Here is a 144,179-nt window from a genome sequence, read left to right on the forward strand (position 1 = left end):
CAGGTTGAATTTTCAAGGAAACTTCTGTGAAGAAGGGCTTGAAACTGCCCTTTCCTTGTGATGGGAGCAGATGTTCTGTAGGAACTAGAGTGGACTATTTGCTCTGCCAAATCCTCTGGAGGTCATCATTACTCCTTCCCATCTTTGCAGTCCCACGTTAAAGATCAGGGATAACTGGAAGTCACAGGGAAGGTACAGGGTTCTGGAATTATCAAGTGAACAATTTTAGCATACAGGAGTAATTTTACAAATACTTCGAATTTGCTTTAAAAAAAAAAAACTGGCAGACTATTACTTTTCTTTTAATTTCTCTATATAAAGGCAAATGCTGAGATGCAATACTGTCATGCCATGAGTCAGAACACACAAGAAGGCTTAAAAAGGAAAAAGATACGATCTGTTTAGAGATCTCTGCCCTTGCTGCTAAATCCTCCCTGCCAAGCAAAAAAATATGATAATCAGAAGACTGATGACTATCACCTACTGATAGCAAAGTTACTTTAGCCCACTAAAGGAGATTTTACTAGAAGGTTCAACTGAGATTAGAATATGCTCATTTGTGTGAAAGGCTTCCTTTTGGTGCACAGCCCTCCCATACATTTCTGTACAGTCCCATACTGTCATATTAATGAATGCTGGCTTGGGAGAGCTGCCCCAGTGAATGTTACACTATTTTCTTTCTAGGGCAGGGATAAAAAATCCCTGGGATTATGTGTATAAAAAATTAGTTGAGAATAGGATAATACACAGTAATGAAGGAAGAAAGGGCAAAAGAAAGTGAATCCATGGAGCAATGGATTAAAGAAGGAAGGACATTTCGAGGTCCTGTCTCTTTCTGTTCCTTCTTTTTCCCATTCCCGCATGTGAAACTCCTTTGTAGTTCCTGGGTTTGAACAATTTGTACCTCAGAAAACCAAATATGAGATTTTTAGGAAACATTCCAAACTTTTATCATGAACACCTCTTCTACAATTTTCTGTTTACTTCTGTTAAGTGGTAACCCATCAAATCAAATTAATCTAATATTTATTTTAAAACTCCCTTATTCCCACATTAATCTATGGTAACTGAAGTTTTCTTCATTAAGCTGTGAGTTTCCATATGCATGGAGTTCAAATTTGTTATATAGCTGGTTTAATGTCCACAAAATAGACAACAGCTCTGTTCAATTTAAGTTAAAGTTTGAACATCTGTTGAAGGAATACACATACAGAATTAAATGCAAATTCCGGGATTTTTTTCCACTGTAGTAAAAATGGATAAATATTTCAATTTCTACAACACATTAGGTCAGCAAACACGTGCCTTTGTTTTATAGGTTACATTGCTAGAGGTCAATGCTAACGAGGCAGGAATAAGATATAAAGACGAACCTCTGTTTTTCTGATGAAAGTTCACCACTTGATTATTGCTGAAATATCTTAGAATTAGTAATTATTATCCTTTTCATTTCCACCTCACAGGGAACTTCACATACTCTTTAAGTGGCTCCCTTTTGTTCTAGGATCATTTCAGAAGTGCACATGAGTTAGCATCATCATATTATCTAATTGCTATAACTAATTTTTCCAGTCTGTTTGTGCCTTCCTGTCAAGGAGACAAGCTGTTTTATTTCTTTCCTTTTTGAGGATATCATAACATAAGGAGAAAAACACCAAGCATAATGAAACAGAATTATGTTATAAATCCTCAGAGGGAAATGTATTTTCTCAAAATTCTTGGCACAGAACTTTGCAGAATGACCTAGTTGGTAAGTGGCAAGAGACAAAAAGTTAAGTAGCATAGTAAAACCAAAATCCTATCCTAAGGAACAGTAAACTGAAAAAAACTTTGCACGGATCGCTTAGGCATTATCCCCTTCACAATATTTCTTCTGTCTTTCATGCAGATATCTTTAAATCATGGAATGTCTGATTTCATTTTCCAGTGTCCGGTATAGGATTACAATGTATTACCTCTTTTTGGCTTGTTTCATGTTTGTATACTCCGAAACACAAGAAAGTCCTGATCTAGAACCAGTCTGCCCAAAGTATATTAAAAAAAAAAAAGCATAATAATAATAACATGTCTCATAAAGTCTGAAAAAATGTACTTTTCAGTAAGTAATTTAAATACCTCCAGTCATATAGCTGTGTCCCAGATAATGATGGTGTTTTCATTATACCTATTGCCACAAATTTATTGCTGAATTGTAATTTGACTTCTGCAATGAAACTGTGCATAAAATGATCTCCCACGAATATTCTGCAGGCTGCTTAAAATGCATTTTTAAAATGTCTTTTAAAATAAAAGTGTATTTGGGTTAATTCATCTGTAGGCAATAGAACAGTGGGGGAAATGCAGACATTTCCGATATTTCTTTTTTAAATACCTTTTTAGAATGAGAAATATCCGGGCTTCCCTCTGCAATATCTGTAAAAGTCAGTTACAAAAAGAGAATCAAATGTAAGTGGATGATAGAAGAAAATAAAGGCTACATACTTATGTGAAGCACTCAGAAAAAGCTCAGATACTCAGCTTGTCCAATAATCCTCCTGGAGGTCCCCATTCTGCTCTTAATAAATGCAGTGGCAAAACTGATGATTTGAAGAACACTGGGGCATAACCAGAACTTGTAAAAAACCTTTGACCTGTGGATGAACCCGCGCAGGAGCAGGACACCATGAAGCATCTGTGGCCATGAATAAGTCCCAATCAGAGCAGGTACATCTTGAAGCGTCTGTGGCCATGGTTATAGCTGTGCCACAGCAGGTATATCTCTGAAGGGATTGTGGCCCAAGGATAAGTCCAGGCTGAAAAAGGTACACCTCAAAGCATCGGTGGCTGTGGATAAGTCCATGCTGCAGCAGGTACACCTTGAAGCATCAGTGGCTGTGCATGAGGTCATGCTGGAGCACCTCAAAGAATGTGGTCATGGATAAGTCCATGACAGGGGAGGTACACCTCTGGAGGAACTGCAGCCATAGGTAAGGCTATGTTGGAGCAAGTTTACTTCTGAAGGGACTGTGGCTGTGGGTAAGGCCACACTGGAGCAGGTGCACTTCAAAGCAACTGTGGCTGTGGATAAGCCTATGCCGCAGCAGGTATACCCCTGGAGAGACAGGGGTGACACATAGATAAGGCTCCACTTGGAGCAGGTACACCCCTAACAGACTGCAGGCTGTGGATAAGTCCAAGCTGGAGCAGGGGCAAGGGGAGAAGCTCATTGCAATATTAAACCCAATGGTCTGGTCCAAAGGGACCAGGGGTGGAGACTGTAATGGAAATACCTTTAAATTATTGTAACTCATGATTTGAGTTGCATGTTATAGAAATTGCTATAACAGGAACCACCTGAACCAATGGAGGACAAGCCTTAAAAGAAGCACTGCAAGTACAGCAGTGACCCAACCTGAGCTGGCTTTGGTGCCCAGTAAGTCCACGCAACACACCGCCTCTCCTGTCCTGAGTGACCACTGTAACAGATGGAGCTCAAAGTCATGGACTAAATGAACTCAGTGGACATTTTGTGGACATTTGTGGACATTTTACAGACATTTCACAGGGGTGGTCCATAGACTAAGGGAATGACATCTGTGTATTGTATCTCAGTATGACTTATGTAGAAAAAGCCAGTCTAAACCAGCTGAAATAAGAAAGTTGTACATAAACTGTTTATCATTTAGCTTACTCAAACCTCCAAGATACAAATAAGATAAAAGACCACAGATAATTAACCTTCAGGAAAGCATAAAAAAGGCCAAGGACAATATCACTGAAAATACACAGGATTCTTAATTCCTCCAGGTCAATATATATCATCCTACAGCTCTCCCAAGCTTCATTAAGAGGATGAACTACATTATGCAATATTTAGAGGAGTTCTGATTCTGTGAAATATCCTATTGTCTCTCTAGCTTAGTCTTATCACCTCATACTCAACTATTAAAAATTAAAAATCCTGTGGGTGAACTCCTCCCTCCCATATGCATATTGTTTTCACAAAGCTTTTCCATAATCTCTGAACTTTTTTGGTATCAGCCCCATGACAGATAACCAGCTTCCACAGAGATTTCTTCTTAGCTAAGATCATAGAGCTTAAGTTTGTCATATTCTACATAACTAAGCCTTCCAGCTAAAGTATATTTATAAAGCTTGGGGCAAGCTAGATCCTTTCTTGTATTGTCAACAGACTCATTAAACATGATCTTCTATTTCTTTTGCAGGGGAAGGCTGGAACATCATATGTGATGTCCTTTGTCCTTAAATATAATCATACTATCTTTTTAGCATTAGCGATGTATGAAGTAGAATTTTTATCTTATATATAGCTTTAAAGAAGCACTGCGATAAAACTTCTTGATAAATAGCAATAATTAAAGGAAGAAAGTCCAGAAGGAGGCTACAAAACAAAGGGCAAAATGAAAGGACAGCTTCAGGAAGAATAGAAACTAGGGAATTTATGTAAAGAAGTCTCTGGCTTGGAGGCAAGAGATTTTTGTTCTATTTCTGTCTCTATTGCTGACCAACTATGTGTGTTAGAAACCTCAGCTGGCTCTTTCCTCTCCTCAGCATAGATCTCAGCATCACGTCGCCCACCTCCTGAGTGAATAATGGTCACTCTCTGCTAAGTGGAATATGAAATTCCCTGCTATCAAGGCACTAGCATTCACCAGGGCAGAACCCAGTCGCAAAATCCAAGGTTGGGCTGTCCTACAGCATCCTTGTATTAATGTTTCTGCATCTCTTTGAGCTTCTGGCAATTCTCAGTTCATGCTGCCCTACATGGACTGTAAACAGGGTTACTTGGAAATTTGTCATCTGGGCTTTTTTGATTTCTGTGGCTTAGAAAAGCTGCATCTAAGGACCTCTCTATATAGATATTTACAGCTAGACTTGTATGTGACCTAGGTACATGTGTTCACATTACAGTCACTAGAGATCTAGTCAACACAGCCTGAAGAACAACTCAGTTCATTGTAAAGTTGGCATCTACATTTGGTTAGTCATAATATCTGATCAAATATCCACAGACCAGAGAAAAAAATATCCATCGCTTCCACAGCCTCTGAACGAGTCTGTCATCTTACCCACCATCTGATCTTTGAGCTGTTTTTCCAGTAGTCAATCAGGTCATATATGTCCAGAGCATTCTGCATCATATCTAAAATAAATGCTGCATGGTATATACTGCGCTTTTTTTCCGCTCAAACTCCCCAACCGGTTTAAAGCACAATAATCCATTTACAATAAATGGTTGGCATTTACTTATTGTCTGTTTGGAATAATTTCTTGCCTTTATCAGGTTTACGAAGAGACAGAAAATCCAACCAGCCTTCATGTGTCTTGCACTGTACAACAGCAGGAAGATGGCATTTTTCTTATCTCCAATGTTGTTTTCACTGAAGCACTGACTAAACCTATTTACATATGCCCATAAACGTCCATCAATCTCTTTACAATAAAACCCCGTTAAACCTTGCAATTTTCTCCTTTGTCTGTAAGCATTTTTTCCTCTTTCAAATATAATTTCAATATATCAAACACCATCTTGTTATAGCCTTTTTAAATAGCTAACCCAGGATTGTCTTGCTCTTTTCACATGGGGAACATAACTAATAGATTGGCTTTAGCAAATCTGTGTATTTCTTTTTAAAGCAACCTTAGACAAATAATATTATATAAATTATTTTGCCTGATTCCCCCTGCAGACCCTTAATAATTGCTTCCTCTTTTAACACCTTCTACAATCTGACAAATAGACCTTCTAAAAATGGCATATTTCCCCCAGGTAAAAATGTGCTTTTCCTTCCTCTGAGATCATAAATAAGAATGTGAAAAAGACTAATTTAAAATAATTTTTTTTCCCAACAAATGTAAAGCTCATCTTGTTCAAATGTTAAAACAGATTGAAGCTGAAAACAGACAAAATAAAAGGTGACTATTTTACCATATGAAAAAAATTTATCTTATGGCCACAGCCTTTACATAAATTAGGGTAATCTGACCTGCTTTCAGATAATAACACAGGACAAATAATTTCAGCTAACACCCCAGGTATCAAGCTGATTAATCTCACTTAAGCTAGAACATAACTTTTAGGAAGACATACACTATTGCCCATTGCACAATACTCCACTTGCAAGCTCTTTAAGGCAGAGACCTCCCATTGCTCGGACAGCACTTAGTTCAAGCAAATCTTGGCTAATGCCTAATTTTCCTAGACATTAAGACATAGACCACTACTGGTTTTTACCTAGATAAAAATAAGGTTGTGTTGCCTGTCAGGTTTTTTCAATTCTGACTTCTTATTCAGAATCTACTGATGGTGTATATCCAAAATGGATCAGTCTCCACCCTGAGAACCCAAAACCACCTTTGCTTTGCTTTTCCCCGGAGTCGGGGATATTATGCTGGATAACTTTTATATTTACTTCAACATTCACCTAAGCTCCCTTTCATTTTCAGTAGTTTCAACCTGATTTGGGAAGAAACTGTGGCTACTTTTGGATAACATGTGCTCCCAGGAGCATATCCCCAGGATATGCTGCCTAAAACAAACAGGCTCTTTTGTATGGCACACTGCTACCAAATAGCGAGACAGAATCTCTTGGAATGAGAGAGAGAGAACGTGCCCTGTGAACACCATGAATTTTCACATTCTCAGGTCACTTTCTTTTTATATGGAAAAAATTAAGAAAAGTTATTTTAATCTGTATCATGAATCCAATAAACAGCTGTGGTCCAAAAATGAGGTAAGAAATGTAATGCACTAAATATTTCATTTAAACATATTTAGAATTGTAGTTTGGTTTTTATTTGGAAACACTTTGTTGTAAGATTTGCCTGGATTTAATTTTAAAATTTATGTTCTAGATATTTGACTCTCAGTTGCTTTCCAGTTGCTTTTTTATTTCTCGAGACAGGCAAAAATTCTTTTTTTGGATCAACTTGTTTTTCAGTTTGGTCAGTGAATTTAAACTTTAGAAATTTTCACAGTGCTAGCTAAACAATGATTATATTTATAAATAAGGTGTGTGAGTTTCTCTATGTGGCAAGAGTAATTGGGAACTGGAAACTATTCTGTAATTGTCAAAATGCTTTCTTGATGTGGTTCACAGGAAGCTAATTCACCTTCTGCACGAAGCAGGTGGCTCCCATCAATTTTTTGGGAACCTGTCATGTAAGGATTGTGTACAGTGATTTCAGTTGCAATTGTTTCCTACAACAGAAGCATAAGGCCATAGGAGCTGTAAAATCCATGTCCTCCAGGATTGAATTATCTACATTATAGGAACTTTTTGTAACTCAGAGGAATGCACTCTGCAGAGATGATGTATTTTTAAGTCCAGAAGTCTGTATTTGTAGGTTAGTTTTAGATAATTAAGCTCCATAATGTTTATAATCTTCATACTGAGCAAATACCTGTTTAAATCTGATGGTAACATTAAAGCATAGGTTAGAATTTTCTTATACTGAAACAATATTGTCTTCACAAATTAAGTCTTAATATCATACAATCAAAAGCAAAGCATAATAATCTAAAATTCTCTTTTATTCAATGAGTCTTTAAAGTGATTACAGGTTTCTTAGCCAATACATTGACCATGCCCACTGCATGACACTAACATATTAGACAAAGAACATTTATTATAGCTTTTTACAAACCCGTGCAACTTTGATTTAAAGTCATGCATTCTAATATGTTTTGACAAGTAAATTGCTTGCCTTTTTTCCTTGATAGCCAACCATATAAATAATGCATGCATAGTAATAGCTAGAGCAATAATGTAAAAGTCATGTAAGGAGACACATACAGCATGTTAATGATAAAGGTGCACTACCCATTTCAAACAGGAAGAAAAATTAAACAACTGTAAAATATATGAAAGAGAAGAGCCCAATCCTTAAAAACCAGATTTTTAAATGACCATGGTAACTGCCAATGAATAATGGAAGGATATTTATTAAAGACCATCATAAACAAAGACATTTTTGGCATCCTGAAATTCTTTCTCTTCTTGAGTAAGGACTGACTCAGCATGCAGAAGCTGAAGCGTGAGACATAGCAGAATTTAGGACTGGAATGGTCTTCTCTGATCGCTTGATCAGACCTTTTGCACTACAACATTAGCACTTCATCAAGCATGTTCTCCATAGGAAGCTCTATGGCTTGACTAGGTATGGAGTCCATCAGGAAGGCCTCCAGTCTCCATTTGAAGACCTCAAGAGAATGAGACATCAATAATTTGCCAAAACAGGGGCTTATTGGCCCAATTAAGTTGGGTAGCCAAATCACTGCTAATGTTGAGAACTAGATGAGAATAAAACTACTTTTAATATATGAAACTTTTATTTTTGTGATCTGTCATCCTTCTTTATAAGTAACCTTTCACATTTTGAAACACTCCTTTTTTCCATACCTTAGTGTCTAGCCATAGAGTCATTGCAAATTATTTAGACTTTAATGATTGCTACAATCAAGTTAGACAAGCACTGCCAATTCAGCCCTTTTCTTCTAACTACAAATCAGTTGCAAATCTGCCCTGATTCTTTTGTAGCTGTTACTCACAAGATGTTCACCAAGTAGTAGAGTCAAATTCTGAAGTAGTTCCTTTGGACTGATCGTGTTCATGGCTAGAAACAGCATTACAATGTTACTTCCTGAGAGCTATGGCACTTGCTGACAAAGGATAGAAAATAGTTATATATTGTCATAGGCGTTTAGATTTTTTCCTTGTTAAGACTTTCAAATTTTTCTTAACACACTGAAACATAATTTGGTGAACATTTGCATGCTTTTCACAGAAAACTGATATGTTTGGGTCAGGTAATTTCTGAAAAGTACCCAAAACAGAGAATACCCTGTTTTAAGATACGGTATAGGTGTTCAAGTGGACTACTGTACCTGAGCCTTATCTTCTTTCTGATAGACACAGATCCCATTTGGACAATGTTTTTCAGAAAAATGCAACCAACTCCAGCTGGAATTCCTTATCCTGAATACAGCTGGGTTATACCAGAGTAAAACCAACAGGGAGATAAAGATGCCACATTTCTCAGTTTTCAGAAACACAAGCAGTAAAACAACTCAGCCAATGGTTCCTAGTTTTACAGTTTGTTTTGTCTCATTTGATCCATTTAGAATAATTCAATTGCTATCAGATTGTATTCCAACCATGGGAATCCAATTCACTTCGAAAAGGTACATTTTCTGCACACTTTTCAAAATTTTTTTATATTTTTTCTTACTCTTAGGAAACACTTGGACTAAATTATATATATGAAAATAAAACTCTATCATTCACACCGTAAGGTGTGTTTTTTACGATACGAATTTTGATGTCAATTCTTTCCACAATTGGTTCTTTTTAATAAATGAATATAAACGAAAGTGGTTTAAAATGCAATTATTATTTAAATAACACCACAGATGCAGAGATATCATCTTTTGTTTTGTATTTTTAGTATCTGCCAGCATTCGTTTCTGATCAGTTTATCAGCATGTGATTTAAATGCTCATATCTTCCCAGACAAACTGTATGATTAGCCACTTAAACACCCTCATTTTGTTCTTTTAAACAATTGCTATAAAGAGCAACTCTTTGCTATATCAGCAAATGATTTGAACATGAATTATGCAATATGTGTGCTGCAGTTATAAATAATCAGAAAGAACTGATAGGAATGTTTAAAATATATAATTTTATTAAAATAATGTTGAAACACACATACAGCATGTTAGTCATAATAATGCTATTTTAATAGAAAGAATGCCTATGCACTGAAAACGGATAACCTGTCCTTCCCTCTGTCCATTCCTCCCTCCAATGGGCAAGAAGCAGGATGGAAGTTCAAAAAGGTTCTTACCTGGAATATCCATACATGGACCTAACCTATGGTACCGAAGTGAAAGAACAGAAGACTATGTGATTGTTCTCAGAAGCATTAAATCTCAGAGTTTTATAAACACCATAAATATGCTTTCTGAAAATATTTACTACCTTCTGTCAACCTTTGACCATAAGCAGTTTGTGTGTATGTATTTTCATTCTTTCCTTCTCTGGATTCTCCTGAAATGTTCATTTTAACATCATCAACTCTGCAGGTATTTTCATTTAATATTTATATTATTAGAGTATCTTGTTGGCTATGTCTACAGCAGCACTTTTCCTACGCTAAATTTTTGACTTTTGCTAACTTCAGAATTAATGGAAATGATCAGACAGTGGAATTCATTGTTGTCATGTTGTGGCCACATCAGGGGCCCTACATGGTCTAATGTGCAAAAAACATTTTTTCTTGATACTTTCAACAATAGAACTCATCATGCAGCTACCTCAGCTTAAGATTTCTGTTTTGGATAATAGTGAAAGCAAGTGAGCTCTTAACACATTGAGTTAAGTTATTGAGATTTTTGTAGTTATTAAGATTTTGTCTTCATCTGGTGCTAAGATTTCCTATGTACTTTTATGAATGAGAACTTACTTTTGCAATACAGGCAAAATTTGCACATTGCCTATTTGCCAGAAATGCCTGAACAAAGTGGCGAGTTTCAAAAGAGAGTTTATTGGTGTCTAATAAAAAGCCTGTAGCTTGGCAAGTTGAATTTTTTTTTTTTTTGCAGGGGCCTCTTGACTGTGACAGTAGAACTGAACACTGCTGGAAACTTTTTGGGTTTTTTAATTAAGTTAAAATTAAAATGACAAATGGAAGCTCAAAGATTTTTTTAACATAGTGAAGACATTTCAAATTTTGTGATGTGGCCTTTGAGCTCCCCAAAGAAAAATACTTTTAGGTAATATTCCTAAAAATAGAAGACCTGGCAGTGAGATGAGAAGCAGGTGCTGAATCCTCTTAGGACTGAGGACCACCATTGGATCAGAGGCTACTGGGAACCACTCAGACATTAGCAGGATGGGCTCTGAACCAATGGAGAAGTTTGGATTTTAGAAGAATCAAAATACCCAGTGGCCAAACCTGCTTGCTGTCAATGTCAAATAACCAACAAAATGCTTATTTTCTTGCCACCTGCTATAGCATAGCTGAGATCAACTGAATTGTATTTAAATGATGTTTCTGATAACAATTATTTAACATTCTAAAGGTCTGAGAACATATGTGAAACCAATTGGCCAGAAAATGAAAATTACAGCATGGCCAAAAGGTTTTATTACGATTACAAACCAGTGATCACAAAATGCTCTTCGTAAAGTAGCAAAGCCCTTAGGAGGTGTTTAAGAAGCCTCCCGTTACTTGGCAAATTGGGGGGAAAAAGAACAAAAGAAAGAAAACAAACTAAACAGGCATAAGAGGAACAAAATTTCCATATCAATCTGCTGAAGCAATGGAGGGGATGGAAAACCTCAGGAGATCAAACTGAGCTTACTGTACCAGGGAAGAGAAAAACAGAGTACATTTTGGGTAACATCTGTGGAGGAAGAAAAAGAATGGAGAAAAACATCATTTCTTACAGAATGCACAGAGCTCACTGAAAGACAGACATTGTCACATCCGTGGTGCCTGTGCTTTAGAAATGTGCAGAAACTGTGCTAGTTTTGTTCAGAGAAGACTGTTCAGAACCTAAAATTATTACAGAGATGCGTCATTGCATCCGAGTTGATAAATCCTGCTAGATTATTTTATGCCCAAATTACTTTCTCAATACAGTATTATGATGTGACTTTTTGGAGAATTTCTGATTACATACCACAAAAAACTATTAACTTTATTACATTTGACACATTATGGTTTTCATTCCCATTAAGTCTTTTAGCATAAGGGATTGAGCAGTGGTTTAGGATTGTGGCTGAGACATAGCTCTGAAAAAAGCAGCCTTATAAAATTCGAGCTGATTCGAGGTTTGCAACCATGAATGATAGTAGCATGAATGATACATTTCAGAGGGGAAACAGAATTTGTGCGGACAGTTTGGCCTTGTCTTGGAAGAAAGGTAGTCAGTGGATTTGCAGTGTCCATTTAGAGCAGGCAGTAAATTCTTAAAAATACTGCATCGGGGAAGTCCATTCTGATAGCAATAGCATGGCTTCATTTATTATTATCCGCCTTGGGGAAATTAAGGGCATGAGTCAAGACCACAAGGAACTGAGTCACTGCTGCTGAGAAATCTAGGGGTTTCTGAGGTAGAGCTTAGACAACTATGTTACTCATCTTGACTGAACTTTGTAGTACAACTGGCTGACAAAATTCACCCTAGTATGCAACAGATTTCACTGAATGAAGCTGCTTGCCCAATGAGGAAAGCTGTTAGAAAGCTTTCTGTAAAGCTGACACAAAATTCTATGAAAGCTTTAATCAAGCTTTCTCCTTACCAGCTGGTGAAATAATAAAATTCACACATCTACATAACCTCCTTATATTAACCCATATACTAAAATATTAATTTTAAGTATTACTATGAGTGCTGTTATGAAAGCTGCCCCTGTCTTATTCTCGAGAATTTGAATAGGAACTGTATTACCAGCATGCTTAGCTTTACTATGAAAATCTGGCAGCAGGTGAACTCTTTTGATGTTTTGATAATTGTTAAGCTATACCACAGCTGAAATTAACACATTCTTTTGGGGATGATAACGTAAAATTCTATGTTATTGATTGCTTATAATTTCTGTAAACTAATAATGCTCAGCCAGGATGGTCCATTGAACAATTACCAAAAAGTAGCTCTTGCACTGAAACAACAAGAAAACAACAATCATAGTCAAAACTATTATTATTAATTAATTATTATTATTATTATTACTTAACAGGTCAATTTAATCTGCAGTATCTAAAAAAAAACCAACCCAAAAAAACCCCCAGCAAATAACCTAGCTGGATGAAGGAGAGGAAAAAGTTCATTGCTTTGAACTCTTCTTAACCCAAAGGGGATGTTTTTAAAGAAAAAAATAACAAGCCAGGTGGCACTCTATGCACTTGTACACTTTGATTGAAGATCAGAGTCTTTGTGTTTAATTTCTTATTATTTGTCTTTCAGAGGCAATATAATCTGTGCTGGCATCTGTTTCATTTGACAACTTAATGTAGTCTCCATAGACTTCCTTCGACAATGCTTTGTTGTGATTTGACAGTGTAGGTGTCATCCCCAATGACATACACAGCCATTGCTGAGTCTGCATTTTGACATTTAAGTGGGCTCAGCTGTGAATAGATATCTAAGTTGTTTATTTGCATTCACATTCTATTTTGACATTGTATGATTTTATTAGGTCCAAATTCTTCCCTAAGTAGGTTATTCCCAACCGGGGAGAAAAAGTTTGATGCAAAATTTGATCTCTATTGGAGAAAATATAACAAACTTAGCATTTAAAAAGTTTTGAGCTTTAGTATGAGAAGAGAATTATTTTCTGGTTAGAACAAGTTTCCCTTTTAACATGGAGAATGTGCAACACCTCAGAATGGACATGTGGATTTTAATTTTGCTTTAGCATTTGTGTATACCAGGAAAAGTCATCTGAAGTCACTGGCATTATTAGAATTAAAAATAAATTATGATGTCAGAATTGGATCCATGATGCCAAATGAAACATTTATTATTATTTCAGGTGTGGTGGGTTGACCCTGGCTGGATGCCAGGTGCCCACCAAGCCGCTCTATCACTCCCCCTCCTCAGCTGGACAGGGGAAAGAAAATATAACGAAAGGCTCATGGGTCGAGATAAGGACAGGGAGAGATCATTCACCAATCACCATTGAGGGCAAAACAGACTCGACTTGGGGAAATTAGTTTAATTTATTACCAATCAAATCAGAGTAGGATAATGGGAAATAAAATCAAATCTTAAAACACCTTCCCCCCACCCCTCCCTTCTTCCCCGGCTTCACTTTACTCCCAATTTCTCTACCTCCTCCCCCCCAAGCAGCACAGGGGGACAGGGAATGGGGGTTGTGGTCAGTTCATCACACGTTGTCTCTGCCGCTCCTTTCTCCTGAGGGGGAGGACTCCTCACACTCTTCCCCTGCTCCAGTGTGGGGTCCCTCCCACGGGACACAGTCCTCCGCGAACTTCTCCAATGTGAGTCCTTCCCACGGGCTACAGTTCTTCACAAACTGCTCCAGTGTGGGTCCCTTCCACGGGGTGCAGTCCTTCAGGAACAGATTGCTCCAGCATGGGTCCCCCATGGGGTCACAAGTCCTGCCAGCAAACCTGCTCCAGCGTGGGCTCCTCTCTCCATGGATCTACAGGTCCTGCCAGGAGCCTGCTCCAGCACGGACTTCCCACAGGGTCACAGCCTCCTTCAGGCATCCACCTGCTCCGGCATGGGGTTCTCCACGGGCTGCAGGTGGATATCTGCTCCACCGTTAACCTCTACGGTCTTCACCGGGGGCTGCAGGGGAATCTCTGCTTTGGCGCCTGGAGCACCTCCTCCCCCTTCTTCTTCACTGACCTTGGTGTCTACAGAGTTGTTTCTTTCACATATTCTCACTTCTTTCTTTGGCTGCAGTTGCACAGGTTTCCCCCCCCTCTTCTTAACTATGTTATCCCAGAGGCGCTACCACCGTCACTGATGGGCTCGGCCTTGGCCAGCGGTGGGTCCGTCTTGGAGCAGACTGGCATTGGCTCTGTCTGACACAGGGGAAGCTTCTAGCATCTTCTCACAGAAGCCACCCCTGTAGCCCCTCTGCTACCAAAACCTTGCCACGCAAACCCAATACAACAGGCAATTAGTATACCCCCTTATCTATTCATACATATCTTTAGATGTAAATACCATATATATCTTTAAAAGTATATGTGTGCATCCATCTCTCTGTATGGTATACTATAGTACACCATGGGTTCACAAAAGACTTCGCTAAGAATGATTGTGAATTCTAAACTCTTCTTTTTTCTGAGAAATGAAAGAAACCATAAATACTCCATCTAGGAAGAGTCTATAGAAGCCTCATTCTACAAACATACCTGTGCATAGATTAATAGTGACAGTGAATCTTCCTAATGCAAAGTCCATCAGTTTCAGAGTCTAGACTTCAGAATGCATCTATGCATGTTAATTTCCACCAGACAATGCCCTTTTCTTGTCTGCAGGCATGAAGTCCAAGTTTGTTTGTCTGATGTACAAAAATAATAAAATTAAAATATAGTTTGTTAATGTAAAGGAAGCTAGATACTTTGATTTAATCTTCTATGGAAGAGCAAAGCATTTTTAACATAAAAAATATAATGCATAATATATTTTTAACTATAAACACAGGTATATTTTTATGTGTGGCATATATTTAGAAATAAAAATTATATTATATGTTCTTCATGCCTGTCTAAAAATCTTAAGTTTATATTATTTACTCCTCAGTGCTTTCCCAAATACTGAAACATTTGGGGCGGGAGGGGGAGAAAGAGAGAAAGAGAATGTAAAAATGACAGAGTAATTATCTCAAGAAGAAAATCTACCACAGTCTGTTATTATCACCAATTTCTTTTGGATTTACTCAGCAAAATTTGACAGTTCAAATCACTGAAAGAAATGGTGAGAACTGAGGTACTAATTCTTCAACATTACGCCTATTGGCATCAGTTTCTCCTGCCAGCAATTCCTTTTCAGCACAGGAAAAGAATCTCCACTGTAATTATGTGATGTATGGTTTAGTGAAAGCTATTTGACCTCCCTTCAAATTCTATCAGCTCAAAGTCCATGCAGACCAGCAAGTAATCTTTCATGAATGTGTTCTATGTAAATCAAAAACTATTAGATCTGTGTCTGGTATTAGCATTACAGCAACAACATCTACTGTAAGTGGCTAGAAGATATAATAAAGTATCCGTTACTTCTGGAGATTGAGACCAGAGGAACTTTTTATTTTCTGTGCTACTCTGTTGACAGAAAGTGGAAAGATCCCAAGTCAATAGAGGAATTTTGCTACATGCAGAAATTATATTCCTAATAACAATAAGAAAGAAAGATCTATTTTCTCACCACCTTGTGTGCTTTCTGTCCCTGACACCTGTTGTCTCAAATTGCAGCTAGCAGTCTTCCATGGTTTGGAGAGTATCTCAAAGGGGAATTGAAGCAATGTCTAATCAACACCAAATATTGAGTAAGTTGGTTCTGAATACTTCATTCAGTTGTGGGGAAAAAAAAAAACAAAACCAACAAAACCCTAAATTTTCAGTGTGGTTTTTAAATGTATCTTCTGGATGTTAAAGGGACTTAATGTGGAATACCGACAATATCATGCTACAAAGAGAAAAAAATGGTCCTATTTATTAGTCTGTTGATGTACTGACACTGATACATGATAAGCTTTATTACTTGCAAGAGACAGTTGCTAGAAAACTCATGACTACAACGTTTTGGGAACTAGGTGAAGAATCTTTAATTTTTGTTATAGCTCGTATGGGCTCTGGAGGGACAAGTACAGGTTGCTGGGAGGGGAAGGTAGTGGATCATTCCAGGAGATGCCTATCTGGCCATGGCTGCACCACCAGCAGGTCTGTAAACCACTGTCTTTATAAAAGTCTACTTTAGGTTCACGGACATAGAGCCTGTGCAGGCAATGCCTGCAATATTCAGCATAAGAAGGAACAATGAGCTCCAAAACAGACTTTGCTGTTACCTGAGGCAAAGTCCTAGAGTAGAGCAAGAGGTTTCTTATCCTTCCCATAGACTAGTAACTAAAAGGCAATGTCTCTCACTCACAGTACATTGCATTACCTCTGGTTTGCTAAAGAAAATTTAAAAGACCAGCCAAAAGTGGTGGAAGAAGAAGAAACTACCTGAAACACTATATTGCCTTTAGTAACTAAGAAATTTTAATATGGAGAATAGCTAAAAGTTTGCACTTATTACAATCAAAGGAGGTATAGGTAAGAACAGGTGATTTGAAGAGTTTGTTGGGAACATCTAACAGCAGCACAATGGAGGTTTTCTAAAGGAGACAGGGAATGAGTTTCTCTTTCAGACAGAAGAGATTCTTCATAAGCAAAGTAACTGTTTTTGAAAACCAGCATCAAAAACTGAGATTTTTTTTTAAAAGGAAACAGCATTTAACTCTAATCTCTGGAGGCAAAACCTGGAAGATATTTCCAAAGTTTTAATAACCTTGCAACCACTGGCCTCTGTGGTTCTAACAACCTGTTTGACGGACTGCAACAGAAAGGTGAAATTCTACCTGGGATACATGGGCCTAAGAAATGCCATATTGAATATAGTGAAAATGAAATCCCAAGCCACAGGGAGCCAGTGAAAGTCATGTCATTAGGTCCAGGATTTCACAGTTGTTCTCAACAACCATTTTATCTGCCACTTTTACAGATATATGCACCATGTACTCACACATATTGCATGACTGCTGCTTACAGACATTTTAAACTGTCAGCTGGATGTTAAAAGAAAATGGGTTACTTACAGTAGGATTTGGTCCAGTTTGGCTATTTTGTTTTGTGTGTAGGAAGACAAAATTACAGCATCTCACAAGTGGTGTGAAAAAACAGACATTCCGCCATGGGCAGGGACATCTTCAACTAGATCAGGTTGCTCAGAGCCCCGTCCAACCTGACCTTGAATGTTTCCAGGGATGGGGCATCTACCACCTCTCTGGGCAACCTGTGCCAGTGTTTCACTACTCTCATTGTAAAAAATTTCTTCCTTATAGCTTGTCTGAATCTACCCTCTTTTAGTTTAAAACCATTCCCCCTTGTCCTGTCGCAACAGGCGCTGCTAAGAAGTTTGTCCCCATCTTTCTTATAAGCCCCCTTTAAGTACTGAAAGGCTGCAATAAGGTCTGCCTGGAGCCTTCTCTTCTCCAGGCTGAACAACCCCAACTCTCTCAGCCTTTCTTCATAGGAGAGGTGTTCCATTTCCCTGATCAATTTTTTGGCCCTCCTCTGGACCCACTCCAACAGGTCCATGTCTTTCTTGTGCTGAGGGCTCCAGAGCTGGACGCAGTACTGCAGGTGGGGTCTCACCAGAGCAGAACAGACGGGCAGAATCACCTCCCTCGACCTGCTGGCCACGCTGCTTTTGATGCAGCCCAGGATACGGTTGGCCTTCTGGGCTGCGAGGGCACATTGTCGGCTCATGTCCAGCTTTTCGTCCACCAGTACCCCCAAGCCCTTCTCGGCAGGGCTGCTCTCAATCCCTTCCTCCTCCAGCCTGTATTGATACCGGGGGTTGCCCCAACCCAGGTGCAGGATATAAGAAAATAAAAAGAAATTCAGTGAAAAAACCCACTACTCATTAATATACTCGTTCATGAAAATGTTTGAATGAGTCCTAGACTGGTCAAAACCACACAGAATCTAAGCTCATGGAGAATATAGCCCCAATGGCTCAAGCACCTTCAGAATTGCTATTAGTGTTTCAGGGAATATTTTGCTATTTTCAGAGACTGCCTGAATATGAATACACCACTTAACCAGCTGGTATATATGTGAAACATTTTCAACATGAATCATTGCTATTTATTGAAAAAAGAGTAATACCAAGGACCCTGCAGCAACGGGTCTTATTCTTGATCAAAGCAATAATTTTGTCCATTTGTTAAAATTTGTGTATGTGTGAGTTTTCCATCTAATTTGCATTTTATAAGCTTTTTTTTTTTTTTATTACTTAATTTGGTTTAACAACACCCTGAAAATGGACTGGAAGTTCCAAAGGACATCATACAGACCATGGAAAACACATTTAATTGATATGAATTAATTTTGCAAACTATGTCATTGTGTATGCTTATTTAACTTTCTAGAATTAAGTTAAATTATGTAAATGAGTCAAAATCATTCTAGCTTCTCATGACTACTCCTTATCCCAGTAACACCTCATGCTTTTAAATGCATTCTTCTTTGGAAAGGAGTGCTCCAAGAATCCATACCTTCCAATAACCCTCTGAACAAAATCAGAGGATGGAAGGATCTGTTATGGAGGAGAAAGAAGGGGTTACATGCAAATAAGGTTATTTAGGAAGAAAAGTCTATAAAAGATGTTCCTAATTATATCACACATGCATGTATATTTTCTTCTTAAACTGAATCACCCGAGTTTTTTTCTTACCTACCCTATGGCTTATATCTATAAATTTTGAAACCAGCTAGTTCTGCTCTGTTCCCTTCATCCTGTGTTGGTTCTTGCCCTGCGTTTTGGGCAGCAGCGGGTGGCTGCTGTGGAAGAGGCTGCCCAATCCATTGCTCCAGGAATTATCCACCTGACTCCCCACCCTGGCCTTCCTGAGCACAGAAGCAGGCCCATCCCTGACAGCAGGTTCAGAATAACAGTTTTGGTTTGTGGTCCTGCTCCACCTCAATGATGGAGCACAGGACTGCCGCACAGGCATCCCTCAACAGCACCGCTCACCTGATGAACACACTTATGATCTCTTTGGCATTTCTTGGCTCTTCTTTTGGTACAGGGTACCACCCTTGTACTTATCTCTCTTTCTTCATCCCAATCACTTTCCGAAAAACAGCCTGCCCTGCATTACTTTTACCAGTTTGCTCCATCTGTATCCAAATATGTACTTCTGATACCATTACCAAGGTAAACTGGGCCTTGTAGGATGTTAATGACACAGTTACCCATGAGCAAGGTATGGCAGCTAGGTATACCTGGTAACGCATGGCAAGTTGTAAAGACCCCAATTCTCCCTTCTTGCTATTTGTGGAGGCTGAATGTTTCTTACCCAACTCCCCTTCACTGCCTGTGAGATCCAACCCTCCTTCTCGACACTTTCTGTAACTTTTACTAGCTGTCATTTGTGTTATTTTCTATGTTCAGCAATTTCTCATGTCAAACCCAGAACTGGCCAGGGCTCCCATAACAGTCAATCCCGTAGGTAGACAGCATGGGCCTGAACTAGAGAGCAATTTGAAGAGTCAAACCATTGAGCTAGGTTGTCAGGCCATTATGTTTGCAGATTCTCTGGTTGCTGAGAATATGTGCAAAAACAATTGGTATTTGTTTCCTAAATGTTAAAGTCTTCATGACCCAGTATTATGTGTTGTCATGGACAGCTGAGAGAACATACAAATATAACAGTGTCGTACAGACAGAGTGTCCTAACTAATTGAAATTATAATTTCTACTAGTGAGAAGAAATCAAATAATGCCAGCTAGGTATCCAATCGCACACCAAAACTAGAAAACAAAGTAAACAATTGTGAGTGGGAACCATTAGTCCATATTATGGCTAAACGCTCTTTATATACATGCCAATATCTCATCAGGATTTGTTTTCGGACAGCCATTCTTCACTGACACACAGATCTAACCCAAGGGCTATCTTGCTAGCAAAGGTAGTCAATCCAGGAGTTATGGCATCTTCGTACAGATGAGTTTTTTGAGTACATGCTGATTGACCAGTTCACCTGGTGATTCACTGACTCCTTCTTGTATCTTGGTCAATTCATCTGGAAAATAGAGGCAACATACATCTACTTCGCAAAATTGTTTGATGATGCTTAAAAACTGTGTTGAAAGTGAAAATGGCTGTCAGTTAATTAAGCTAGGAAAAAAATGGTTTTTTTCCTTAATTCCACTTTGATCAATAGTCATGGTTGATTTCTCCAGTTTTGAAGTATTATGGTTGAGGATGTCATCCAACTGCATACCCACATTTCAATGCCATCCTTCACTGTTTTGAATCACATTTTTCCAGAAATGTATTTGCTATCTCTGTTCTGTGATTCAGAGGTGATGTTCTCTCTTGTCACTATTGTCCCATATCTTACCATCTTTGAACCCTATTGCTGCACGGTAGCTGTGTTGGGAGATATCTGCCTTATAGCTTCTGCCAATTTATAGCATAATGTGTCTGTTTGCATCCTGTCCACCATGCACAGGAATATTCTTTTTCCAGTCAAAGTATTTATCTATTCAGGTCTTTTATTCGGATATTCCACTCAAAGCATTTTTTCAGGTAATGCCAAAAGGAAAATCCATTTGATTTCAATGGAAAAATAATTATTTCAGACCTGGTGGCTTATCAAAATTCTATCCCAAGGAAGAATGCCAAATATACTTTTAAGGAACACTATTAACATCGTCAATATTCTTGGGAAAGAGGAAGAGATATTTTATTGGGAAAATGAGATATTTAATTACTTACAGATTGTTACAGTGTAGCAATGGAATATTATGGAAGCTTCCAATAGTTCTGTGCTTTTTATTAGGAATTCAAATTCCAGTGTTACTAATCTGAAAGTCATCTAAGCTAAATGAAACTTGGTATATTTTTGGTTTGGGTTGACTGATGTGGTTGCCTGAAAGTAAGAAGAAATGTTTACTGCGTTACCCTTCAATCCTATATCTTACTTTCCTAAGTTAATAAATCACTTGAAATTTGGAGTGGAAATATAACATTGTTTTACATATATTTTAAGCAGCAACACCTTATTCCCTCAATACACTTTGTGATAGTTCCTTTCATCAGCTCTTGAAACTCTTGGTAACTCACAGTTGTTTCTGCAAGAAATTGATGAAGGTGTGAAATGTATAAGAAAAAGGAAAGTTCTGACCTAGCGTCTCCCAGAGATGAGAGAGGACATTCTTCCTCTAATTAAACGTATCCTCAGCCCATATGATGTAAACCAATTAATATTTTTTTCTCACTGACCAACTCCACTCTTTTTGCATGTTAAGGAGGTTTTGACATCCCCAACTAATTAATTTTTCTGTTTTTCCCCCAAAGCTCATTTTTATTTCAACTTGCTATTGACCTCCACTTCTGATCATCATGACCCTGATGTCTTTATTCAAAATTACTACTGAAAAAAAAAAAGACATAGCAGGAAAAAGGGTTCATCAAGAACACTAATTATTTAATATAACTGCACAATATCAAAACTTATTATACAAGTGTAATGCATTAATTAAATTCTTCAGCAAATGAAGAACATATCTGTGTTAGGTCCAGCACTTTTGTTACAGGATCTAAAGTTATAAAATGCAGTCGATGTACTTTAAGGACTGATTCCATTTGAATTTGTGTGTACATACCATTTCTAGAGAACTTGGCTTAGAAATCACACCTAATGTAAGCCAGCTCAAATTAACTTATATCAGTAAAACTGCATCCAGTTGTACCATGTCTGAATACACACCCAGTTTCTCCAGAATGGTTTCTTACATTAAAAATATAAATTATTTAAGCTGGGAAATAAATTATCTGATTTGCTATATACTCAATTATAATGTAGGTTGTGGCTATGCTCCCAGTTATATATAAATAGAGGTAATGCATACCCGTTTCTCCACTGGGGCTTAGAAACACATATTGGAAAAAAAAAAAAAGAGTTATCATGGCTATAGGGCTATCTGCAATTTATCAGCATCTTCATTCCATGCTTTCTTTTTTTTGTGTGTTTTTTTCTGTGGCATGTTCTCCTGCTGGTGGGTCACGCTGTCTTGTCTAGTGGTTTATTTATCACGTGTGGCTGGAGCTGGCACCAGGGCTTCTTTCCTTTGAGAGTCGGTAACTGGAGATATTCAACAACAAAAGAGCCTTCTCTGAACCAAAGCATTGTTTATTTAAGCACTGAGAACAAAGTATAAGCTGGAAAAAAGGCATTTCAAAACAACCAACAGTGTAAACATATGTCTATTTTACATAAACTCCTCGAGAAGATGTTACAGTCTGCTCAGCAGGCCTGTTTTGTTTGGACACCCTCAGAAGACCATTGAACATCAGTCTGGTTTCCTGCTACTGAACACCCATTACCTAACTCCTGAGACCATGCCCTTTTTGAAACTGCTACGGCCCTGTAGATTTCTGAGTTTCCAGTTCTAGCTTGTACAAACATTTACTCTCAGCAACCCTCAAGCATTTGGAAAAAAGTAGCTTAGACTGAGTTTTGAGCCTCTCTGTTTTGTTTTTATTTTTCATTTCTCTTCCTTGCCCTTGCTACCCACTTAGGAAATAATTAAGACACAGATAATCATGGGCATACTAGTGAGTTAGTCAAGGTTAGTCCTAAACATAGCCCAAACTCTAAACCAGCTTCTCTTTTATCTCTTTTATGCATTTGTTTTTTTAAAAAATGGAAAAGATATTTGCTGTTATAAAAAAAAAAAAAGAAAAATTCCAGTAGTTTATTACTGAAAGTTATATCCACAAAGTAACTTATATGCTCCCCTGCTGTTTCAGCTGCCTGAGACCAGCACCCAGGGGCTGCTGAGATTCCACAAGTGATGTGTACTTGCCTAACATTTGACTGCTTCGGTGTTTATGCTCCCATTATGGTAATGGAAAAAAGCCAACATTTTCTGCGGAGTCTAGAGAATGATTTATCTGCTTTGTGCACACATGGGCCCAGCTCTCACCTTGGGGATGGTGGGGTTCAGCCCTACCAGAACTTGATAGTCCTTGGGAAAATCTTTTTGAGTCTCATTTCCCCCCTGCCCAGTGCAAGTATAACACGTATTCCAGTACTGAGCCGAGCACCACAACACATGAGAAGAGGGAACATGCACCCAAATCCACAGCTGGCACTATAGCCTTCGGCGGGGATGGCTATCCCCAGCGTTGCAGAGACAGGCATGTGGCAACGTCGGCTGCACATGAAAAGCAACATGTAGGACAGAGCAAGAAGGCCAAGGTACCGCAACTGGCCTGTGATCTCATTCTGAGATAAGTGATGAGGATTTGCTGTATGGTGCTGTTTGGTGCAACCTTCATTTTTGCACTGAGTATGTTTTGTGATGCACAGCAAGTTCAGTAGATATGTGCCAGAATTATGGTGCATTCATGCACCTGCAGAGTAGCCCTGAGGGGATTTCCCTGGCTATCCCCAAATTCAGGAAGACAGGCACGTTGGCAGTCAGGGCTTAGTGCCAAAAGGAGTGCGTGGCACAACCATTTTTCTGTTTCAGACATGCAGCAATATTATCTTGTTAGGTTTAACTTGATAATGAATCACCTATTCTGTTCTTGTCTGGTATGATCGCTGTTGCACTGTACGTGCATGCATGCACACACACACACACATGCCCACAGGTCTACACCAAAATTTTCTATTGAGATCCCCACAAGCTAAAAAATTACTATAGTCCACTTAAGGCAGATGTATGAGACACCTTAGGGTATTTTAAGCAGCACAAAGTGCCTCTGTTAAGAAAACCGACTCTGATCTCTATTTTCAACCTGAAGAAACATTTCCTAGACCTTTCTGACTCTATTGGCGATATTCATAGGGGAGCATAAGAAGCACAGAATTCAGATGTAGGCACCAGTACTGTAGATAAAGAAAGTTAAAATCCCACTACAGATGACCTTAGGTCCTTCCTGCACTAAAATCTTCTAGACTTACTTGTTGAGTGACCGTCTATAAAACCACTTGCATTCTTCACTACATGCGTTGCTCTTGGAAATATTTTTCAGCCACAGATTTTATCACCTATAGTTTTATTTCTTACACACTGAAGATAAAAATATTCATTAGACCTCAGGATAACTATTTTTAAAATGAAAGACTTTTCTCCATGACATAATCACACGAGAAGTCTATCAGATAGCCAGTCCATTATACATTAATATTTATTGCATTGCATACATTTTTTGTTAGCTATTGTATAGAACTAACATAGATGTACCAGCTTATCAGGTAGAACTTAATTAAAAGTTTTAGAGCTTTAACAACTAGCTTTTTTGACATGACCTTTTTCACAAAACTATGTTGAATTATAGCAATTAAATCAACATTCTACTATTGCTTACTGAATTTTCTATAAATTTTCCCCTTTTTTTTGACATGACATTTAGGTCAAACAAACAGCCTCCAATCACTCAGCTCAACTGCTTTAACCTTTTTTTATATTAGCACAACATTGAGAGTCTTTCATTTTTCTGCAATTTCTCAGTACTTCAAGAATTATTAGCAATTATGATAGAAGACTAGAGTTCTCCTCAGTTAACTCTTTTAATGGTTTTTTTAGTGCAAATCACTATGCTGGTTGAAAAATATTTATGTCCTTAACAGATGTTGATTTATACATCCTTTGGTTACTAATAGAGCAGAAAGTAGTTCATCATCTTCTTGTAATGTGTTCCATTTCCATGCAAACAGAAAATAGAAAAAACTTTAAACAGTTTTGTCTTTTTATGTCACTAATGGTCTTATATTTCCATTTGCAAATGGTCATTCGTTATTTCTTTGACAACTTTAACTCCCAAAAGACTTCTAAATTCATTCCTGTTGGCCCAAGATACACCTAACAATGAAGATTTTTTGGTTGTGGTTTTGGGTGGGGTTTTTTAATGGTTTTCAACTTCCTTTGGCTTTCCCCTACTAAAAGAATGTCTAGAGCATTAACTTCCTGAAGGTCACTCAGTAAACATAATTTCATTTCCATTTCATTCAGTCTTTACCATTGACCTGTGAGGTGTTGTTATGCCTTCTAGTGATTGCAGTCCATTGTGCTCCCTCTCTCAGGCGCTGGGGCAGCCTCACCACAGCTCTCAAGACTCATTCTGATCATTCAACTTCATGGATGCAATTAATTGGTTCAGCAAATGAAGAAACTACATCATGAGATATGTAGCATGGACAAGAGTGGCCATACTTGAAAATGACACCTGATTTGGAACCTTTGTGAGTCACCACAGTTCTTAAAGCAAACTAAAATTAAGGTCAAGCAGGCACCAAACTGTTAAGATTTGCATTGATGTAATGAATATTCTGATTTTATGTATCCAACCTGCTATAAATTATTTATTTCTAATACGAGAGAAATGTAGAATTTCGTAAAAAGTACGTTTTTCTTCCAAGTCAAAAAACTGCAGCAGAAGACTCGGGACCTAAAACTTCACCTTGTCCAGGTTATTTCATTTTCCCCTTTTAACAATCTGAAACTCTGTATACTGCAAGTAATAGCAGGGTACTTTGCATTGCTGTCTCAGGTAAGGTGATGCATTGGTTAATTAAGACTTTGCAGTCAGGCCAACAACAACAGTTGAGCTCATGAAATTCCCATATAAATACAATTTATGTGAGTGACTCTTTACAGAATAATTTTCAAGCCTACCTATGGCTCCTACCAGCTGCTATTCTCAGAATGTGTCAATATTTAAATGTAAGATCACTGAGAATTAGACTTGGTAGCCCAGCATTTATGTACATCTTATTTAGCTCCTTCTGACTGTTGTGTGTTCCAACCTAATCTCAGCGAATTGTTTTTCAGTGACCTTTGTCAGCTTGCTCTGGCTGAAACTGTGCCTCCTAGGAGTGATCAACCTGTCACTGAATGCCCCCCAGTCAGTCTGATAAAAAGCTATTTGATAAGTGCTGAGACCACTTTCCTTCCATGCCTCTAAGGCCAAGAATGGAGGAGGGAATAAAAAGACCCTAATGCAAAATTAGCAGTTATGCATGATTCCCATCAAGATGGGGAAAGAAAGACATTGATTGAGACACATCTCCGGTTCATTAGCATTGTTTGTCTTTGAGAAAGTTCTTGTCGGTCTGACAGATGAAGAGACATTGCTGAATAAAGAGAAAATGAAGATAACTGTGGTAAAAATAGAAAAAATAATGAAGGGCATGCTGTTAAAACTAATTACATTAAGATTGATATCACTTAGCATAAGAAGAATGTTACCTCATCTCCCAAAAATACATGATTGCTCATACACCATGATCTTCCTGCATTTTGCAGGCATTAATAAATGTTGCACAAATGTTTGATTTCAGTATTCCATATTTTGGTAATCAAAACAGATTAGCAATTTCTGGGTTGGAGAACTCGTTCTCTACATGAGTGATATTAGGCAGCCTCTAAAACAAGCTCTCCATAAGAAGATCTATTTTCAGTGAATCTGCACTTATGCTTTTGAAATTTTACAGAACCAAGCCTAGGTAAAAAGGAGAAATGAATATTCAGTCTTTAAATTTGTTGGTCTCTAGGGGCTGTAGCTACATAACCAATACATAATGAATAAACAAGACCGATAGCAGTGCCCATTAAAAACCTGTCCATAGTTATAGCCTGTTTACTTTGGCTTATTGCTTATCCAAATTTCAATTTGCTAGGCTGTAATTTCACATGTGATGTGAAATAAGGTTATCTTTGTTAGGATGCTTTTTCTGTTCTTGGAAGCAGCTCTTATGTTACAATTATTTCAAAGATCAAAGCTGGGGGAAGGGTACCGTTTTGTGCATGATAGGCAATCCTCTGACTTCTAAAGTAAGTTCACTGGGTAGTCCAGTTCTCTGAAACAGGATCTTGACCTGTGGCAGGCGTTTATGTCAGGGATATATAGCCTTTTGCCATTCTCAGATATGCATGCCCAAATTAGGCCTACACATAAATGTTTGAAAAAACACTGCTCTGAAGAATGAGTTCAGCTCGTGACTCTGCTGTTCCATTTATACCAAACTCTTCACTTTAAGCATGAAGGGAGTCACCCACTTTCCTTAAGGCCATAGTTACATACTACACAAATGTTAGCAGTGACACTGGCCTTAGGAGATCTTGCCTGCCCTACTACAACCATGAATGGCGACTTTTTTCCATCCATGTCTTCTTGTGGCCACACCGTCAGTTGTATAAATTGGATGTCTAAAATAATCCAAGTTTTAAAAAAAAAGAAAAAAGAGAGGGAATGTAGTAAATAAGGCATAGGATCCCTATTGGAAATTGAAAATAAAAATAACAGACAGTCTATTCTGTACATTGGAAAACAACAGCTTATGAGTCTATAAGTAACTACTATAACACACTGCACATGTGCAAGATAAAGAAGAGTAGCAGTTAAAGTTACCCAGCCTAATGTCATTCTCACATTATTTTTTTTAATCACTGCTGGATCATCATTGTGAGTACAGGGTAATATCCATCATGATTCATACTGAGGTTGTACAAAAGTCAGGGGTTACTAGCATTTCTTCTCTGTTGAATATTCATACCCATAGGTATACCAAACAAAACCTGTCCTGATAGCTATACAATGCATAATCATATAAATTGATGTGCTGTATGTACATGTACATGTACTTGCAGTTGCGTCCCTATGTCATGATGATTACAGTGCGTTATTTGTTTGTGTTACGATAGCCCATAGGCTTTTCTCATTATCTGCTATCCAGACGCCTGAGAGCAGCAAAAGTTCATGGCCTATCTGAGTTTTATGGCTGATATTTATCCAAACACATGCTAAATATACTATTCTTCCCCGGCAGCATGAAAGAATGCTGTAACTGTAATTATGTCTGAGGCGTCATCAAGATACATTTTAGAAAGAATAAATCATAAATTTATAAATCATTTATTGGTAAGTGAAGAGCTTAGGCAGACACTTCTACACAAGCAATAAATGAAATCTGCCAGTTAGACACAGATTTCCAAGTCTATGCAAAAAAAATACTATTATTCTCCTCGCAATCTAAAACATAACAAGGATAATCAATACTTAAAACAAAAACACTCCACACAATATCTAGGGCTCAAAGAATGCAAGAAGAAAATCTGAAAGTATCATTCTCCAAGCACTTTGCCTACACTGCAAATTAGAAATGCATGCACTTCCTGCAGCCAGAAAACAGTTTAATTATGAGAGATGAACACAAAATCTCCATTGGCCCAGATTGGCTTTGAAGTACTATCACATAAGTGAGGATTTTGAAAATACCCTTGACCAGTTTTGTTGAAAATATATCACACTTCTATTTGTGTCAGCCTTAACCATACATCATGTCACTCCCTTTCATAACATTAGAGAACCTGATCACAGTTCCAGCGTATTAAACTAATCATGCATATTTTATGCAAACATTAACCTTTAGTGTTAATCCAACAGCATTAAACCAAACCTATAATGAACCATAAAGGTGGTTTATAACATACTGTGGTTGCCTTTTATGAGTGTTTTCATTTCTCTCACCAAAGTGTTTTAAACCTTAGAAAGAAATAGTACCCAGATGTTTACAGTGGAACTTTATGCAAATAATACTTGGCCCCTTTTCTGAAACAACTGAGTTATTATTTTACCTGTAACCAAAGTAGAGGAATTTTCAGAATAACTGATTCCAAAAACTTTAGTACCTCATAAAAATGAACATTGTTAAGCTCCTTCCTGTGAGCTTTTTACATGGGCAAATTTTTTGTTTAATTGAATGTTTAATCTGTCTTGTTGCAGTTCACTCTAATAAGAAAACAGTTGTTCCTGTACAGAACATTTCATGTCACACATCCCAAAGCACTTCACAAGATATGCACATCTTGTATCAATTATGAAAGAGATAAATTAGGGCATAAAACAGAAATACGAAACTAAACTAAAAGTGTTATGAAATGTTGCAATAATACAATGGGATTGATCAAACCATGATAATTGTTGTTATCTAAGGAGCAAAATAATACTGAAATTTTATATCTGTGTCCAGCACCTAAACCTCTACATCATTTGACCTATAGATTTATATTGGAAAACAGCTAATAGATAAATGATATTCATGTTACGATTACATTAAAACCTGCACAATAATTGTAAACAATGACATCAATGGAAAGAGTACAATAATATTGATATTTCAACTCATTCTGCTTAGACAGTAACACGGCCTTCAGCACCAAATGTAATGAAAAGCTCACAATCATTTGTAAAAATTTCTATACTCCTGAGAAGAACTATTCCTAACTTACAAATGGGAAAAGGAGGAGGACATGCAATCCTAATTTTTTTCAGGGTCAGACAGAATGTCTATAACATAAAAATTGCACAAAGTCCTAGACTAGCCAAACCTTCACTTATTCTGTGAGTTTCCACAGTGAAATTAATAGGAAGTATTTGAAGAGAGAATGGCAAGGGGGTAAAAGATTTTAAAACATAAAAGTCTGACCCCCAAACAAAATAGCTTGAATGAAACCTTCCTAGTAACTTCATTGTCTTCAGGGTTGATTTTGGCTCAGTACTATTAAAATAAATAAATATATGTCTCCAAAATTTCAGTTAACGGAAGTAAATTCCACAGTCAAGGAACATTTTCTAGTATTTCTTCTGAAACTCAGAAGAGCATAATTTGAAAAGCAAAAAATGTATCTGTCATCTCAAGTAATACAAGAAGACCTCCGCACTTCCATACATGGCCAGGCTGGGAACACCTGTCTCACTGTAATGGTAGTCAAATTGGCATTGCAGTGAACTGGTTTTCCTCTAAACAATGGCAAAGCTGGGACACGTGATGCTTCTTTTATATTCTGTGCAATGTCTCTTTTACCCTCAAGTGATGCATTAACAAGTCTCTTCAATGTTTTCTTTTCTTATCTCATTCACAATTGCCAGCTTCCCTCAAGACTCCCTCTGGCAATTGATGGCCACATGTAGTTTTGAGGTTTGGAAGTCCAATACTTTATTTAGAAACATTGAAAAAGTTCCTAGGCAAAAAGGATTAATGCTGTGGTGAAACGAAGCAGCATGTCAAACAGATTAAGCATTCCTTAGCATCTTACTTCCATAACTGGTCAATGTATAAATAGATATTCTGTCTCTAGGATAAGAATTTTCCTCCTGGTGTAAGGAGAAACGACATTTCCAAGAAGAGGAAAAAAAACAAAATAGGGCAGCAACTGGATTAAGGATCTTCATGCAAGACTGTAGCAAAGAGCAGAGGAGGCAAGTTTATTTCTGATGGGGACTTCTTTCCTTTCATTGCATGGTTTCTTGCAAACTGGAAGTTGTTTCGATGCTTAGCACATTGGTAAGTGAAAATGGAAATACATCCTATGATTGTGCCTGGGCAATACACATTACTGCAGCAGGAGTAGAGAAAAAAATTGTGGCTGGGTGAGCTGGACTGATTGTTCATTGCATATAGTTTAGCCACTCAAACATGCATAAAAGAACCATTCTAGTATAGTCATCCCTTATCGCCTTTCTTAAAGAAATTAGAAATGCGTAAGCAGTCAAGTATCTATACGATGATGCAGAAAAAGCAGTAATGGAATGTATGGTAAGTTGCTGTTAATTGGTATCAAACGGAAAATGATATCTAATTCTCAGATAAAGGAGATTCAAGAGAAATGCATGTCTGACGTCCAACATCACATATAGATTGCATGAACTCCTGCCTACCTGGAGAATCCCAGATTTGCTGTTGCTGAAGTTTAGCCAAACCCCTATACAGAGGTATTTTATATCTTCAAAGTATTCATGCACAAGGATCTTTCAGGGCTGCACAGGAATTAGGACTAAGGACTAGCTGCAGGAAAAGGTTTTTTTTTTTTCTCCAGACTGTGGCTTGTGCTTTGGATTTCTAAGTGCTTTACTTCAGCTGTGTTTGACACGGCTTTAGTTGTTCTTCAACTTCTAGCTGCAGCCCTGCCCCAGTTCCTTTGGTCTTTTCTTCGGTCCACTTCAACCCTTTACCTAAATCCTCCTCTGCTCTTTGCTGTAGTCGTGCATGTTGGCTGCTGTGCTGTTTTGGTTTCCTCACCTCCTTGGAGATTTCCTTATCCTGTTGTAAGCTGCTTTCCTGGACTTAAAGATAAATTCTAAAATTATAGGAAGTTGAGTTTAGGGGTGAATTATTGGTTTGAAATAAAGCTAGGTTCAGTATGAGGCTGTCAAAGTAAATGACCTCTTTGAGTAACACAAGATTTTTAATAATATTAGATATTATTGGATATCTTGCTGACGCCTTAAATTAGCAGTTTGGAGTATCCACAATGTAAATAAGGTAAAGCGCTTTGATTTATGACCAAATTTGCTCGAGAACCTAATTTTGTGTTCCTCGAAGGTGAGATGCAGTAAGGCGATATGGAATGAGACTGCATGAAGACTGAAACTGAAACTTTATGCCTGAACCAGAGGTACTGAATTTCTCATATTTCAAAACAGAGCTCAAAACATAAGATCTCAGGGTAAAGTAAACTTATGGTGCAAATTTAATGATAAAATTATTCTAAAGTCATTATTAGATATTAGATTATTTCCTGTGAAATACACTTACTAATTCTAAACATCACTTAAATTGATAGTCATTAACGTTTCCTATTCATTAATTTATAAAGACCGTAACAGTTAATCTGCTGGTCTAGAAAGCTAGAAGCAACAATCAAGAATCAAGTAAATTTGTTTGATTAAGTTGGTGATCCTGCAGATAAACACACTTGTGTGACTATATAAATTAATAACAGACTCTATAGCTTGGCACATTCTCTCTTTGGACTGCTGTGCACATGATGTTTGGGCCACTGAAGGCAAAACAAATAATCATAGCAATAACATCCTCTCCACAGGAGGTGATGAAGGTCTTAGTCGGGCTTTCTACAGAAGCAAAAAGACACAAAGTCAAGGTGCAACCAGAGATTCTTGAGAACAAAAGAATTGTATAGGCTAAAAGATGGTCACCTTGTGTCCCTTCACATGGAGACGAGAATTTTGTTCATTCTGTGAAATGAACTCTTTTATTGGGGATATTTGATATCTGTATGCTTAGGGCACTGTAACAAACAGAGAACACTTGAAAACACAGAAGCTCATAAAAGGAAAGAGATTGAACTCTGTAAAACTTGGCAAAATTGTAATTAGAGGCAGGATGGAGGGAGGATTTCCTTTACATGTAAATGTCTGAGTTCCCTCTACATTCATTGAAGATTAAATGTGAGTCACTTTATCCCAAAGTTTAAAATCAGTATTTTATAATTAATTGCATCCCAGAAAATTTCTATGTCTCTTAATTGGCTATAGAGATTTTCACTGTAAATCTCTAAAGACTGGTAAAATAAGGACCACCCATAGCTTTCTTATACCCATGTACATAAGAAAACTAAAGAATCTGAAACACAATTAATGCTCTAAGGCCATGAGGTCAAGGCAAATATAGTCTCATTAACATTAATACATACATTGTTCTGTAACACTTAATAACCTGTCTTGCTCTCATTATGAATTTTGTATGTGGGTGAAATGGCAATAAACCAAGTTAAAATTTGAGAATTTGTATACTCATTGCAAACACTGATCTCTATGAGCACAGCATGTTACTTTTCAGCCTTCAGCATTTGAACATTTGAAAGGCAATTACACACAGGAAACTGGGGATTTTGATACCAGATCAGACTACTAATCAGCTATTACTTTGAATCCTTTTCCCAGGTGGTTTTATTTCATTCAGAAATCAACTGTGTGAAGTCCAGACAGGTGTATCATCATTTTTAAAATGATTTCTTGATATTGTCATCTGCTGACTGAATCACTCAATTTTCCACTTTACTTTTCAGGGGTCTACATTCCTCTTAAGCTTAGCTAATTGGCAAAGTAGTATCAATTAAAATTTCACAATCTCCTCTTAGAAATCATTGATAATTAAATTAAATAACAGCTTGCCTTCTGTGTAAGTAAGGCTGCACCTTTTTCCCACCTGTGTGACTCCAAGAATGCAGTCCTGAGCTGGGGGCCCGTCGTGATGAATGCTGTATGAATGAAGAACAAATAGGTGACTCTTGCTCCCAGAATTTGCAAGATTAATATAAGACAAAGCAAGTGAGTATTGGTAAGAGAGAAGAATAAGCATAGAAAATTAATCAAATGATTGGTAGTGGTCATAACATACGTGTTAAGAATGGTTTTGCAGGGTGATGAAGACTCAGTTTTGTAGGTGGTAAAGGGAAACTCCTCCCTAGATTTAAGAGAGAGCAGCACTGAACAACACAAGAAGATGGAGAACATTCTTTCAAAGATTTATCACAGTTGTTGAAGGTGGCTGGCACTGTAGTCCATCCAAATGACTGACAAATGATAGGTGGAGTAGAAACAGGCCATGAAGGACCATTACTTGTGCTTAATGAGACAGAAAGTTGAGCCAGTGGAAGGAGGAAATGGAACAGGCTACAGGAACAATGCTCACAGCAAAACTCTGAATTGGTATTACTGGGCAAGTCTGAATTTGTTAATCCCAAAAGAAAAAGGGGTTATAGCAAGATAGGTGAGGATATAAGCTTGATGGGATTCTTTTACCATGAGCCTTTCTTCAGATGCTATGAAGGAGGAATTGGCAAGTTTGAGACAGAACATGAGAAATGAAACAAGCCAGGAGGTGCTACAAGTGATGTACATGCGAGCTACCATCCGTCTGGTGATGCTGTCTACAGAGGTCGACAAAGTAAGCAAGAGAAAGAAGCCTGAAGGGAATCTTGAGGTAAGGACAGTAAAGCCTACACTTAACTATACTGAGTGGGAACCGAGGGCAAGATATTCCCATGATTGGTCAGACATAGAGGACAGTTTAAACACAAGAAAATAGGACTGAAAGAGAGGTGTAGGTCCATGGATCTTATCCTAGGGATGGCAGTTGAATACTAATACTTTTTATCTTTCTATCTTTCAATCAGTCTTTAGTTCACAAGAAAATTTTACCTTTCATCTGTTCACTACTCTTGCTCTTTAAAGCTTCCAGTCTGGATTTTATTTAAATATCTAAATAAATTAATCTTCTTCACATGCGAGGAGGTCCTTGTTATACAGCAGGAACAATCTTAAAGTATGTTGAGAAATACTTGTTCAGCTTGGCTTATAGTACAGTGTGGCTTGCATATCCCACAATAATTAGCTGAGGCAGCCTGAATGTTTAACAGGAATTGCTATCCAACTGCTCATGAATGATATGCAGATCAGGAATTAACTGCAGAAATTATTCAGCAAATAATTTCAAATAATACTAAATGAAAGAAAAGGGTAAACTCTTTGCAGGCAAATTGCAAAAAGAAAGGCGAGCAAAATTCAAAGAATAAATTATTCATCCAGTTCTGGCAGACTGGATCTACATTAACCCCCTTCCCCCACTTTCTGTTTTTCATTTTACAGAGTGATTTTCCAGAGTTTTAAAAATTTAAAGGTCCGATTATGTTTGTGTGGTTCACACATATAGGGGAAACTTGAACAAACAAGCAGTTCCATGGTTCTTCCTTGTAGCATACGGAACCACTCTTCCTTGCAGAGAAGTACAGCTCAGGTAAAAATGGTTTGAGCTGTGGGGTCCTTGCTGTGGTGGCATTGCCCTCCTCACCCCACAGCTGAGTGGATGGATCTGCAGACAGGGGGACAGATCTCGCCTCCTGGAAGGAGAATATATTTTAAAGAAAACGCAGAAAGAAAGCCTCAATTTCTACTCTTTTAGACTCATCTCAGACAGACAATTAGGCTTCAAAATAATTTTTTTTTCCAAAGACTAAAGTGTTTGGATCACTTATCTAATAACTGAAACTGCTGTTATATCATAAGGGTCTTGGTATTTACTGTCCTAAAATATGCCTTGATACTGCTTTGTTTTATTGAGCTTAGGAAAGAATGATGACACAGAGCATAACCCTGAGCTTTTGAGGTACTATAGAACAATTGTCAACTAGTATTTTTTTCAAAGAAATATTTTGTGCCTCTGCTTTCCTAATCAAGATACACTTTTTAGCAACCTAACAATGAATTAAATTTTACTCTTCAGAAAGAGTTTTTGGACTGATGTGCTGATGAAATATGCAGCATTATTTACCCAGGGGACTTTAAATGGTTAGGCCTGAAGTGACAGCACCTTATTTCCACTGATTATTTTCTCACCATTAACTAAAATACAGCAGCAAGTTGCCCACTTCCTTGGTTTATCTGTTCAAATTGTATTTGGATTCTGGTTCTTCTTCCCATACAAGTAAAAAAGTCAAATACTTTGCAAGGACACGTGAGATTTAACTGCCAAGCAACCTTATCCTATCAAGTCTTCCCATATAATTAAAACTGCCATTTTTTCTTTTTCTTTTAGTACCACATGTAGAAATATTATTTCTTTACATACTGATGGGAATGAAATGCATAATAAAAGGGTTTCTTTGCTTTTTTCCCTCTTCCTTTTTTTAAAATACAATATTCAGGAACTGAATAAATATGAAGGCAGAGGACTACACTATTAGTGATATGAATAGATCTACCTAAATTTCTACTCCCAAAATACCCTAGTCTTAATAGATTATGTTTTATTGCCCACTGTGTAAATGGAAGTCAAGCCATCAGAAGCATTCTAGTTTTCCAGTATTTTCTATACAAGAAAGCAATTTTAATAGAATTCATACAGTTCACACTCAGGGATTTAGGGTGCAAAGACATGCAAAAGTGTGGCAAATGCAAAAACATTGAGAAAATGAAAATTCTGTTATAAAATATTATTGCATTGAAGAAAAGAAAGGTAAGAGAGTTTGGGGGAACTGTTGCCCCTACAGCAGACATGACACTAACCCAGGTCACTGTGTCTGCTTGATTCAGAGCAAAACAGTATAGTTGTATCTACTCAGGTACAGCACTACTTAGCAACAACTAAAACATCAGTGTGTTATCACATTATTCTCATACTAAATCCAAAACACAGCACTATACCAGCTGGAAGGAAAATTAACTCTACCCCAGCCAGAACGAGGATACTCTGCATCAACAGTCCAAGTTCATCTGCAACTGTGGTAACCTTTCCATGAATAATTGACGGTCAACTCTATCTAAATTTGAGGTTGCTATATGAAAAAGTAACATGTTTCATATTCAAAGACACAAATCAGACACTAAATTTTACACAGCCTACTATACAAGCTCTCTGTGTTCTGGTATATGTGTAGGATAATGGACAAGCACAGAGCAAAATTACTTGCCTTCACTTTTCAAAACAGGCAGAGGGGCCTTGCAAGCAGTGAGCTATGATGAACTGCTCTGCAGTGTTGTATCTTTGCAAAACAGGCAATGGTCAGTCTGAAAAAAATAGGATTCTTGCCAAAGTGATTTCGGAAAGAGTTACTCTTCTTCAGTTATCTACACTTCAAAACACGGTGCTCAGTGCAGAGAAATTTGTTTAGTGGGTCCCTTTGACTCCTGGTGCAACTCTTGCACAGCCTAGGAGGTGTGCCAGTGGTCCCACTGCTTCACCGCAGGCTATGATTGCACGCTTGCTGCAGAAGAGCAGCTTCAGTCAGCCTAGAAGTCACTCCCTCCCACAGCTGCTTATTTCTCCCTGCTCCCCACAACCTCTGCCCTGTGCTAGCAAAACTGAATTAGCAGTAAAATTGCTAAACAAACAAAAAAGGGGGAATTTTCATCTGTCAGATTCCTACAATAACTCCAGCTATGTGGCCACATGTCTGAGATAACCAGGGGAAAAGACTGAGCTTTCTCAAGCTGGCACTGATACAGAAAAAGGTTACATAGCAGAGCCTTGGAGGGGATTTTCTTTACCAAATAACCCGTCTCCACTGGATCTGTGAGTGAACTGATCTTTTCCTGGCAAGTGAATCCTGATAGCACTCAAAGATTCCCCTCTATTAATAGAAAGCTAAATTGAATATTTACACTATTAGGGATCATGCACAACAGACATCTTAAGACCAGAATCAGACCTTTCTCATTTTTGTGGTGGTGTGGCAGACACATTCCCAGGACACAATTAACAAAATGCTTTTATCATTTGAGAACCAAAAAGTTGAAATGTAAGTTTTATGGAATGTGTCTGTAAAGAGGAAATACTGCTGTTGAGGTCAGAATTTTCTTGACCTCAGATTCTTCTCATTAAAAAAAAAAAAAAAACAAACAATAGAGAAACATTTCTTTGCTCATGACTGTAAACCCAATTTCCATGAGCATCCAAACTAAAATATCTCTTTCCCTCAATTGCCTTTTCTTCTCAAGTTCATACCAAAAATCATCCTCTGGAGTCTATTTGATTTTCATGCATATTTCTTTCCTTACACCATGCTCACACATGGCTGCAATCAAAAACTAGCACTTTGCCACTCTATTTGCAGTCAGACCACAGCAAAGCTGACAGAGTACCCAGGGCTCCTAAGCAGGCTCCTGGTTTAAGACACTGTGTTGTATTGTTTCAGCTACTTCAAAAGAGAGGCTCAGTTAATTGCTCTTTCATTTAGCCTCAATGGACTAAAATGTTATGCCCACCACTTTTAAGGAGCTTTGTTGCAGCTCCCAGCATAACAATATTAATTGCCTACTACAACTCTTTTGTAAATGAGTAAATCACATGCTGCAAAGGCCATAATAGGGAAGGATAACATCCTGTTTTGCCAGTTCATTTTAGAGCTGCCAAAACCATGCATGCATATTTTACAGTTGTGGTAAATTGTATGCACAGATCCAATTATTTAAATGACTAAGTATCTAACTGTGAACATAAATCACACATTTTAGGGTCTCTACCTACCTCAGACAAAGAGAGATGTGCGCAATTTCAAAAGCTATGAGTTTCATTTGTTCCTAAAGAAAGCTGGGTAAAACTGTTTCAATAGGTTTTTAGTAATGCATATTCTATGTAATATACTATAAAACTCTATAGATCTGATCCAAACTGTGCTAATGTCATTGGCAAAACTCCCATTGATTCAAAAGACTCTGACAAAGTCATTCTGAGAGAAAAAGTAATGGGTGAAGAGTAGGAATATTAACATAATTTGCTTTGTAAGAACTTCTCATCCTTTTTATTTACATAAAAAGTTAACATTTCCATTCTCATAAATAATTTAGATACCAACACAACAGACATGGGTTGTACAGCAGCCTCCAGCCATATTTCTGTGTGTGAACTTGCTCCTCTATAGGGAGAATATTAACCTCATTTTCTAAGGAAACATCTCCCCTGACTCTCTTTACTGAAATGAATTGGTCTTGCCATTTTAGCAATGACCAAAAATGATAGCATCTGTCAGTCTTCATGAAAATCTCTGTGTTTTGAATCCCACTAACAGTAAACAATTTTCTGAGAAAAGTCACTGCGGGATTCACAGCAGGGTTTGACAGCCACTTGTCTTTCAAGAGATTGCCCACTACTGAAGTTAACAGTGTCAATGCCCACAGAATATAAACATTTATCTCCTATTAAAGAAGCCTCAAACATCTGGGTTTATTTCATCAGAAGGGTCCCCAGACTGAACTTCTTTATTTATTTATAAGAGCCTGACTGCCTTTAAAACAATATGTTGGATCTGCTGATTACTCTCCTCAAGTGCAACTTTCCTCTAAATTATGCGATAATCCAAAGGGATAAAAATGCATACTTGCTTTTTATTGATTTCATCTTGAAATTGTTTTAAAGTGTGAATCATAACATTATTATCTTCTAAATAACGAAGTACTAGCAAGCCATTAATTACTTACTACGACTCAATGCATCATTAAAATGATCCATTTTAATGACATGATACAGTGCAGTTATTATTATTTTGTTATTATTATTGTATAAGCCTACATTAAAACCCTGGATCCAAATAAACTTCAGATCACTCCATTCCTTTTATAGTGTTCACCTGGTTTTAATTTTCCTATTCTTCTTTACCCATTAACACACCAAATGTTTATTTTGTTACAACTTTTGCAGAACAAGGTTACGTACAGGATTTAGACAGACTAGTGTGCCAAGTCCTGTGTTTGATACATTTCCAAGCCATATACAAAATGATGAGCAGTTCTCATCAAATGTACATGAGATTTTAGAACTTAATTTTGTGACATAGCTTCAAGAATTTCAAGCATGGTAAATGACACCTGATTACCTAGTTTTCATTCTGACAGAAAGCTTCTAGATATCAAAAGAATCTCAGGAAATTTATACAGTTTGCTCTCATCACATTGGATAATACTTAACCCCCTTATTTAGACCATCATAACATCAATGAACACCAGATGAAGACCTTCCCCAGAAACAGCTAGAGAAGATCAGAGCAGAATTATGCTAAACACCTGCTTGGGAACGACCAGACTTGCAAAAAAATGAAGAGCCAAGAAAGTACAAGAAAATGCCGGGAGCACAGGTAATAACCAAATGATAAAGCAGAGTAAAAGGTGATCATCATTTGTCATTTCTATTGAAACAAGTGACGCATTAAAGGTTTGTATGTCCAGAGTGGCATTCAGGGAGAGAAAAAGAGACACAGCCTGAAGCAGGTTGGTGGGCAAGGCTCACTGGACCAGGGGCACTCTACAGACAGCAGTCTTGAGTCTGAGTCGCCCGTGTCTAGGTCAGACTAGCTCCCGTACACTTTACCCCATCTGTCTGACTGTAACACCCAGCAACCACAGTGGAAATGGGACAGTTTTAACAGGGGAGACTGAACGATAGAAGGCATGTGCCTGATCCTAGGTTTTCACATCCCAACGGAGTGAGTAGCCACTTGTAGCTTGTGGGATTGGTCCTTTCATTCATTCTTCCATGGATTTTGTGGGGGGAAAACAAAAAAAGAAAAGTCAAGCCTCACCTCTGTTTTTCTTCTAAGGGAATGGTTTTGTTCAGCCAACCATAGTGAACGATACTGACAGAAGCCTGAAACAGGAGGTGAACATTCAGCAAAAAGAAGTGCGTATCACATTTTTTTTAATCTTTTTCCAAACCTTTCCTGGGCCAGGTGAATTACCTCTTAACAGTACACTCAGTTTAATGAGGTAATGCTTCACTAACATTGTAAAAATATAAATAAAACACAGCTCAAACACTTAATCATTGACAAAGAAAATGAAATAATGCACTTATAAAGGGTTCATTCAGTAATTTATCATCAAATATCTAGACTGTCCCCTTCCATTTGAATATACTACCACACTGGCAAAGCAGTAGGCAGGAGTCATTAGATCTTAACTGAGTTTTCCAAAGGGAAACATTTATTTCACTAGAAGTATTTGTTACTACATTTACCATAAGAGGCTTCTGTCTAGTCTGTGTTTTGAACTAAGCAGCTTTGCAACATCTCATCAATTCAAATCACATTTTATCTGAGAACCCGCTGAATTAGAGAACATGGTTTTTTAGCCAGTATAAGGGAAATAAAAGATCCAGCCAAGGGACTTTACAGAGATTTAGAGTGATTAGAGGGACAACTTAAATTCAAATACATGGGGAAAACAGCTCTGTGGCCTACAGATTAAGTTTAAGGAAGGCTACTCTTCATGTTTTAAATTGTACTAAATGCAGTCCTACTGCACTAGAGAAAACAGAATTTCTATATAAAGTATCATACAGGTTAATATCCCAAATAAGTTTGGCATATAGATTAAAGACTGCCATTTTATTATTTGCATCCCTCAAGACCAAAAAAAAACCCCGATAGTTCCTTTGGATCACAATTTTAGCCACAAACCTGTGCAGAACACTTTCAAAGAAAAGATCTAAGATTCCAGCTTAAAATCATCAGACATGTGAGAGATACGTATTTCAGCCCTTCCAGGATTTCCCCTTAGTGCAAATAGTGCAGCAAGAATAAAATAAAAAGGGTTAGATCCACATCGTTGTAACATCCACCATATTAACTTTAGAAGGTGGAAATCACTCAAGCCTCTCCAGTTTGCAGATTAACAGGATAGGCAAGTTTGAGAAATACAGTTGATTTAGCCTACCAATGCCATTAATATTTTCAATGTCTGAGAATGTGAAGTTGGTTTGACTGGTTGTCTCAAAGCAGCTGTTTCCTAAGGCTGTTACTATTTAAATGGTTTCACAACAACATGTTACTACAGTCGCATAGATATTGTCTCCTCCAAATGACCCTTAGGACAACATGTACAAGACAACAAAGGAAGTCCAACAAGTGGGGAAGTGGCTGCGGGACACACTGTTCTGCCTGCTAGAAATCACACCCAACGCAAGGTCAGGGATAGCATAAAGCAAACTGACTCCATTTTAGTCCCAGGACAAAATACAAACTAAAGACAGTGAAAAGACCTCATATGCTCTCACTGGATCCAGCCTATAGATAGCAAAACCTTTGTCTTGTCTACCAGACAGAATACTGCTTTCATGCCTGATAGAGCTTCAGGCATTAATGCACAGCAATCATCAGTCATCACCATCAATCAACCATTTAAATGGTATACAAGACTTTGGTTAATACTTTTGTACTTGAGTGATTTTATTCATACACAAGTGCCCTTGCAATCAAATCTGAAGCATCTTTTGTGATGGAAAGTATGATACTTCTTTTCTGACAGATGTTCCATATTTTGAACAGAAGTAGTGGATTTCTCAGTCTGAGGGGAAAGAAAAACCATCTAATGGCTGCAGGAAAATCAAATATCAAATCATCAAGTGGTGCTGTCATATCTTCATGAGGCTCAGAGGAACAGCTGGAACCCAGAGGAAGGCTAACCTGCGTTCAAGAACTTCAGTGAGAAACCGGAGAGAAGTAGATTGAGATTTCTACTCCCTCTTTCTTTACCGCTCTGAATACTCCTGGGTTTTGTATTACCCTGCTTCTAGCAGTGCAGAAGATAGACCAGTTGGAAGGCTTTCTTTTCCTTCTTGGCAGGAGCCAAGAGGGACAGCATCAAGAGTAGCAGCAAGAATAATTTTCCTATTTTTTGTACTTGCTACTGTTTACCTGGGGAAAGGCACAACTGCAAGGAAAGCCCATTTCCACTCTGTAGCCTTTACCTTAAAGATGTTTGGTGCAGAGTTGGGCAACTTGTTTGCCAGAATGAAAAATATGTTCAATGAGCAGATAGAAACAGTTTGTAACAGCCAAACATCAGCATCCCAACAAGAACTCTAGAAAATATCATGATCCCTGGTTGCTCAACCACGTCAAATTTAGCCTCTGAGTCCAGGGTCACTGCTTACTTTGCCAGCGAGGGGCATCACAAGACCCTGTCATAGAGGACAACTCCTGCAGATGCCAGATGAAGGTGAGATCTCTACCTGGAGGCTGGAGTCAAACAGAAGTAACATGACAGCAGCTATCCATAAATTAGAGAGAGGATTTGGAACTTGCTGACTTTGAGTTTATTTTTAGGACTATTATCCTGCACAAAGATAAGAGTTTAGGCTGTACATTTGTACACTTCTGTCTGTGCCAAAGGAGAAGTGCTGATTTAGCCCTCTGCATAAGGAAAGCAGCTTTCAGGCTGGCCCAAGTGAGACCAAATCTAGAGGCTCGGGCACTGTGACCCTTCCCCTCAAATCAGTGGGGATGGTAGGAATACAATATATAGCAATATCTTAATTACATAATATTCTACCTTACAGCAAAACTACTTATACGTATGAGTTCATATATGACTTTCAATTGTTCCTCAAAGCAGTTAGTGTTAAAGCTTGTGTTCTTTTTAACCTTGTATTTTTCCTCAGATAGGAATACCTGCAAAGATGAAGAAACAGAATCAATGTTAGGACTTGAAGACCAAATTAGTTTCCAGGAGGGTGGTTTGGGCCCAGGATATTAGCAGTGTTGCAGGAAATGTAGAAGGGGAAGGAGTGGATGCATTAAACAGATCTCAGTTGACTGGCAAGGAGCTGCAGTTTCCCTCTCACTCCACAGTTAAATGAGTTTCTGCAGCAGGGGCCTTGTCTTGCACCACGTGCACACATGTCTTACCTCCTGTCTGAGGCTGGAGAAAGGATCAAAACCACCATGTGCTGTATGTTTTAAAATCTCATCATTCTGAGAGCAGCCAATGATTTTTGTGATTCAGACTTATGACTTTTAAATACCTGATATAAGAAACATACAAACCCCATTCTTTCAGAATATTGCTAAACTCTCTGATGTAAACAATTGCTAATTTTTTTCCCAGCTTAGGTCAAGTGAAGTAACTCATTCTGCTGAACTGTTTTAGGTAGAGATTACAAACAAACAAATACACGAATTCTTCCAAGACCAAGACACCATGGGATGTTTTCAACACTAATGTTTAAAGACTGACAAAGTCATTAGCTAGTGAAACAGTGGGTTATTGGGCTACCAGCTTTACTATAGTAATATTAGGTTATATATGTATACACACACTTACACATTCACATACACATCACCTACACATATACGTGGGGGTGTACGTATAGCTACAGATACAGATATAGATACAGATACACAAAATTGTAAATGCTTCAAAAAGCAACTAACAAGAATTCTATAAAACTGATATTATCCACTTTACAGGTAAGTACACTTAACTGCAAGAGATAAAAATCTGAGTGATGAGGGACTTCTTCAAAAAATAAAAAAAAGATAGAGAAAATATTATCTCTAATGATGAAAACTTCCTCTGCAGGATTTCTCAGATAAAGAAGGGCAAAATGCATAATGTGTCCTTGGTAATCAGGGAAATTAGAGAAGTTTGAGAATTTTTCTAAGTAACATACAATTTGAAAAGCTTGATTTTACATCACCAAATGAAGCTAGATTTTGGGTATTGTCAGCCTTGTGCAGAAAGGGGTGGGAGATATTCTAGCTTTTGAAAGAGCTCAAAAGATGTAATTGGAATGCATAACAACACATTTATTGAACCTAAAGATTTATGTACAGAATTCATTATTCTATTCTTACACAACAATATATTCTATCTATATAGCATACATACCTGTCTATCCATTTATCTTTCTTACCTCTCATATTAAATGTTTAATTTTATAGAATTGTCATACAGCACCAAGTAATTCATATCCTACATTTTACATTTTCTGGCCCATTAGAAACACATACTGCAACAAGAGGTATGTTTTTAATGTTTTTATGTTATCTGTCCATCTATCTGTCTATCAATCTGCTATTTGTGCAAATATCATTGAACAGTAAGTTTTGCCCGCAGCCGTGATTGCATCTTCTCCATATAATTAACTAGAGATTTGATATAACTTCGAGACTAAAACTAAACTTGATCATTGTTATTCATTACCATTATTTATGCCTTAGCTGTGGTCATCTTCTAAGTTTGCCAAGTTAAAGGGCATCCTCATTTGAGAACAATAAGTGAAGATCTGAATATCAGATAATACAAATTGATTTTTGTTTATCTCTAAAAATGACAATAATAATAAATGGCATAGGCAGACTTGATATTTTAAACTTCAGATGGTTGCATGATTTTAATCACCAGCAAGATAACTGCTGAGTATTTTACAGTAACTGGAATTACTGCTACAAGGAAAAAGAAGATGAAAACTATTTCTTTTTCAAAATAATCCTCCAGCAATGCAAGGAGGAGGGTACAACAGGTTCCAAAGATTTCTACAGAAAAGAATTTATACAAAAAAATGTATTTTATAAATTATACTTTCTCAAATAATGGCTGAGTATATTCAAGGATTCTTCTTTACACCTGGAAAATAGTAAGCAAAAGACAGCTGGAAATGCACAGAACATGACTTAAGGAAAAAAAACTAAGGCACAGAGGCATGTGCAGCCGTTGAGAAAGCAATTGGAATATATTCACAGCAGTTTGAATTCCACATGCAGTGAGAGAAACACCTACCCCATGAGGAAAGCTCCAGGACGGCTGCGATTTCAGTGACCCTTGGGCCCCATCCTGCCCCTGCCGGCAGCGATGGATGGGAGAGGAGGGATTCAGACAAGGGGGGTGCTGTTTGCCACCACAGCCAGGGCTATTCTGGGATCTGTGAATGGGAACTCCTGGAGCCTGGTGTAAAGCAGCAGTATTAAGGTACCCAGACATGGCCACACTCAGAAGAGATCCAGCAGCACTAGGAAGAAGGGTAGTTTGCTGTAGAAAGAAGTTGCTGGGCTTTCTGCAGTTATATTTCAGCAAGGAGAGATTTGCCATGGACCTAAGGCTACAAAAGCAGCCTGTTCAGCTGCGCTGCCCAACTCTTACATAGTGTGGGGCACAAGGGCAAAAAGCCTTGCAGAGCTTGAGAGGGAATTGCCCCAGAAAACACCCACTGGGAAGGATGAAGCCCACAATATCCTTGGAAAAGAGGTCCTCTCTGACCTAAGGTCTGAAGGAAAGTGAGGAGTCAGTGAGAGAAGCATTGGACCTTACACTGGGGTGGACTTGGCTGGCATTACGTTGCCACAGTGTCGCGAATGAGTGGTTTAGAGGCCACTTAAAGAATCACCATCAAAGATATTAGCAAAAAGTGATTTTAATAGAGATTTATAAAGGTGCGACCTAACAGAATTCGATGGTAAGGTTCACTCTATTACTTATTACATGGATGAAACATATAAAGGAAAATCATCTAAGGGTTTATATTTCAGGGACTATATGTGTTTGGCAGCAGTCTAGGTTTCATTCACAATTTGGCAACACTTAATTATCAACTAATCATTTACAAACTTTAGTAATGCCTAATCATTAACTAATTCAATATTTGCAAAGTGAGTTAGTAAGTCTACTACAATCACAACTTAATTACAGATTATGCTTACTATCAGTCCACACACACAGAGAAACATATATATATATATATATTAAAAAAAATATACAGAACGTATACCTGTTAAAAATTCCCCTCGATTTCAGTGAAGAAATATTCACGTCGAATGTCTAGGCATTCCCTCTCAATGGGCGAAGAGTTGAGCTTCAAAGGGGACTCACCCAGGACCCAGCGGTCCTCCGAATATCGCAGGCCCAAAAGATCACAAGCTCTGAGAGGCTCCCACTCAGAGGGAGATGCTGGGTGCAGCCGCTGCGGTCCAGGAGAGCCCAAAGGGCCTCACTTAGGGCCACTGTTTATAGGTTTGCAAGATGGTTGGCTTTAGTCATCCGTAAATTTCCATCCTGGCCACAGTCCCAGGTGGTAATCACTAACAAATTCTCAAGGTTTCGGTGTTGTTCTACTGGACACCTGGGCCAGGCAGCAGGAGGATGTTCCCAGCCTCAGCTATGCAGAGTTTCTGATACAGTCAAGGAGCGCTCAACTGCCAGACTTCAATACACCAAGGCCGAGGTTTCATGGACATTTCTGAGATCAACAAGCGGCCCAGATCAACAAGTGGCCCAGGGAAGAAAGGGGGGGTATGAATGCACTACCACACACAGGTAACTATTAAAAATTAGGCAATAAACTATATGTTTAGACTGTCCTTTTACTTGTTCCTCACCCTGCTATCAGTGAGAATATTTGCTCCTTTTTACATGATAATTTGGTGAAAGCATGATGTATCACAAACAACTTGCAAAACTCTCCAGAGATGATTCATATCCCACTCCTTCTGCAGCATCAGAGGAAGTGTGCCCACTTCTTTTCTTTTTTTTCTTTTTTTTTTTTTTCCCCAGACACAAGCAGCAGCCCCCAAACAAGCTGTGGAAAAGAGGAGGAGAGATTTCAGGACCAAAGTGTTGTCTGGTTATAAGGTCAGAGTTCTAGTGTTTTAAGAAAGAAAAAGAGCAATAATACTCCATTTATGATAAATCTACTTAATTTTAATTTCATGCACTGAGATTAAAACACAATTGAGACAAAATACGTGGTTCAATTTATTTTCACTTTATCAGGCCAGATCCTGCTGGTGTGGAGCTATTAAAAGTAACTGAGCTGAAAATCCACAACTTCTCTATGCAAGCACAGTGCAGTGAATGGGCAGTCGTTCTGGGGAGAGAGAATATGATTTCTCATGAAAGAAGTATTGAGATCAATTAACAGCTTTCACAATGAAGCTGTCTCCTAAGTGAATTGGCAGGAGGCATAAGATGTGCAATATGGAATGACTTCTTAGGGCCAAATTGTACATCAACTTCTTAGCTCTTTTAATACTCTGAATTCTTGAGGAAACTAGGCTTATATTGTACATACATCTGCCTATCCACTTACCTTCAATAGCTTTGAAGATATTAACTAATTTCATCCAAATTTCATAAAAGCAGAGTTCTCAGTCGTAATAAATTATTTTGAGCTTTATGCATATAGCTGGTGTCTTGCGCAAACCAAAGCTGGAATAATTTCTACTAAAGTTTCTACTACAGAAGTTCTCCAGCAAAAAAAATCAAAAAGGCCAAACTCAGAACTAGCCACTGGAGAATCCACATGCGCAAGAGCCCCAGGAATGCAAGCTTCCCCAGTTTTTCTGCTCTCTGTTTGCTTGCTTGTCTTTTTCATCTAGGTTTCTGTTACAGTCACTACTTTAAGTACTGGCCTTTCTTCGTGTTTGTCTCAGACTTAATCTTTATAAGATAATTTATTTTCTGAAATATTTTTCCAACCTGAACACAATTCCAAGTCCTCTGCATCTGTCCTCATAGTTCTCAGACCCTCATACATAGACACGTGCATCCTTTCCCACCATCTAACTTAAAATATTTTTCCGCCATCAAAGCCTGCCTTTCATGCTCACGTAAAACAGTTTTGATGGATTCTGCAGATTTAGTTCTGAGTCCACCTTGTATTTTCACTGAATCAGGTAAAAAACATCCAGTGTATATGAATGTTAAAAAGTCAGTATCTTTAAAAAAGGTTGGAAAGATCATCAGTGGTACTTAGTTAAAAAATAAATTAAGGTATATCTTATGCAGTTAAGGTGTCAGCTGAACAAAGATCCTACATATGCACTTAGCTTTAAAGTCCTATCAAAGCCCATGGGGCATGAGCTCATGCTTGTATACTTCAATTGTATTTGACTTAAATAATTACATGCTTGAAGTTTGACCGCATACCTTGTTATTATTTTGAGTTGATCGTTAACTATCTGGGGAAACTAGATTTACTTAAGCATCTAAGTTTGCAGTAGCATCATCCTGAAGATAACTCAAACTGACATTCAACATTTTAAAATTATTTGTGGGCTTTCTATGAGGAAAGTTAGAACTTTCAAACTAGAGGTGGAGATCTCATGACCAGAGAAACCCAAGGCATGTCATCTTGCTGCCATCCTTATGATTCATGAAACTTTGCTTTTCTTACTTGGGCAGAACCAGCACACAAAGACGTACCCTAAAAAGGAAAATGTAGCTGCTGAGGAACATATATTTCTGATGTGTTAATACATTATCCATTGCAACAGGCTAAGGCATGGGTCAGGGTTGTTGTAGTGCACTGCACTGTACACAGGAAAAATAGGATATTCCTGCCCCAGCACATCTACCATCCCAGCAGTAGACCAGGCATAGTAGGCCAGGACTGGCCAACCTTCTTTACACTATCAGCAGCATACCATATATTTCATACTGCAAAAAGCCATGAGGCACAAACTTTTTGGGAGTAGAGGGAACTAGGAGTATTGCAAAGAGAACAACTCTTGCAGGGGCCTATCACTCCATCGCAGGAAGCTCTGGGAAGGTGCACCTCTAGGTACCAGTGTCAGCCTCAGCAGGAGGTGCATATCATCTAGAATACATGTCCTGCAGCCAGTCACATGGTGCGACAGTTATATTTGGACAACTTAAGAGCCAAATATTAACCATCCTTGCAATGCAGAATGTAACAGACAGTACAGTTGCTGTTTCTGTCCAGAGAAAGGTCCATGTGCTCCAATACCCTGTTTCCAACAGTGTCCGAGAAAGAATGCTGAGAGAGGAGTATAAAAATGAGACAGGCAGATGGTGATATTTCACCAGTACGTTCATCTATTTTCCATTGACCTGTGCTTCAGGGATTTCCTGAGTGAGTGCTCTGTAGGGTAAGATTAACCTCATCGTTCTGCAGAGGTCTGTACTTGAGGTATCCACCCTAGGTTTTCTTTGCACTCTGGGGTTCTCCTGACCTATTTCAGGTATTTATTTTAGGATGAGGTGAATTGAGCCCTAACTGGCCTATTTCTCTCCATCACTTATAAAGTGTATTCAGATGATTGGCTCAGATGTCATTTGATAAGATGCCACAATCCATTGTGCTTAATAACCCTACAGGTATAAGGTTATGTCTTTCTCAATACAGGCAAAATTATAGTTTCCACAACTTCCATTGCAAAGAATTTCACAGTTTAATGAAAGACTGTGTAATAAGGGACTTCCTTTTACTTGTTTATCAGTTTGCCTCAGGTAGAGGAGCACAGGAGGAAAATGAGATAATATTAAATGATAATGATTTCAGCATACCAATAATCAGCTCATCAAGGGTTGTAGTCATCCTAGAAAAAAAAGTTTGAAGTTTCTTGGAACAAGACAGTGACATATAAACTGAAGAGCCATAGGAGAGATGAAACTGAAAGATAAATGCTAATTGAATGCTAATTATCAATGTTAATTTTATTCTATACATTACTCATTATTATCATGCAACCACTTTTTTTACCGATTCCCACCTAAGCAGGAAGGCTGCTTCAAGGAGTTCATCCTTAAATACACAATAATAATTTTTAAAAATTTTAATCAGTGGATTTCTTGTTTCTTGTCCCTCCCCTACTTATTTATGGAAGGAAAAAGACCTTTTCTAATACCTTTACAAACTCATAAACAAATCCCCAAAACAGATAGTGGGTATATAAAGGAAATAGAAAAAATATTTCCAATATGCTTCCAGGTCATCTTTATTAGGTAACCAGACCACATATTTGAATGGCTATATAAAAAAGAATGAAATATGGGAGGAGTTTAAGTATTGTAAATGACTACGGGCAGCTTGTACTGTGGTGAGAGAGCCGTTTAAAAGCTAGCACATGAGGAGCTGAAATTGAGATTTAGAAAAATTAAGCCCCTTGTGGTTTTTTTTCCTCTGGATGAAAGAAGGAGATGTTATTGCACTGTTTTATTTCTTTTCACATATCCTATTCTGCATGATTTATTTAGTTTGAATGTGGTAGTTGTCATATTGACCTACACTGTTTCGCAGTTGTTTGAGACATGGGCTGTTGCTGTATGAGTTCATATTGATATAGATTCGGGCCTGTGGCATAGCTGGTTTTACCAATAAAAATTTCATTTAAAATTCAACAAAGATCTGTTTTGTTCTACTTTGCACTGAAAATATGAATCAGTTTTTATTATAGCTACATAGTTTTTACCCATTTGGGTCATAGTAGACTAGTTTGTTTACTAGGTAAACAAAATGTAAAGTGATAATAATACCCTTGTTTTGCGACACACTGCCAAACCTGTCATATACATTAAACGTTACCTGCAAAAAAACCTATTTTCTTTTGCTGTTTGGAGTAGCTTTCACATCTCGTGCTTTAACATGTGTCTTCTTTAATCAGCTTGCCAGCTTTCTGATCTATCGCAAGTGCTCACCCACTTCACCATAACACTAGAATCAGCTGGGATAAGTCACAGTTGTTTGGGGACAATGGGAATTGCCTGTATAGTTTGTTCTTTGATTTATTCTTTAATGTCTTTGTATCTGACAGTAAGCTCCTGGGCCTGTTGCTAATACACCTGGAGGGAAATGCCTGCAAGCAAAGCTTTTAAGGGGGTGGTGTAGGCTTTTCGAATACAGGATTGCTGAGCTCAGAGAATGTCTTCCCTAAATATATCAAGTCTCACCTTAAATCTTACTTATGTTTCCAGCATTTCAATTAGGTTTTTCCAAGCCCTCATTACTTGGCAATAACAAAGCTTCTCACTTTCAGGTTAACATTAAAAATAGCCAATTAACACCCATTTGTTCTTCTGCTACACTCTCTGTTACTTTAAACCCTCACATCTCTTCCTGAGAAGATGATTGTTTTTGCTTTTTGTTCTATTTTACTGTGAAATTAATGCTTTCTGATGAAGGAGAAGGCTGTCCCTGATAAATACGCTGAACTCATCTCTGTAAGCACAAAATATATCTGAAAATCATTGAATGTACTGGACAGATGCTTCTGCAGTGGTGATGCACTGATAAACAGTGATGGGTCCTATTACTGACTAAAAGTGCAGACTCAGATTGCAATTAAGACACAGATTTAACTGTGCAGTCTCTCAGTTCCTTGATTCAGTTGCTGACTAGACATAGATGTTTGGTGGCATCTGAGATGCCCTAGGGAGATGGGGATGGGAGGTACTGTTGCAGATTTCTGCAGTGTGACATCTGATGAAATACATGAGGGCATCTCACATGGCACCAGGCAGCTCCAAGGTCCTAGTCAGTACAAACAGAGTCTAGAGAGTTAAGCAGATAAAAGCATATATTTTAGGACAAGCTAATTGCTTTCTAAGCTCTATGGCTTGATCTCCGTATACAAGCTTACAGCCAGATGCCTAATCTTAAGCTTAAAGCTTCTTCTAATACTTCTAATTCAATGTGACTCTATGTGATTTGGACCAGCCTTTATGTGCTACCAAAAGTCAAGCAGGTGAGAAATATTCTAAGCTTAGTCCTATTTTCCTAATCACATATCTACACTGAATTTTATTAATTGCAGATCAGTTTTCTGATTATAAGCTTAATTATACTGTCTTTTCAAGAGAGTCAAGAGAGGTACTTTCCCTATTTGAAGAGCTTAGAAAGGCCACAGTGACACAAGCAAGCATCCTAAGGGATGAAAGCAAGGTAGGAAGTTTCACCCTTTCTACAATACACTACCTCCAGCACAAGATGCCATGTATCTGTTTTCCTCTGCAGGTCCCAATTTCTGAAGAGCTGGCAGGGCATACATATATATGGAATGGGAGAAGATCAAGTGGTTCTGTAACCAAATAGGTTTAAATCATGCCTGGAGCCATGTGGAAAGCAGAGCAGAATTTCGACAGGTAGGAGGGAACACATCTGGGAAATACAGGGTGGAGGTGGAAAGGAATTCAATATCAAGAGCCGGGGAGAGAAGGATATCAGTATACTATGGATAATTTGGGTATGTCATTTTAAAGATAACATTTTTTCAACCTTTCTTCTAATCCATTTTCAGTAGTAATTTTAAGTCAAAATTAGCCACCAATCATCTGAGTTACATAACTCAAGGTAAAATTGTAGCAAAGAAATAACACTTTTAATTTCTCACATGACTTCAAGGGCATGGTTAAGTTTATAGAAGTTTTAGTCAAATAACATGAAGAATAGACATTTATTTTTTTTGCTGCTTTAATAAATTTAAAGACTAAAAAATTTGTGTTAGTTGCTAGCTGATTGCAACCAACCAACATCACTCTCCTCCTTGAGGAGGCGTACTCTCCATATTGCATGTACTCTTCTACTCCCTCCTGCTCTGTGAAACGCTCTCCAGCCAGCAGGAGCATCTCTGTACACATATGACCTGCTTAAACTCATAACTGCAATGTTCAAAACTCAGTGAGTTTTTGGTTAGTGTTATGTAGTAGTGCTTAGATATTTATCTCACGTCCAAATCAGCAGGCAGTTCCAGATCTGATTACCAGCCTCCACATTCTTCTCTCAACAGCTATTCATACCACTTTTTTCCAATGCATAGCCATGTAAGTCTGTAATAAAACCTGAGATGCTGCATATTTATTCTTATTTTTCATGGTTTATTATCCTGACATTTCAAATTGCTCTGCTTAAACTTTAATAAATGTTGTATGATAGAGAAATCAAACTTTTACATAAGAAATTGCTTCAATTAAATGTCAAAATAGACATAAAAATTAATTTTAAAGCCATCTATGCTTCTTTCTAAATACCCTGTGCAGGGGTTGACTCAGGAAGGAAAGTCCTGCTCAGCGTCTTCTTCGTACATTTGAACCTTATTTTCTAACACTGATCTTCACTGCAGTATTTCAGCATTTACTGTATGTTGAATTTGATTTGTAAGACCTACAAATTACTGTTGCTTTTTTTTCCCAGTGTCAAAGCCTATTTAAATACATAACGGAATGTGTAAAATCAAGTCTTGCAGGGTGCCATGTGTAAACATAAATTCTTTATCCGTTCCTTTTCTCCTTCCTCTTTTATAACTCCATTCTTTTTCCCTTACTTTCCCTGGGTTGTGTCCACATATAAACTGTCTGTCCCCCAGTATAGCCATCCTAAATATTTATTACCTGTGTAATCTTTTTCACTTCTGTGTCTTTGTTTTATTCTGCATATTTGAACTATTCATATAATTATTACTCCTTTTACCATATTTCTCTTTCCCATCAAATTCCTTTGATCTTCTTTCTTTTCATACATCTTTTTCCTGAGCTTATCTCCTCTGGCTAATGGCACCTTCCCTCACAACACAGTGCTCCTCTGGCTGATTTCTTTCCCCTGAAGCTCATTCCAGGATTTTTCTCCTTTTCAAACTGCTTTGTTTCCTATTCCCTACTAATCCCTTGATCCCCTGCTTGCACTCACCACATATTTTTCAGTCCCTTGCTGTTTTACCACATCCCGTTCAGCAGACCGATAATGCAATTTTAAGTGAAACTAAGAAACTTTAATATCGCTCTGATCCTTCTTGGGTTTAGGCTTGTGGATAGAGCCAGAAGCAAGATGGGAAGGGGAGGGAAGGCAGGGAGGGATGGAAGGGGAATAGCTGAGGAGAGACAGAAATGCAAACTTGATAGCACTTCACAGTCTGTTCATTTCCCAAAGAGTGTCCGCTCAGCTGGGCAGCAGAGCAATGTGAGCCACCAGATGTGCGATTGTAACACTGGTGTCAGCAAGAGCTGCTCTTGCAGGTTTTGGCCAGCACATGATGCGGGACGTCATTGTTTTTCTCTGCAGCCAAGATGCACCCCAGCAACTTAATGATGCAAGGAACTAGAAAACAGAGCAGGATAAGTAAACAAAGAGTAGAACTGTCTTTTATGAGGACAAAAGCATCAAGGAAAAACCCACCAAAGTCAATATCAAAGTAACAGAAAGATGGTTGTCTAGCTTGCATAAGGGAAGTCATGTATTTATTGACAGGTCCATACTGCAAAGAGTTGATCCCTGCTGGCAAAGGGACCTTAACTAGAAAGTCCAATACTGCATGGCCCTACTTCTGCAGTGCCGTAGCTGCACTCACAGCACCAAAAGCAAAAAGCCAGGCAGCTTAGGGCCCGCATCCCAATTTTCTGCCCTTCTAGACTTGGTTTTACCACAGGTGGAGTATCACCTCAAGTGATATCCCTTAATCATGTTCTAAAACAAGCATGGCATTGATTTGCAGATTTGCACTTCTGTTTCTCGATCTTGTAGTATGGACATTTTCAAGAATCCATAAGATGAAAAATAAGTTTGTTATTGTATAAAATGTTATTCAGTACTGGTGGGAAAATTGGTCTCCCTGAAAATAAAATGCATAGCAAGAAAGGAAGGGTATATCCGTTTCATTTATGCTTGTGAGGAGCACAGGTGAGAATATGGCCCAGAAAGGGGCTTAACCCCTGGGCAAGCACTACTAAGATTAGGTATTACATTTATTTAGCAAAATTCAGACAGGAAGATTATTCACCTCTTATTCCTTTCAAAAATTTGGCCTGCTGTGTTATATGTGACATAATTAACAAAACATTACAGCATGTTTCAATGAACCCAGCTATGTGCAATTTTCTCCCAAGTGTGATTAAAGAAATGATTGGAGGGCAAATGGAGCAGCTTTTACTGAGACAGCTAACAATGGGACACATTGGATTCTTATTATCTGCTATTAGCTTTAGCTTTCAGGTAGGAGAAAAATACATTTTAGGAATCATTCAATGTCCTATTTTAATAATTCCTGAAACATGCCAGTTAGTGAGAAACTTAACTATTTGTTTTATTTTACTTAATATTTTCACAAAATATGGAGCTTGTGGAAAGCTACTCCAAAAGATTTGTTTAAAAGGTCAGCTCAGAAGTAATCTCTGCATATTCCACAAAGGAGCAGAGACATTAGCAATACATGGAGCTGGAGTTAATGGTCTAATTTAGGGCTTGAAAGCTAGGTTCTGTTTTTAATATTAGAGTGGGACACTTGTAAAACCTTTGGCAAGTCTTATACAGCTTTCAAAATCCCTGAAACCTACTTACTCAGCAGTTCTGGGCCTTTGTGTCTTTCTGCCCAAGTTTCCAGTGTCCATTTCGAATGAAGTGTGAGTTCATCATCATGCTGAGAGCACTGATGCCCCAACTAACATTGCCCACTGTGGAATAGGTGTCTTGGGTCAGGGGTCCAGCCCAATCTCCCCTGTGGCGGTTTGTCTTGTATTTTAAGGCAACAAGCAAACTATTACAATTTCCAGGTGGTATGCAAAGCTGTCTTTTTCTGTCTCGAATAAGAACCTGAGCCTGTTGGGAGGAGCCCATTGAGAGCAAGGAGATGTTGCCTCTTAAAGAGGCAAGCCTCTGTTGAGCAGCCAGCCCTAACTTCCGCCAAACTCGGACCTTGAGGAGGGAACCTCTGTCTCCTTGGTCTTTCACAAGAGCTTATGTCCCCCAGCTCCCAGCCTGGGCTGACCCTGCCTCAGGCCATTCAAAATGCACCAGGCTGTGGCACTGCACTCCAGAGATCATCTATTCCTGCTCTAGATACTATCATAACACAAATAATCATAAATGCACCGTGTAAGCTGTGGTGTGATACCTCCCAAGAGTGCTAAAAGCCTTTTGCTTCTCCCCATTATTCTTAGAGGTGAGGATGCCCAAAGTACTATTCTAGACAATTGACTCTCAATTGCACTCCTCTTTTGTGAGGACACTTACTTGTTCCTTTCTGCTTTCAGATTCCAGCTTTCTATTTTTCCTTCCACTTACTGACTGTACAGTACCTTCTGCTTAACTGAAAGCTTTTGTAGCTAACTGAGTAAAGCTCTGTATCGGTGATAGGCCTGGAGGGTTAAGATCATTTTCCTCAGGGAAGAATTGATTATTATTTCATACCGCAAGAGAACTTGAAATTGTCTTTAGGAAGTTAAAACAGTTTAATATGTGGCACTGCAAAATATGTCATGTGAGGACGGTCAAGAGTCACAAAAAGAACCACTTGCCTCTGTCTAACATCTCAGCCCTTCTCCTGAAAAACAACTTAATCCCCTCATTCCTGTGACCTGTTAAGGAGCCTGGCCTCATTGAGAACACTGTATGCAAGATTAGGCCCAGGAGTTATTTTTCAGTCTCTATTGGCTTCTTCTGAGCTTCTGCTTAGCCACTGTTTGGTTTTCCACTGCAGATTTCAGTGTAAGAAATAGTGCACAGATTCCCCACAGAAATCCAGAGTGTTTTAGCAAAGTGTTACAGCAAAAGTGAGACAACTGTAGGTGTTTCGACTTCCATGGAGTGTGTCAGCTTTCACCCTCTCAGTCTAACAGCTATTGATGGTCACCAAAAACTTGCTTAGAAAAAAGGGTCTGCAGCAGATCACGTGTGACTTCCAGACAGGATCAGGGAAGGAAGATTACTGATGCATGGGTTTACAAGGAAGGTTGGTGTTTTGGTTTCACGACAGCTAATTTCACCACTCTGCACCTATAGGTTAAGTTCACACCCACCTGTATTTCAGATTTTAGTTTTATTTGCATTAGCCTCACTATTTGTCCTCAGTTGGAGATCCCGAAGAAAAACGTAGGAAAAATGAAGACTGGAAAAAACCCACTCCCATACAAACCCATTGCCAAACTCCTGGGTCAGAAATGACATCTTCTATGTAGATGGTTCACTACTACTTATCCTGCCATTTCAATGCCTACTGATCATTTTTAAAACTGCCTGCTTTTTGTTGAAATAGCCAGCAGTGGTAGAGCCACTGGGCTTTGATTTCCTCTTGCAGGGAAGGCTCAGGTCTCAGTTGCTACCTTTGATGTTTCCTATACTACTAATGACTACCGTGGAGCTCTTCTCTGTGGGAGCTATGACACAGAGAACCATTTCACTACTGCTGTGAGACATATTTAGTTGAGTTCCTTGAGTATATGTACTACTAAAAGAGTAGGCTCAGATAAAGCAAGGCACATAATTCTACATAGATTTCAGAAAACATTTTCTACTAACCTGCGTAAAATGCATCTGAAAAAAATACTTAAGGAAGGAAAGTAGCAGGAGCCATTTAATGTACTAGCCTACTACCAAAAGAGCCAGTAAGTACTGCAGAACTACTGACATGCATAAATTAAAACAAATGAAGACACCTATTATAGCATCTAATCCAGATTCATGTTCTAAAGAATCAGTTATGAAAGTATTTCTGAAAAACTCCCTTTTTGTATAGGTTATCTCAAAAGTTATCAACTTTTTGTAATCTCCCATTGATGAGAAAAATTTAGAGTACTATGAAAAAATGGCCAGTGACTCCAGGCAGGAGCATATATATTTTTAAATGCATGACAAGGCCAAATGTTTTACTTCCTGACACAACCTTCATTATCACTGAAATCCTTTTTCAATATCAGGATGGCATTAGAAGTGTTGTGTAGTCACAAATCAGCAAGAACCAGACATTCCTTTCACAAGCTTTTGGAGCTGGATTTCAGTGCCCAATTGTAGACACGTGACAACTTTAACCATCACTTCTTCATACCAGTTATTTTAGACCCATCATCTCTCTTGGATACTGCAGACCATGTGGTTCTGCTGACACATCGTGAGAACGTTCTTGCAATAGATAGATACACTCTTAAATCATTATTTTCCTTTCATTCCATATGGTCTAGGTGCCCTTGACATAATTTAAAAATACAGTGCAGCAGCACAATTTAAGATAAACCACTACCAATAAGCCAAGCAATTTAAAATCTCATATCCCCTTCACCTTTGAACAAATCCCCCCAACTTACAATTCCTCTCAAACTTCCTGGAGAAAAAAAAAAAAAAAGGTATGAACAGCAATATGCCTTAAAAAATCATTCGAAATTATACTGCCATTCGGTAGTAAAACAGTGGCTGAGATATTTGATCTATAACATCACTGTATCACAGAAAATAAGTTGCAGAGACCACGATCTTTCAAATGAAGACGATAAATTAAAGATACAATTTTGGTTAAATATATGGTGATGCCATTCTGAAGGGTTGTGTGTTCCTTCTGCCTCACAGTTCCCCTCTTCAATTTCCTCTGCAATGGACCTATATATAGCACTTCTTAAATCCCAGAATTGTCCCCATATGAAGTTCTCTGGGAGGCTACTTTGTCATTTTTTTAAATCTTCAGCTTTACCTGAATTGTGTCCTTATCAAAAGTCACTGAAGCGGTTAAGAGTCTGTTCACACGATGGGCTCGAATCAAGCCCTTCATGGAAAGTTACACACTGCAGTGCCTGTATCCTTCTGACAATGGCTTTATATCACTGTTTCAAATGATCCAGCCATAGCAGTCAATCTCTTAGCATTTTACACTTACTTTTCCTAGGTGCAAACAGTTAAGAATTGGGCCTTCCATCACTTCCAGCTTTTATAAGGCTTCAACAAACTGGGCAACACTTTTCCCCTTGTTTCACCCCTGAAACTACATCCCTGCCACTGGTTCACAGCCACATAACTGAGCACAGCATCTGGCAGAAAGCCCAGAATTTGACCTGGCAGATTTATGGCATATGGAGATGATATTAACACACATCATGAGCCAAATCTGCACTCTGGCTGCTTAATAAAAATGCTACCACCTCCATTGTTACATTTAACTTCTTATATTAACAATAAAGCAGGCTAAACCGTTCACTAAGAACAAGTCAGCCCACAAAATTTACTATTTATCAGCCACAAGCAATTTGCATTTTTTTTGGTTTTTTTTTTACTATTAGTAACTTTTTGAGTAACAGGAACTGAGCTGTAAGAGGTGGATCAGCAACATTTCACTACACATTTAGAGTATTTATTAAATTTACCACGTGGTTGCAGATGTACTTGAAAAATATTTCACAGAGTGAAATTTTCAATTTAAGTTAATACAAGGGATTTACTTAAGTATAGACATCATAGTAAACAGCTGGTTTTCAGTGTCATGACTAACGCACATTTTTTTGCAGAGAAATCTTTGTGAACTGATCTTTTTTCCTCACCTAAGAGACTAAAATAAAATAAGGTAAAATTTAGGAAAAAAGTCAACCAGAGCATTCCGTTCGGATTTAAATAAAATATTTAATTTTGCTTGAGACTTCTTAGCTGTTTCTGTCATTAAGTCCAAGCATTTTAATAAGGAATGCCATGATATTTTGAGACATGGAATGATTTCAGGCAATGTCAAAAATGAGAAATATCATTCATAAGATGTGTGGTCACCATGCAGTGACAGAATGGTCACAATTCGTTTTCTTGCCTGTATTCAGCTAATTCTAATTACCCAGAAGGTATAATAATATGTGAAGTGAAACAAACATGTCCCATATATTGAATTGCTCCCTAGCTTTAGTTTTACTGTATTCCCAAGCCCCTTACCTCTATTCCGTCAGCCAGGTTACTGTATTTGCCTAACAGTTGAGCACAACAGCGCTAGTGCTGGGCTGAATTAACAGCAATTAGCATTTAAATTGCATGTTTAAATGAGTGCATTAATGGGTGCATCCAATTTATAATTCTCTCCCCTCCACTTCCAGCCTTATCTCATGCTAGAGATTTGTCAGACAGCCGGTATCAATCTGCCTAATCTCAGACTTAGAATGACTGCTCGCCTGCATACATTTAGCTGGCACGCACTGATTAAAGGAAAATTCTTATAGGTTGGCTTTAAATTTACAATGCAGTTTGACATCCGTTTTATCAACTGCATCTGATTTTACAGCTACCTTCCAGGGGCCAAATATTACCTGATTTACAACCACTTCCCGGTGCCTTCAGACGTGCTGCACTTCATGCAAAGCTGGAGCAAATCTGGCCCTGGGTTTTACTATCTGTCCATATGGACTTCAATAATTTACCGTCTGTGCCATGACATCCCTCCCTTGCTCTGAAATGGAGCTCTAAGTATCAAACCATGGTTCCTGAAGGGTGGTAAGAGTAACGTACAAGGGAAAATTGCCTACCACTAATTGTTAGAGCCATGAACGAGTTCATTCTAATCTGTATACCAAAATTTTAGTGAGGGGGATTCTGGAGGTTTAAATTATACAGAGTTTCTGTTCCCTGAAATGAATTTGTAATATCACTATATTATGAGAAATAGCTAGTGTCATTCATGGCATTATGATTATGATGATTATATTAATTTATTATTATTTTATGGAAAAAAGTAATCTGTACAACCTCAGGTAATGAGATAAAATAGGTGCTGAGGTAAAACAAAAATCACTTCAAAAGCTTTTTCTGTCTTGTCTGCCAGTTCTGGCTCCAAAGCCAAAACCACATCAGTCTTACCACAAAGACTATGACCTTAGAAGCCCAACTGGAGACCCACCTTCAGTGCATAAATGCCTCATATATCCACACATTGCTCAGGTAGCATGCCAAGCCCACTATCTGTGTACTAAAGATGCCCAGGGACAGACTAGAGGGTGTCTGTAGAATTTCTGCAAGGAAATTCTGGGAATAGAAGGCTACATAGACATAAATAGGACTACTTCCAAATTATGTTATCAATAGCAGATATAAAGGTCAATTACAGGAAGACATGGATCCAGCTCTGGACTATACCAATACTAAAAATGTAACACCTATAGAAATATGGTATCAGAATAAAATTTCAAAAGCAACTTTACGTATCCCCATTGAAATTTAAAGCATCAGAGACAGTAAAAGCCGTTTCAGACAGATCTGACGGGAATCATCTAAACTACAATTAGTGAGAAACACCATTTATTAAAAGAAAATTGCAGTAGGCAGAGACTTATAGATGAAGTGCAGCAGCAGTGGCAATTGTGTGATAATTTCATTTTATTATGATATCTGACCTCAAAGATGTTATGCTATTCTTTAAATATTCCATGTCTATGCACTGTCCTGAGGTTTATTATTTATACAATAGATGAAAGTTGCTAAGTTTTTTCTTGAATAACATACTGCTATGGCAAACCGACTCATCAAGGTTAACCATTCTTCTTGCCTACTACCTTCAAAAATTACGTCCTCAAGAGGAATTGCACAACTAAGTCAGATAGTGTGGGCAAATTTAATTAACTAAATGTCAAAGTCCACAGTTGTTACAGATGACATAAAGAGAAAAAGAGATAGGGCATAACCTTGAGGTACTTGTTATTGCTGCCAAATGCTTTAAAGGATTGTTCACTTAGACATGAAGCTTTCAGTCTGTGGCACAATTAATATATGTGTGTATCACAACATGTCCCTCAAAACAGAATTTCAATGTGATATTTCTTACTCTCATTGAAGAAAGCCCAGGGTGTAAGGGAATAAAATACAAAGGGCTCTGCCAGAGCAGCTCTGACACCCACGCACTCATTAGACAGGAGAGATCTGGACCCAGTGCTGCTCTTTAATTGCAACCACGGCAGGGAAGCCCAAAATTTGCCCAGCTCAGGCTCACGCTGGCAAACAGCCAGTGACCTTGGGCTGGCCACATGTTTGCATCAAATGATGAATCTGCAGCTATCCCCTGCCTTACCATGCAAGCAGGGTTGCTAGAAGCTGAGCACTGGGTTGCTAGGACCTAGCTGCCCCAGATGAGAGGAGCTGGGCAGCAGGACCCCAGGCATTGTCCTGAAGCTCTTTTTTTATATCACAGCATACACTACCTTTGCAAAACCAGCTATGTGCTCTAAATACTGAATAAGTCCATAATTTCCTGTTCCATCTATACTGGTTTAGGGGGAGAGAATATAGTATTTGTCCAGATTTTTGTAAGTCCCAGCAGAGTGATTAAAAATCTGCTACTGATTGATCTCTAATATCCTGCTGTTCTTCTGGGCCAGTAAAAGCTCCAGGTGTGAACATCAAGTTTAGCCCCTTGCTTTGGGGAACAGAAAGGAGATAACTAACTTCAGGCTTTCCTAATTTCAGCAAGAGGGGTCCCTCCTGGGAGCCCTTGGTGCCCGTCCACTGCCATCCCATGGAAAGGGATAGTACAAGTCTAGCGCTTGCTTTCCCTCAGCGATGCACACCCAGGAGGAGCAAAGCCTACACAGGACTGCCAGAAAAAAGAGTAAAGACCTATTCTCCCCCATGACATCATTAAAAGCTGTTTAGCTGAAATGACCCAATGAATTGGCATTGTGAAGAGCAGTTTAAAAGAAACATCTATCCATTTCCCAACAAACTTGTTACAGTGTACCCATAGTTATTTAAAACTAGCCTAGGAGTGGTAGAAGGAAGCAGCAGGAGGATTAAAGAGTTAATTAAGTTTCAGAAGCATAATGGAAAATGAATGAGGAGTCACAGACAGAAATAAACCTTAAACAGGACTTCTAAAAAGATCTGCAGTAAACTAACCAGCTCACGATAAACCCAAGAATAAGATGGAGGAAAGAAGGGGGGAATTGAATACAGTGGCTTATAGGAATAATTCTGCCCTAGCAAAATTCTTTTTAATGCTTATAAATGACACAAATATATCCGGTTTCTAGTTTGAAGTATCATAAATAAATAGGAAAACACCCTTCAGCCTATTAGTTTTCGGAACCGCAACTTAAAATGGTTTGTTTTTTTTTAAAAAAGAATACTGCATAGTTATAGCAGAACATAATGATTGGGGGCAACAAGATAATAATTATTAAGGATTAGCAGACAATACTCTATATTTGATATTTCAGTAAGATGCAGTGAGATGGAGTTTTTGTATTATTATTTACTGAGAAGTCCATAGAGCCACCTCTAAGGATTTATGGGGAATATAGTTGTTATTCCTAGGCAGAAACAATCTTTAGAATTTTCCAGGCAGCGTCACAATGAGAGAAATTTTCCCATAATGTAAACACTGTTAGGAAATTGCCCTTTCTAGACATTCTTTCTTAGGCTCTGTTCTGATAGAAATGAGCTAAAATAAAACCATAAGAAATGAATACGCACAAAGAACATTTGTTGTTTTATTCACATTCCCCAAAGAGCGTTAATGCCTTCAGAGATGTCAAATCATCATAAAGGATATACTGCAGAGAAGCACTCTGAGAAAGAAGAGATGAACATTATTAGAATTAAAAAATAATGAAATAACATGGTTGACTGATACAAGTGACACAGATTTACACCAGCTAAAGGTCTCGCTTTGCTGATGCTTTTGATATGTATCTTGAAACACACTCTGCTTATGCAACCTTTTAAAACAATTGCTATGTACACATATGGTGCTAAAAGTACTGAGTTTTCATATGCTTGACCTATGGGTTATCTGAAAAACTTTTTTTCAAGAGGTATGTGGACTATATATTAATGAGGGGGAATCAAAGAGAGGTTTACTGCAGAGCTTGCTCTCTGCTAACAGGCCCTGCCTCTGCTCCCCGGTAATGTGTTTCTTCTCTCCAGCAGCCTCACCACTTCCCTGTTCTCTGCTATTCCATTCCCCCCCAACCCAGAAAGAAAGAAATGAGGAAGAGAGGGAAGATCATTACCCCCTGCCTGCCCCACATGGGTGTAAAGCACCCTGCAGCAACAGAGGGAAGCTACCGGGAGCAATGGGCTCTATGAGCATGTGGCTCTATGAATAGTACTACACAAAAATACAGCAATTTGCTAGTGTTACTCTCCTTTTATCGAGTATTCCTAAAGCTAATTATAAAGGATTAGAAGACTCTGCCTGTTCCTACTCAGAAATCCTGTTGTTTGCCGTCAAGCTGAGATGCCAATCATCATACGATGAGAGCTGCAAGGGGGTGGTATTGCAGGAATGGTGTGCAGGGAAATACCTTCTGCCAGTTCCTGAAGTGGTTATGAGCAGGGGCACAACACAGCTGAGCACACAGCAGAGGGGCTGAGTGTGCAGAAGAAGCCGGGAAGGCTCCACATGCCCCAGCAAGGACACGTGCCCAGGAGTCCCCCGACCAGCTGCTCCAGAGGGCCTCGGTCCCTGGTATTACATGGGGAGGCCACATCCAGACTGCCCACTGGAAACGGTCCCCAGCCCATGTCACTTCTCAAACCCGACCCAGAATTAGTTTGGGAGAAGGGTCATTAGCCTGGACAAAAATCACATCAGCACCATGTTACAATTTAACATAGCCAATCCGTTCCAGGTGCCCAGGAGCATCACACGGCACTTTTTAATCTACTGCAGCTCTGAGGCCAGGATCCTGCTCCCAGTGGTACCCAATTGAGTGGTACTATGACCCTTGTGTACACACCGTCATTTTACCACTGATACTGCGTCCAAGCACCCATGTTTTGAGGGGTTTTACCTCATCACCATCCAGCCAGAACAGCTCCAGCTGGGATCGCAGCAGGGCAGGGTTACCCCACTCTCAGCTTGCCAGGAGTGCTGGTGGGGAGAGGGCACACTGCCGTGTCGGACACCCCATCAGCCTGGGGTAAGCAAAGAGAAGATGGAAGTTAAGCCTGGCTGTGGACCTCGCTCAGTAAACCTAGGCACAGCTAATGCTTGATGAACACTCCCAGTGAGGTATGCACCCGTCCTCTCCACAAGTATAAAAGCAAATAGCTATATCCTGGCTGTCTGCCACAGAACCCTTCATCCTAACCATGCTGGGTTAGGGGGTAAGCCTGGTGAATAGCATTGCAGGTGGATTTTAAGAGCGCATGCTGAGCGCAGCAAAAAGTCAATTAGGATAGAACCTCAAGTCTGAAAGGGCTGAGTACTGAGGATCTTCATTACCCACAAGGTAACATAAAACAGAATAGCCAATTAACATGCAGTCACTCGTAGGCCCTGACAAGTACTTAAGCACTCTCACAAACACTGTCCATCCTCTTTTCAAGGCAAAAATGAGAAGTAAACCATTAAAACAAGACACACATATTGCATTTAACATGAAAAATCAGGCTTCATTGAACTTTGATAAGGCAATCCCATTTCCTACAATGGTCCTCTGAACAAAGGTAAAATCATTCACTACTGTATCATGAATCCCAAAAGTATAATATTAATAAGAAAAACTTCCTATTACTGCATATTGGAAAAGAGCAAATTCCTGAAAGATAGCAACCAAAAAAAAAAGAGAAGAAAAGAGAAGAAAAGAAAGTAAGAAAGAAAGGAAGAAAGAAAGAAAGAAAGAAAGAAAGAAAAAGAAAGAAAAAGAAAAAAAAAGGCTGAGAAAGGAAGACTTTTTTTCCTGGTATTTCAAAAACAATAAACTCTAATTAGAATTATTTTACTCATTCAGACAGGCTTTACTTCCATTAATATTTTTCTGTGAATTCAAGTACCTGAAAAAGAATGTTCTATTTCTTTTTTTATGCATCTCTGCTGTTGGAATTAACCCTTCAAGGAGCAAAGAGGCTGATGGAGACTTCTGCATGCACTCAAAACCGATTGTGCTACCTACTCCTTTAGATCAGCTTCAAATCAAATTGTAACAGGCAAGTGATTGCTCACTCCTAAGTGCTTATGTGGTTCTGTTCTTGTTTAGATCTTGTGAGACTGCTAAAGCCGTCACTTCAGGCTCGCTGGTAAGAGCTATGTCAAATTATTTTGTAACAATTTGAGTTCTTGTATATCTATTATTTACCACTTCAGTAATTTAAAACACAGCAGAAATTTCAGCGGTTTTGCTGCTGAACTGAGCTAGATTGGCTGGAGAGAGAGGGAGAGAGAATAACGTGAGCAAACAGTGCCACTGTACCAGTTAAATGCAGCTGCAGTTTATTTTTGTGTTTGGATAAGTCTGCCACAACAGGTATTACTCTTAGTGTGTTTTGCAATTTTGGTACATGCTACTTCAGTTATTTTTTCCTACTAATCCTTCTCCTATATATTAACCCTTTTCCCATATATTCCTTCTCTTTTTGTGATTGCCTGTCCTGTAATACTTTCAAAGGACAAGTAATATACTTACAAGAGTAAAAATTTGAGCCCTTTGCTGGTTTCCATTTGTCTGAAAGGACCGCGTGACATGTCTATAGCTGTGCAAGTTAGAGATGGAGTTAGATCATGCAGGCCTCTCAGCCTCTGCCCTGTACAAGATTTTCCTTCACTGTAGCACGGTTCATTTTCAGACATCATAAAAGATGGAGCTTCCCCCTTCACTTCTGCCATAGCCTCATCTTCTGCACTGAACGGATATTGTCTCAAAAATCTGGCCAGAGTCTTAACCTGACTTTTTAGGGAAGATATCCACCTTTCCATTACAGCTGTGCATAGCCTCAGGGTAACATGAGAACAATCAGTGACTATTACATATAAATACCACTTTGTTAGAAGTGGTGCATGTGCTGTTAAAGTACATAATTGGTGCCCTGCAATGCCCTTACCTTGCACCTAGGTATATTCCTGGATATGCTGTAATAAGGCACTTCAGGAGGTATTCACACCATCTAACTTCAGCTGGCCTATATAGTCAATGGCAAAAGGTAGGCACCTAACTCAAGTGCTTCAGATTGCCCTCTGGAGGAGCCTAGTTTTTTCCATTAACTATGTAGGGTGTTTAGGTGGCTCGTTTCAGTGCTTCAGTTAGATGCCTAAAGTTTAAAGACGTGAATACCCTACACTGTGACTTTACTATCTATCTGCGGCTGTGCTATATATCATATTACTTGACAAATTTGGGCTTACAAGATGGTAATTACCAAGCTCTCTTCCTTTCTTTTCAGACTTGCTCACCTAAATTGTACTTCTATAGCGAAGAGTTGGCACTTATGTCTTGTGAACTGAATTTCCCTTCCCTATTGTTTCATTTCTGTTCTTCATACTTCTGCTGTATTTCTCAGCCTTTAGTGATTGTTTCTATTTCCACTCAGTCTGATGTTTGTGCTATTTGCATAATAACTTTTCTTCATTTCCAGCCTGAAACCAACAGTGTTATGATCTATAAGATTTGAGGAAAGTCAAAAAGACAAATATTTCTTTACCTGCCAGAATATTAATATTTTGTCTCAAGAAGAATATCATCTATCATAAACCACATTTTTTCTCCAGATCATGTAATTGTCATAAGAAGGCAATATTCTATGCTTAAACACATTTATCGCCTCTGTTACTTTCCCTTCACTATTAAATATTTTTATTAAACTAAAAACTTATGATTTGTTACAGATCTTCCAGAGCTGCTGACAGAGCTAATTGCTAAATTGCCACTGATCTGTGTTCTGGGTAACTTTATTATCCGCCTTGATGTCACCTCCAATCCTTTTGCACAGAAGCTTTATAAGGCTTTAACATTCATTGAATTTGACCAAACAAATTGACCATCCTGTTACATGTAAGAACAAGATTTAGTAATTTGGCTGTATCTTTTACCTGGGAAATTTCAAGCCAGCACATCAATTTTCAAAGGTCACTCACTTGCTCTATTTCATTTCACTTTCCTTTCCCCAATCTGTTTGCTTTCCAGTAAGTCATTTGTGTTGCTTTTAAGTCCATTCTGGGGTGACAGAGCTCATTTCTTCTCCAGGACTCAGGAGAAGAATACACTGCATGATCAGTGTCATGTAGCGAGCCAGAATCACTAATGATATTCACTTGCATTTGCACGTGCAATAGGGGATCCTGACAAAACAAAGCACTCCTGAAGGCCACCTACATTCTTCACTGCTCATACCATGCAGTCAGAAATAATGCTTGAGATGCAGACACAGGTAGAAACTTGACAGAGCAAAAGATGGGGTCCAAATAACTAATTATTTAGCTCCAGCTGAGAGAATAAATTGAGAATTAATATGGCTGCATATCCCAAAACAATATTATTTTTTAAAGGCTGCTTTTTCTCTTCAGTGAAGTTACTTTTGTCTGGCTTCTTCCCCCACCTTCCGCTTTTTCCTAAGCTCTTCAACTGATATTAAGTTTGTTATGTCAGCATGTTAGTCAATCCTGTTGCAGCTTTTATCAAACTGGCAGACTCTAGCTCTGTGGTGTTTTTATGACATGATTGCTCTGACAGATTACTCCCACATGACACTGGAAAATACAGGGACTCAGAGGAGCAAGTGGGAGCATGCACTTTCAACCAGCTGATTTGATGGATGAAAAAATCTCACAGAAGCCTACCGTAGTGAAAGGTTATAATGCTGTCTTCCAAACACATTCATTTTCATCACACCTGTACTGAGAGACTGTGCAAATTGTTGCCATATTAATTTCAGAGATAATTAGGAAAAGCAGAAACCCCAGATTTCTCTCTGTTTCTGTGTCTCATATATGCACATATAGAAAGTTTCTTGATCAGATCAGTACTTTTTACAGTCCATTACCCTGTCTTCTTCTGATAACGGCCACTATTAGATGTTTCATGCACAAAATAGTCACAAAATAATGGGTCTTTAAAGCTCCTAGAGTAAGTTTATTGCAGCCCTCACTGCCTAAAGGCAGGTTTATGCCTTGAAGTATGTGAGATTGTGATCAATGAAAAACTCTGCCAAAGTTTACTGTTCTTGTTATTGTAGTTCTTGGTAATTTTGTTAGTATTGAAAAGTCATATTTAAGAGTCCTGCTAAAATCCAAAGTGTCAGTAGTAGCATACAGCAATTAGATCAATAAACTGATTGCTCTTTCTGTGAAAAAAAAATATTTCCATCTAACCACTTTGAATTTGCCAGCTTCTAAGCTTGTTGTGTGCTCTCTGTCCTTGGATTACTAGCTTGGGTGAAAACAAACTTATCGTTTACCTCCTCTAAACTTCTCGTTATTATTATACATTTTTGATATGAAGTTTCTTATTTCCTTCTTCCTAAATGAAACAATGTCCAGCCTTCTTACTCCCTTTTTTTGTCACTAGGTCTATATTGTTTCCCATCTCTTGTTTTGACATTCCTTGTTTGCTGCCAATGATTTTTGCAGCCTTTGGCCACAAATCATACTCATGCGTCTCCATATATACATATATAACACATATTTAGATAGTGTCCATACTCATACAGGAGCCATTTGTATTGTTTCTAAGAAAACAATGTGGCAGAATGGGGAAGCACAGGTAGGAGGAGAGGGAATGAAACCAAGTGAGCTTCTGTGGTGATCAGAGGCAAAATGAGCAATAGAGATGTTTCCAACCTTCCTAGAGGCTGCAGGAAGCCCAGGTACCTCCTCACAGGTTACATCCACCTTGTTACCTGTGCATTATTAGGAATCTCCAAAGGCCAGAACTGATTTGCATTGCCGTTAAGTTCCACGTCAGTGAAATTTGGTATTAAAAGTACAGGGAATCCTGACAAAAAATATAAGTTCTCTGTTCTTCCTTTCCTCCCCCAACTTCCTTCCTTATTTCTTTCACACCCACACTATTTTTTATGCAGGTGTTTGGTGCCTCAGAGTTCAACATGAACATTTAGTTTGTGTGAAAATTATCTCTTTGCGTTTCAGGTAGCTATTAGCATCAATAGTGTATTCGTATATGTTACTGTTTAATCAGCTTTACCATGCAAGAATAGATGATCATTTACATTACCCTCACTTCAGAACCCATACCTTTTGTACTCATGTACTCAGTCAGTATTGCATATTGCATATTTCAGCTGAAAAAGTCATCCATTAACAAGTTCCCCCATTAATGGTTAAAAATTAGTCAGTATATCTTGCACCTTGCTGCATTTATTTGCTAGAATTTAAACAAGCAATATGAATAATTTCAAGATTTTGTACTCCTTGATATTCTTTTATATACACATACAATCTATTATCAGGTTTCTATCATATTTGGGTAATTGAAAGGTTTGGCATGATCCCTGGGCCAAAATTTTCTGGACTAAACTTTCTGAAATCAGTTTGGTTACATTGAAGGGACTTTCATCCCTAATACAGGAATTTCTGCTGTTAAATGCACACCAGAAAACGTCAAACATTTATTTCTAAATATTTGTACAAAGCACTGTATTAACCCTTTCAAAGATAGAATTATGCAATTGTTGGTGACCACTGTAAAATATTTAGACTTCTCTAATTGTAACCTGAAAATGTGGTTCAGGGTTTTTTTTTGTTGTTGTTGTTTCCTTCTTCTCCCTCCCTCTTCAATGTCTATCATGGCAAATGCTAGAAAAAGAGATAAAAAAAGCAGGTTTCCCATTACAGGACTTATGGCTTTGGGACTGCAAGGTGCACCAAGAGATAAGAATTCAGAATTAAAAAAGAGCATGATAATACTCTCTAAGACCATTTCACTCTCTGAAACTACCTGTTCTAGGAGACCTTTTCTGGGTGTGCATTTTATTTATCAGAGAGCTGCGGTCAGTGAAACAGTAGTAATTGGCTAGTGCAACTAGACTGGAACCAGCAAATAACGCATTGCAAAGAGCTGCTCACTGCGAGTCAAACTCTGGTGGACAAACTGTTATAAGTACTCCTAAAATATGTGGACTATGAGGGGAAGGAGAGAAGCAGAGCTTTTTAAATAGTAATGCTTTTTCGGAATTAGGAATACGTTGTGAAAGTTCAGCTGTACACAAAACTACACGTATGCTAAGTGTAGGCTAGTGTTACTACAATGCACCATTTTGTAAAATGTTTAAATATGGATCAGAATATGAATGTAAAAACCATGTACAATCTAGTCTGTTTCCCACACATATGCCAGAGCAAATAATGATGTGATTTGAGAGGCATAATGACAATATTGTGCCTATAATGCATTTGCCCAAAGGTACACTTGTGCATATGTTTTCTATTCATTTTTGTTCTCTATTGCACATTTCCCTCAACTTAATTATTCCATTGATTGTAATTAAGCTCCCTCTAAGCCTGTGAGTGTGGAGTGCATTTTCAACATAAATATGAGCAAGCTGACTTGCTTCTGAATCTTTTCTAAACTCTCAGAGCTCTATAAAATGCCTAACAGGCACTTTATCTGAGAACACAAATGCATTTTATTTTAGAGGATTTCTATGACTTTATCCATTTTAAAAAGAGACAGGGAGAATCTGCTGATTTTCAAACTATGGAAATCAAACCTATGGCAAATTTTTTAATCCATTATTCTTATTATTTGTATTACATTAGCACCTATTACAATGTGGGCATCCCTACAGAGATGAATATTCCTCTATGGTAGTTGATGAACAAACATACATTAAGGAACACTCCCTGCCCAGAGACAAGGCTTATGCACGGATACCTTGGATGGACTGAAGAGAAGAGCAGAAAACATGATAGTAACTAGATAGTAACAGAACTAACTGTGTAACTAGATATATGTTTTGCATAAAACAGTAGTCTCAGTTTGCCACCTGTCTAACCATCTCAATATTGCAACCTATTTTCATAACTGGAAGAAATTCTTTGGATTCTCAGATGTTCATATAATATTGACCTGCCTCAACTGCACTGTAGCACCTGATGGGTGATTTTTTCTCTCTCTCCCTCTCCCCACTTCCCCCAAAGCCGCTAGCTGTCCCGTAAGAACAAATGGTGGTGCAGTAGCTTTGTAATATAAACAATAAATGATATTTATGCTTCTGAGGTGAAGGTGCTGTGAGAAGCTAGCATGAAGTCTATTTTCATCTAGCTTAATTAATGACCAATGAGATTGCTTAATACCTCAGCATTACCATGTCTATCAATAGTGCACTAATATGCAACTGCAATATGTTCTAAAACAGGATAATTTGAAATCTATAGGTATCTAAAGATTTCTGGTGACAGCTGATGCCAGATTTGAACCAAAACAAAGTGGAGAATATTTAATTAGAAAAAGTGGAGAATATTTAATTAGAAAAAGCTAGCAAAATCTCATGTATAGATTTGGATCCAGTATATCCTCAGATGAAACATAGCATGCACAATATCAAATTGGAGCAGGATGAGGTCACTTTTGTATCTTCTTAATACACCCAAAATAGAATGGTTATCCAAAAAAGGTATTTTTAGAAATAACTGATATTTGATAACTCTTAATAGATCCTGTTGAAACTAGTAATAAATTTTTTACAAGACTCTGTATAATATTTTGGCTATAACATACCAGGTGGGATTGATCTGACTACGTCTGACCTAGTCACTATAAGCTCCCGATGTATTGTGAAATATAGATTTCTTGGTGGAAATTTAGTCATCATGCTCACTGAAGTTTCATAACTTCAATGCTTTGTTTCATAAAAGCAGATGTCTAAAATAGATCAGGTGAACTGCACCTTCAGGGTGCGCATATTTCTCCATTGGCTCTAAAGGGAGGGTAGGTCAGCTGTCAATACCCACACTCCAGAGATCTAATATTAAGTAAGACAGTTCCCATCCTTTATGTCATCTGACTTGATCTTTTCTGGCCAGTCAAGGAGGCAACTATGAGAACTTAGCCCTGCACTAACGCAGATGAAGTACTAAGTGCAGAAAGAGGGATTTGCAATAAAATAATAAGAAACATGCCTTGTCATTTTGTACTTGTTTGCAGGAGTACATGGAAGAATCAGAACATGCATTTCATTGTGTCTCTGGTGAGACACATCAACTAGTAGCTGCCTACGGACCTCTTCACTGCTCTCCAACTGTTTCTATTTTTTTATTAAATCTGAGTGGAGGAGGATACGATGCGGTACCACAGTCCCATTTGCTACTTGTCTCACACACCGAAGTTTCTGAAAGAGGAAAGTAATGGTTCCTGAAGTGGTGATATTTTCACTGGCTTTTTAGCTTTAGTATTCCCAGAAGAATGCTCAACAACTTCTCTTCCTGCCAGCAGAAGTGAAGTATCACTGTTTTCTGAAACACCACCTTGCAAAAATGGGTCCTGTAGTAGGAAATGTAAAAGGAGCAGGAGGTCATGGACCTGCAGTGACTTTGTGTCAAGATGGGACAGTAAATGAACTGCCAGCCCTAAGTATTTAACATTTCTGTGGTGACGCAGGGCATGTAACCAAATTTCTGGTTACAGATTTAGCATACATGAATCACTGTTTTAGCATAAACATATTTAGTATTTTGCAGACCATATGGTAAGTAATGTAACTGCTTAGATGAGCTGATATTGATGCCTTGGATTCACTATGCCATGGTGTCTTACAGACTTTAATGTGTTGGGAGAACTAGAAAACTTATTCATGATAATTACATGTTTCTGCACTTGGATAAACTTGTGGATAGATCCAGGGAATAAGAGGTGCTTCTGTGTCATGATAAATATAAGGTCTTTTACTTCTGTACTGGCTCTGGCTGGGATGGAGTTAGGTTTCTTCTCAGCAGCCTGTACAGTGCTGTGTTTCAGATTTGTGGCTAAAACAGTGCTGATAACACACCAATGTTTTGGCTATTGCTGCACAGTGCTTGCACATTGCCAACGCGTTCTCTTTTTCCCAGCCAGTAAGCTGGGCGTGGGCAAGAAGTTATGAGGGTGCAGAGCTGGGACAGCTGACCCGAAATGGGCAGAGGAATATTCCATACCATATGATATCATGCTCAGAAATAAAAAACTGAGGTAGAGGAAGAAGAAATGGGGAACTTTGGCTTTCAGGGTGGCCATTGCTCAGAGACTGTCTGGGCATCGGTTTTCTTGTGGGAAGTGGTGAGTGACTTCTTTGCGTCACCTGCTTTTTTTGCTCTTTCCTTCACCTATTGAACTATTTTTGTCTTAACCCACAAGCTTTCTCACTTTTGTTCTTCCTGTTCTCTCCCCCGTCCCCTTGCACGTGCTATGGATATGCCATGCTTTCTAACTTTTATTTGGACAATTACTTCAACAGTCTCAAATGGCCAACCTTGGCAACTACTCTATGATACCATGGTAACCAGGAGCAATTAGAATCTCTTTAAGGACATTCACAGCAGGAGGGCCAGATATTGCTTCAAATAACATCAGTGATGAAGTTCCTGTTTGCTTCGGTTCTCAGTAGGTTTCAGTCACAAGATAAAAGTGGATCATGTCCTGAACTCTGAGAAACACTGGCTAGAGCTCAAAGTGAAGAGCAAGAAACTAGGCTACCAAACCTGTAGTTTTGTACAACTCTATCTGTAATTATTTTACAGTTTTGTCCAGAGAACCGATTAAAATGTTGAATAAGATTCATCTGCAAATGGGATCTCTGCGGGTTTTTTTACTAGAGACTGTCCTCTGACAGTATGTTACAGTTACTCTGTGGGATTTACCAGTTTACCACTTTTTAATCCCTTCAATATGGACTACACTGATTTTGTACAGTACTAATTTTCATCATGTTTAATTAAATCAAATATTTTACAACAGTAAATTTGTTGTCAATACAGTTACTTACATCAACTTACCCCATGCAATGCTACAGGCTTGGGGAAGAGTGGCTGGAAAGCTGCCCAGAGGAAAAGGACCTGGGGGTGCTGATTGACAGACGGCTGAACATGAGCCGGCAGTGTGCCCAAGTGGCCAAGAAGGCCAACGGCATCCTGGCCTGTGTCAGAAATAGTGTGGCCAGCAGGAGCAGGGAAGTGATCGTCCCCCTGTACTCGGCACTGGTGAGGCCGCACCTCGAATACTGTATTCAGTTTTGGGCCCCTCACTACAAGAAGGACATGGAGGTGCTGGAGCGTGTCCAGAGGAGGGCAACGAAGCTGGTGAAGGGCCTGGAGCACAAGTCTTATGAGGAGCGGCTGAGGGAACTGGGACTGTTTAGCCTGGAGAAGAGGAGGCTGAGGGGAGACCTCATCGCGCTCTACAACTACCTGAAAGGAGGTTGTAGTGAGGTGGGTGTTGGTCTCTTCTCCCAAGTAACAAGTGATAGGATGAGAGGAAATGGCCTCAAGTTGCACCAAGGGAGGTTTAGATTGGACATTAGGAGAAATTTCTTTAGTGAAAGAGTGGTCAGGCTGTGGAACAGGCTGCCCAGGGAAGTGGGAAGTATTTAAAAGACGTGTAGATGAGGCGTTTAGGGACATGGTTTAGTAGGCATGGTGGTGTTGAGTTGATGGTTGGACTAGATGATCTTAGAGATCTTTTCCAAACTTAATGATTCTATGGTTCTATGATTCTATGATTCTACATATAACCTCATCAAAAGCAATACCAAATTTACTCAGAAAGACCTAATTTCATTAAAACAATGTTCCCTGGTATTAAATACATTAACCTCCTTCAATTCTTTATTGATCATATCAATATCAGCTCTTCTATGATTTTTCCAATGGTAGTTCCATGCTGATCATTTTAACGCTTCCCAGGAAAGCCCATTTTTATATTTTTCAATTATTGATGAGTAGTTATTTGTGTCCTGGAATATTCTGTCTTCCAATATTTGTCACAAATCAATGTTGAGACTTTAAGAACTCCACTGACCTTTTTCAAAGAAATTCAGACACAAGTTGTCTGGCCCTGAGAATATAATCTTTAAATATGATAGTTGTGGCCTGACAATTATTCTTAACCCCTGGCAGAAGAAAAAAATATTTCATTAGCATCATTTCTCCGATATAAACATGAAGTGGATAAGTCTGTTAAATATAAGACATATAAGTCTATTTTATCAGGGCATTTCCAAGTTTTTCCAGTAGGTATTTTACCTTGCTTCCTCCAAAAAACTGTAGAGAAATAGCTGGTGAATATTTCGGACTTTCTTCCATTGTGACACATAATTTAACATTTTTTTCCTGGTCTCACACCTTTATAAGAGATTTCATGCTGTCCTGATATATTTAAACATTCCTTCTCAGTGTATTTGTGAGAAGGGTGCAATGATAGGAAGTCCTCAGAATATTTAAAGAATAAGGCCTTAAGGCCAGCTGAGGGCATCTTGTTATGAGCCCTGTGCATGCCACTGCTCCTTCCTCTGCTTCTTCATCAGATCATATCCTTAGCCATTTACATCAAAAGGCTTTCATGTTGACCTTTTCCTATTCTCATCCATGGTCTGCATTCTAACCTACTGATTTATTCCCATTGTCTTCACAAATTCTCTGCTTTCCTTTTAAAAACAATTCAATTATTTCTGTCACCTTTTTTGTTAAGCTTGATTATTTTTAGCCAAAGATAGCTTTTGTGATTGCCAAATTGTGCTCTGGGGCAAAGGTTCATCATCTACTGCTTCTGCATGCAATGCTCAGTTAGCATTCACATGAGTATATTTAATTTTTTTTTCTTTCCTGATTTTGCTTATTCTTTTCAGTTTGTAAAACTGACCATTCAAAAGAACAAAGTAAGAGTATTACTGGCCAAAACTAATATTCTGGATAACTATAGCAAAAAAAGCTAGATCTTGATTGTCCATATCAGCCATCAGATTTTAGAGCAAAGATCAAGTCCTCTGTATAGATCTATTATAGAATTACTCTGAGTGTGTTTCAACAGTTTGTCTATCAGGAAGTTATTGATTTCATTGCTTAGAAATTCAAATTGTTTCTAACAAATGCAAAATAAAACCTACAGTGAAAGGTGTCCTGGATCAAATTCTCCTCTCCCGGATCAAACTCTGCTATGATCAAGTAACTTTTCTCTACAGATGTCATATAAAAATTGCTGAAAAGGTGTTTATTCCCTCTAACATATTAATTTGTTCTCTAAAGCTAATTTTAATCAATATGCCCCTCTGTAATTTACCAGTCTGAACACCAATCCATACATTTTCTGCTTCCTGTCCTTTTAAACTTTCAGTTACTTTGACATAGAGAATATCTTTACTGCAGAGTTTCTTCTGCCCACATTTTCATTCTTTTCCCAGGTGCCGCCAGCAATGTTAACATTCAAGTCATGTGAAACACTCTTCCACATTTCAGTAATACCCATCCAGTCAGATATTGTTTCATAAATGAGTACTGCTTATTCCTCTTGTTTATTACCAGAGCTCCTAGCTAGTACTAATATAGATACCACTCAAAAACATCTTCTTTCTCCATATCCTGACACCTAGATTCTTTTTATCAACTTATTTTATAGACCCATGAGCAAAGGATTGTATATTATCCCACAGTTCTTTGAAAGTTACTGCAAGCTGTCTTAAAATGAATTTTGATTTGATGGAAATTGTATTAGATGAAAACCTTCAATATTGTCAGATATTTAAAAAAAAAAAAAGAAGTGAAAGTGACCAAATTAATTAATTTTCTGCAACAAAAAGGCATGATGGTCATAATATTAATAATTTAAATTACTATAATGCATTACAGTTATAGCAATCAAATTGCCAATTTGGAATAGCTATTACATTTTCAACATTCATGAACAATGATGTAGATGTTGGTTCCCTAATTATTAACTCTGCAGAAAGACTAACTCCTCTCAGGAATTTGGCATATTTCTTTCAGCTGCAAATTAAGGGAGAAAACAATATAGCAACAACAGTTTTTACAATACAGAATTTAAATATTTGAATACTGTAGAAGGAAGAAGTGATCAAATCAAAATTTAAGTGAACACATTATTGTGACAAGTCTGCTAGACTAGTATACATCTCCCAGTGAACCACTTTAACATCTTTTTTGAACTGCATTGCTATATTAAAAATGATTTTTTAAAAATTTTAAAGGTTTTGCATAGTAGGTCTTCACGAGACTGAGAGTCTGGACAGGTCCAAGTACAATTAATCTATTTGAATACAGGCCAGTGGATTATTTAAATACACAGTTTTAATAGTACATGTTAAGTTGTTTATCTCCTCCCGAACTAGAGAAATAAATCCTACAATCAGACAGTGTATTATTTTTAGAAGTATTTTGTTTTATCGGTTTCAGTCTTGCCGCCTGCCAGTTTTCCCTGTTTATTTGTAAAAGGAGGGGCATGGAAAATGTTGATCTAAAAGCTAAAAAAATGCACTAAAAAGTTAAATAAAGACCCAAGGAGGAGGTGAATATTTAGGATAAGTCTTCCTTTACTTGAACCCTTCCTGTTAAATGTCATCACAAAAGACAGTCTGAAGGGTCTGTCAATAATGTATATTTCATAGCAAAATAAAATGAAGAAGAAGGAATTAAGAAGACCACATCCCACCTTTATGATCAGCTGAAATATAAAGGACATTCACCTGGAATACTGAATGTGTTTCAAAAGTCAATTGTCTCTGATAAGGTCTAAAAGACTATTAATAGGTATGGTTTTCTAAAAAGCAGAATGTTATGGTCTGCACTTTGCACTGAATTTCCAGAGGATATTTGACTTATATTCACCCAACTCACAGCATAGCCAGAGAAGTTCATGTCTATCCACATCCTTCTACTTGCACATCTTCGCTTTGCAAATGGGAAGACAAAGGAAACTCTCAGAGTCTATAAAGACTCAGAAGGAGTAAATAGACAATAGTCCTGCTGTGGGAACGCAGGCTCTGGCATTTCCTCTGTGTATCATCCCAAATAAACACTTCACTGTGTTAACTTGGGATGAATTTCAACACCTCAGACTCAAACACTGCTTAGAGAGGGAGAGTTGGGAAAAAAAAGAAAAAGAAAAAAAAAAGATGTTTAAAAAAAAATATATGATTGGATTGCCATGAAGTCAAGGTTTGATAACCAAATTGCTTTTCAGTCTTCCATTGACATGTCTCTCTGTTCTAATAATGTAGGATATAAATTTCTACAAAATTAAGCACAGGACATCTCCCACAGGGCTTTGCAAAATGTTCTTGTGATATGTAGGAGGCAAAATGTTGTTTTGTTTTTCAGAACGCTCTTCAGTGCACTTGTAATCACACTGATTTAAGGACTACTATTGCGTACAACTCCTCACAGGTGAACCGAAGACAGCCAAGAATTGTTCACTTCCAGGAAGAGAAACCAGCTTCTGTGGAGCTGAGCACCCCACACAGGGTTGTGAACAAATACTTAATCGAGAAATTCTTCCACTTCTAGGCAGAAGAGGAGACAGGAAAAAAATGTGAAATATGATGATATAGTAGTTAATGTCAATAATTAGAAATGACTGAGAACTACACTCTTGCATTCCTCTGCCCTGCTGAACTCCTAGCAAATTTGACATTCATACTTCATGGAAACATAGGGAGGAAGAGTTTTCACAAACTGCATTTCAAGCATAAGGAAGTTTGATCTAAAAGAACAGAGATTCTTACTCCCTTTCCTTTCACTCTTCACTCTTTAGTTGATGTCCTTAATAATGAAGGTAAAAACCATCCGTGTCCATGTACAAAGATATATTTATTTTCATCCTGTTTAAATTTAGACTCTAACAAATATTTATACGGCTCTAAAGATATATCTTCCTATCATTTAGACATTTTTATACAAGTGTAACTCAGCTGACTACACAGGAGTTATTATCTATTTATATTTGTATAAATGAGATAAAAGTCAGGGCCATATTTTCCTACAATGGAATGCAATGCTCTATGTTTGTGAGCAAGAGACTGAAAAAATCAGAGCAAACATCTTTCATTTTAAAGTATGCTGAATCATATGCTTCTTAGATGCTAAAGCATATTTACACGGACAAATGTACATTCAGGTAACATACTGTACCAGTCAAAGAATAGCTGTAAAAATATACAATCTTATATTGAATTCTATCTCATGTATATGTAGGGGGTTTTTAATCATACTGGAAGAATTCCTATTTTTTTTATAACCTTGCAAAAGTAGCATCATGCTTTTATTATACTAGATGTGGGTGAAGTGGAACATGAAATGTACCGCTTTAAAGGAAACAAGTATCAATATCCACTAGTTATACATTCAAATTAATTACTATAGAGAGCTGGTTAATATCCAAGTTTAGAAGCAGAGCAGTTTACATAGAAGTTCTCTTTTTAGTACTTTATTCTCAAAAGCAGATGACAAAAAACATAAAAGTCTAGTTTTCTGGAGAAGTTTTGTGGTTTACAGATTCATAGTAAAGAGGTGGGGATTTTATTGCTAGTTCAACTGCTATCCTCCTGATATTGGGCAATTCAATTTCCTGAATTATTTTTCCAGCTAAAAACCTTCACTGTCACATCTGTATAAATTTTAAATTTTACATAGTAGGACTTGTCCTTTGCTGGCCTATCATTGACCTCAGCTCAGCTGCTGTAGTAACAGTAGTAACTGTAATAGCAATACCAGCAGTAGTGTAGTTACTCAAATATAATTCCAGTGTTGCAATCTACTTCAGTGCAGTCAACATCATTTGTCCAAACAAATGAATCTTCAAGTTTGAAGCATTTCTCATTATTCATGCACACTGCCATTAATTTGTTATGCAGGAGATTCAGAATGAGGGAATGAGCTGTGTTGCTGGCTTTTATATGATTTGGCTTTTATTACAGCAACAGTGACTGATAGAATTATTCCCTTATCTACAAAAACACAAGCAGACTTATGCAATTTTAATACCTACAGCTAAGTCCAGGCAGATAGTTCAACAAAGGAGTTCAAACTTTCTCACGCAGCTCTAGTTACTAGAGGTTTAGGACATCCCTTCACTGTCAACAGCAACCATTAAGGTAATATATAATGTTTAAATTATATTTAAATATTTACAAATGAGAAGAACCATCTTTCCTGATCAATGTATGCCATCCAAGGTAATAAATTGTTGGAAATTAAAGCTAGTCTCTTGTTTATGCTCTTGCTGCTTTGTATTATCCTGACACTATAAACCAGCCAGGCAACCTGCTTATTCAAGCCCATGCCCTATCTTGACCTGCTGCACACTCCCCTGCAGGTTGCACCAGGTCTTATAACTCCTTGGCAAGAGGAATCACCTGCAATTGTGCTCTCCATAGAGTGGTGTCATTACAGAACTTTTCCAGTGATGTAAGGAAAACTCCATAAAGCCCTCAATGAGCTTTCGCAAGTTCACTTACTTTTGAGTTCTCATCTTTCCTTAGATAGTGTTAAATTTGTCTTTCTTAACTTTTTCCTTCTACCATCCCATTGCTTCCTATTCTATAGCATAAAATCAGTTTTCTAACTGCTTACATGATGTCTGCAATAGCTCCATTTATCCTTACTCACAGCTCTAGACAACACCATGAACATAGCAGCATTTACTTAATTGTAGCTTACATATTGCAGAAACAAATATTAAATGAACTATGTTTTAAATAATTCTGAGGAAGATTAATTGGATCAGGGGAAGAAAAAAAAAAAGCCAAAATTCACATGAGAGATTTGAGGGAAGTGGAAAAGAGTCATTTTTTGTATCAGTTTTGGATGTAATGCTCAAGAATTCTATAAGAAGTAATAAAATATATTTATCTGCTGGTCCATCTGGACACTCCCAACGTTCTCAGATACTTTTTCCATTTGTGGTCTTAAGACTTTTACTGTACTTCAGAAACAGTTTTGCAGTATGAGATCTAACTATGCAATATAGGACAGAATTTTTTAATGCATATATTATCTATACAAGGTAATTGCCATTTTTTCTGTTTTTCAAATCATAACTAAATACCTTTGTTTTGTTGGTATTATCCTAATAACTAATAACCTATACTGTTCTTGTTATGTACACTCTGATTCTCTTAAGCCTCTCTTGCATTATTGGTGTGCAAACTCATAAACAAGTTTATACAAAACTCTATTACAATTTTTTTTAGTTGAGAACCCCATCAACTAAAAGCATTATAGTTTCTGCTGTGTACAGCAAAGGGTGAGAACTATCTTATCTCATTTTAGATATTCAGTAGGTAGATAACCAGTAGTTGTCTAGGAGAAACCTTGTTGCATAGCTCCATCTCTAATTAATGGAGAGAAATAAATACATTCACCTTGGTTTATATTTTCTAAGAAATTTGTACTAGTGCTTATTGTAAGTATGACAGATAACTTAAGTGGAATATGCTGGTATATGCCCTACCAACCAAAGTTTTCTTTTCCCCACTCTTTCACAGATGTATAAATAGTTCTTTTTTTATTAAATCAAATGGTGAATATTTCATACTAAATTAGTATTTTCTTTCATAGATCACTTCTTGGTGATCTATATCTCCTCTTTCTTGATTTTTCTAGATAACAAGTCATCTAATCTCAATATAGTTATTAAATATCTGTGCTTTCAATAATTTCACACATTTTTGACAACTAAGTATGATTTTAAATCTCCCTCATTGTTATAGCTCTTCATGTCTTCTACATCCTTCATCATATATAGCTGCCTAATAGTCAAATTTAAGAAAAAAGTCAAAGCATTAATAGAAATCTTAAGATAAATATTCTAGTATTTCACTTCACTACCTTTGTGGTAACAATAGTGTCTGTTTTACAGGTTTGGTTTTTTTCAGGTCACCTGCATGAACATTAGCTAGCATATTCTTCAAGTACTCTTTAGCTTTTTCATCAGTGCCTTTTATCTAGTCGTTTGCCAAGGAACGAGAAGAGAGGGAGGCAGTGTGTTTCAAACTTGAGAAAAGGAAAATATCTCTTCAAAGTCATTGTATCTTAGTAGAGATATGTTGTACCATAAAGTAGATCGATTTTCTAAATGAAGGGAGAGTAATTTTTGTCAGAAAAAATCACTGTTACAAGACAGAAGTTTGTGTGTGACATATTAAGTTATTTGAAGTTGGGAGAAATTATACTTTTTGTCAGTCCTAGTGAAGCTTTAACTATTGGTCAGTGCTGATTTTGTCACTGAATAATGTTTATTAAGAAAAAAATAAAAAAAGTAGTGCAAAAAGTTTCCTTTAAATACATTGCATAATAATTACACCCACTAATGTAACTTCTGCTGTGAGGGAGAACATCTAGCCACTCTGTGTTCATAGACTGTCAAAATGCACAGTAATACCCTACATTTTCTCCATTCACTTACTGATGGACAACATCTGCATTGTTGGCAACTGGAGGTGGTTTATTAAAATGAGTAAATCAATGCTCCTGTTAGCTTGACATTTAGCATCAAGACACTTCTAGCTTAAAATAAGAAGGGGAAAAAGATTATGCCACATTCTGGAACAAGGGGAAAAAAAAAAAAAACCAAAAAAAAACATAAAATCAACTCTCATTCTACCTGTAGCCAAGGAAGGTATCAAACGTGATATGAAAAGCAAGGAGATGTTTAAAAAACACATTGCCTGAACACTGTCTGACTGATTTTTTAAAATAATTGCTGAAAAAATATTATATTCGGTGCTGTTCACATATGTTACTGAATTTTATTATTTGGTCTTCCTAATGTAGTGAGACATCAGTAAACTGCACCTGTGGATGTTTCAGAGCATTGCGGCTGTCATACTATCTTATGCAGAAAGGATAAAACAGAGATACTTCTCTGTTGGCCCTGACGTAGATAGGAAAGCTGTCTTCATAAACAAAGTATGCCAATATCTGAAATGATAACAAAATTCTCTCAACTGACAGGAACAGGAATTTTTGAAGTATAATATGCACATCTACTAGTATCCTTTAAAAGAAATGCTGCCTTCTATTAGCAAGAGAAAGAAAGTGCTCAAATAAAAGGATAAAGGGAGTGTGGGGGGGAGGAATCAGTGAAAATTAGCTTCTCAGTTTTCTGACTGCAGTTGTTAATATTTATATTTCTTTCTGGGGTAGACTTTAGGAATTAATAATAAGATTAACTAATTGACTAATAAGAATTATACCCTAATATGGACAAGCCACTCTACAAATACTGAAGTATAGCCCTGAGGTAAAGTCTTCGTGCTTATGTCATAAGCGTAAGAAGATCAAGAAGGAGAGAGGTGGATAAAAGATTGTCCACTGTGATATGCAATGAAGACTTCTAGTCATAATTGTTGGTAATTGTATTCTTACTGTGATTTAATTAAAGCCAAATGGAATTTTAGTCATGAAAGATTTCATCATCGTCATGTTTTATCCCTACATGTCCACTGAACAGTCAGGAAACTTAACTTCCAAAAGTCTCCTATAATCTACATGGAAAAGATTCAAACTGTTATTTTTAAAAACAGTCCTTCTAAAGACATTCAAAGAAACTAGAGACGTTCGTAGAGGATAGACCATCCTTCTGGGTTGGGATGACACAGATACAACTTCTGGGAGGGTTGCTCCAGAACTGTGAAAAACCGCTCAATACTTACCCAGTTTTGCACATTCTTTCCCTGCACACACTCAATGCTGACACACAGACAGCCAACCACTGCTGGAGAAAGTTGTGGTTCTTTTTTTCTGACCTAAAATAGCTGTTCTCATCTTCTCATGTAATAGTTATTCTTTAACAGAAAAATGTGAATTATAATATCTTTTCCAAAGAGCCCAGTGTTAAGGGACAGATAAATTTTCTAAAAGTGTGTAAGTACTCTTCAGTAGGTTCAAAAATAAAGTATAGATCATTTCACTTCTAGATATAATGTGCACAAAAGTGATTCACCAATACATAAATGGATCTTTCATCTGAGAATTCAAATTCTTTACAACTTTTTCTTAATTAATCCTCACATCTAACCTAAATCTGATTCTTAGATTTTTTGTGGTTTGTATGAAAGTTGAATATAAAGAGAAAATTTCTCATGAAGATTTCTTTGTTTCAAGAAGATATTTCCATCAACATAGATTTAATGTTGGCCTACACACATCAACCACAAACAGATGTATTAAACCCATCCAAAATAAACTGTGCAAGCAAAGAGTTTAGTAAGATCTTACATCTCTCAATTTAGTAAAAAAATCCATGGGGAAAATTGCAATGAAATTCTGGACCTTGAGTTTTATCACTGTGTATAGTCATTAGAAGTCCCAGTTTTGCCCTTTAAAGTCACAGAAAATGTGACTTTGAAGAAGAATAAGCTAAGGGAGCATGCACAGAAATGTGAATAAGAAGGATCCTCTCACAGTCATTCTGAATGTGTGATGAAAGAGACACAACCCAAAAACAGTCACAGAAGACAAAGGAGAACAAAATTTTAGACTAAGATCATAGTCAACTTTGTCAAGCATAACTGATTTTTCAGGGATGTGAGATTGGAGGAACAAAACTTTAAAAGAGGTTTTCATTATACAGAATGAAGCAGAAGAATAATTTCTGAGAGAAATTCAAAGCAGCTAGTCTAAATATCTTCAGTGGCAGACAGTAAAAAGTGTGAATGAGATACCACCGGTTGTGATACATTGTAAACCACTTAAATATGGAACATGAAATTTATCTCATCTAATTTAGGTATCTTAAAATTAGTTACCAAGTTTACCTGGCCTCGAGAGAATGACTCTCTCTAGGTGGGTGTCTCCAAAGACTGCAGTGATTTATCTTCCGAAGGGCCCCAGCACTCTCCACAGTTTGTAGAGCTTAGACTCAGCTTTTTACTTTTAATACAGTTATATTTAAGTGAGGAGCTAAAAAGTGATGCAGTTAAAGAAGACACAATAATCAGATAAGGAACAAAGTATTGTTGATTACTTCAAGGCCAGCTACTGTTGGTCTCTCCCACTGTGAAAAATGACATTTTAAAGACCACACTCAGCTTTTTCAGGACTAGCCAGTCTACCAACCAGGCAGACTGCTCCAGAGCCTGCTTCTCCGATCAACAAAGAATCCCAAATATCTCAGTCCTTTTTAAACACTGGCTTATCTCAAGATTGGATTTGCAATCTAAAGTTCCTTTATTCAAGTCTTCAGTAAGGATCAAGCAAAAAAAGTCTTCTGTGAACACTTAGTTGCAAATCTGTTCAGCAGCCCAATTCCAGACATCCCAGAAGATACCAACTTTCAATCTTAACTCAGTTCTGTTATTAGTTATTATCTGCCTTTTAGTTATCACCAGTCTACTGTGCATTTAATTAACCATATGTTAGAAAAGTTTGAATCAAATCATTGCTATATACCAGTTCACCTATAAGGCATTTCTTAGCATGCACTTGTACATCATAAAGTGACACCACCCCAGCTGCAGACTTTCATTAGCTTCGTGGTGTATTGCAGACATCCTGCTTATTAGGCTGTTGTCCAGCTGTTTAGCAGTCACATTTTAAGCAATCCAGCACTCCATTTGCACAGCCACAGTAAGGCAGTTTTCTGCTTTTCAGGTACACGTAGTGCTGTTTCAGCAATTATTTATAACAAAGATACCTGAGTGTATTACAGTGTACAGTAAAAAACAAATCAAGTGAACAGTTTTTTCAGTAAATGGTGAAGATGAATCAATAAATCAAGTCAAAAGAATTCAGAAATGGAAATACGAGATTTTTAGTCTGCACAGGTCATCAGCATTGGTGCTGAAGTCAACACATTTGAAAGGAAATGGAAACGTGGCCATCAAAACCAGAGAAGGGATAGACAGAAAGAAAATACTGCTGGAGGATCACAACCATAGCAGAATTGGAGAGACGTGTCAAAGGCAAATCAAGGTACAAATCATGAGAAAGAATAAGTAGGAAGAGAAGAGAGAGTCTGATACAGACTAGGGAGATTTGATCCTAATATTTAATGTCAGTATGTGATTCTGTCTCTAAAAATTATTTTGAAGACCAATGAAAATATGTACTTTCAGATTTGATTGTTTGCAGGGCATTAAATTTGAAAGATGTTTTATTTACTATAGGTTTGGAGGAGGACTATATTTGTTCTTTGAGCTTCGTGTCATAACAGAAGCACTCAATATACCTTTTCCTTTAAGCATATCTCATTTGGAAGAAGTGATTCAATTATGATACCTGTTCAGTTTGAGTACTTAAGCCAAAATAAGGCCTGTTCTAACCAACAGCTGAGCTAAGATTTTTACAATATAGACAATTGACAAGATCTCTGGAAAATCCTTCTATAAATTAGAAGTAATCAATACTATCTCTTGTGCAGCACTAAAAAAACAACTTTTCAGCAAAAGCACAGAAGGATGGTAGTGAGTCTAAAAATGTCAAGCAAGAAAAATTAGTTTTCACAAGGATACCTGCTTTTCTCATTCTTTAAATACTAAGTTACAACATTTCTAATTTCAGATGTTACTAATACAAAAGAAGGGGAACAATCTCTTTAAATAATTTCCTGTATTTTTATCATCTCTCCTGCAGCTGAAAGAGCTTTGGAGGGAGCAGCTGGGTCTGTCAGAGCTTATTTTAAACAAGGGGCAAAGAAGTAATTATTTGTTTTGGTCTGCTCACCTGGGTCTTTTGGACTGGAAAAGACTGAGGGAAATTTTACATGAAAGGAAGAAGAACTAGTATGACTATTCCATCAAAAAAAAAACCAAAAGGAAATTTGTTGATGAGCTGATAGGCTTTTCCCCTCATTGCAGTATAGAAAATAAGTCAGTAGCTTGTTACAGAAAGGCAATAAAATGGGAAGAGGGGAGAAAAAGAATACCTTTTTATGGGAAAGGATACTTTTTCCCAATCATTTGGCATCAAAAATAGATTGTAAATTAGCTGCTCTCATTATGTGTTTATATAATGTTTTCTTCTTTAAATGTACTAGAATAATAGGTTCTATCTAGAAAGAACTTGACATATTCATCTCAAAATATTAATGAAGAGGCTTTTCATAAACTTATGTTTCTTTTTGTGAAGTCTTAAGATGGCTAATTGCTGAAAGCTATCAGAGATCAAAGGTGAAAAAAAGCCCATTATTTGAGAATGTGGTCAATAATTTTCTGAAGGGGTAATCTTAAATTACTGGTTCAGTGGAATCTAATCAATCAAAAGAAATGTTATTATTCTAGCAAAAATTCACACCAAAAAATATAAACCATTTAAAATAACAAGAGCTGAGTCAGTGAATTTGAAAGATTTCATTTAGAACTTCTTTCAGTTTTTCTTTCCTTTCTAAATTAAAAAAGAACAAACTATAATAAAAGCCAAAATCAAACTGCTTTTATTTTGTTAAAATAATCCTCTTGCATTGACCCAGGCTGAATTACCTGAGAATATTTTTTTGCATAAGAAGTTTCAGATATAGTTACTTTTTACAATGTAAGAGAAAAAGAAATACCAAAGTGAAGAAATTAGCTGTGGGGTGGGAACGCAGTTACAGTCAGTTCTACCACTTACCTTCTTTCTTCTCCACCTGGCCATGCCCTTGATTAGCCCCAAATTAAAAGCTGACTCTAACTGCACTCTAGTAGACCATCCTTATGATATTACAGCTCTGGATAAATGATTAATGTTTTCTGGAAGTAGGTCTTCAAGGTTCCCTTTTATAGTCCATGGGCTACCATTTCTTATTTTGCCAGAGAGAAGTATTTAGGTCTTACTTCAGTTCTCTGAGAACACAGTAATGGCAAGTATTCTTTTCTGAGAAAAATACTGATATCTAAAAGTTTTGGCTAGTCGTTTCCTTCATGGAAATTTGATTCAACTCAGGTCCCAGCCCAGAAGCACTTCCGAGGAACTGGCTGGTTCAGTTAAACAAAGGAGGAGGTGGGTGATGCTCTCTCTTACGTTTGAATTGCTGAATGGCTGTATAGAGACCGAGAAGCAGAAAAGAGATAAATGATCCTGTTGTTTGTCATCCTTTGTCCCTAAAGGCATTCATGACATGGATGTATTCAAAATATCTTGAGGCCTAATGGCAGTAGATAGGTGAGAGTTAGTGGCACTTACTCTCTGGCATATTTGCAACACGTTGTTTTAGTAAAGCTGTGTTTGTTCCTTTTTGTAGATATTGTTATGAAAAACTTGGATACCACAGTTGCAGTAAACAGTGTAAGGTGATGCTCCCACTGTCTTGTATGTGTTGGATTTGCTCAGGTCTGTGCTGGTTTTGGCTGGGATAGAGTTAATTTTCTTCATAGTAGCTAGTGTGGGTTTTTGATTTGTGCTGGAAACAGGGTTGATAACACAGGGATGTTTTCGTTACTGCTGAGCAGTGCTTACACAGAGTCAAGGCCTTTTCTGCTCCTCACCCTACCCCACCAGCAAGTAGGCTGGGGGTGCACAAGAGTTTGGGAGGGGACACAGCTGGGACAGGTGACCCCAACTGACCAAAGGGATATTCCTCACCATATGACGTCATGCTCAGCATATAAAGCTGGGGGAAGAAGAACGAAGGGGGGGACGTTCGGAGTGATGGTGTTTGTCTTCCCAAGTCACCGTTACGCGTGATGGAGCCCTGCTTTCCTGGCGATGGCTGAACACCTGCCTGCCAATGGGAAGTAGTGAATGAATTCCTTGTTTTGCTTTGCTTGTGTGCACAGCTTTTGCTTTACTTATTAAACTGTCTTTATCTCAACCCACGAGTTTTATCACTTTTTACTTTTCTGATTCTCTCCCCCATCCCACCCAGGGGGAGTGAGCGAGCAGTTGTTCGGGGCTTAGTTGCCAGCTGGGGTTAAACCACGATAGGAAGGAAGGAAGGAAGGAAGGAAGGAAGGAAGGAAGGAAGGAAGGAAGGAAGGAAGGAAAGAGGAAAGATCTCGGCTGCTAACTAAAATCATTGGACCTCTCCTGCTTTGACTGCAAAATTCCTTCTACACCAATCATTTCCCCTCTAAGCATGTCCAGATATGTCCTGGGCTAGGTGAACTTGCACCTTGTATATGACCTTGGTTCTCAGAAGCTGGACACTGCCCTGCTAAATTCCCAGCGGGGACTGAATCCTCTGCACATGCCTAACAAACCCACATAGGGTTGGATTTCTCACAAAATACAGTTACGGGTGCAGTAAATAGAGCCCAGCTTGGGTACAATTTCCCTTGTGCCTTACACTGTAAATGAGAATCCCTGGTTCACACTCTATGCTGCATGCATTTTATAACAAAATACATTGGCCAAACTGAAAAACATTCCTAGGATTTCGGGATCAAACTCAGGGCATCGCCAGCCAAGGATATTGAACTTACCTCTCACCTATTTCCCCATTCTCTTAGTCCTTCAACAGAGGGCTGAAGATCTATAATATGAGTAAATCACTGAACCCAAGTCTCTGACCTTTGACTAGTCTGTAAGCATTAGATTGATGTGCAAATTGTGAGCACTGCCAGCATTTTTCCAAACCACATCTATGCTCAATACTTCCTACTGCCTTCTAACTTGGTTGATAGTCTATCACAGGAGACAAAATAACTGTATATACAGCAGAGTGTTCTTTAATAACTTCTAAGGATTTTCCTAAGAAGTTATTAAAGAATTTGTTAAAACTACCCTTATTAAAGAAATATTTCTGGTTCTAAAGCTTCTTTTAATTATATGACCTTCCAATCCTTTGCAAGTGTGTGTTAATTCTAATGAATTTTACTTTTTTATTTCAATGTAGGTGCACTGCTAAAATGGGGGATAGAAACATTAAGGTTAGTTTTCTAACTTTTTGCTTAAAGGCAAAATTCATTACAGTGCCAACACAAAGATTCAAACACTCTTAAATCACAACTAAACTGAATTTCTACCACTATGACTCAGCAACTGCACAGAGGCAGAACCTAGCTGTTCTTCATCCAAGGCCCATGCTCTGATTGTACAACCAGATTCCTTCAACTCCACAAAACTAGTTGCACAGGCCAAAAGTCTTCAGATTTTCTATTAACTGTATTGAAGTGAACACTTTCAAACTCCATATTAGTGAATACAGAAATTTATATTATAATTTACTGTAGTTTTGATTATAGACTTACTTTACCGAGTGATGGAGAATGAATCGTTTCAAGGCTGCTGGATGGAATCTCAAAACTCAATAAAATTAGGAAAAGAATCTGTCAGAAGGAAGGCATACCAAAAGTCTTCCTAGTGAAAAATATGTTTGGTCATAAAATAACATTTTTCATTACAAAACACCACAGATTAACATTGCTTAACTTTAAAGGCAATGTCAGGAAAAATATGGCAAAAAAAAAATCTTCTAATTTTGATTTTGATTTTGATTTTTTAAAAATCTGAGCATTTTATTTCAATTTTTCATCTTTTAGTTATAAAATATATAAAATAAATTACTTCTTGTTGATTTCCTCCCTTTTTTTTTTCTTTATACTGTCTTCCACAGTAACTTCTCAACATTTTTCTATCTTTTGCCAAAATCTAAGGGATAAAAATAGGCACAAAAAAGTTCCACCCATCACAGATTCTATTGGATCTACTGATAATAAGGAAAAAGGCATTTTTGTGAAAGTGATCAAAAATAAGATTTTTATTATAAACATAAAAATGTATTGCAAAATCCTAAAAGGAAAGAAGTATGAAATGAAATTTGGAGCAATTTTCAAAAAGAATATCCTTCCTTTCCAGCTTTTTCAGCAACCTGTTAATTATTCTTTGCAGCCTGGAAGCCATATATTTTTTAAGCATTTAAGTGTGAAAGGGTATAGATAAATCAGCAGGTGCCTCTTTGCGTTTCTAATAATATAAATATCTTTAGAAATCCACCTATGTATACCAGGGACCTTCTCAATTTTTTGAACATTCAGAACAAATCAATTTTGACGTATGTTTGAAGAATGGGCAAAGGTTAGGGCTTGTTCCTATTTCATCTGAGTTAGTTCGGCCATGATGATTCAGAAGGAACTCATTCGTTCCCATGGCAATGCAGTGAATTCTGTAAAACTTTGCCTCTGTCATTGCAAATGAAGCAATTTTTTAGTGAAAATAAACCAGTTGAAGGAAAATATCGGGTAACAGAAAAAGCTAAGATTCTTGAAGATAAATAATTAATTTCAAAGGGATTTGCAAGTAATTCATAAACTGAAAATAGGTCAATAGAAATTTGAGAGCACTCCAGTATGAAAAAATGCAGAGGAGCTCAAGGTAGGAATTCTTAATAAAATAAGAATTCGAGAAGTTCTCTTTTGGGACGGATTCTGCTATGTGGCATCCTTCTGGGTATCATGAAGGTTACTTAAAGCCAACCCCTAATAGCTACTGAAGAAATAGCAAGTAACTTCTTTGCACCTCAAACCCGAAGACCACCTTGGTAGGGCTTTAGAGACAGGAGGACACATCCCTGCAAGCAGTGGCATGCCTCAACCTATCAGGAAGCATGAATTTTCTCAAAGCAGACAGGAATAAGCGTTTTGGTAGGAGGATTGGGATGGGCGTTTCTGTCCCTGTAGCTCTTCCTGACAGCACCACAGGACATTACCCAGGACATTACATCAGGAATACCCTAATCCAACCCAAAAAGGCTGTTTTCAGAAGACCATGAGACGTTTCTTACAACACTCCTTTTCATTTCAGCTGCAGTTACCATAAACCTTCAAGCTGTGAGAAAGGTAAAGAATCTAGTTTCCTGTTGTCTCCTTATTTATCCCCTACAGAAAAAAAAGAAATAAACAAATTCTAAATTGTCACATATCACATAAAACCAGAAAGTTCAAGACTCAATTGTGAAGATCAGCAAATCTACCAGTTATCACTAACATATCACAGCTATCTGTTCATGGGAATAAACTGAATTTTCACTGTATGAAGTGTGGATTTACTAGCATATTTTTTCTTATTCTAAAACAAATAGAAATAGTTGTATTAGTTATAATAGAAGTTGTCAAATAATGTTTCTTCCAATAAAACAATAACATCTTAGTGGAAAAGAAAAACATACAGGGTTGTGTTTAGATGGGAAGCTTTTTGCCCATCCAAACAAAAACTGAACTAAGTTTATTGCACTGCAAGTGATTTAAGATAGAAGTCAGCCCATCACCTGCTTGCTTTGTTCACAGAATAAGTGGTTCACTACACATACAGAATGTGGCTTCATCACTTTCTTAAGAACTAACTAATGGCATAATCAAAACAGTTGCCATTTCTCTCATTCTTTCTATCTGAACATATAGGTTTCAGTCACTATTCCTTGATTTCTGTTTACTGCTTCAAGCAGTAATTGCATTCAGGTCAACCTCTCCAAAGTGAGTAGTCTATTTTTCATGATCTCTTTGTCTTTAACAGTCATCCTTACAAGAAAACTTCTGCAATTTTCAGTCCATACACATTACCTCAAATTGCCCTCTGAAAATTTGGAAACAGAACTGCTACATAGAAATTAAAGATTGCTGTTGCCATTTTTCAGTTCTATTTTGGACCCTAATTGAATCGTCCATCTATTTTCAACTTCTGTTAATACTATTTATTTGTGTTCTAGTCAGCCCTGAGGGTCACCATTAGACGATCAGGATTTTAGTATGCTGAACATAGACAAGCACATAATGGGAAGACATCTCTCAAGTCAAATGAATTACAATCTAAATAATTCCTGCTCTGAGAGTTACACTCTGCTTTTAACTTTAGTGGTGAAACTAAGGAAAAAGTGGGCAAACTCATTCATTGTATTTTTGGGTTGGGGTGTGAGATGTGAGTTCTCTGCTATTCAAATCAGAAGCAAAATAATCTAGTTACCCTCTTGAACCTTCAACCGTACTCCTGTTCATTCGTAATATGCATGTGTGTAACTGGGAAAAAATGATCCCTAAAAACATGGATAACTTTCTTCTCCACCTATATAGCCAGTGGATTGATATGATGGGGAGGTTATTTAATACAAACTTATATATTCTGTTAAAAAATAACACAGTGAAAATCCACTTTCTTGTATTGTCCTCAGCATCATCATACTCTTGGAACTCTGTAATAAGAGTGGGGTTTTTTACCTTTGCAAGGTGGGGGATTTTTTATTACTGTAGGCAGATTAAAATGATAACAAACAGCTCTGAGGATGCTGTGACTCAATTTCCTGATCATCTTGTTGTCGCAAGGGCTTTTCCAGCCCCAGATCTCCCCTGCTGTCAAAGGTTATTGCACCTTTTGGAAAGCAACAGAGGAACTTTGCTCCTGTATTTCGTCTGTCTCACCTCATCTTCTAATGTATTTCATTGAACTGTTGAAGAAAATGGATTTGTCCTGCTGCTACAGACTGTGACTTCTGGTCTGTGCAGAGCCACAGATTTATTTTGCTGTCCCTGATTTAGGGGCTGTTGCTTTGGGCAAAGAGATGGACAGGCACCTGGTGGCAGGTGCATGTGAACCACCTCAATAAGCTAGGTGAGCTCTCCAAAATTTGAGCTCTTTCATTTTTTAACCACTTCAGCAAGTTACAGTGTTTTAAGCCTGAACTCTGAGAGTGAAGCTGCCTCTGAGGAACCCACCATAGACAAGCACAGGTTGAGGAAAGCTTTGCTATACCAGGGTGTGTACCAGGAGGTGGCATAGCTCTGCAAATACATCAAGCATACATCTGCTCAATTGCAGATTATTTCACTCTCAAATGAAAAGGCTTTACATGGACCCTAGAACTAAAACCACGGCCAAAAGGAAATATGCTCCTTTTGGAGCATGACAGAAGACAGCCAACACTTATCTTCTGTAAGAAACAAGTGGCAACAAATTCTATATGTCATGTGTGCAACTGGCATGTTTATTTATTATTAAAATTCTATTTTAACACTGTTTACATCCTACTATAACCCACATAAACCACGAAGATTAGAAAGGTTGTTCGGACAGACACTGAGCAAAGGTGCATAAGGCATGCAGGAGCTCCACTGTTCCTTAAATTCATCAGAGAGCCTGAGAGTCCCTATGACCTGGTGATTATTCTGACTTTTAATCATAACCTCTGGTGTTGGCCTTCTCTCCAGAGGTAAGAGATATAAACCACAAAGATGGTCACACTTGCTCAGAGGAAACAAAAAAGTAACATGCAAATGAATCATTCATGAAACATATGTTGTTCTATCAATGGTCCATAGGTAATGCCAGAAACAGTAATCCAATTAACATCCACTCAGCTAGCAAAGTTGTTTGGGATTGTTCCCATGAAATTTAAAAGAAGTGCAAATCTTGAACATATACCCCATCAGTGGTTTCTTTGTTTAAGCATGACAATGACCACACTTTTAACCTTGTGTTGACTCATGCCAGCACCAGAAACCGGGTGCTCAGATACACCACTATCCTGAGTCCCTCGCAGTACTTTGTAATGACACTGCTGCATGGCATTGCTATAGTGAGAGTGGGGAAACCAAGCTGGAAGGTGGACAAAGCCTGTACACCCCTAGGTGGAACAAGCACCTTTTATCACACTGTTCCTATTTTAATCACTACACATGCTACTCCTGTTGCAGTGTCCTCTGCCTTTAACAGTTTTTCCTGTATAGACCATGCATGTATTTGTACGCTATAGCAAATAGACCAAGTCAGCATTATAACATCCAACTGTTAGGGGCCAGTTTTGTATGGAAATGAAACAAGTTTTAACAATTAGCAATTGGGAGAACATGATTTAGCTTGTCAAAGAGAGCTTGGAAAGCTTTCTGAAAAAAAGGATTTTAAAGTTATGCCAGTATAACTCCTACTGTGGGAAACTGCTTCCCATGAACTTTTCATGTTGAGTATAAAAGTGTCTTATACTAGTATAGAATATCCCCCTTCCTAGACAAAGACAGCTGTACTACAAAAAGTGCTGTCATATTAAATCTAGTGATAACCATTTGGACGTGATTTGTACTGCTTTTTCATCATTGGATTAGCTGAAGTGGTGGGCTTTTTACATGCAGGTAAGGTTTATATTGTTTCTTTAAATAACTGGTATGAAGAAAGGGTCAACATATTTTACAATGACTTTGCAAAGTTGATATTTAGTTTCACTTCAATTTGGAGCAACACCTCCTCATCTCTGCCTAAATTTGTAATGAAAAAGAAAATCTGGCAGACCGCACTTCCAGGCTGTCCCAGACCTAGTGGTTCAGGGAAAGCAACAGAACTCCGAGCATCAAAATTTATAGGTGACTATGCCCAAGATTTCTGACTCAATATGCCAGGGAAGTGGCATTTTTTGTTAGGTGAACTGCAGAAGACCTGAGTCTAATAACTTGAGCATTGCATTTTTGCTGTCCATCAGGAAGATTGCTAAAAATGGGTTATACAATTTTGCAAAAAACAAACATTACAAATGGTTACCCACAACACAAGTACAGTTCAGCCAGAGCAATGCCTAATGACACCCAGAGCTTCAATAATATCAAAACATAGAATCATAGAATCATTAAGGTTGAAAAAGACCTCTAAGATCATCAAGCCCAACTGTCAACCCAACACCACCATGCCCACTAAACCATGTCCCTTAGCGCCTCATCTACACGTCTTTTAAATACCTCGAGGGATGGTGACTCAATCACTTCCCTGGGCAGCCTGTTCCAAGGCCTGACCACTCTTTCAGTAAAGAAATTTCTCCTAATGTCCAGTCTAAACCTCCCTTGGTGCAACTTGAGGCCATTTCCTCTCATCCTATCGCTTGTTACTTGGGAGAAGAGACCAACACCCACCTTGCTCCAACCTCCTTTCAGGTAGTTGTAGACCGCGATGAGGTCTTCCCTCAGCCTCCTCTTCTCCAGGCTAAACAATCCCAGTTCCCTCAGCCGCTCCTCATAAGACTTGTGCTCCAGGTCCTTCACCAGCTTCGTTGCTCTTCTTCGGTCAAGCTCCAACACCTCAATGTCTTTCTTGTAGTGATGGGCCCAAAATTGAACACAGGATTCGAGGTGTGGCCTCACCAGTGCCCAGTACAGGGGCACGATCACTTCCCTAGTCCTGCTGGCCACACTATTTCTGATACAGTCTGATACAGTCTGATGCCGTTGGCCTTCTTGGCCACCTGGGCACACTGCCGCCTCATATTCAGCCGGCTGTCAATCAGCACCCCCAGGTCATTTTCCTCCGGGCAGCTTTCCAGCCACTCTTCCCCAAGCCTGTAGCGTTGCATGGGTTTGTTGTGGCCGAAGTGCAGGACCCGGCACTTGGCTTTGTTGAACCTCATACAGTTGGCCTCAGCCCATCGATCCAGCCTGTCCAGGTCCCTCTGCAGAGCCTTCCTACCCTCCAGCAGATCAACACTCCCGCCCAACATGGTGTTGTCTGCAAACTTACTGAGGGTGCACTCAATCCCCTTGTCCAGATCATTGATAAAGAGATTGAAAAGGACCAGCCTCAAAACTGAGCCCTGGGGAACATGGCTCATGACCAGCCGCCAGCTGAAATTCACCACAACTCTTTGGGCCGAGCCATCCAGCCAGTTTTTTACCCAGAGAAGAGTGCACCTGTCTAGGCCGTGAGCCGCCAGCTTCTCTAGGAGAATGCTGTGGGAGACAGTGTCAAAGGCTTTACTGAAGTCCAGGTAGACCACATCTACAGCCTTTCCCTCATCCACTAGGTGGGTCACATCATCATGTAATATTTAATATATCACAAATTAACATTCTTCAGTGAAGAGATTATGTCAGTGAATTCCTCAATAGCTCTATCTCCAAGTCATTGATGCCCTTTTAAAAAAGAAGGAAGGAAAAAAGAGGGAGAGAGACAGTTGGGAGCATTTATTGATTTCAACTCAGATCTGAAGTAAAGTAAAAACCTTCCAAAGTCAGGTTGCTGGCTGGAAGGTAATGGTTCATACTGCTTCTATTATAGCTAGGGAAAAATAAACCTATCTGGATACGAAACAAATAAAACTTATCAAGAAGTGTGGGTTTTACCAGTGATCTATTAAACTAGACTGAAGTTAAAAAAGTTGGCAACACAGTAAATGAAAATCTCAGATTGTTAGATATGTAGCCTGATTTTGAAATCAAAGCGTTTTGGCTTAGAGAAGAAGAAAAAAAAAAAAAAAAAAAAAGAAGGGAAAGGGGGGAAAAAGACATTTTAGCTGAACAAATCCACTTGCATTTATCCAGATGGAACCTCAAAACCTTTTGAGGTCCATTAATTGTTCCCCTGGCTGTTCAAATTTCCCTGTGTCATCCAGTAGAGATTTTTAACCTTAAAAAGTATAGGATAATGAGTGCTTATATGACACAAAGGAACTGCAGTGCACACAAAAAATAATGATTCTGTCAGTTACAAAAAAAGTATTTAGTACCATAGAGTGATTTTTCCAGTGTTGCAGTCGACTGCCTTCAATGTCTGTTGTCTCCAAGGCTGAGTGAATCACCTTTTAAATATATATAAAGATCTCCTGTGAAATCACTTTGTCAGTAGCTCAGCTGCACAAGGTAGAGATAATCTATATCAAAAATTCCTGACAGGGACTGTGCTTCCTTAGCAGGTCTTTGAAACCTTCCTACTCAGTGACCTCAGGTTTCAGTGAGTCACTGTAAAAAAATCAAGCTGCTCTATGTAGGTAATGAATGCACAGATTCATACTGCCTCTATGAAAAAAATGAACATTTCTGGAAATGAAAATCTGTGAAGTTTATATTTGGAAAAAGAAATGTAACAAAATCTCACTGATTTCATCGTGTGCATCTATACTGTCAGATGGGTTCAGTGCCTCTTTCACTCCATGACACGTATCTCCAAGTCATCTGCACTGCATATATGTTGCAAACCAAGTTCTTTCCTTAGCAAAAAGAGCCAGAAGACAGATTTGCTCAGGAGGTTGCACCGTACAAGCAGTATGGGTGTGACTAGCCTACTGCATAAAGCTTCACACTTGAGTGGTATGGACATGAGCTTGCTTGTCTGGAGAAACAAAGACATAGTAAGTATACTCCTGCTGGAATACAGCATTAAGATGAAAGTTGTTATTCTTTCCACTCCAATCACTCTTTATGGCACCGTTCCATTAGGACAGATATGTGAAATGACTCTTTCTACCAAGGCCCAGTATGAGGCCCCTATTGCCTTCCTTTTTTTTTTTCTTTTCCCAATATAAAACCTTTCCAACTTAGACTGTAGCCTAAGCGTAGTCTTAGGTGCCAAATAGCATCTAGCATCCATTGAAATGCGTATGACAATATACAAATTCAGCTTGCTATAGTCCTTCATTGCAAAAATCACTGGAACCAATAGAAAATTGTATAATAAATTATCTCTTTCACTCCAGTGTTTTTTATAGGTTTACATAAGGAGAAAAAATGGTAGATGTGTGTCTTAAAATTCAGCTAGTGGGCAAATTGCAGGACTGCAGAAGTGAGAGCTGGATGAGTTCTCCATCTTACCACATTAATTTGAGCCCATATTCATCTCACCCAATATTACCTCCCAAAAGGCATTAAGTCAGAAGCATAGTCCCCCTAAATTTTCTCTTTAGTCAGTCTAGAAAAATAGACAACCCCAGGGAGTGATTCATGCCCTATAATTCCCTATAACTGACCAGTTTGGGGATCACCTCTCTGAATTCAGCAGCTGTGTACAAAGGATGTGGCCCACGAAGCAGCAGCATGACTGCCTGGAGGTGGTTTCCGTAACTTACAAGCGTTTTAATTTGCTTCTTCTCCAAGGAGTAGGGTTGAGGACACACATTTACGCTGCTCCCTCACACTACTTTTGAGCAGATGCCCTCATCCAGATCTAGCTGTGTTGAAAGCCATTGCTGTTCCCCCCTGCTTATCAGTGGCTCCTACAAATACACATTTCACTGAGTGTTGTGCAAATTCACCCCGGAAGCAGGTGAAAAAAAACCCATGTTCCTTGTGTATCACTTCTTTTGTCTAATTAGTACTCCACATGGTCTCCCAAGGAGAGAACAAGAAATACTTTACGAAAGAGAGCTTTTTTTGTAAAAGCTCTATGGAACTTAAGAAATTGCCTCATCTTTTAATAAAAAAAATCATTATTGTTTGTCTACATTTAGATAGGTACGTGCACCCATAAATAGATGTTTATCAGCAATCACACCTTGGAAATGCATGAATACAAACATTTCCAATTAATTACAGGTCCATCTGGTCTCTGTGGGTTGTTAACAGGGTAGTTAGTTTTATAGTTACAAACTCAGGAGCTCAAATTCAGATCCAGCTTGTAAGCTGTGGATTGCACTCCAGTCTGCAGTCATGAACTGCTCTCAGCCTGAGGGCCATACTCTACCTCCAGAGCTATTTTTGAAGCATAACTCTCCGGTCTTGGGTGCAGTTTTCCTACATTCTATTTTTCCAGCCATGTGTATAGGATTTATTATGCATTCATATCTGTTTAATACAAAAACTGTATACAACACACAAGGACATACTGTTTATGTATTACCATATTTTATGACAGAATTTGTATTCAATCAGCTGAAGTGAAGGGTATGAAAAAGCTTATTCTAAAGTACTAAATATATATAGGGTATATATGGCACACATCATTATCAGAACTGGCCAAGTAGGACAAAGACTGCTTTTGCCATCTGTAACTTTTGACGGCCCAGGAATTTTTACTTAAAATGGATAATAATTCTATGCATAACTTAAGACTTTTCCTAAAAAATTAGACTGTGTGGTCACATGTTTTGACACATCAGTAACCTTCCAGTATAAAATAGTTGACAATCTTTCCAGCAAAATTCAGTGAAAATCATGATAAGTGCCATCAGAAGACAATGAAGCTACTTCCTATTGTTTATGTTCCCCATAGCAACTGGTCCTCTGTGCAGTCTGGATGACATGGGCTCTAAAACCTGAAAATTGTATCAAAATAATTTTTAACAGAGGTTTTACTGGTATTCCAACAATTACAACAAACAAGCAAACAAACAGATCATTTGAGGGAATGCATTCCTGTAAGATTCACTCCTTGCTGAGAGTTTTAGGGGCTGGGAAGATGCTTGAGAGAAGAAAAGGGTTCCTTGGGAAATGCCAGGGCAGGGCTCCTGGGCAGAAGCAAAAGGGAATGCTCATTCCTTTTTCTCATTTATTCAGTTTCTGATTTTTGCCCTTCCTCTTATTAATACACAGCAAACCCACTTACTCCACCAATTTCTATCATAAGTTTCTAATACTGGAGACTTTTGTTGTTTTTCTGATGTGCAGAAAACTCAGCAGGGAACAACCCATACTTCCCTCCTGCTGCTTTGTAAATTGACAGATCAGACTGTGACTTAACTGTTTTTTAACAAAAAGTTAAAGTTATTTCAACACTGTTCTGTACCAGCCTCTAGGGTCCCAGACAACGAAGACAAGTGGTGAAATGTCTAAATCCATAATTTCCTTGCAAACTGCTTAGGCTCGTGTTTGTTATCCCACTGACATTGCTATGCCAGTTTATCATGTCAGTTGAAGAATATTGATATGCATGGATACAGCAGTTTAATTTCGAGGAAGACAGTCCTGGGAAAGTGAGAGTAACAGGCAAGGGTTTGTTTGTTTGTTTGTTTGTTTGCTCTTGTGCAATGTAAGCAGTTCTGCTTGTTTTATTCTGAGACCAGGTTTTTTTCTATTCTTCTACCCTTGTATTTTTGTTTAATTTGATCAATGTGTTTTGCCAAACAACAAGGTTTAACATTGTCTTCAATGCTGCTGTTCGCCTGAGATCAGTATAAAGCATTTCTGGTTCTTTCCTTACATTTTGCAATTCTTACATGATGTGTGTATTTTTCCTGTTAATCCCTTTAGAATGACTTTTTTGACATCTTTTTAAAAAGTCCTGCATAATATGGAGATACACTTCAGACTGAAAATATGGCCTTGTAATATCTTGTTCCAGCAACACTGTGTTAATAGATCTATTCTCTGTATAAGATGTTGTTCTCAGCAGTCTCAGTTCACTTTTCAGCTGACGAAGATGAACATTTTCCTTTCTTGACAAGGCAAGTACATACTTCAGCTCTAGAATTAACTCCAGTATGCTTTAGCCAAATGATATAGAGTGTGCATTTTAAAATAAAAAATCTGTCTGTTTTGTCTTCAATTAAGAAAACATTTATAATAAGCTTAAAAGTGATCCCTGTGTATTTGTGGGAGGCACGAGGACTCACTTCTGGCAGTAAAATTAGTGGTCTGTTGTCTGGCTTAGATAGTCTTGAAGTCACAGATATAAATTAACATTTCTCTGACCAGCGTACAGCCTCATCTAATCTTGGAAGGGAGCAGATACAAGAAGCAAAGAAAAACAATTTGGCATCAACCATCACTCAAAAAATTTCTGTCCTTGCAGATAGTGAGGAGCATTCCCATTTTGCATATTTTAACTCTTCAGATCTGCTTGAGAAGTGACATGTTCCACCTTTTTTTCTGCAATGACCAATGCTTTTTTTCATTCCAGTTCTTCTACTTATTCTACAATTTTCAGAAAAATATGTCCATTGACTTTGACTTAAAGATTCAAATTTGGAAAGATGGATGGCTTCTGAAGCTCTGTTGACAGTTTTCCTACAACCAGAGGAAGGTATCTTCTACTTGTCTTTAATGATTTGGGATCTGTGCTCTTCCATTCAGTTCACCATCTGATTGAGCCCTGCCTGTTTCTCATCTGCACTGGATTTTCTTTTCTTAGTAGCAAAGTAGAAAGTAAACATATCTTTTCCAGTCTATTGTTTGCATATTTCTTTGGACTCGGATTTATTCCATGTGATTTCACCACCAAAACTTAAAGGAAAGATCTGTATCAAATGCCTAGTCATCTGAGGTTCCCTTCACAGTCAGAGGGAGTGAGGCAGAGGGGGAGATCCTCACAGATTGACCTTACATGGTTCTCTGCAGGTGATTTTCTCTCTACGCTGACTACAGACTGGGAAAGCCCTCTGCAGAGAGCAGGCATCTGTACTCCTCATTTTGACACTCTGATTATTTTTCTAAAAGTAGACAAGATAAACCAGAGCCTCTTTCACTCCTAAGCTCTGAATTCCATCCATATACCTTCAGGTGCTAATTATTACTTTGTTTCTCTCATTGCATTGACTTATACACCTGTCTGAATTTAAATCTATATATTTTCCATATGATTTCAAATTTACAGTACATTTATCTCACTTTGCTGCACTGTTGATTTTTCCTAGGAAGAGTTCTTCTGAACTAAAAATGTTACCATTATCTTCCTTGACCAAGCTGTGCTTCCCCTGTTGGCACTTACAAACTCTTACATACTGACATAATTCACCAAAGTAGTTTTTGCAATTTTCTGTCTCCTGTGAACCATCATTGTGCTCTTAATTGTGAACTGCTCCACATGTCTTCATGCCTCAGGTATCCATCCTTGCAGTGCTTCAGATCTTCCATCACCTCTAACATGTACAAACACTTACCATGGCTCAGGGGCTTCAGCAGACAATTTCTTTGGCCTGGAAAAAATTACTCTGTCAATGGTGAGTTCTGAATCTTTTAGTAGCCTCTTTTGGAGTGCTTTGCCCTAGATGGTCTCATAATTTAGTCAGATGTTAAGGACCGAGTTAACTACAAAACTGAAAGATAGCTTTGTACAACTTGAAATTGTACAAATTCCTCCACAAATTCTTGCAAACCTTTTTTCTGAGTCTGTCTAAAAACTGTTCGCATGTTTCATTTTTTTGTGAAGTGTGAAGTACTCCTTGAATTTTGTACTGCTCTTTCAGAGTTAGCCTCTCTGCTTGAGCTACTGAAAACCATTAAAACATCAAGTAGTTCAAAACCACCTACTGTCAGAAACAAGGCTGCCTTCTGTCTTCCTTTTTGCTGCTGCCCATTGCTTGTAGTTCCTTTTGAACTTCCTCCAGTTGTCCTCCATGTTTCCCAAGGGATTTAACTTTGCTGGGGCCTTGAACAACTCCTTTCTTCTATTCAGGGTGTAGCTCAGTTGATTTTATTCCTATTCCAGATGGAAGAGACTGGCTCCACTTCATGAAGGCATTCTTAAAGTGCAGGAAAATTTAAGTCATCCTTCCTTCACAACAGGTCATTTTCTTCCCATTATCACAGACAAAATCATCCTTAAGGGGAGGTTTCCCATTAAGTGAGGGGTAGCAAGAGAGAGGACGTAAAGAAGACGGGATGAGAACATCTGTGGAGAACCCAGAACTGGCTGTGGCCTACTGAGAAGTGTCAGACTTGTTAGAAAGAGAATCAAATATAGCAGCTAATGAGCCTAAATAACAAGCTTTTTTTCTTGTGATCTTCTTCTTTGTGTCTTCCCAGCTGCCTGGGCAATAAATATCCTTTGGGGCAGAAGAGAGCAATTGCATCTCAAGGGAACTGCCAACCTGAGCTGGAGCTGTTACTCTGTTGAGGTTTGTTCCACCGTCCTATAAGACCAGCAGCAGAGGAAATGGACATATCTCAAAAAGAAGAAATGGTATCATTTTTAGCAAAAGCATACAAAAAGTCTGTGACGCTGTTCTCAGCTTCACCTTTTCGTTCTTTGGAGAGTTCAGAAATAGCTTCATTATCTATAGAAAAACAACTACACTCAACTGAAACATTTTCTGTTATTGACATTTGGTTTTGTACAATATTGACATAGAACCAAAATATTTTGAAGTTTTTCAATGAGGGAAAAGAAAAAAAAAGCAAGAGGTAAATAGAGATGGAAATACAGCCAACGGCCTAGCTAACTAGGTCACTTAGTAGGGATATAAACTCTTATTGCATCTGTTTCTCTTTGTATAAATAATTAAACATTCACTGCATTAGAAAAGTGGAGATTGGCTATCTATGGGCTGATGATAAAGGGCCTTGGCTAGGCTGCAAGACACTTATAGAAAAGCCCCTTTTCTTAATTATGTAAATCAGAGACTTGATCTATCCAGAAGACCCAACTGAATCTTGTCGTTACCAGCATATGTTGTCCTGTGGTGCAGGTCATCTTTTTTGTCTCTCCAAAAATCCTTCCCTGATTCCAACAAAATTTATATGCATTACCTAGAAGATGCTGCATTTTGAAAACACTTTTTTTTTTTTGAAAGTTTTAATGGCAATTGAAAAAATTCTAACCAGTTGTGGAAAAAGCTGGGTTTTATGTGAAGTTCACTGATGAAAATGGACAAGCGTTTCATGAAAGGAACTTTTCTGCAATGCATATATTTTCTTCAAATGTAACAAAAGTTATTCACTTTCAACAAAAATAGAAAACTAAAATTTATTTTAGTAAAATGGATTTTTTTTTAAATTGCGATTTATGAAAAAAAAGTATTTGTATTTTTCACTCAGAAATATTTCTTCCATTTTCTTAATGAGCTTTGCATCTATTATTCTATTTACAAAGTATCCAGGGCAATTCTTCATTCAGGGCTTGTATCTGAAAGGTTACTATTTTCTCTTATTACTACTACTCTTATAAGTAACTCTTATGGCAATAGAGTTACTTCACCACTACAGTATGTCAGTTGTGTGCTGTTGTGATAGGATGGACATAACATTATTTATGCAATGGTAAAAATGGAGTTATGCAGGAATAATCAACCTCCCATAAATGGAGGAAACTTGTTTGGATACAAGACAGTTTTTAAAAGATCAAGTAAAAGGAGGTTAGATTTGCTTGCAAGGAACTAGTACATAAAATCACCACGGAAGCTCCAGTGCTCGCTCTTCGTTACAGTGCAGGGCTGAGTTCTTATGCAAACACCTGAACAGCACACTTTGGCTTCTAGGACATCACGATGCCCTGCTGTTGTTTTGATGGGAAAGAAGGAGTGATGAAACAAACTGGGCATTTCAGTCTCTGCTCTACCTCAACTTAAAACATAAGATGCTGTGAGTGTTGTTCTGTTGTACACTGATCAATGTGATTGTAGCTTTGAAGCTGGCTGTACATCATGCAGCAACGATATCTTTGATTAATCCCCTCCTGGTTAGTTTAAGTGATAGAAAGCCCCCTGAGGACTTAGGCTTGCTCTCCTTCTTTGCAGAGATCAGAGACAAATAGTTTCTTCCTGTGTTATTCTTGTCTTGTGTAAAGAGGATTTGTACAAGGAAGTCCCTGGTGTAAACAGTATTGAAAAATTGTTCTAAAGGATTAAAGCTTCTTTAACGATCTGACCCAGGGAGTGTGTCTTCTAGCAGCCTGCACTGATGTACCAAGGTTTGGGCTTCAAGTAATCAGGAAATGCACTAGACATAATGTTTTGAGAAGATGTGAAAAACAAAAGCCTCACCCATCAGTACATTTATTAGAATAAATATTAGTGACAGTCCTTCCTGCTTAAAGGGAGGGAATTCTGCCCAATAAATTATACACACGAGAGCACACTAGCGTAGCATCTACTTTTTTGCCTCTTTCAATGCCTTGAGAATAAAAGCAGGTGACTAGTAGGGAAGTAGGGTGAGGATGAAATCCTATAGGACCACTGAATTCTCAGACTGTTCCTGTACTGTTACTTTAAGGCTGAAAGGGACACCTTTTTTTCCTAGATCAGAATGTTGTCCAATGTCACTTCTAATTCAATAAACAGAAATGCCGGTATGACAAAAAAATCTCTACAGCTCACTGACCTTTCAACAACTTTATCCAATATGAATTTGTCTTCTTTTTAGACCTTGCCAAAAAGACCAACTTTTGCACCTCAAGTAGAACCTCAATGAGGAGTTCATGTTTAGACCATCTTTCAAAATCATTGCCTGTCTCTTACTAAATGTGTATTTATTAGTTTTCTGTTAGCCAAGAGCCTAAGGAAAAGGTAGAACAATTCCATTTAACAGGCAGAATTGTTGTATAAACATCCTGCCCATTATTTATTTCTGGAAATATAGAAGCCAATGGAGCCATTGAACTATAAGGTCACATTTGCTTAGAGCAAAATCTCTGTGTCAAGATTTCAGTCTGCCTATAGTTCTTTTCTTGCAGCAGGGAGACTACAGAGGAAAGAGAGACGTAGCCTGAATGCCAGAACAACACTCAAAAGAATTCTTGTTCTTCCATAGAACAAATCAGGAAGGAGAGATAAAAGGAGAATTAAAACAGTTGATGCTTTTCTGTATAAATTGTGACACTGGAAAAAACTACTGTTTGCATATATATGCATGTATATGCACATTGAGATCTAATTAAGATGGCCTGGACAAACTCAATTCTTTTTTTTCAGAGCTTCCTACATCTTGACTGGGCAATTTGGATGTTCTTTATTGGTGTGTGTTGATGTGTGAATGGGAAGCTTACTTTTCATGAAAAAAAATCTATATGTGAAATATTGATGATGATATGGAACAAAAGTGATGTAGTTTTTAAATTTACCACCCAACACCTGTCATGTAAGTCAGTGGAGGAATAGATAACATCAGTTATCTTCTTAACAGACTACCTCTTAGTCTGGATTAGTCTGAGAGTTACAGCAAGAAATACAGATATTTAGGTATGCATCTGCCCCAGCTCCTGCAAGAGTGGCCTCACAGATCCCCTCTGCCTCTCCTGGCATCATTCGCTTTCCATCTCCATGATGCTGGATCTGTGCTACCCTCACCCCTTCCAACTTCTCTTTCCTTTTGTGTTGTCTCACCTGTCTGCTGCCCTCTACCTCAGTTCATCACTTGGGTGACACCAGCTCTCACGTGGACATCCTATTTGAATGCAATGTACCAAGCTGATAAATTCTTAAAGCTGGCACTGAAAGAAGCATTCTACTTTTCTACCCTCCCCATTTAGCTTATTCCAATCTAATGTCTTGCCAGACTTATAGCCTGCATCTGCCTCAAAGTAGTCCTGATCGCAGTCTGCTCATGGATCATTTGAGAGTCTCCAGCACTCGCACTCCTTGCCCAGGTTTTGTACCCTCATCTCACCAGTGTCCTTCCCATGGACCAACTGTTGCTTCCCGACTCTTTTCCAAGCCCATTCACATCTCTCATTTTCCCTGCTGACCACATCGTCTCCATTTGCTTCCTCTGCCCTGCTTTCACCGTTGGCTGGGTACAACAGTAAATGGCTTGTTTCTGGCCTGCTGCTGCCAGGCTTTCGCACTAGGGTCTCCCAGGTTCCTACCCAGACATGAGCAGCAAGATTAGTCCATCCTCGTGAATCAGAGGTGGCTGCAGTGTATTTAAATGGAGAATTGTAAAAAACAAGTTCTTTGGCAGATGCAGAGGTGAAACCAACCAGACTAGACATGATCTTCAGTGAATAAAAATCAGTATAGTTCCATTATTTTATATTTCCAAACTTCCCATCCCTGTGTATGAAACGAGAACATTGCCAACACAGCCCCCGTTTCATCAGGGCACTTAAGCATATATCATCTATATTTATTCAGCAAAGTATTCAGCAGATGTTTTACTTTAATTGTCACAGAGGTCAGCATACAAGAGCATATTTAAATGCTTACCGTAATAGAATTAGGATGAAGCATCTGGGCCTAAGAAGAAAAGCAGTCTGCTGCACAAAAACTAAAAGAAACCCGAAGAGATAAAACTATCAGATTCATTCTTCTTTTACACAATACCTCATCATAACTGAATACCAGCATATCAGACACGACATCTAATTTTGGTGTGCTTTTGTAAATGTGGTGCCTTCTGTAAATTTATGTTCTTGGATACATTTCTTGGTCAGTTGAAACAGTCCATATAAAGACTTCAGTTACCTCTTCCCATCTGTACTTTCTTTTTTTTGCCATATTTAATATATGATCAAGGAAGAGAAAACCAAGAACACAGAAGCACTCAGTAAAGCAATCACAGATTCTCTGGTTAATGCTGAAGTAACTCCCTGAAGATGATGTGTTATGCTTCCTTTCCATTTTTACTTGGCAATCCTCAAAAGCACCTCAGATGGGTGACCTCTCTCGTCCTGTCCTTGTCCTCAAACATTAATTAGTTTATGCTTTGTGACTGGCTCCTGCTGACTAGTATCTCTGAAGTTAATCATGTCACTAGGGACATTTGTGTAAGCTTAGGTTCTATGTAATAGCACTAATTATAAAAGGAGATGTAAGGTTATTTGTCTACAGAAGTGTGCCATTTCATGAGGTTACAGAAAAACAAGATAAGTTTTCAGATGTCACTGGTGAGAGGAACAAGTCAAATGTGAACTGGCTTTGTGCTGCTCACCAGTTCATTAACACCTCCATTTGTCTTTCTTCACTCTTCTTTCCCTCACCCATGGCAATGTCCTACGGCAATGGTATTTGTCCTTGTCGGGGGGCAAGGAGTAAGGCTTTAGTGCAAATTTCTGCAGAAAAGCTTAGTGCAAGGAAGAAGGAATGCAGGAGGACAGTTTGCTTGAGACGATTTTTATAGGAATAGAGGAATATATCTCCCTTTTTCACATTTATCCTTTGGTAGTGTCATCACCTCACTATGGGGGTGCTCTGAATCCTACTCCTGTGAAGTGAAATTTTACCCTGAACGGCTCCTGAAGCTAAATTTTTGTACTTGGATTTTGCTTTGGAACAGAGAATTTTGGCATTTAAAATGTTAGTTTCCATTGCCCTGACCCTGAAAGGCAGTGTGAGGTCAGCTTTTGGCCAAAAGCTACAGTTTGGGCCAGTGAAACCAATGGGAGTTCTTATAAACTTAGCACTGGTTGTTCTAGCAGTAAAGCATGATGTTTGTCCCTGCTGTATGTCTCTGAAATGATCTTCCATTAGGACAGTGGTACAAATATAGATGAACTGAGAAGCAGTTTGAAACTTTACATATGACACTCATTGCATTCTTTTCACTTTGTGTTTACACCAGGAAGCTGAAAAACAAAACCACTAGAAAGCAAAAGTATTAACCACTGGCTTGAAAAGCAGAATGGAATGAAATTTTGCCAAGTGCCAAGTGGATTTTAAAATAAAAAGGGTGACCTTTCTAGTTAAGTAACGGGGAAAAAATTAACTAATGTAGAAGCTGAAATTATGTCTAAAATTAGTAGATGATTCTCTCATATTTCAGATAGGATAGGATAGGATAGGATAGGATAGGATAGGATAGGATAGCATAGCATAGCATAGCATAGCATAGCACAGGATAGCACAGGATAGCATAGGATAGGACAGGACTATCTGCATTTTGTAAGTTATATAATATACCACTGGAAGCCTGAAAGTGCTAGAAAATATGCCATGACTATGAAATTGATTGCCAAGGAGGATAAAGGTACAAAACCAGAATGCTGAAACCAGAATAATTCTGACCCTCGTAGCACACCTCCTGCAGTACGTATGGATAACAGAACAGCTGTTTCAATAGCTAACACTCCCCACAAATGACAGCATGAAGACTGATGCCAATGTCAATCATTTCTTCTGATGCTAAAGCATTCCTCCTGATGCTAGATCTTAAGCGCAAAAGAGAGAACCTCACTTATGTTGCCCTATCAAGTACGGGAAACCAAAATGTCTTCATTCGCAAAATGCTGGTGGTGCAATCCAAGCCCTGCAGAGACCCACTCGCAGTACTGCAGCCAGAGACAGGCTGCGAGACTGAAATGTTCTTCAAAGTTTCAATCATCCAATGTGTGAAATGACAGCATTTCAACCGTATGTTCTCAGTGCACACATTTTAAAGGGACAGTTAAGCAATTTAAATCGGGGACAGTACTGATCACATAATTATACCTAAATATTTTCTGAATATGTGCAGTGAAAATGTAATTTCTGTCTAGAAGACTGGTTAGCTTAGCACTTCCTCCAACAAGCTTGTTTGAATTCAGAGCAGACTGACTTTCTTGGAAACTGTCATGCTTCAATATGCTGTTATTTAGTCTAAGTAAAATACATCAAAAACTCCATTCTAGTGTGGTCCAAAACTACCATCACAACTAGGAGTTGTACATGCACTTTTTGTCAGTGATAATGAGGAGAGAAAGAATTTTCCATCCTTTCCATGATACAAAGGTCATGCAGATTATGTTCCTCAGGGCAGGATGCTTTGAGAAACCCAGCACTACTACTATTCTGCATGAATTTAGTAGATAGAAGATTCATGATAAGATGGGAGCCAATCTACTAGCCACCATTAAAGTCATTATTTGGTTTTCTATCTGTTTTAAAGATAATTTCCTTTAAGTTAGTAATTTTGTCACTATCTATATAGAATCAAGTGAAATGATGTTTTTGAGTTAACAGACGGGGTACTACATGAAGGTTTTTCTTTGAATCAACTAAAAGTGTTACATACGCTTTTCCAGGATCTAAGTAGTTCTGGCAAAATAAAGCATTATTTTTGCATCTGCTTGGAAGGACTCTCTAGTATTTTACACATTTGTTCCTTAATTTGATTTATAACATTTTCTTTGTAGAAAATATTGTTATTTTCTGGATTTAGCTTTCCTGTTGCTTTGCTTTTTTGTTTTGTTTATTTTCCTGTCAGTGGTGAAAGCCCCTCCCTTCTACTTCTGTTGTCTTTAGAGTGTATAACCTCTGCGTGCAGGCATCTGCAGGAGCCATCTGGGTGGAGGGAAAGGGGTGATGCTCAAAGATTAGCAGAGCAGTACTCTTCTTACCATAAAGATGTACTTCTTTGACTCTAAAGTTCTAGCTCTAAAGATCTGGAACAAGCAAGTACAATCTGGAACAATCAGGAATGTGCATCAGATGTAAGAAATTAAACCAATTGATCATCTTGTTTAAATACCTTGGAAACAAAAATTTCTAATTCTTTTTTTTTCTCCCCACCCCTTCCCCCCTCCCCTCCCCGAATTTTAAGTATCTTACTCGTCTGGACAAGCAAAAAATGTATTGGAAGAGGTTTGTTTAATACAGTCCTCTTTACATGACGCATAAGACCATGAGAATGACTACAATGGTGAGCTCAAAGTTCCACGTAGGCCTGCACACCATATTTAGGGTCTAAGTTTTTTCCATCATAAAGATCCAAGAATTCAGTCCCTTGGATGTTTTTTATGTGAAAACAGATAGCCCTGAAACTTTCTAGAAACACCTGAAACTGAGATACTATAAATGTTTTCAGAGGAAATACACTCGGGGTTTGTGGCTCTACTGTACCTTGCTTGTTTAGTTGTTTTCCTTAGCTATTTTACATTGTAAAGCTCTGTCTTGTAATCCCTGCCCAATTCTGCATCTGGATTTTCTTATCGTATTATATAGTCATTAAAACCCATGCAAAAGTAATGAGAAGAATAGCCATGCAGACTTGCGTTCCACAGGCGAGGCAGCGTAGAGTCTGGTCCAGAATGATGGCTGGTGTTTCAGTGAGACTATCATCATGAAAGATAAAATGGAGACTTGTTGAAATATCCTGTTTGATTTATTCTTTGTTAACACCAGTTTCATTTTCCTGGATATTTAATAAACACTCATTCAATGCAAGAGTCATAATCTGAAATTCTTATCCTAACACGTAGTACGTGAGCCAGATCTGGCCCACAAACTATTTTTGCTAGTCCCAGGAAATGCTGTATAGTCAGTTAGACCGAGTACGCTGATGCTAAGGATATATAAAGTGTTGCATGGGAGTGTAGGTTGCATATAAACAGATCCAGGTCAGGGCTGGCTGGGTTTATTAGACCACATGCAACACAGTGCAAATATGGATTTACCTGAGCCTGCCCAGAACAGCTAACTCAGGAAAAAAGTGTGCTAAGGTTAGCTCTGGGCAAGTACTGGAAGCCAAGACTTTTATTTCCTGTTTGCTCATTCCTCTTCTGTTTCTTTATTAAATGATACTCTATTAAAAGTATATGGGTACTGCAAAACAATTATGTTATTCCTACTGTAGGTAATAACATTTAGAAATGGTGCAAGACCAAAACATTCATCTAGCAAATTTTAGCAAACTTTTTGAACATGATCATTTGAAGGTGAACTGGAACGTAAGGTTTATAGTTGTGAACCCACCAATACATGAACAAAAGAAAACTTAGAAGTTTGAAATTCATTGCCAGAATGTAATTGCTTGTGCCATCAAATAGGAAATGTTTGGGGGTTGCTGGGTGTGTAATTTTTTCAGCAGTGCTGTCCTGACATCATCCTGCTACTATTATCAAAATCTGTCACATCCTCACTGGACTTGGCCAAACCCATGTGCATACAACAGAATGAAGATGAGCTGGGCAAGCAGCACTTAAGTTTCTAGTCATCAACATTGTATTAGAAGGAGCTACATAAATGGCAAAAATGTAAGAGACAAGCTTTATTGGTGCGATCTTCATACTGTAGTCCAGGCAGGCATTGCACATAAGTGTCCAAATATTAATGACTGCATCTATGTAAATATCTATTAATTTCATTTGTATCCATGAAAATATAAACCTTCCTAAACCTGCTCTGATAGAGCTCACTGAAGGAGTGGACTCAGTTTTCCTATGAATCCACAAACTTGGTTCTGATATAGTCCACGGGATGTTAAGGCATATTCATGATACATATACTCTACTTGGGCAGTGTATTTAGTCTGTCCTTGTTTTATTTTCACTCAGTTCTCCACACTTGATCCTCCAAAACCCGAGCTCAGTAACCTTTCACCAAACTGTGTGTGAGAAGGAAAAGCTAACAGGAGGATCTCTGATGTCCTGGAAATGGAAAACACTCAGTCAGGCAGAAATAGGGTTTTGAGGTGGGTTTTATCTTATTCAATTTTAGCTGTGTAAAGGCTAAGCTTCTCTGTGGTGAGAATTGGGAATGGACAACTATCTTAAGACAAATATCCCTGAAGAATATCTGTCTCTCTCTATTGACTATTGGGGAAGCCTGTGAACAGCCTTGGACCAGACACCAAATTTTTTTATGTCTAAAGCTTGGAGAAATTAATTCTATCCATGGCCATCATAATAACTGTCACAATAATCTTTAGTTATTACACTAAGTCCTTCAGCACAGGAAAGATCATAGTGGATCAATTTTGCTGCATTTGATTAATCGTCCTTTCTTCAGTGTTGTGCCCTATCTAGAGCACTGAGTAATCTCTAGAAATGTAAATCAATGTAAAACTTCAAATGCACCTCTGTATTAAAAGAAATCCTAGCGTTTCAAATTCCTTATGCTTTATATGAGATATGATACTCATTCCTTTGAAAAGCAAACAGCTTCTGCAAGGGCACTGTACTGATTCAAACAGAAACGTCCAGAAAAAAGAGTGACACTAAGTAACTAAAAGGGTTAAATAGAAAATTAGACTTAAAATATTCGTGCTACTAATAACAACCAATAACATGGTTCTCCATTTGCAAGCAGGCCTGATCTACAAATATCTTTCATAGAACATCATTCATAGTAGTGTAATGACAAGGTAATTCCCACCTTAAGCTAGGAGAGTAAACACTCCCTAGGGGCGTTAGGGCCGTTCCATCTGTGTGTTTTCTGGGTTTTGAATTTGAATGAAAAATTGCATTTACTCTTCCTATCAGAATAAGGAAGGCAGGAAAGCAGGAAGGTCTGTGTCTTCTTGAATAAATACTTGCTCCTGATAAAAAAAGAGTGTGTTACAGATCAACAAACTTGAAGAACAGCAATGCTGGCTCTTCTAAATATTTGTGTTAGACCCATGAAATGCTTTGGAAGAATTAGAAGGTGTAGAAACCTGTGGATTTTTCATAGAACAGTTTAGTTACCAGCAGCATCCTTTTTACAGCTCCCCGTGCATTTATTGCTATGTCAGGAAGGCAGAGGTCAGGAAAGACAATATGAAGCGTATTACTAACAGTTTACTCTTTCAGAAACCAGTGACACGCTGGAGGAAAAATCTTATTTCCTTCACACACATTGGTCCTGAATCAACAACATACTTCAGCAAACTCCTAGCTTTAAGCGTTTAATATCTGCCCTAGGATATATGCATGCCCAGACTGAGTCCTGAGACGAATGTCCTGTCATGGCCACATTAACATACACGATCTACTGCATCCTCTAGTTTTCTTAGGATGACAGGGAGCTGCTCCACACTCCAAGAAAGTCTGTAATTTAAATGATCAGAGGACCTGCACAGTGGAACATACTGACCATACCTGTCACACAGGATAGAGGTGCCCAGTTTGAGCTGGAAGGTTGCAAATGGGTTTACAATTAGACATAAGCTAAAAGAACTTGCAAAATTGTGGCCAATTGATCTTGTCCCTCACAAAAAGCATCGACTTCTGAGGGATTGTACTTATGAAAAGGCTGATAAGACTCATGCTTTTTACATATAATATAGCTTATAATATTTACTTATAATATAATATAATATTACTTATAACATAGCTTAATCTAAATTGAAGAGATTCTAAAGGAACTATCCTATTTCTTACTGACTCTAGTAGAATTGGTCCATGTGTTATGACAGCAAAAAAGTCTTTAAAAAGAGCCAAAAGCTGCTACTAAGCCTTCATCCCCATTTACAGGATTTATTAAAATAATATAAAAAGGAAATAATAGGAACCATCATTTTAGCAAGGTGACCTTCAGAAAGGACATTGCAAAAAAGAAACCGCAATTCTTTACACATAATACATAATGCGTACAGTCCACAGCCATGTAGCTCTGAACAGACTGCCCTTAGAGCTTTCAGCATGTTGGTGAAAAGAGTGGGTATGTTAATTGCATAATTGCAGCTTTATGTAATGGTATTCATATTAGATGAATTTATAATTTACTATTACAGTATGTTGTAACAGATTAATATCTACTTATCAATCTATGAACAGCCCTGTATCCATCACACTGAAACTCACTTAAAGGTAGAATAATCATACTAATAGAATAAATGTACTGTTCACAGGTCAGTCCTTTTATTTAAAAGAACATGTGAGGCATCAGCAAGGACAGAAAGTCCTTGAAAGGGGCATCTGTCCAGTATTAGCCTACAAGATGTATCTGGAGACATTCTAGGCTTCTACTGAAAGTCTAATTTAGCATAATCTTCATCAATAAGAAAAAAACAGCTAATATAACGACTTGGTCCTTTGCATTGCTGAGCATCAGGGGTAACTCCTTGCAGTTTCACAGACCATCTGAATAATAGAGTGTCAATTAAGTTGATAAGGATTCAGAGCATCAGTACATTTACACCAAGCCGATGTATAAACCACTGTCTAATGAATGCCTGATAGGAATACCTGAACTTAATTAACTTTTATCCTGTTCAAAATGGGATTTTTTAGCACCCTTCATCTAGATTATTGTTATTGGTGGCAAATTGTCAGTTACCAACACTTACCTCTCCTTCTAACACAGCTTAAAATGTAAACAATGTAGGAAGACTCTGAAGCAGAATACCAGAATGAAGCAGCTTAAATTTATTATAAAAAGAAAAATACCTAGTGTATAGCTCTACTGGATTATTAATGGTTGTATCTAAACCAGAAAAGCTCATCATTTTCAAAAGCAGAATTCCACACCGCATCACCCCAGAAATGATGATGGCATGCCATGGTTTGGGCAACCGCTCTGTCTCAATGGCATACTGGTACAGGCATGTGACCACATTGGTATCACGTAATAGGGAGATATATATGCTGCACAGATTTTTTTTGTGGTTCGTTTAGAAGAGACGAGTTCAGCACTTTGAATATCCCAGCAATAAATCCCACAGTTTTTGCCTCAGTCTGGCCTCTCTATATAGGCTTACAACATCATGCAAATACCATGTAGGACTAATGGTTGAAATCTGTATCTGAGGTAGTTGTGTCTTTTCCTATTATAGTGAATGGGTAGAAATAAGTACTGCTAGGGTGCAATTCATCTTATCCTAAAATAAACATCTAAAATAGGTCACATGTATAACACCCAGAAGTGCCTATTTATCTCCATTGACAAGAAAGATAGTCTAAGGTTAGATCTAGAATACACATTGCAGGCATTTTTATTTTTATTGAAATTAATTGGAATTTCGATGAGAGTTAGATTTCCAAACAGTGTTGATGTTTCGTGTCCTACTCTCTTCAGCTACATCTACACTTTTTTTAGTCAAGACAGCAAAGAACCAGCAATCCACAGCCCAAGTACTGTGAAACAGCTCACAGATATACTGCTGAAGTTTACGGGCCATAAGAAGTACAAGTCACACTTATAATGCATGAAGATCACAGAAAGCATCAACAGGATAATGAGGAGAGCATCAACAGTGTATTTAGGATCTAGCCCCCAGCCCATTTCTGGTCTGTGCATGGGATTTACTACTGAGGTGACTATTTGGGTTGCATCAGAGCAGAGCCCTTACCCATCAGGTAAGAACAAGGGTTATATTTCTATATATATTTCTGTATATAAGATATTTCTATATCTTAGAAAACAAGGCTTTGACCATACCTCAGTGAAATATTAGCAGCAAATGTAGGTACTATAAACAATAACACCGTCACTATCTAAAGGTGGCCTAAGCAACATAAAGACTTGTCACATATCAGTGGTACTGCCTGATGATGTGGCTTTTGCTTGCCACAAGAGGTAAAATCTTCTGTATGCAAATATGTAGAGACAGGGGTTTATTGATCAGTATATGCCTTTCTGTTTTATGAACATGTATTGTGAGAGACTGTGTGTGTGACAATCACGTTGTTTTTCTATATATATATATATATATTTGAGACAGGCACCATCTATTGAGTTTGCTAACACACGTATGGTTTTATGAACATCTCTTCTTAGTAACAGCAGTGAGGTAGAGACCACACCTTCTGGAAATTTGTGCATATAAATGGAAACATTTTTTAACTTACTTTAGATTGTACTTCTCTTCTGATGTGTAGTCCAGGGATGTAGCACCTGAGAAAAAGCAACCCTGTTAACATAAGGCATCACATTCTGATATCTACAGGATCATGATTTTCTCCACTGAAAATATACTGGTTGTCTTCATGATGCATCAAAATATATCATCTGCACAGAATGCATAAGCAAAGTTGTTCAGAGTAACTTGAATAGACCAGATACTAGACTTAGTCACACAGAATTATTTCCACATCTAATTTCTATTATTAAGTAAAATTGCAGCAGCAGTTCACAGTTCAGACATACCTAGGTAGGAAGCTAAGAGGAAAAAATAATAATGAAAAGGAAATACACTTTCAAAGTGCAAAAGGCACAAAGCATTGATGAAGAAAATAGCGACTGAATGAGAGTTGCAGTAGCTGAAAGCCCTCTGCCAGAATACCTAACGGCAATTCATACAGGCAAATAAAATTCCTTTATACACACAGAGATGTCAAATGCAAATGTAAACGTGAAGAAATTATTCAAACAGTACAATGTGACCACAAGCAAAACACTTCTGTATCTGGTCACTGTATTTTAAAAGTAAAATGACATAAATGAGGAATGAGAAGAGGACAAACAGAACAACAGAGAGATTCAAAAATTCCTTTGGCAGTTCAAAAAGGTTAAAGAAATTGATAGGTAGGCTTTTAAGAGAGGGGAAACTGCACTGAGAGTAAGAAAAAACAACTCTGCGAGAAATTAGTGTGTTTCAGTGGATACTGCAGTCATACCAGCAATGAAAGTAAAACCTACAGTATTAAACTGGTCTGACGTTTTCTTTTTTTTTTTAAGTAAAGAGAACTTAACTCCTTCCACACTTGCTTTCTATTCTAGCTCCTACATACACAGAAATCTTCTTAGCAAAGGCAAATATCCAGAGATACAAAAAAAAACCCAAAGTCTTTGTCCATATAATTCAAAGTTAGGTTAGTCCACTGAAGTTAAGCCATTCCTATTTACATGACTGGCAGCTCCACAGAGAGCAGTAAACCATACTTGACAGCCATGGGATAGCATGCCCATAGCATGTGTCCACAGCACATGTCCATAGCACACACCCTACACAAGACTGAAACTTGCACCTCAGGTTGACAGCAAAATACTTCAAATGCTCTACCAGCATATGTCCACAGTGGGGCAAAGTGTGCTGATAACCTACCAAAAGGTCAAAATACACGAATCCACACCATTGGTGACAGGCAGGCAATGCCTGGATGTAAGTCAAGTTCCACAGGAGCCTAAGTGAAGCATTAGCTCATGAGCTGAGACCAAATAACTTCTTATAGTGGTCTTTAATATCTATTTTGTGCTTAAAACTAAGTTATTTTGTGGTCTTTCTCTCATTTTAGTCCTACATCAGATGCATTTATGCTTTCTAAAGTATCACGTATCTGAACTAGGGTAAATGGATAGATTTACCTGAACTAGGGTAAATTAAATGGCTAAGTGCTGCCTGCAAGTTATTACCAAAGAAAGTTAGGATTTACAATGTAAAAGTTACTTCAGAGGTGATGGTAGGTTGATAACAGAGGACAAATTCCAGCTTCCTTAAATTCAAGGACTGAAAGATTAAGTAATTTCCTTCGGATTAGGATCCAAAGAGTTTCTGAAGGCCTGAAGATTAGAGATATATGGGGGGTGGAGGAAAAGGAAAAAAAAACCTAAAAGAACAGGAGAAAATAATATCTGCATAACCACTGTTAACATTTATTTCTTAAAAGTCAAACATTGCATTAAGAATTCTTTATGAAAAAATGTATGTCCAGGTTCCTTATTTTAAAGCCAAGTTTCAAAAGCTCATCTCATTGTAACTTTATTGTGTTGTATCAAGAAGCATGTTCATGACTAGGCCAATCTCAAGTCTTTAAAAATGTTAGCATCAAAATCAAATTTTTAAACACTGTTTAGAAAGCATAAAAAAAAACCATCAAGGATCACGTATTCAAGAAAACTTATGCACTGTGCCCCAGCTGCACTTCCTTAATAGAGGTGAAGAGAAAGCAGGACATTAATTGGCCCAGAACGCATCCTACCTTCCCTACTAGCATGTTTCTCTGAATTCATGCAGACAGGCAGGCATCTCCAAAGGACCATATATCCCACCTGAAGATAGGCATGTAAGATTTGGGGGCTGAATTGCTCTTTTAAGTTACTTCTGCCTCTCAGAGGGAAAGCTAGTTTGGACTAGCCACTGAACTTTTAGATGACTAATTAAGTGAGATGACCGTATCTATGGTACGCACATTCTACCAGTACAGCAGCAAATAGAGGCAGTTAGTGATTCAGGGCTAATTCATAATTTGTTAATGAAAGTGTAGGAAAAGATGTAAAGCCTTCATTTTTCCTGTTACTAACTAGTAAAAAAAAAATTGCATTAGGTTTTAGCAGTAAAAGATAATGAAATTAGAGCAGGTAGGTGAGTACTTAGCAAATACCAAGTAAATGCTAAACAGAGCTTGTGTGGGTCTTAGAGGGAGTGTAGAAGAGACAGGATTATGCCTAAACCTTCATATTGTGCTGAAAGCCGTAGTGTGCACTGATTCTTACCTTGCAGATCAGAAACCCAAGCAAATGAAGAGCAACTATTTTGTATTCTTCAGATTTGGGGTTATAATGCAAGACCTCCCAGAACAGTTAGGCAAATAAACTAAGAAATGAGGACACTTTTTTTACAGGTTTACTCAGTATTTAATTATGTAGATCGAGGGAAAAATGCATAAGTGAAAGTAGTGCGAAAAACATATTGTTTCTTTCAGATAAGAAATGTTTTATGAATACCTATGAAGTGTAGGAAAATGCATAATGAAAAATTATGCCATCAATAATGTAAAATGGAAGGAGAGAAATGGAACAAGTTAGGCCTGCAGCATTTTATTTATGTAAAAGAGCTCTTCTATGACCTTGTCCTGATAAACAAATATAAAAATGTTTAAAACACTTTTTTTATAACTCTTTATGTTTTCACTCTACTGGTGAAATAAGATAGACAGTAATTAGTAAAAGATACTGAGTACAATATCATGTCTTTAAAAGCAGCATATATGAAAAATTTACCTTGACAGTGTTTAAGTCTAGGGTACAGAAAGGAAAAAAAAACCACAACTTATTGCTCATTCCATTTTAATACTTCCTATCAGTAGAAACACAGTGGGAGACACTTACCCTTACTTATTTCTGGAGGTAATTCTGTTTGCACAGGTGACATAACAATTTTTATGCTCAAAGGCACACTCATCAGTGGTACAAATAATTGTCTTAGTACTATGTATGAACCTGCCTGTAAAAATTGTACTCGGTAAACGTGCAGGAAAAAAGAAAGGACTAGAGTAAAAATATGACATGGTCAACTTTTCCAGAGTGAATATATTCTGTTGTAGTTATCAGGAAATTCAGTCTTAGCCTTGCCCCTGCCAGAGTATGCCACATTCACCTGTGAGATGGGAGGCAGTCCCCGTGTGTCAAAGCTGTTGTCCTCAGAGTGGGATCAGCTGAAAGGAAGGACATAACCTGATCCAATGTCATCAGCACAGAAGGGATGAACAGAGCTCTGCCAGCTCGTAATAGCAGAGGATCAAATTAGAGGGAACCCCAATTACCTGCCGTGGCTCTGTTTGTACAATGGCAAGCTACAATAAAATTAATAGGAAGAAATATAGGCAGAAGTGTTCAGATGAGACAAGAGATTTTACAAGGTGAAAAAAAAGTGTTGGTCTTTACCAGTTTTTAGGACTGTTTTAAGAGGGCTACATGCTAAAGGATGCATGGGAGTTATTCATAATATAATAAAACTAATGGTAAATGTAGGGTCTGGCAGCAAAGACTGGATCTTTCTTGACTTTTCTTGAAGTTAAGAGTCAAGAAAATGTCGATAGTTCAGATCTCTGTAGTTATTTGTATATTGCACTTTGAATGTTTCTGTCTGCAGGAGCAGGGAATGAGGCAGCCCGTGCTCTAGCTAGGCCTCCAGAGATCAGTGGAAATGGCTGGAAGCCGTAGAAGTGTGTAAAATGTGTTTTGTGCCTGTTTTTTTGCTTTCTGTATAACATGGGAGTGATCTCTGTAAACTTAGGAAGATGTTTTGTGTACTGCAGCATTGCTAGGCTAAGGTCAGGGGTTACGTCTAATGCTGCTAATGAGCTCTCTGCATTGGAGCCCCTCGTGGGGGACGAAAGGCATTTTTAAGTTTAATGGAGCACCATTTTATGAATGCAACCTCTTTAGAAATAAATAGACCAGATTTAAGGTATTTCCTAAAAAAAGACAGATGAATGGAAAGGTGCCTCTGTATTAACTGGATTGCTATGAGTTTAGATAAAGGAAGAAAAGGGTTTTGCTTGGAACTGCAATGGTGCTGTTAAAAATGGTCGGTCTGGGTGCAATCTCGAGCTAAGTGCCCGAGGACAAAAAAATTGCATCACCATTCTGATGCTAGTGTTTAATGTGAAATTATACCTTCAGCTGGAAAAGAGCTCTCTGTCTGACACTGAACATGGAGCTTTTGTTTATGATGTGTATTAGGGCTTACCAGGAAAGGTGGCTAATGTAGGGTGATAAGAGCATTACTAATTTTCTTTGACGAATGGCTCTCAGATATTTGCCATTGTGATTTGTACATTAAACTGCAATTTCTTTCATGAATTTCCTTTTCTTACAGCTGTGCGATACTGATTCCACACCTATCATACAGCAATTCTAAGGCTCACACACAATGAAGTAGTATAAAGAGTGCTAAGAAAACAAGATTATAATAAATAAACATAAGGCTAAATATTTTTGCAGTCATGCTTCTTCAAACAAGCCATAGCAATATGAAGCCTGAAGTAATTCAAAAATACATACCTAATCCAGATAGATACATTAAAAGAAATTATTGATTTCTCTTACCTGTATAATTTTTGGTTTGCCTTAATTCTAAGATCTGCCAGTATTACAGGTACTGCTTTCAGCTAAACTAAAGCTGAAGGACCTGCTTTTCTGCATAAGAGGTGAGACCAGTGTAGGCTTCTGTCCTTTTACTCCTGGCAGCAATTTCCTGAATAGTATGAAAGAGGGACAAGTAAGTACTGAGATGAGATACTTTGGTTAGAGAAATTGTTCCCTGTCATTGTCAGCAAGAACATCAGAAAGTGTTTAGTTGAAAATAGCTATAATAAAATATCAATTTCATGAACATTTGTAACTGAGATAATTAGTTTAACAGGAAATCTCTAAAACCTGAAAAACTCTCTAGTTTTCATCAGTTAAAACAAAAACATTTGAGCTGAACACAACCAAATCCTGGAACTCTTATAGGCAAAATAAATGAAAATGAAAAGCCTTGGGAACATGGGGTAACAGTTCTTTTTCAATTTTCATCAGAAAAAAATGTTGAAATAGATTAATTTTTTACTGGGACAAGTGAAAAGTATCTGAACTTGTTCTGAGGGTCTGTGGGATATTTCACAGTGATCCCTTTCACCCAGACTGCCTCTTGCCAACTTTTAAAACCTTGAGATCATATAACTGGATATGAAGTTCTGTGTCTGTACCATGTTCTTCCTGAAGACCAATAGCTTTCCCATGTAAGTGCCATTTTTAGCCGCCATTTTCATTACTTTGAACAGAGAGGCTAATTTTAAAGCAGTAGCACTGTGTACCTTTTAGTATCCAGCCCTTATCCCCAGAGCACCGCTCTCCATGACTAGGTTTGGTTTAACAGTACAAGTTCTTTGAGATGAAGGTCTTCATTGTGGTGTCCAGTGCTGCAGGATATTTTAAGAAAAGCAAGTCCATTCAGCTCCTTATGAACATAATATCTAAGTCATGCTTAATAGTAACTGCAGTAACTTTGTCCTGTAGCAGGAAACAGTACACGTGGATGACATTTAAAGTGCCTCTAAGGGAGGGATTACTTGTGTTGTAAGGCTGGGCGATGAAAATGCCCCACTTTGTTACGTGATGTGAAGGTGAAGATCTTTTCCACGGCACCAGAAAGCGGAGGCACTGAAATGGTCCCAGGGCCTGGCAAATCTGTGCCTTTTCTCTTTGAAGGCAAAGGGACCTCCTCTTTCACTTTCCAGCCCTGCCACGGTCACCAGGCAAGAGAGTCCCAGTGGTTTTTGCTGCTGGCATGGCTGAAAAACTGTCTTGGCCTCGTGCTTGCTGGAAATAACGCCAAGTCCAGATCCAAATCCTTTATATGCCAGCACGGCAAAGGAAATGAGCTTCCAAGGATTCAGGACAGCGTAAGGGAGTCTTTGCATTGGAAAATATGATGAGGTGGAGTAATTCTTGGTAATTAAAGCCAGAAAAACTGCCACCAAGAGAAAGAAATGGGAATCATCTGCCATGGACTCTGTATTCATTCCTGCCTAAGCCTTTGTCATCTCTCACTGTCTGTGAGTTGGGGGCGGGGGGGGCAGTCCATCAAACTAAGGCATTTTTTTACAATTTGAGTAGATTTTTCACTTAAGAATTCAGTACCTTTTAGCAATCAATACAGTAGCCCATATACTCTTGAGCACTTAACCCCTGCATGGTTTTCATGTCCCCCATAACTTCTTTGATTTTTTGGCATTTCTCTTCAGTATCTTTTAATTTCGACGGCAAGAAAGAAGATGATTGTTTGAGCTGGAACAGAAAGTTTTAGTATGTGTCTTCTCTGCTGTTCTAAGTGTAAAGGTTATCTTCACCCATGACAGCTCATAATGTTGCTCTGCTGCCTTTTGTTACATATAATTCAGTAACTGTATTGGGAATAACAAAATACTGAGTGCAGAGCACTGAACAGGCATCCAACAAACACAGTTTTCAGGAAATTCCAAAGTTAGAGAGATTTGAATGAGCAAGTGCTGGAAAGCTCCAATCATTATTATAGTCACCCTGTGAATCACTGATCTCCCTGTATAAGTAATTATAATGTAAAGCTGAAGGAGGGATGAGAGAAAACTAGGTTGCAGGGGAGGAGCCAGAATGCACAGAAAAAACTGGGAACATAAGATGATAAATAGAAAGGGAAGAAAAACATCATGTTTACATAAAAGGAGTTAAAGGAAGGTCAGATTAACTCTGGGATTTATGAGCACTAATATAAAAAAAAAAATTTAAAAAAAGAGAGTTATTAAAGTGCTTATATACAAATGGAAAGAGCTTAGCAGCAAATATAAGAGAGCTGACAGCATACATATATTTGGAACTTGTGGTATTGTGGGAATAACCCAACTGGGCTAGAAAATAACAAGAATGGGGAGATTACTGTGAAAGGAGATAGAGTTTTGAGGAGACAGGGAGGGAGGGAAACGGAGAAGGTGTAGTGGGAGGGTTCAAGAGTATTGCAAAGGATAATTCAGGAATGATGGTTGAAAGATAACTTATTGTGGGCATATTCCAATACCCCTCAGTGCAGCGGATGAGTGAATTTCAAAATTAGTGTGCAAATTGCAAACAAATAAAGTGATGTGGATACTTAGGAAAGAGTAGTAGGTGTACCAGTACCATTTAACTCTACACATAAAATAAGAAGATGCCAGAAGGACATTTATGCATTTCTACTTGTTCTAGCTATCAGGTATTTTATACAGTAGTAATGAGCATGCTCAGCTGTATGTCTGTAGGAGTTTTCCTCCTCAAGGATCTAAACTTGACTTATTGATTGCCTCAGTTCCCAGAGACCTCCATAGGAATGGAGAGCACTTAACATTTGAAAGGTCCTTCATTGCAAAATCAGTCAGTCGGGAAAAAAATGCACAGACAGATAGCACAGGATTCCTTATCTTCAGAGGAGACAGTGGAGGAGGCAGTGTAAGTCAAACTTCTCTGGAGAATTTGGAGGGTTACAGTTGAGGCAAAACAAGGATGTACTACTCGGAAGGAAAAAATAAGAGGTCTTCACGTGATGGTTGACTTTTCTGAAATATGAATATGCATAGCAGTCATGTTAAAAAAAGAATGTAATGGAGAACTTAAGGGAGGAGAGCAGGAGCAGCACCTGAGGATGCTGGCTAATCAAACCCAGCAGTGTGAGGCTTCTCTACCTGCCAGCCCACTCTGCCATGTGGAGGGGTAATGCTTTGGAGGGACTGTGTCATCTCTTGTCAAGCTCCCTGGGGTAAGCAGCACATCACTTATTCAAGCTCTTGAAATCAAGATTATGTTGATCTACGGTAAGTGGATTGACTGCTTACTGCTCCTATATGCAGCCTGAAGGAGCTTCTTTTGCGCATGGCTCATTTACAGATGAATCTTTATTTATGAGCTGGTATAGATCTGGGAAGGAGAACCTATAGAAAGGAGACAAACCCTTGTCTTAAATGTAAATGTCTGGTGCAAATTGCTTTACTAACTTTGATGGCTGCTACTTTAGAAATAAGAAAATGACCCTAAGAATGACCACACTCACACCAAAGCCCAGCTAGCCTTGTACCCTGTTTCTGACAAGGGTTTCTTAGGAAAAGCAGAAAGAACTGACAAGTGTGCATGAAATTCCTACAAGAAGCCCTCCCAGTTCCCACAATCACCACCTCACAAAGCCTTGCTAACAAAGGCATTGGGGTTTTGTTTAATGGATTTTTTTCTTTCTTGAATTTGTCTCACCAATTTTTTAACCCATTTTTGCCTTTAGCATTAAACATAGCAGCAACAAAGACAAATCGGATCCTGAGCTGCATCTGCAGGGGCATTAATAGCAGAGATAGAGTTGTGATCATCCCAATCTACTCAACACTGGCAGGCCACACCTGGAGTACTGTGTTCAGTTCTGGTCCACAGAAGTCAAGAAAGACATGGACAGACTGGAGAGGGCCCAAAGGAGGGCCATGAATATGATCAAAGGGCTGGAGAACCTGCCCTATGAGGAAAGACTGAAGGACTTAGGTCTTTTATCCCTGGAGAAGAGAAGGCTCAGGGGCCACCTCATCACAATATTCCTGTACTTAAAGGGCAGCTATAAAGAGGATGGAGGCTCTCTCTTCACAAGGAACACATGGAGAAGACAAGTTGCACCAGGAGAGGTTTCATCTCAACATAAGACTTTTTTTATAGTGAGAACAATCATTCACTGGAATAACCTCCCCAGGGATGTGGTAGAGTCCCCATCACTGGAGGTTTTCAAGATGCAGTTGGACAGTGTGCCAGATAATCTCATGTAGGCTCCCTTTCCCACAAAATGTTGGACCAGATGATCTTTCGAGGTCCCTTCCAACCTGGCTGATTCTATGATATCCTATGGCAATGATTTGATTGGCATGGCTTGATTACGCACTATGAAAAAGTACTTCTTTTTGTTTGCTTTAAGCTTGCTACCTGATCATTTCATTTGGAGCCCCTTTAAATCTTTCATGAAACAATGAATAAATGTTTTCTGTTCACATACCTTATGAATAATTCATGATTTTATAGATCTCAGTCTTAATCATCTTTTTTCCTATACAGAGAGCTCTAATCAACATAAGCCATTCCTTACCTTTGATCTTACTAGTTGCCTTTCCTTCTACTCTTTGTAGTTCCCTATATGTTTTTAGTGATAAGGGACACCGGAACTGTACTCAGATACTCAAAGAGTGGGCAAACCATTGAGCTGCAGTGTGGCATAATAATGTTTTCTGGTTTGTGTGGTGGTTGTGATTGTTTGGTGCTTCTTAATGATTCCTAACATTTGTTTTGCTCTTTTGACTGCTGTTCAGTATGGAGCTGTTATTTTCATAAAACTGTCAACTATAACTCTGACATCTTTTTCCCACATCGCAATCTGCAATATAGAGACTATCTGTGTTTATTTATAATGTTGGTTTTTTCCCAAATGTACTACTTTGCATTAATGAACACAGAATTTCATCTGCCATTTTGTTACATTTTATATATTTACTCAGTAACATAAACAGTCAAATTCCTTTCAACAAATCTGTTCTCATAAAACCCACATTTTGATAACTTTGCAAAAAAGGCTTATGCCCTCTGCACCCTCTACATCCTATGACAGTGAGAGAAGAGCAAGTTGAGAAGAATGTAGGAAAAAAAATCTTGAGAAAGACATACACATATCTAGGTTTTCCAGGGTTTCTTTTCATGGAAAATCTATTTGCGGATTCCAAGTTGGCCTAAAGATAACCTGTCAGTTCCATTGTGACTGTGAAGCTGACACTACTGAAAAGTACAGATTCCTTCTATTAGGACCATCCTATATGATGACTGAAAGGTGTTTTTTGGTAGAATTTGATATATAATCCAAGTATGAGAAACCATATATATCATCTTAAAACTTTGGATCAGCCAATTTTACAACAGACATTATGACATAAGCTTGAAGGTCTCTGAAAACCTAGATTTAATAGCCGAATTGTATATCTGTAGTGAGATTACCCTAATTGCTTATCAGCATAAGGAAATTCACAGAGAAAGTGCTAAATTTTGCATTTTGAGAAAAAATCTTCATCTGTGTTGAAATACATAACACACTAAGAATTATGTTTTCTGGATTAGAGTACTGTGGAAATGGATTAACATAACCCATCCAAGGCATTCTTAGAGTGGTCTAAGACAGTAGAATTCCTCTCACCTAATTTTAGATAATTGCATTAAAGACACAAACTTCACAAATCAGTATCGAATATTACTGTCATGAAAGAGCTAGATACACTTTTTAAGGTGTGAATCACCTGACCTGCTTTAGCAAAGGGTGAATCTCAGTTACCTTCCTTTAGCTATATTGACCAGATCTTCAGTGACCATAAGGGGATTTGGGGTGATCGTCTCAGTTGGAGCCCATCTGAGACAGAAATGAAGCCAATACTCTGCAGCAGCTATTCTAGGCTGTAAGGCATACTAAAGTGTGTTCAAAAAGATCACATTTTCCAATCAAAATAAATGAGAGACTTAAGAAAGAAAAAGGCAATGGTCACTGAAGCAAGAGGCGAAGTTGTCACATAATTAAGTACTCTGAGAGTGCCACTCCATTTTGCATTCAGGAAGAAATCTGAAATACTGTCAGTCATGGGCTAGAGTTTAAGACATATTCTTTTCTTGATAGTTTTAATGTGCTTGTCTTCCTGCTCAGCAGGAAACACATTAGTGAAAAAATGTCAGATGTGGTCTCACTGGAGAATTAGTCAAATTAATTTATACAAAGATCCAATAATTGTGAGGGAGTAACAATGGCAAAAACACTACTGGAATAAAATTTTCTTTGCTAGGCTGGCTAAATTAGAGGAGTGATCGTTATTTCTGCTGCATAGACTCTGAAACTTTGATTTTTTGTTACAATTTTGTCTCTGAATTTTCTGTTTGGCTAATTTTGGTTTTAGGCTGGCTTCTGGAGGAATAAAGACTATTTGATTATGTTGACAGTTTGTCTGCTCTTTCCTCCCCTATTTTTTACACAATTATGATTGAATATAACAAAAATCTCAGTGAAGCTAAGCTCCTAAAATCTCTCTAAAATTGGGGAGAGAAGAGAGAGAGACCTTCAGACCTATGAAAGAGGTCTCTTGAATTCTCATATATATTTTGAGTAGGGAGACAGACTACTGAAACCAGCTCAACAAGAGGTACTTTCTCAGAATGAAGAACCTCCATTCACACCCCCTAAAGCCTTGGGAAATGTGCAGGACTACATCAGTACATGGTATTATCAGTGCAACTCAAAGTATCTGAACCTATCTTAACTACATCACCATCCTCTAAAGAAAAAAGATTTGAATGGACTAAGATGCAGAAACAAAATTGCAAGATTTTATGAGAATAGCTTGTTAGTAGTAATTTTGCACTACAGGTGTGTTCACAGTGCACCTGCAGGCTAGCAAATCTTAAGATACTATCGCATGGTCACTGTATGGTTGTGTTCCACTGAAATCTTCAGTGAAAGGATTTAAAAAATGGAAATTATTCATGCATTTGTGATTCTTCTTCTCTCCAGCTGAGGACAGCAACCAAAACTATAATCTGTAGTTCAGTAGTTGATGAAGTTGCTCCGTTAACTTCATGGGAGATGGAGCAACTTTTACCAACTGAAGATCTGACCTTATGTCAGATGACATAAGGAGAATAATAGGGAAGCTGAAGGAAGGCAATTGAGTCTGACAGAAGCCCTGTTACTGCAGAAGATCCGTGTGTCATGTAGGCTCTATTCCTCTGTGAAACCAACCCCACCAGGTGCTTTAACATTTGTCTTTGTGCCAGCCCAGGCTTACACGCTTGCTTAGCTTTAAGCTTGCCTCCTCCTTTAGCATTTTACAAGATTTTGGCCAAAGTGCCTGCAGGATTGATCTCTTTTTCTATTGAAAATGCAAAATTCATGTTAAGAACAAAATCAAACAGGTCATGGCAGCTGACAGAAAGGCAAAACCACAAGCTGTATAAAAATGACTGGCAGGATATTTCTGGTGTTGTCACATTACCAAAAGGCTCGTAAAGCTTTCAGGCTTTCACAGTGAGCAGCACCATCTGATGCCAGCTAGATTCCTGGGACTGCTCTTCCTTTTTCTGGTGAATTCAGAGACAAGTTAGGCATTGCTCAAAAGATTCCAGTTTGCTCTTTTATTAATTGCCTTTCTCCAGCCAACTTCAATTCACGGAAGACAAGGGCCTCATTCTTAACAATGTTGCATATTTTATCCTCTCCGATTGTTTAGCAAATCCCTTATTCTGTCATAAGTTTTTCATTTCCCCCCTGACATTTCACCCACTATATTATGGGCATCATCTGAGGATTTAAATCCAAAAGCTGTTACTGTGGCTCCAAAGCTTCAAATCAAAATTGAAAGATGTAGTTCAGCTGTTCTTCTATAAATATACAGCAATTATAAAGAAATAAGGGTCAATATAGAATCCCAGAGAGCTTTGCAATAGCCTGCACTCACTATATTTAACTAGAGACATGAAAGCTACTTAGTCTCAAGGAAGCATTTAAGTATTACAAATGATGAATTTACAAATTCATGAATTATTGATGAAATAGAAACCTCTCTGGAATTTGAGCAACTTTTATTTGAACATATTCCCCATATTTATGTACAGGCATCTTAACAGTGTTTTTCAATTTCAGTTTTGGATTTTGAATATACAGCAGGAGTGTCTCATTTTGTAAGCATCTGGTGAATTTGCATTACAAGTATGGTTTGCACCAAGGGTTGTGAGTTTATTGCCACCACAGTCTAAAATGCTCCAGCTCACAACGACATCCAGTTTTCCGCTATCCGTCCTGCTCTGCTCAAGAAGGTGGCATTTGGTGTACAGAGGTGTCCCAGGGGTGCGCCGGCATGGAGCTCAGGGAGATGGGACAGGCATCATTTGGGAAGAAGTATGTGGCTTATTGCCAGTTTGACTCACAGCCTTCTGTGTCATTCCAGAAAAGATTTCTATTACAATAACCATCTACAGGGTTCAGACTGAAGCAGTTCATGCAGTTCAGAAATTGCTGGTGTGATTGACAAAGTGGCAGCCCTAATTAGCAAATATCAGGAACCACTGAGAACTTTCCAAATGAAAAATAAGCCGCTTTGCAGCACCTATTAAAATATATAGTGTATTCAACTCTCTCAGAAAAGGAAGATACATCCTGTGTCTGTGGTGCTCATGCCAGTGGAATTTGGACACAGGAAAAAACAGTGCCTTGTTAAATTATGAAAAAATTCTGGATTTGGTATTCTCCTGCAGGAAAATCTCAGATTCAGATGTGGAATGCCATATTCAGGGAGGTTTGGGGCCAAGATTTCCTCTGCTGGAATAACTTCATGCAGATGCAATTTCATGCAGATGCAAGGTGAAGTCATTTATGCATCAGAGACATTGATTTTTGCAGCTCAGTGACAGGGCTACGAAGCCTGGACTAAAACAAGTGGCCCATGGGGAAGTTGTAGTTCCTAGAAACCAGTTGTGTTCAGGACCACCACACACCGATTGGTGCTGGTCCTCAGTCACCCTTCCTTGCTGGTTTTCTGTGAAAGAGCTCTTTCTGGAGAAAATATGAACCCTTCTTCTAATGAGGAAAATGACTAGTGAAAGCAAGTTGTGAAAGCAACTATTTTTAAATCCTTGTTTGGACACAAGGAAATGGATCTTTGATGGGGCAAAATAAAATATCATAAAAGTGGGAAAGTCTTTCATTTTGTTTTGAAATTGACTTTGAAAATGGCAAAAATCTATGAGCTACCCATTACCTTTATTACTGTTACTAACACAAGAAGCCTATCAGGACAACGTGCAGACAAACACATAATTCTAAGCCTTGCCTCATCCCCAACATGACAGTCACAGTCGCAGTGTCCTCAGATTTTATTCTTATAGGACACAATACGCAGTTAAATCAAAACTGGCAAGAGAAATCAGACAAGCTAGAGATCTCCCATCCTGTATTTAAACTAGTCACGATTTCAACCACATGAAGTCAGAAAAATTTATCAACTCTGATTTTCTACCCTCTCTCTTCATCTCGGGTCATGTAATAATGCTTGCTTTCCCAAATTTAATTTGGAGCTTTAGCCTTTAACGTGCAAGACTTACACTGTCCGTAACAATCTGCATGTGTCAGATAGTCCAGATTTGTATGTTTGTCCAGTCAGGCCAAAGACAGCCAGACTTTGTTTGATTGGTGTTAGTTACCATTAGTTACTCTGCAAAGCTATCACGATTACCAATATGTGGACATCACATGAAGATATATCAGCTGGATTTTCCATTGCAGCCTGCTGTACAACCCCCCAGATTAATCTTTGACTGAGTCCTGAAGACTCTGCATCTCTTGCCTTTTCTCCATCTTGACATTGTTCTATGGAGAGTGTTTTCCATTATTTCTTCTTCATATCATGGTTTCTCCCTTGCTTTTTTCTGTTCAACTTCACTGCAGCCTTTTACTCAGGACTGATGTTGCTTTCTAGTATTTTCACTGCTGAGTTTCCTTCCCCAAGAAAGAAAGAAGCTGAGAAAAAGCAGCCCAGGCCTACCAGCCCAGGCAATACTGGTTTAGCACCCTTTCACACTTACAATCATTATTATTTTATAAACCACATGCCACTGTAGGCTGTGCTAACCAAAAGAAACTTGATTGCCCAAAGTTGCAAGGACACTCAAGGCTACAAATGATTTGTGCACACCAAGGGATGAAACTGCTCTTTCCATACCAGTGCTGGTGGCACTGAGACATTTTTACTAAAAGAAGATGCTGTGCTAAGCTGTAAAATCCAGTCCTAACATGGTTACCCAGCACAAAACAATGTCTGCTCACAAGTCTTGCCTGTTGTTTGTGGTCCCTTTGACTCCCCATAATAAAAATCTTCTGAAATGGGGGATATGGAGAACGTCCTATGTGTCCAGAGAAAAGCTGTAATGATACAACCTCACTGACTGTGGCAAGGGTCTTTTTGTGTTGTAACGTAAAGACAAAAGGGAAGAAGCTGGTTTTTGTGGCTGGTTTCACATTATAGTTTTAACTTGAGGTTAGTAAGAGTTTCAGTGAACACTTGCTGTAAAATGTGAACAACTTCTGTATTAAATCTGAAAGAACTCTCTCCCTTGGGTCTTTTCATCCTCACTGGTGAATGGCCTGGTAAAATTTCCCAATTTTCTCTCGCATTACATGTTTCAGCTAGCATGTGATATATTTCTGTCCCACTGAGGCAGCCTGAGAATTTGACAGGTTCCTAAGCCATGAAGGAAGACCAAGGTTTTTCACCATTCCTTTTGTAGCCCCTCAATCCATCCTTGCCAGACACTGGGAGCAAAAATGATGCTTTTCTTTTGGTAAGTCTATTAATACATACAATGATAATTGAGGAAAAAAGGCGAAAAAAAAGGTAGTCTTTTTGGAGCATAACAGCAGAGTTTCCTTTACAGGGCAGGATGAAGAAAACAGGAGATGAGACAGGAGGTCATTGTTGTAAGGAGAAGAGCAAAACCTTAATTTGGTGTCTCATTTCTGTGGCCCAAGAACTAGAACAGCTGTTTACCGTTTCCATCCCATGACTACCTGACCAACTACAGACCTCAGTGGCCTCAGGACTGGCTCAAACTGTTTGCAGAGCCATGCCAGCCATTCTGTAAGGCTGACTGCGAGCTGCAGTGCATACATAGGACAGCGGTGGCAGGCACAGTTGCTGGCAGAATACATTCCTAAAAGGTGAGTACCTTCAACTGTTCCTGTTCTGTTCCGTGTTTTTGGATTATTTACTCTGCTTTTAACAGCATAAGAACTAAACCTTACAGGATAATGACCTGTTTTCAAGTAAGTATGAATCAATGGAGGAAGGAAATGGAGGAAGGAAACAAAGTGCGTAATAGGGGTTACTTCCTAAGCAAAAATGTGATGGCTGCTGGCCCCATTCATTCTTTGGTCTAATGCTGTATAATCTATCCTTTTGTCCTTCATCCCTTTGCAAGATGATTCCCATGCTGTGTTTCTAGAGGGAAACAAAATTGCACAGCATCACTCAGTCTAGAATGACAAATTTCCAAGCATTCAACTTTAAAACCCCTCTTATTAAATGAAAATTTTGCACTGAGAAACTACTATTTATTCCATAATGTTTGCTTAATTTCTGTTTTTATCATATGAAGAGGAATTCTGTAGTTGTGTTTATGATATCAAATGCTCTGATTTTTCATAATTAAGAGCTTTGTTTGTCAAATTGTTGATGTTTGCACATCACAGCAATGGAGGGAACAGTGCTGTGTACTCATGGAGGATATTCACAGAGAATGCAACTGCAGCCTGTTGATGTTTGCACAAGTTGTAGCTCTCAGCAAAATCCAGGGTTGTGTATTGGGACATCATTGTATAACATATACTCATCCCAAACTTTCTTCTCTTCTTGCATTAGGGAAATCTTTCATTTGTACAACTACTACCTCAGAACTATAAATAAACTATATATAACCCATTTCCTGCTTGACTTAACACTGTGGTTTTGTTAATCTGGTGTCTAGGATTACCCAATTTGCATGTGAAGCTGGAGTATTTTCATTTTGGGACCTGGATAAAAAGTTTTGCCCCTGAAGTGAAAATGACCTTCCACAAAAAGAAACAAACAACAGAAGAAAATGTTTTTAGACTGTTACCACGCTACAATCAGGAGAAAGACTTACATACTTTGTATGATTCTTAGTTCTTTAAAAGAAAGGGGGGGCTGATGCCTTTCTGCTGTGTACTGTTAGAGGGAGAAGATGCTCACCCTGAAGCTTTTGTTTTAGCGTCTGCAAGCAGAATTCCTGAATTAACTCTGTTCTCCTATTGCTTCCTATTATATAGAGAGTTGTATATATGTATAAAGATGGGTTGGTTACAGTCAGTGAACAGCACAGGGTGTTCCTGTTGGTTTTCTTAAAATACAGAAAAAGTCTGCCTAAAACTTTTAAGTGTCTAATTAAAGGAAATTAACGTTCCTTCCTGCTACTACAGAAGAGATGTGCTGAAAAGTACAGTTGGTGACAGTCTCCCACGCATGTGTGGCTGTCTTCAGAACTGTCCATAACAAAATTCTGACTTTCTGTGAAAGTTTTGAAGAATGCTTCATCTCTTCGAGATTCTGTTCTGGCAACCACCCTTTCACAAAATGAAACAGCTTTGATCATTTTCTTTATTCTCTGACGTCTCTTTGTGATTCTTGTCAATGCTTATTGTGAAGACAGCATTCTGAAAACAGAATTCAAAGCTGAACAATCTCATCCACCCCATACTTTTCATGCTAACAAAAAGCAATGCCTTTTTTCTTGCATATTCTTTCATGTGGTTTTGAAATGTATTGGTGCACAGAGCTTTCATTTCTTATAAGATACACCTCTGTGGTCCAATAGGCCTCATTATTAATCATTTTCTTAATAGCCAAAATTTACTTAAAATTTCTGTATTTATAGTTATGACTCAGTGAACAAGCTTTAAAGTTCCTCATCCTTCACTGGAGCATTAAAATTCTGATCCTGTACTTTATCTGATGAAAACTTTACTTGGTATGAATTGAATTTCCTCTTGTAAAAATAATAATAATGAGACTATAGATAGAATGAGTTAAGCCTATGTTTTTCTAAAGTGCTCCTGTGAGTGACCTGTCCTTCTTCCTTTGTGTTGTGTGTAATTTCTTACACTATTAAATGTATGTGTTTCAGAGTACTGATGCATAGTGATATTCAGTTTTACAGCTGAAGACTGAGAGGTCCACATCAGGGAGGAACATTATTTGTCCCTGAGATGATACACAAAGTTTTTGCAGAAGAGGAAATCAAAACTGTCTTTACAGATTCCAGATTAGTATTAGAAATATTGCAATATTTTAGCTTAGCATATAAATTCACTTCGCACTTCTGCAATAGAGATGAGATTTTTCATTAAAAATTATTATCTGAAATCATGGGTCATAGTTTGTTAGAAATTTTGGCAGCAATGGCTGTCTTTGCCCAGATGGTTATCCACGGAAAATTGTGGAAGACATTCTGACAGGAGTATGACACCCTGCCTCTTGACACCCTGTCCCTTGACCAGTATCAGCAGCATAGACAGACTGCCAACACCTGACCCTGACTGACATCGGCACATTCATGTACAATATGATTCTTTCAAATCGGTGGAGCCACAGAGCATCGCAACTCTTACCTGCCTTCAAAAGGCGTTTGCACTACTGGAAGTTGCTGCCAGACGACCCAGACACCAGGTGTCCCTGGCATTGCTTATGATCCTGTGTTTGCTATCGGTGATTGGGTGAGTCGCCTTATGGGCACGTTGTTGCTCATCTTTCCTACTGTCTCAATATAGTCTTGGTTTCTAACGTGTTGTCAGACTCTGCTACTGTTCAGACCACAGGGTATCCGTTTGAATAATTGAACTGAATATATGGTGCCTTTATGTTGGAGATATTCCCTGGGTGGCACAGTTCCCACTCTCCAGTGAGAAGCCGTTGTGTCCCTGACTGACTACACCAAACATTCACCCACTGCTACATATACAAGAGTTCAATTTAGAAATAATATTCTGACTTTAACTGGCATAATATAGCATAAGAGTAAATAATTCAATAGTAAAGTTCTAGAGAGAAGGTTGTCTAGGAAAATTGCATCAATATAGATTTAATTATATTTTTTCAAAAAAAATTTTAATGTTTTGGATCAGTGTAGGTCTCAGATTTCAGAGCAACAACTAACATATACAACATTTTTAAATGTGCTTTTCTTAAAAACTTCATATTCACACTTAAATGCTTCACATTCATTCTACTGGAACTTTATTATATGAACTGTTTTTAAGATCCTTGATAAACACTAGAGGTTGCTGCTCATTCTGTATAGAATCACAAGTTTTACAAAATATTGCAAACATCTTTTTTGAACTGTGTTAAAACCTGTGTGTTTTCATTGGGATTTCATTAATTTCCATGTCAGCCAAGGAAACTGATATACTTCTAATTCTGGGCAGTGACACTGATGATGTTGTAATAAGAACATTGAAGAGCTAATTAATAGCATGATGTGGTCTTATGACTTTTGATACACATTTGAATACAGTGCATTCACGAAATAGGCTGAAATGCAGTGTATTTTATTGTTTACAGACGTTATCCTTTCTCAATTCTGGAAGAACTTTCTGAGCTAGTTTTAATAATTCTTTAGTGAGCTCTTAAGTCTGCAATAGAGAATTGCATTCTTTTTAGCAGTAGAACATCAAAACAACCTTTCTTCAGACAATAGTAGTTAGTCTCTAGATCATGTTAACTTTTGGTGTCCACCTGAGTCAAACACACCTGCATTTTCATGAACAATATGTGCCCCAGTTCTTGGAAAGCTTTCGATTGTGATACTTCCTGAAAACGTATGGGCACTGTCATATTTTTAAACTAAATGTCCTTCAGCTAGAGCTAAATCATAGCAGTAAAGATGCCAGTGCGAGACTGATTCATTCTCACATTCTTCTGTTTTACCCTTTAACATCAATTTATGCAACTCTTCTTCAATAATTGCAATTCAGAGCTTGACTTGTTATCTTGCATTTTGGAGCTGATGATAGTCTCTGAGGTAACCTAATAACTATTTTTTTGGCATTTTGGTGAAAATTTAATATTTCATAAGAAATCTTGTAGGCAAAACACAGTAGATCCAGCAAATATTTTTGTTATGCTAACTACAGAAGTTTTGTTTCTTGGGAGATGTCATTCTGAACTGAAAGTGTGAGTAGGTGGTAGCGCAGATATGTTTAATTTGCAGTAAAGATTTTCTGGTACAATTATTCTCCTATTTTGTTCATACCATCATTTTCTAATAAAATACCTTTTCATAGACAAATCTCAAAAAAATAACATTCTTTCATTCCTTTTTTCTTATTTTACATTCTCCATTCTATGTTTAATCTGTGAGATAGTAGGATAAATTTTATAATCAAAATTTGAATCAATTCTATAATTATCATATTAATACAAAATTGTTTTATTTTGCACAATTATGCAATTATAAAATGCATATATATGCGCATATATATATATGCATAACTGTCCTGAAAAACACTTTGACTTTTTCTTCTTCGATGGAATTCCTATCTCTTTGTCTTCTGTTTCTGTAATGAGCAGTTAGAACAATATTTTAAAGAACTGTTTTTATCTTTGATGGTCCATAAAGCATCACACTTCAGCAAATTATTGTTTAATAAACTTGTCACAAGGACCTAAGTGCCAGGAAGTTTCATTAGTCATTATATAATGGATTGATATTCACTGGTGCAGAAATCACAGTTCAGAATTTTACCTTCATATATCAGAATTTAAGGTTGGTGGTTCTGAAAAATATGATGCAGTAGTGTTCTGCCTTAAATGGGAAAGATAATTTTTATAAGAAACTTTTTCATTAAATTTCTTTTTTGATAAACTAATTCTTTACTTCATCACTCTTTGCTTTTCTTAGTATTTGTTACACAATCGAGTGCTTGACGGAAACCTGAGTTATTTGAGCCACTTCTGAAGTGGTTGGCACAGTTGTCCTACTTTGTGCATCATGAATGATCAGCAACACTAACGGAGAATGGGTTGTTCTGTCTCAGGGGAGGATTTTGCTTAGTGAATGCTGGTTCTCTAGGTATAATATAATAACTGCTAGCTTTTGCATTCCTATGTAAAGTGAACCCTAATTAATCCAGCAGTGAAAGACGTGCTTCATCTTCTGAAACTAGCTCATTATGAAAAATGTAAACAACTCTGTCCAAGCACTCTATGTGCATACTAACTTCTGCTCTAATGATGCTTATTGTCTGATTGACTTAGCTTTGTCTTATTTTTTACTGTAAATACCTGATTTCTGATTTTTATTCCCTCTTCATCTTTAGCATTCAGATTGGTGTTTCATAATAACCTGCCTTAAAGTAAACCTCCATTTTAGTACTTTTAACCAATTGGCATTTGTGTAGTACTCTCCAAAATGACTACTTTCCTACTGGCCTGGAGTAGTTCTCCCATGGGCATGCAGTATGGCCAGGAGGTGGCAGCTCACAGGGGTGGGAATCAACAGCCTCAGGGAAGACTCAAAGAGCAATTTATTTCTTCGTTGTTATATATCCTTAGATTAAGGCAGCTTTCTAATCAAAACCATGTCTAGGAAGCAACTTTAATGGAATCAATACTAACTTGTCCTTCTGGCCTCCAAACCCCCTGAGGATGTAGAAGCTATGCCAGTAGGAGATTTAAAGCCCTTAGGAAGTGGGGGGTTTTCCCTTTTGCCTGTAAAGGGCTGAGAACACAAGTTATTTATCAGTGCAAGTCAGGATACCCCATCCTTTGATATATATTTACTGGATTCCCTTTCCACTCTGTGAATAAGTCCATTCTACTGCACCGTCATGTTAAAAACAATTCGTGAATGGAAGGCATGGGAACAGGTACATCCCCTGTTTCCAAAGGAACAGAGCCCATGCTTTGGTTCTTTCATTAATTCTGTGACTATTCAGGGATAATAAAGAAAATTAAGAGAACGAAAAAGGACACTGGAGAAAAGAAAATGCAGGTGGGAGAAGGGAAGAGGAAGCACAAGTGAAAGCAGTCCACGGTTCTAGCATGAGCTCTTGCCAAGGTTTTCCTTTCAAGCCCAGCCACTTCTCTTTTCCGCCCTCCAGGATGGGAGCCTCTTTCATCTTCTTTCTCCCTTGTCCACCTCTTCTGGAGCTTGCTTGTCCCCAGAATATGAAGGAGCTTGGTTCAGAGTATTGCCAGTTAGATGCTGTATTATACATCATTTTGATCTCCATTTAGCTGTATCTCATTAGAGCAGCATGTTTTGTTTAAGTAGAGGTGAGGTTATTCATAAGTAATTCAGTGCCACTGAGAGAAAAATCAATTGTAGGAACATTAAATTTTCATTAAACATGTTAAATGTAACCTGACAGTCAAATGGTGTCCAGTCGTATGGGTTTTACTGCAATATTACTTTAAGTAACAGATGAAAGCGGGATTAGGTGGTAAAGAATACTTTGCATGGCTTAAGATAAAGGATAAAAGTGGGGTATTTCTCCATTAGCATTCACTCTGCAGGGATCCTCAATTACTTACAGGGCCATCTGCACTTCTGGAGATATTGTGAGTTTGAAGTGAGTAGTACGTGCAAGACAAGAGCAGATTGGAGCTGTCTGGGCCAAGAAAAATCAGACACACTTGTTTTTGTGGGATATGACACATTTTGTAGCTCCTGTAGGCCTGAGAACATTACACGGCACAACTTCTTGTGCTCCATTCTCCCTAACCTCACAAGGATTTCCTCACCTTTTTTTTGATGATTTTGACATGACGTCCATGTCTTTCTGTCCCATAACATTGATCCCATCCTATTCTTAACACAAAAATTCCTAGGTGCTCTCCTCCCCAACCTCATTCTCACCTTCACACCAGTGTTTTACCTTCCCTCTCCCTACTCTCTATGACTTTAGCTCTCTGCTAACACACCCAGTCATCTAGTTCATGGTCCATACTTCCCTCATAGCCGTTATGGAGGAGTCAGTCCTGTGAGAGTGCCACCCTTAGCCCACACCTATCTGTACCCCTGACCCTGCTCCTGCAATTTGACTGTACGCCAGCTTGCTCTCCTCCCGGCCTCTTCTTCCCCCCCATGTAACTGCCCTCTCCTCCTCCTTCATGCTGCTAGGCCTGACTCGCATTTGTGCCCGCACCCCAGGCTATTGCTCCTCCATTTCTCTTCCCAGTCCCTTCCTTTCCTGTTCTTGGTCACCAGCTTACCTAAGTCTTTTATTTTTGCCAGAGAGCAAGCTGCAGGTAATCCCTTCCCGTAGGAAGCCATGCTGCTGCTGCTGCTGCTGCTGGTTGTACATCCCTTGGCTGTACCACGGGGTGGTAAAAATTCTCCCCACCCTGGAGTGTGGACGGCTGTGACTGTCTTCCAAATAGAGCTTTTTGGATGGAGCACCACCATCATTAAGCTTGTGCTGACTGATATTTCTGACATTCCCAGAATCTCACAGCTGGCCTTTCCAAGTGTAGCGTGTAACAACAGCATAGCATGATCCTATTAATTTGAGTGTAAGGTTTCACTCAGCTCTTGCTTGTGATGTTTCATTTCTGTTTATCTATCACAACTAACCGGCTGCTTTTCAGAATGGGGTGTATATTTGTGAAACTTCTTTCTCTGGTTCCACTGATAAGTCAGTGTGTAGCAATCAATCAGGCACAAGTATAAGGAGAAGCTGAATTTATTTTACAGTTGCTGCCTGTCTCTTTTATTCTGATACATCTGCCTAAGCATAGAAAATTATATTGTAGAAGTACAGAAAATCTGATTAGATATATTACCGCTTTTTCTGCCATCACAGATAACACAGTAATGATAGTGTCCTGTTATTTACCTGTTCCAATCTTTGGAAGACATCGGCAACTGCTCTTCAGAACAAGTCCATGTTGAAGTTTGCTCTTGAATTCTACAGGAGAGAAAAGAAATGCACACATCCTGCTGTTAGTACCTTGACAGACTCTTCTGCTTGGGTAGTTTCTGGTAAAAATATTTGATCTTGATCTTGATTCACCAAAATTAAACAGAAATTGCTAGTGTCTTACAAAAGACCTCCGCTGGCTTATATAGAGCTGGGCTGTGGTAAATGCATCTCTTTGCTCCAGAAGTCTGTCTTTTTAACATCACTATCTCTTTAAAATAAAGATGGCAAAATGACAAAACAGGTTGGATTCACAGGCAAACCATCTTGAATTAACTTGAAAATATAAAAAGAGGCATTTCAAATACAACAACAATAAAATAAAAGATGTTAATCAATGTATTGTCCAAGGTTTCACTTTTAAAAAAGCTGAAAGCAATTTTATAAAAATGGTCTCTTTCACTCTTACTTAAACCTTTTATAGAACCAAAAACTTTTATTTGTGAAAATCAGACTGAGAGATGAACTGTCAATTGGCATATTATCAAGTCAAGTGGTCTGAAGAATTCAAACCAGACTATTGTCCTTATGAAGTTGTTTACATATATCTACCAAGCTGTTTCTTTTTGAGAAATTCAGAGTCCTAGTGAAGGTGAAGGGTATATATTTTTCCATGTGACAAAGTGAGTGGCAAACCTTTGAGTTTCACAGGATCACTGAGAGTTAACAAGCAGCTGAAACCTGAGTGTCATGTATTGCACTGCAAACTCTTTGCCCAATGACTGCCCAGTGACTGTGAGGAAGACCGTGGACTCATATCCTTTGCCTACTAAACACGCTCTCAGCTGACCAACTGACTAACACTATTAATACACTATTGCTAAGAATAATTGCTTTTACACACTGAAAATAAAGATTTTATGCATACGCTGGTTTGAACAGATTTTTCAATTCAAGAATATGCTACTTTGGCTCATTCCAGCCTGTTTTAATGCTGACCTCCTTGGAGAGTTTCTAAATAGTTATATGATTGTCAGTTTGGGAAAGCAGCAGAATTTCTGGCACTCTAGAGGCACTGAAGATGTCACAGCAGGTTCGATCATTACTGCTTCAAGAAATGTTACAAACTTTTGATGGATGACATTTCAAAGCATGGGGTCATGTCACTTACTTAATTTGCTTTTAAAGACAAAGAAAGGTGGGCTTGTTCTTTGTTCTTTTTTTGTTGTTGTTTAAGAAATAAGCTTCTGGTCACATGTCCTAGGTTTCAGCATATTTCAGCATAAGTGATGCATAGATAAAAGACTATTTCTGGTTTGTATCCAGAAAAATGACTTAGTACATGCAGTCCCCAGCAGCGGAGAGCATCTCATGAGAGAAAAGAGGACTCTCCAGCAGTGCTCTTCAGTGCCCTTCAATCAGCAGAGCATTTGTAAGGGTATCACTTTATCTGCCACAACTTACACTCGTCGATTAGTTTAATATAAGCTGAGGCTACTTGTTTCTGTGTGAATAGAGGATATGAGGAACAGAAAGGTGCATTGCATCCATCTTCTATTAACAGAGTAGGACTGTTATTAGTCAAGTCTTCTGAATACTTTCTTTTTCAATGTACTTGACAAGTTTTTACAAAATTCCCAATTAAGAAAATAATTTTCTGGCATTTCTATGGGTAGTGAGTAAAAACTAAATGAAGGTTATCAGGATCTGGCCTATTGTGAACAATTTGCTATTCCACTTTCAAAGAAACATGTTGTAATTTCTATATTACCTTTATTTATATTTACCACATAATGCTTATGACAAACTCACAAATCTTTGGAAATGCATAGCTATAGGAGCATGAGGCCAATCCTTCACATTAAAGAGCACTCTGTTTATTTTGGAATGCTAGAGGTTGTTTTTATAATGACAATGTTGGTATTTTTATGCTAAGCCTAGAAAGGCATGGAGAGAGGCATTTTAGGCCGTTTGTTACATCAGTTGAACTAACTGCTTTAGAACTGAGTAAGGCAAACAACAGAACAGCTGAATATAGGACATGATTTTAGAATATAAAAAATAGGCTGGAGTAAATATGTTTCTGTGTTGGTATGCAGCAAATAAAAGTATAGTAATGTTCTGTCAGGTTTATTTATCATCTGAGTATATCCCAATCCATAAAATCATACATCGTACCTAGATCTTTTGAACTAAGGCTATGGGCAATAGCTCTAACTTAAGTACAATTGAAATGTGATTTAATTTGTTGCTTGCTAAATTCTGAACCATTTCAAGCTTTAGAGTGAGAAATATTTTCGAAAGACTATCTATGGTATAATTTCTATATTGCCTTTAGTTTATATTTACCACATAATGCTTACGACAAACTCACAAATCTTTGGAAATGCATAGCTATAGGAGCATGAGGCCAATCCTTCACATTAAAGAGCACTCTCATGGAAAGTAAATTATTACCACCAGCCTCCTATTTATAGAGGGAAGCTGAGAATGTTTAGCAGCTTATGTGCTGTGAAGCCTGTTGTAGGATACTGCTCCAAACTTAAACTCTGCAGGCACAATGGAGCCCCATTTGAACATTGTCACTAAGTAACTCATGCTAGCAAAGGATTTTAATTTAGTCTATGACTTTATATTCCCCTGTCTTATGGATTTATAATTCATTCTTACCATATGTTTCGGTTGGATTCATTGTGAACGCTTAGTTTTAATTTTTATACTAAATTGCTATCAATTCCTATGGAAAAAAACTAAGCTTCAGAGAGGTGATTTGTATTTAAGAGTTCAAAAGTTCTTACAACAGTCATTTTAAAAAGTTGATATCCTAAGCTAAAAATTCATTGTAGAAGTTAAACTTAAGACTTGCTCTAATATGGGAAACTGTAGGCATGCCTTATCCTGTCCCTTATTATTGTATGTAGTTATGAATATATCTAGCATCTCAGATCTCACACTAGCATCACTTTGTATTTTATGGTACAGGTTTATGATATATTTTGTGTGTGAAACCCTAAATGCTTTGGGATCTAAGCTCCAGCGCTCCTGAAGTGCCCTTGTCATCTTCAGATATTCCTGAATTGGAATAGTGCTCATGAGAAGGATGCAGGGTGGAATAAAGAGTGGTGTCCTTGGGTCTTCTGGTTCCACTTGCTTTTCTTCCATTATGCTGTTCTGCTTAAGTTTCAGAATCCATT

The sequence above is a fragment of the Calonectris borealis genome, chromosome 2, assembly GCF_964195595.1.
Source record: "Calonectris borealis chromosome 2, bCalBor7.hap1.2, whole genome shotgun sequence".
Classification (NCBI taxonomy): Eukaryota; Metazoa; Chordata; class Aves; order Procellariiformes; family Procellariidae; genus Calonectris; species Calonectris borealis.